A 144179-nucleotide genomic window follows, 5' to 3' on the forward strand; every position below is an offset into this window, starting at 1 on the left:
AGGAGATGTTTTAGTGCCTGTTTCATGGCCACCTTCTATCCAACTGTTATAGAGTTTCTACACCTCAATAACATGAAAGATTCTGTGCCAGTGAATTGGAGTTGGAGACTTGCTCTATTCAACAGTAAAAGTTCCACTGCAAATGATTGCAATTACAAACTATTATTATATCACAGGAAAGCAGTGATAAAGGCCATCAAATCCGTGATTGGAAGAGTTTATCTCAACCTTTGGAAAATGGCCAAGATAATTTCATTTTCCAAGGGCTTGTCAGGCGGTTTCAACTATCAAGTCATTTTGTTTGGCTCTTCAGCCTGGACTCGAATTTCCTACACGTAGGGAGCCCATGCAACCCAAAAAAAAAAAACTGTGGGGCCCACCATGATGTTTGGGACATCCCATTCAGGCCACATGGAAATGTTAGGTGCAAGCATCATTATCACCTAAAATGCATTGTTTTTAAGAGAATTTAAACCCTTTTTTGCTTTCTCTGTGCTATTCCAGCTTATATTATTAATCTAGTAACTTCGTAATTTAATATCTAATTATCAAGTTGATTCAAGTCGAGACTTCAGGTTGACCCAACCCGGCTGAACATGGCGTTGAGTTTTCAGGTTTTTGCAAAACTTATTAGCTAGAACATCAAACCACAGTGTTCTAAAACTTGCTGTCTTGACTTGAAACTTGACCGAGTCAACCCGATAGATATGCCACGACTTGACATGACATGAACTGAATCAAGTTGTGAACTGTTTTTTTAAAGAAGTTACAAATGGGGTAAGTGAGATTCGAACACCAGATGTCAGCTCCTAACCAACACAGCAATTGGTTCAATGTTGCTATGAGTTCTGTATTTTTTAGTACTTAACCTAAGTATGCCTATTTGAAATATTTATTATCTATCTTTTTTTTTAAAAAAATTATTTAGTACTTAACCTAAGTTATGGAGCTAGTTCGAGTCGAGTCTTCGAGTCAACATGAGCTGGTTGAATATTGAGTCGGTCAAGTTTTCTTGTCTTTGAACTATGCATCAAACACCTTGTTAGTGTTTATCATATCCGTATCATGTTGTATATTGCACCCTTGAGATATATATCATTTATATCCAGTAATGTATCACACTTTTAAGGAAACATGAAAAATATTGAGAAATTAGTCAAAATTTTCTTCTCAATATTTTTCAATGAAACTTTAGTGATTGTTAAAAATAATTTTAATACACACATTTAAATCATAATATCATAAACAAAAAGTACACATAATAAATTTTCTTTATATATAGTTCTAAGCTATGCAGTCTGACTCAACTTACGTAACTATATTCAAAATGAATTTATAACAATTATTAATGTAAGAACCTTGTGTTAGCAAAGGCAAGGTACTACACTCGTAATTTTTAACTTTTATTAATTATTTTAAAAATCAATTTATTATTATATTATCCAAAAAAATAATCAACCACCTTTAAATGCTAAAAAAATGTAGGCAATTGACCATTGATAAAAAACAAAATTTAAGTGAAATTTCAAAAAAGAAAAGAAAAGAGTATTTAATAAATTTTATTATTTTTAATTAAAAATATTTCTTTTTATGAGAAATTAAAAAAGCTTCATGAATCAGTAAATCAGTCCTCGTACATATTTGATTTCATGTTTGAATTGTAAAATTACAACCAATTTAGGAGAAATTTGGTAAAATTTGAATTTATTCTAATTTACACCAAATCAGGCCACCCACCTTCAAATGTTAAAATTCAATGATTAAATCCTTATTTTCATACATAACATAAAAAATCAAGAATTTTTAACATTTTTGTACTGATTTTGTATGGTTTACACACACAAAAAAAAAAAAAAAAGGATTGAAATGCAAAAACACTTGAGGAATGAGAACTGATCCCAAATTCAAAAAGAAGAGAGAAACTTAATTCAGCTTTGAAATTTACATTTTTCTTTCAAAAGATTATAAAAGATGGACCAAAATCCACCTACAATCTGTTTAAAAGAAATAAGGCTGGAGGAAAAAGTGAAAAGAAAAAAAAAAGAAAAAAAAAAGAAAAAAAAAAAAAAGAAAAAAGGAAAAAAGAGAGACTTGAAATGAGTTTTTTGATAAAATAGGCCCGGCTCCGGTTTGGTGTCGATGATATCCGTTGATATGGACAGACATCGTTGATACCAAGAATTTTTTTCAAGGAGAAATTCACAAATATCTTGCGAAACATTATGATATATTGAAGATATATTGCAATGCATTGACCGATACTTGGGATTTGAGACATTCCAGCTTAGTTGTGTATCACCCAGGTGCAATACAGGGTATCAGCCGATACACAAACCCAAGATGGGCATTCCTACATAAATCTTCTTAAGTTGAATTAATCAATGCTGAACAATCCCAAGGTCAATTGAGTTTGAATTTATCATCACAATCAAGATTTTGGAATCGCTTTCAACCAAAATAAGAACCCCTCGAGCTAGGGAAAAGAACCTGTGATAGTGGGCAAAAGTACAAGCAAATGAAACAGTCCCATCTAAGCTAGAATTTCTGTGAGAAGTGCCATCTTTATTCAACTTAAAAGGGAAATGATCTAATGGACTAAGTGTATCAAAAACTTTTAGTGCACCTAATTGCATTTGGACACGTTAGCATCCAAATCACCAATCCAAACCATCCATTAGATCCAATCCACTCTTCATAGGCTCCCTTGAAATAAATTGTTAATGATCAGATTATCCCAAGCTGTAAAGTCAGTATTATGTAAAAATAGATGGACATGATTGCTCTCAGAAGATACGTCCAATCACATACGCTGATAACAATCTGTTGATGCAAGTTTTCTATGGTGGTAGACTAAGTGTTGATGAGTCAGTGAATTTTAGAACTATGCAGTTTAGTGACAACTTCTGTATGAATGCAAACCCTTTTTGAAACCTTTTGACTTCAACGACCAGCTGAATTAATCTCACAATATCATCGGGAAAATCCCACTGAAAATTAAATATTCAAAAATATTATTATAAATTAATAAATAATTTTAAAAATGGATATAAGAGTATAAACTAAATTATTTTAACTTCAAAAATATTTTCCACTTAAATTGAGGTAATTTTTTTTTGTGAAAAATTAACACTGTTGAGATTTTGAAAATATGATTATATTATCATTTAATTAAAATTCTGCGACAATATCACAAGAATTTTGAAATCTCATTCATATTCCTTCCAATGGTGACAACCCACATATAACATTTCCAATCTGCAAATGCAGACCTTCGAAAAATGACTTTACTTCTGGCTAAGAAAATCTCCCAAATGATGAAGGATGATGACCGATACAAATGTAAATTAATTTTGTGCCGGCACTTTTAACTGCCCAATGCCAAACCCAAATCTCTATTATGGATGCCAAAAGAAGTGGCTCATGTATTCTTCCATATGAAACGACCATCCGAATCATTTGAGTAGTTCACGTCAGTTCATTTATTGGGTTAGATACCAAAAATCTCAAGAACAAAACAATCCTCACCATTTATGAAGTTGTGTACAAATATTACTAAAAGTACAGCACTTTTTAAATGGCTGGGATTGTCTGGTCCATATGCATCCCCATCACAGAATAGTGATTGGAATATCCTAGCAATCCACAACCAAATCATTGCTTCTGATCGGCTTATACAAGTGTGACATTGATGGAGCATAGTTCAAAAGCTCAAAAGCTCGACTCGATGTCTAGCAGGGCTGGGTCAACTCGAATAAGTCTTTAATTAACCTGACCCGATGCTGTAATAGTTTCTCTGCAAATGACTTAGTTGAAATCGATAGGCATGAACAAAAAACTAGATTTATAAGGGATGCTTTAAAATCTAAAGGTTTAAAATCAGTTGGACTTCAAAAAAAAAATTGAATTGTTAAAAAAGTGGCAAAGCCGAAAGAATGGGCGAGAGAGAGCCCTGCAATAAAACCCAAAAGTCCAACCCCACCCGCTTGCCACAGGCTACGAAAGGCACGCCCTCCACCGAAACACTAGAGATCTAGCAAAACAGAAAACCCCCAAGGGATTGCTGAGGCTGTCCCTAAAGCAACCAAAATTTCTTTCCTTCCAAAGGGGCCCATAGCCCTGGTAAGAAGAACAATCTCCAATCCTGATTTACTTCCCTACCAAAACTCCATGCCATTGCCTAAAACAATTGATGATGCAATCCGAAAAAAAACCCAAGCAACACCAAAGTACAGAAGGATGAAAAAAGCCCACACCTCCCCAAAGAAATAACAATGCATGAACAAATGGGACGCCAACCTGCCCTATCCACACCATACTTTCTAATGAGATCATCTACACACACACACACACACACACACACACACAAACCTCTCTCAGCCCACACACATCTAACCAATTCATGAGAGGAAACTTTTTCTTAACTTGCCCACCTTGCTGTAAGAAGTCCCTTCTAGTCAGACTAAAATAGAGCATTTAGAGTGCAATTTTAATAACAATAGGAATGAAAAATGAAGAATTACTTGCGATTGCTGACTAAGAAGTTTCCCAGAATGACCACTTTTGATCCCTATGGTTAATAATTTATAAGAGTGGTGAGAATAAGGTAGAACTCAAGCAGGGTGGAAGAAATGGAGATATGCCTTTGGAATTTTATGAAATCACTGTGTACCACTCGTACTTTAAGGAAAATTTATAAGATAGCTATAAGACCACCCATGCTTTACAAGACAGAATGTTGATTAATTAAGGAACAACATGTTCATAAGGATGAGTTTACCTGAAATGAGGATGTTGAAATGGATGATTGGTAGCGTTGTCAATGGGTCAGGCCTGGGGTTGGCTTTGGCTCGAATTTTGTACTTTTCGAGCCGGACCTGATGGCTTGGGCCCATTCAAAATTTCACCCAACCTATTGACAGCCTAACGAGTAGCAAGTTGACTTATAGAATTAGAATTGAATGCATTCGAGGGAACTTAAAGAATAGCACCAATAGATAATATGACGAGGGTAAGTAGACTTAAATGGTTTGATTATATGCAATGGAACCGTGCCGGTTAGCAGGAGTGAGTTGCTACAGGGCTTTTAAAAGGCAAAGGAAAGGCTAAAAAGGACATGGATGGAAATAGTAAGAAAAAACTTGACCTATGATTTAACCAAAGGTCTGGCCCTTGAAAGAGTGGAATGGCAGAACAGGATTCATGTAGCTGACCCCAAGATCTGATCTATCCATTCAACACTTCATCTAGTGTTGCAAAAGAAGCCCCAGTAGGCAATTCATCATTCTTCTTTGTAGTCCCTTGGTAGATTTATCTTTATAATTAGGATAATGCTTAGATGATGATGATGACTCGATATTTTAATAATTAAATTTAAAGTATCTACAATGGGGTAGAAATTTTGAATTGATGAAAGCAGTTAAATAAATAAATGACCAAATAAAGCAAAATTATTCTTTGAGGTGTAGCAGTCGCAGGTGTAGCAGGTCTCACACAAGTTCCACAGTTCAAAGCACGCCACATGCGTATCTTTTTCTTTTCAACAAGAAACAGTTGACAGGGTGAGTTACTTGGTCAGGTCATGCTGAGTTGCATCAAGTCAACTCGATGAGTCTTGTTGAGTACCCACCAAGTTAGTCTGTCATGAGACTTGACTTGAAATCACGTCAAATTGACTCGGCGAATTTTGGGTCGACCCACCGAATTTTAGAACTATGGTATGGAGGAAATGTTTTGGTGCATGTTTCATGGAAAAACAAAAAGATCATGACTCGGCAGTAGCTTTCCTCTAAAATCAAACCAGCTTCTATCCAACTATTACAATTTCTAACAGCTCGGTAACTTCAAAGACCTTATAACAATAACCTAAAGTAGATTAAGAGGACTCCCATCAGTGTCAGGCTAGCCGAAATCTAAGACTTTGCTCTAATCGACAGGAAAAGCTCCACCGCAATACCTGCAAGAACAAACTGATGTCATTTCACAAAAAGAAGAAGAAGAAGAAGAAGAAGAAAAAATGGTTACAAGGAGCTATCAAATCTGTAATCAGAAGAGTGTATCTCAACCTTCGGAAAATGGACAACTGCATTTCCAACAGGCATATTGAGCCATGTAAAGTCATTTTATTTGTCTCTTCAGCCCCAGTAGAAAAATACGGCGAATGGGTATGATGCATTAAATCAAGGATTCATTTCTGATCATTTTATCAAGATAAATCAAGGATACATCTTTTGTGATGAGTGTGGCAAAAGAAACCCAATAGATTCAATTGATTTTTTTTCTTTGTTGGTTGAGGTTCGCAAGCCACAAGGGTCACTGCCATTTACATTCTATCATGTATTTGCACGACACAGGGTTATCAAAACCAGTAATTTAATGACCCACCATGTGGATAAACCAGTTCAAAAGTTCACAGGATTGAACTATTATGGTTGTTGCACCAGAGGTCTGCAAATGCAAAATTCCATTTCATTGGGAATAAGTTGTGCCAATCTGACAGCCAGAATCGGCCTATCACAGTACTATTGAGCTAAAGTCAACACATGTACTGGACCATAATACATGTCCCACATTTAAGGATCCAAACCTTCTCTACTCATTCACAATAAAGTCATTGGGACAGCAGAAAATGAGCAACAAAAAGCTTAGGATCATGGCAGTAATAGATGTACCTGTTGCTGAACTTCTCAACGGCATCCGATGCATAGAGAAGCGTTTCGTTTGCTTTCTCTAAAACCATATAGAGCTCTTTTCCTCTTGTAATCCTAGCAATAATCCAAGCACTGTTTCTTGCTCTAATGCAAACTTCTAGATCCTTGTCATGATCAGGGTCATCCCTTTTTGCTTGGCTCTTTTCTAAGTCCACTTCTTGCCTTAGCTTACTAAGCGCGAGCAAGGAGTCCTGAAATATAGTCGCGCGCGCACAAAAAAAAAACAGACCATTACAACTTGATAAAGAAGGCTGAAAATCACTGTCTAGATGAGTGGTAAAACAATAAAAAGATGAGATGGTTGTCAACCACTCCCTCTGTACAATTGGTATGCATGTACAAGAGATCAGAACCTTTCATCTGCTTAGCCATAATCTGGCAGTCGGTTGATCCTATGTACCCAATTGGAGTCCCCCCATCCTTTGGTTAAATGTTCTCCTAACAGTCAATTTGCAATCCTCAAATATCTACAACTGGTGGCAAGGATTACCGGATCTGTGTGGTTTTTGGGGTGTGTACCACGTGTATAGAGATAAAGGGCTTGATGACTAGCTTAAATATAAGCGACAGCACTGTAGTTTATTCTGGGAATCTTTGGAAGATCGAGAAATAGGCAACTTAGAAACTATAGGCTTTTACAAAGAGATGCAGCATATACGATGACCGCTCAAGGAACATGAAATATACAATTGTGTGCCCAAACTTGCAGTTTTTAGTTCGAGGCAACATTCCATTAGGTTACAATCAATGTTCAGTGAGCTAAGTCCCCCATATGGCAGATCCCACCATCAATAGGCGTTGCTGCAGTAAGCAACCCTGCGAAATGATTAAAAGTAAATATAACCAATGGTACACATTGATGCAGGACATATGATTTAATGCTAGCATGCAACGTGGAGATTATGAAAGAGTCTATAAAGTAATTCAATTAATAAAAGATGCTAACCCACCAAGTAATTAAGAGTAAACAATAGGAAATAAAATCTGATTTAACTTAAATCATATGCTTGCATGCTAAGAAATCACATAAATCAATTAAAACTAGGCCTGATGAAATGATAGAACTTCCAATTTAGCATAGGCATGTTCCAAACTCAAGGAATAAATTTGTAGTTTTTATGATTAAGGTTAGGAAGGGAAAAATATGAAATTTGGAAAATTAGGGTTCATGAAAATTGAGAATTTTGGAATTAGGGTTTTTAGAAATTGGAGAACATAGGAAATTGAGGATCTACGGTTTAGGGTAGGGTTATGGATGGAGAATCAAAGGGATTTGATAGGGAAGCAAGGGGAAATCAAAGGATTGAGAGGTTGTCCATATGGTTAGCCTAAGGGCTTGTACGTGTGGGTCGTTGGCTAAGGCTTTTGGGTCCTCAATGGTTGATTTCGGTTGGGGTTAAAGTTGGATGATGAAAAGTTGAAGAAAAAGATAATTTTGATGGTCTTGGATAGGGAGGAAGAGAGATAAAGTTTTTGGGAAAATACATCTTTTGGATAAAAAGGACGAGAGAAGGAAGATGATAGATGGAAGCCTCGCATCTCCGTTGAATGGGAAATGGAATCACACCACACCCAAGCTCCAAATTGCATAAAATATTCTTTAAATCACATGAAAAAAAGAAAACACAGTTTTTTTTTTTTTTCAAAATAATGCCATTAGGGCTTCACACACCCATCTTTCTCTTTTATAGTCTCATAAAAGACCTTACTAAAAGACTCTCTCAGATAAGATTCTCAACATAAAGTCGCTTAATAAATTAAAAGTTATTCCTTACTCGCTAATGTCAACACAAATATAAGTTATACCAAAAAATAACGAAGCCTGTAAATAATCTAAATAACTAAACTATTTCGTGGCCCATTGGGGTCCACGATTAAGATGTCTAATGATGATGATCCAACGGTCCGATCATCATGTCCACCCAATCCAACGGTCTAATGTGTCCATCAAGCTCCTATATGCAGCCCACGTGCATCTTCCCGGTGTAGGGTCTTCAAAGATGCATGAACATGCACATGGGGTCTTCAATGTGGCTTGGAGATTGGCTTAGCCCTCCTCCACTAGTATGGTGCTCGGATGTCCTCATCACACATGCAATGAGAAATGTCCACCATCAATGACCAAGATTTTTCAATGAAGAATTTTGATTCATTCACCACCAACGTCGGGGCACTCTGGATGAATGGTCTGGATGATTAGAAGGAGAGCCCTACCAGTAAGAAATGTTGCCCCAAAAATTCTGCTAGTTTCTAAGGAGCACTGTATAGTACCTCGACTGAATATCTTTAATTAATAGATCATTATTAAATTTACAGCTTCCATGCAAAAGGTCGGTCCAAATAGAGTCATGGACCTTATGGTCATAAATGGTAGCATCTAATAGATGCAAATGAAAAACAACCGAATAGATGAGCTATGATATTCAGATTCGTCAAACACCCTAAGTGCCCATGTTGAAAACACAGAAACATGGGTATGGGATACATCTCATTTATGGCTCAGCCAAGTCAAATACCGTACAAAAAACGTAACTTAAAAACCATATTAGGAATATATTTTACAACAAACTCATTAGAACTAACAGAAAAGGTATGTCTAAAGATATTTTTACTAGGGCTATAAGAGGAGCCAGGCCTATTCAAAATTTGATTTTGCGCAATCCAGGCCCAACCTATTGACATACCCAATTTCATGTATTTAATACAAAGAATTAGAATTAGAAATGAATATATTCAAGGGAATTTAGAAGTAGTACCAATAAGTAATAAGATGAGGGAAAGTAGACTTGATGGTTTGGTCGTGTGCAATGGGGACCAAGAACTGCACCGATTACGAGTGAGTTGGTAAAAGTTGAAGGCTCTACAAAGGGCCAGGGGAAGGCCCAAAAGGACGTTGGTGCAGTTAGAAGACTTGATGAGCTATGGTCTAAATGAAGTTATGGGCCTTGATAGGGTGGAAAAAGGATTCATGTAGCATACCCCAATTATTTGTTATAAAGCTTTGATGATGATGATGAAATACATAGGCATGTCCTTGTATTGTGACATTTGGTGTCAAGTATGTCCAACATGTAGACTCATACTCGTACCAAGGTGGGTAACACAGGCACTGAGCTTTGTAACAAAACGAATAGTCCTCATATAGGGTTCCCTTTCAAGGATCTAAGAGGCAGAATTCTTATCCTAGAGGAAGAGAAAAATCTCGGGCAAAACTAGGGTAATTCATAATTGGATTGTCAATGCCTATGTTACAAAGATAGTGGGTTGGCTTTCAAGTATGGGAAAGATCAAGCATGGTGGGGCAACTCTAAAGCTAGAAAGCCAGTAAGGAAAGCAGAAAGCAAGCAAACACATGGTAAGGAAAGCAGCAAGCCAAAAAGCTAGTAAGTAATTAGAGTAAGGAAGCTATTAAGTTGAGCAAAGCAGTTACTTAGGACAGCATGGGCCCTCAAGTGGCGACCATGATTTTATTTTATTTTTTTCCAGTATAAATCAGATGGCTCAGAGGTAGGTTGGGTTGTGATGTTTTAGGACTAGGAAAAGTTGGAGTTAGGAATTTCAGAATGTGTACGGGTTGTGAGAAGGGAATATATGAGGTGGGCTATCCTTCGTGATAATTGTTGTTTTGGAGGTTCTAGTTCCCACCAATCCATTGGCTCGTTCTTGTAGATTTGGGTAAGGAAGGCATTTTCCTCTCCAGTATCTAATCATTGGCGGCAGGCCAAGAGCTTCCCCTGTGTGGCAACGGCGTTCGCATAGCTCCAATGGTGGCCGCGACAACAGGTTCTAAAGCTAAGGAAAACTTGGAGAGACATGTAGATGATGTGGCACTTAACTTAGCCCAGTTGGTGCTGCCTGAGCCAGTGGGCTTCCCTCATATCTTGTCTGACAGTGCTAAGGTGGCATTTCTTGATGGGGACATCAGAGGACCTACTCGGGTTTACCAAAGACGGAGGCGACCACCCACATCAACGCAACTCTCTTTATGGATGGGAGACGAGTTCCAGATGGGACCCGCCGGGCCATTTTGAAGACGCCACATGCATTAGACATGCATCAAGAAGACCCCATTTAAGGATTGATGTATGTGGGCTGCTTAAGAGACAATTTTAGTCATAGGATTTTTATTTCGTGTTGATCCGACTGTTGGATCTTGTCGATTAGGCCATCATGCCATCAGATCTTGGCCCCTTGGACCCTAATATTGTTTTAAGTTTTAATAAAAAAGCAAGGGGGGGCTCCCTTCCAATCGAATTGTGCAAAGGTAGAAGCTTACTTGGCGGTGGATTCCTCCAAGGTGTTTTCTTCCTCTCTCTTCTCCAACAAGGTACTCCATTTCTTCTCTTTTTCTTCTTCCCCTTCCCTTACATCTCTTCTAAACCCAACAAAACCTAACCTAATCCACCTCCTTTCTCTTTTCCCCTCCCATCCATACATGGACACACATGCATTCACACACGTGCGTTCGTACGGGCTGCCTTGTGTGGGCCCCCTTTTTGGTACCTTCCCTCCTTGATTCCAATCCAAAGCCTACCCAATCCCTAGATCTGTTAATCCCTAAATCCCTAATTCTCAAAAAATCCCAAATCTCAATCCCTAAATCCCAAAACCCTAACAAAAATTTATTTATTTTTTATTTATAAATCCCTTCCCCAAACCTGATTTTATCAGCATCATTGTCTTTTCACGTGGTTGTTGCACTACCCACGCTAGATTGGAAGTCCCTACTTCCAAGTGGGCCACTCTCGTAATACTTTATATTTTCATGCACCACGTATGTGATAGCTTAGGCCCTTTGCATTCTAAATCTGAATTTTCTAAATATATTATATGGGTGTGTTTGGTTTTACATGTTGAATGCTGAAATTAATGCGTAATTGATCTCACATCTTACATCCTAGGCTAGTTTCACTCGTCCTACGTCATTTCTGCTAGCACCTCCTTTACCCCAAGAGTCGATCAGATTATTATGATGTGGATCCTCCCTACCCATTGATTTCTACCGATTTTAGCCCTTTTGAATCATGAAACAATAACAAATCAGCCAGTTGTCAAGGCTCCATTCTTTGGAAGTGTGGGTTAAGACGCACGAAGGCAAGTTTTGCCTCAAAGGTGCTCAAGGTCCCTTTTCAGGCAGTGGGTCGGGACACATGGAGACAAGCTATGTATGTAACAATGATTGCAGTATCGATAATTTCGACCGATATTATCGGTATTGCAGGTCGGCGATACAAAGCTAACCTGGAGTATCAATCTTCCATGGTATCAGGCAAAATATCGCATTGTATTGCAATGTATCGTTTGGTGTCGCATGTATCGCGAGATATCGCTGATATCTCGTGCTTTTTTCCTTTTGAAAAGTTACTAGCTATCGATGATATATGTCGTGATCAATAGATATTGTCGACACCAACAGGAACCGCAACCCATCTTTGAGGGAACAAAAAAAAAAAAAACCCTCAAAACTTCATTTCTCCATCAGTTTCCTTCATTCTTCTCTAATATAAACACATTGTGGGTGGATTTCGGTCCATCCTTCACAATCTTTTGGGAGAAAAATATAAATTTCAAATCGAAAAAAAAAAAAGATTTTTGCGAATTTGGGGCTAGTTTTCACCTGGTGGATGACTTGGCATTTCCATTCTTTCTTTTCTTGTAAATCATATAAAATTATTGCCAAAAGGTTAGAAATTCTTGATTCTTCATGTTTTGCATGGAAAATCAAGGATTTGAACCTTTGATTTCGAGATTTGAGGGTAGGTAGTCCGATTTGGGAGAAATTGAGAAAAATTCGAAAATAACCCATTTTTCCCAAATTGGTTGCAATCTTACACTCTAAACACAAAATCAAACATGTAGGATGCTTGATCTACTGATTCATGAATTTTCTCTGATTTTTTGAAGAAAAAGATTAATTAAAAAATATATATTTTTTAAATTTCACTTCTAGCCGCGATCAATTGAGTCCAATTTCGCAGTATGTGGGAGTGTTTGATGAAATCATCATCACATACACTCTAATATTGAAATTTGAGGGTCCGATTTGGAAATTTTTGAAAATTTCCCAATTCCTCCTAAATTGGTTGCAATCTTATACTCTAAACACGAAATCAAACATGTATGAGGCTTGAACTACTGATTCATGTTTTTTTTTTTTTTTTTTTGTGCGCTTTTTCGTAAAAAAAAAATTAATTAAAAAATTATTAAAACCTGAAATTTCTTTTATATCAACAATCTATTGGCTACAATTTTTTAGCATTTAAAGGTGGTTGATATTTTTTTGTAAAATGTAATTATAAATTTATTTTAAAGATAATTCATAAATATTAAAAATTATGGATGTAGTACACTGCCTTTGTTAACATAATATTCTTCTGCGGGTAAAACATGTCAAGAGGAAAAGGGAGACAACTTGTATTGGATGGAGACATGGCCCCCTATTCCCAATAATCGATTCCAGGGTGTTTGCAATCTCTGTGACCACATGTCGAAGAGTGGAGCGGTAACCCACTTGAAAGAGCATTTAGCAGAGGGCATCGCAACGTTATAGACTACCCTAAATGCCTACAAGATGTAAGAGCACAAACGATGGCTTTGTCGGGGAAAAATGTGAAGTCAAGGGACGATCGTACTGCACTGGAGAAGAAGAATAGGGAGCAGTTAGGGCGGGCACCATATGCAAGTGAGGATGTAGTGAGTTTGGATGAGGACAATCCTGATTACAAACGTGCAATTAAGGAGTCTTTACGAAATCAGTGGGACATTGATCGACAAAGGCGGTGGGAGGCGAGTAGGCTCAGATTTGAGGGGTCTACGCGTGAGCGTGGTGGGGAGAGTGTAGGAGGGAGTGGGGCAGGGCCGAATAAAGCAGGGGATAGTGAAGCAGAGGGAGTTCCAGGGGGGGAGGAAGGAGTGTAAGAGGAGGGGAGGAATATGGGGTATTGGTCGTAGCAATAGCATGCGGGTACAAGATCTACCTTTGGATCCAAGGTTGTGGAGAGAGGCGGGTGGAACACAAAAGAAACTTAAGAAAATGTTTAGTGGAGGGAATGTGCAGAAGGTGGAGTTCATAGAAAAGATTTTTTTCATCTATGATCACATCCTCACAATTGTTGCGGCCAACTCGCACTTCAAGAATATGATAAGTGAAGTGCAGGGTGGGGTGGGGTGAAAGTGTGATGCCACCCACACCACGTGAGATAATGGAGAAATACTTGGATGATGAGTACGCGGAGAGCAAGCGTTATGTGGATGGATATCGTCAGTCATGAAATGTACAGCTGCACCATGATGTGTGATAGTTAGACCGGACCGACGAGAATGTCGGTCATAAATTTTATGGTCTACTATAGGGGACAGACAATATTCTTAAAGTCTATAAATGCCAATAATCAGATAAAAAATGTAAAGTAAATCTATAAACTGATGCACAATGTCATGAAAGACGTTGGGTGGAAGAACATTGTGCAGTTTACTATAGACAATGAGAGTGCATTTGTGAGGGTAGGGAAGGATATGATAAAGAAGTACCATATGTACTGGACCCCTTGCGCAACCAATTGCATAGATCTCATGTTGGAGACGATCAGGGATAGGCCTTCAATGAAGATTGTTATTACTGACACACATTGCATCACAACCTTTATATACAACCACACATGGTTACTATTCGAGATGTGTGCAAGGTGTGGTGGGGATATAATGTGTCCCAAGGCGACGCAGTTTGCCAAAAATTATATCGCCCTAAATAACCTCCTAAAACATAGGCAGGGGCTATGAGAGCTTTTCAGCTCTAATGAATAACACAGATTGGAATCAGAGTGGATAGAGAGTAGCTCGGAGAATTGAGGAGCTTGTGTTGAGCAGTGCATTCTGGGAGCACGTGCACAATGTGGTGGCTATTCCGAAGCCCAATTATATAGTGTTGAGGACAGTCAATAATGAGACATCTGTCGATGGGATTGTTATATGCGTCCATGCATTTGATAAAAGACATAATCTAGGCTAAAGCACCTAAGGCATATAAACGAGTGCATGCAATAATCGACGATCGTTAGTAAAAGACCCTTTCTCACCCACTTCATCACGTTGGCAAGTAGTTTACATGATTTTATTTTATTTTTTTGTTTATTTTCTTCAATACTTTGCTAGTTCTTCGCATAACATGTATAACTATTTTATTGTACTAATGTTTGAATATTTGCATCATGTTAGGTTTCAGCATACTTTCTAAATCCCAAGTACCACTACATCTAGAGACTATATGAAGACAATACCTTGAAGAAGTTTGTACACAAGGTATATGATAAATTATTCCCCCACTGTCCGGAGAAAGACACATTTGCTAATGAGGTAAATATGTTCTACACTTACCTTCTCTCTACCTTCATTAAAACCTTTATACTTACCCTTAATGCTAAATGCCATCAACATATTGTTAGATTCCGCGATGTTGTTGGAATGTTTTGGTGCGAGGTCGCAATGAGGTCGATGGGTCAAATGATGGCATGTGAGTTGCTACATTAGTTACTTCTTAGAAATTAAAGTCAGTTTTCATATTTTTATAGTAGATGTAAAACTAATGAAAAAACTATCTACTTCCGATGCAAATGGTAGGCCATGCACAGGAGTGATTGCGAGATTTTGCAATGGTTGGCTGTCTGTATACCCGCACAAATGGTGTCCTTACCTTGTGAAAGAAATTAGAGCACATTCTCTCTCATTCACACAAATAAGTAAAACAGGTTGGGGTATGAGAGGATTTAAAAGTTAGTGTACTACCACTATAACACGAAGTTATGGGAGAGGTTTCTCTGCATGGAAGAAAGAAAAAGAGCACACGAGGACCCATTGGACATCATGATGATCGGTCAACACACATATGCTGAGGATGAGGACCCACTTCACGAGTGAGTTAGGACAAATGACTTGGATACTTTTGATGAGCGACCAGACCCGCATGTGACGATGGAGGCAGCATCACGGGGTATTGATATTGATGCTCATGTGGAATTGGCTCGATCTCCTAACAAAGCTTTCAACCATTGATGAAGAGTGTGGAGGGCAGCTCGCAGCAATCATTATCACACAGGACATGTGGTGGCAATACTTTATCCGACATTGAGACCCAGTCAAAGAGCTTTACGGGTGATGGGTCTAGTGATGATGATGATGGAGATGATGGTGACTCCAGCTATGGTAGCAATGATGATGACAACAGGGATGGTGGCGACGATAGTGAGGCTCAGTTTGGGAGTCAAGTATTAGAGGCCTCTTAGTCCTTTCATTGGGGAAGGGGATTTTGTTCATGTCACGTAGGGCACTGACCATGGTCTCGTCCAAGAGAACCACGGCCCCACCTTATCTACAATAAGATAAACGTGCGTTAGAGGCTGTAGAAGAAGAAGCAGATCGAGAAGTTGTTAAATTTTGAGGAGCTATTGGAAAACTGCAAGGGCACGGGCATTCATGAGAGGTAGGGTGGCTCTATATCTAAATCATAGTCACGGGAGGATAGCTTAAGTTATGTGCCACAGTATGAATATAGATCACATATACAGGAGGGTAGCTTGAGTTCTATGTCACAGTATGGTTATGGATACGGACCTGGTGGATATGCGGCGAGCTTATCCAGCAATTATGGCAAATTGTTTTTCGATTACGATTAAGTATTTACTTCTACATACGAACAGGGATATCCGCAGCCAGGATATGGGCAACAGTATGGATACTCAGGAGCTACATATGTGCCCATCCAAAATCCTTATCAGCAACAAACTGTGACGATTACAGAGTATCCATGGATGAGCATACCGGTTCAGTTTGGAGAGGATGAGTACCAGCATTATGTCAAATAGTATCTTCACCGGTATCATTCTACTATGAGCTAGGTGCAATACTGTCGATTTGTGGAGCAGCAATATTATTGCAAGCCCCGTCGAGATGGAGAGGACAATTACAAGCCACTGCACAACTCTACGTGGGTCTGAGCCACAACCAAACACATCAATCACAAGTATATTTCTAAATTTCTACCTCTTCTTATGGTTTTGAATGTCTTGGTTGTGTTTCCATTTTTTTCTTACATTTATAAATGTTATGAATTCACTATGAATATAGTTGCATCAGTTCAGTCAGACAACACATGGGTTAGGACCTTATACAAAGGAAACCTACCATGTGCACTTTTTTGTGATGTTATGATTTAAAATTGTGTATTAATGTCTTTTTTAACAATCCTTGAAGTTTCATTAAAAAATTCAACCAATTTCCCAATGTTTTCCTTATATTTCCCAAAAAAAAATGCGATACATTTCCCAATACAAACGATATTATCTTGTGCGATAACCGATACATATTCATTTCCTAAGGGTGTGATATGTAATGTGATACTGATATCGTAAACACTAGTATGCAAGGACTTGCAAGTGGCTAGAGGTCATATTTAGTCGACAAGAGGGTAAGTGGCATAAGGTTCAGTTGGCACGTACCCTTCTCCAATTGGCATCAACAACCAGATGGTTACTCCAGAGGATAGGTGTCCATTACTAACAAAAGCAAGAATACCCATTATGTCCTAAAAATAGATAGGATGTAGATGGACAATAGAACAACCCATATACTATAATAGCATATAAACACTTTGGTGGGCCTTATGCAAAACAAATGGCGGGTGTCCCATCCAAACATTTTCCTACGATTTGTCTAACCTAGATTTTGGATCAAGACGATAGTTGGTTTGTATGCTGGAAATTTTAAGTAAAAGCATTTGAGCGGTTTTTATTCCACATAGCCATACCAGTGGGCCTGCACATCTTGAGTTTTTGAAAAATGCATGACCATTACAACAAATGCGAGAGAACCGAATAATAAAGCCGATTGTATGTTTCTAGCTATCACGGATTCCCAATTAGAGACAAATCCAATTTCCTACCACATGGCCTACAAGTGGGGCTCACCGTTATGTCTATGTGAAATCCACTCCATCCATCAACTTTGCCATTTTATGTTAGGACGTGAGACTGAAAATCAAACAGATCCAAAACTTAAGTGTGCTACACTAAGGAAACAGTGGGATGGAAATGCCCACCATTGAAACCCTCCGCGGGTTGATGTTTATATGCCATCCAGCCTTCATAACGTTAGTTTTACCAGGATGAAGGGAAAACACAAATATCAGCATGATCCAAAACTTCCATGTGCTCCAAGAAGGTTTCAATGTTAGGTGTTTAATCCCATTTGTTTCTTATGGTGTAGCCCACTTGAGTTTTGGATCTGACTCATTTTTTGCCTTACATCCTAACATGAACTGGTGAAACTGATTGACAGAGCGGATGTTACATGGCAATGAAGGTGGGTCCACAGAACCTTGGATAACATGGCTCCCCATAAGAAACTCCCAACCTTGCAGCGAGTGGGTACTCAATTTTTTTTTCCCGAAAGACCTGTTGCTGTTTTTATCTCAACAATATTTACACCTTATTTAAGTCTAAAAAATGCATTTAGCATATAAAGTGGCTGCCAACGTAGGACTTTCCAATAATATGTTGGGAGAACAGTGCATTTCCACGAAGTGCATTTTTTGGCATCTAACAAACAGGCCCTTGGGCTTTATGAATTTTCCTTCCAGTGATTGGAATATTTGAGAAGAATCATTCTTCTATTTTCTAGTAGCGTGATGCCTTGAAAGCTGTCGAAAAATTCTTCAACAGTCATTTATCTTTCCTTAAGTTACTGCTATTCTATGGTGTTTTGGGGAAGAATTTTTGCTTCGGTTGCTGCTATCTTGTCGTATGTTCAAATCTACTCTATCCTCTCTGCTTTGAATTCAAATTTCAAGCCCAATCCTCATCAAGGGAAACAGGAAATAAATCCCTTCAACGCTATAGAATATATAATATTGGGTGTTATGAACATATTAAAAAAAGACGTGAATAGCATAAAATGACAAAGAGACAGGTTAATGTAGCTCCAGACTTAGGGAAGCATTTGCAAGTCATTTGCAGATTTAATTCATGAATAAACTGGCTTGTACTCCAGAGTTTTGCTGAGTCCATACGCACCTGGAAATCCTGACCGTGAATCAGATCAGACCTGACATGTAGATGGCCCAGCCCAAAGATCAGACCAGTCCAATTCAGGCAGGCCAAATTTCCATATTAAATGTGGATGATTGATCTTTTTTTTTTTTACTAAACAATCCATTGTTTCCTTACATATGTGGTCCACTTGATAAATTGACACATATTTCTGGCTGCACAGTAGGGCCCACTGATGCATACCCTGGATGTACCATATGCATGTTGAGGCATGTGGGCTCACCAAATCTCCAAATTCCAAGTGTACTGCCTTTAAAAACATATTATTAACAGAGCTTTGAATATTGATTAACCAACCTTCGTCAGAGTGGTAACTTTTCCCGGTGGAGAAGCCCTTGATACATCTCGGTCACCATCAATCAACAAGTAGCGGTAACCACTGACGTGATAAGCATTTTCACCACCCCATCCTCTTGATAGTTTCTCTTCAACTTTTAAGATCTTCAGTGATGCCTAACAAGTTCAGTAAGAATAGAAACAATTTAGCTACATGCAGTAATGATATTCAAAAAATTCATGGAAATATTATGCCAAAACACATTTTGATATTATGTTATAGGCATCAGCAGGCAAGTCTGCTCAAGATATAGCACTTAAATGGAACTTCTTGGAGCAGATAAGGCTGCTTTGGAAGTTCCCTATCCACAGGCCAAACTTTGGCTAGTGCCTGTGTTCAAGAGATATTTGGAACCTTCTTGTAGTGATGGGTAAAATAATTTCGCACCATAGGATAACAAGGATACTCATTGAGCAGGCGCATACAGTAGCTGTCCATGTCATGAGGATGCAGAACTTGATCCAAAAGCTCCGTTAGTCAGTCTGCAGAAGGAAAGTCTGGGTTAGCAGAGGCTATCCAGACAGGGCAACCCGGTTTGGACATGGACGTCCAGAGGGGTGATTCCCCACTCAAAATACGAGAGGTGGAATGCATATCTCCCTCCGCCTTCACTTGACATGTGCAATCACTAGGTAATTATTGTAGGCACTGGGACCAATCTCGAAGAAGTGACAGAAGGGACAGACAGCATTCCCCATATGGTGGGGTCCAGATCTTCAAATATGGTAAATGCTTGATTCCACAAGGACCGGCACCAGATGCCCGGCAGAGGCTGCGATAAGGAGAAGTATGAGATCATGGAATTTTGAAGGAAAATCCGAAGTGGAAAGGAATGGGCTATACCTAATTAGATCGCTCCAAATCAGAAAGCTGAAGATCATCAAGTAACTCAGCACGGGTGAAATCATTGCCTGGTTCAGGAAGCACTGCTTGGTCTTTCCTATGAGGGGCACGGCTTCTAGAAGCCTCGTGGTCATTTATGCGAGGTGTGGGATTGAAGAGGCTTCATGGTCGTTACGTTGAGGCCACATTTTTGAAAGTTAAAGCTGCACCACCCAAACGGGCTAGAAATGGACGGGACCAAATGCAGGAAGATGAACTGATATTGCAAAAGTTAAAAGTGGCCTCTACAAGGGGACAGTGTGCACATGCACATTGGTGAAAATTGCAGGATTTGTTAAAGTGAGTATTCATTTTGTCAAAAAGGAGAGACATTTTGCCAACAAATGTAGACTTGGTACTTCAATAGAGAGAGAATGATTCAAAGGAAAAGCTCGCGAACACAAGGAATTTAGACAAGGAGTCTCTTGAGTCAATCAAGGGGAGAAGCCTGATGAAATCAAAAGGTGAAGTTATTCTTCAATCAACTCTAATGCCTAAAATCATATGAAGGGGGGAATCAAACCTTGCCATGGACAAAGGAGAGGATTGGAAGCAGGCCCCCTTGTTGAAACAATAAACCCCAGAGAGAATGGATCTGCAAATCAAGAAGATTAAGAGCTAGCTTTGGAGAGAAGAAAGAAATGAAGGGGAAGATGGTGAGGCAAGAGGGACTATAGGAAAACCCTTGAGAAAAGGAGATCAAGAGCATGGAAGAGGAAGGAAGTTGTCGAGCTCTAAAAATCGTATAAAAAAGGTCTCTTCATGTCGCATCAAAAGGTCCTCGTAAGACTCATAACATGCAGGGTGACCATCTCTTTATCCCCAATGGCACAAAGAACCTCACTTACTCCAAAGGCCTCAAATTCAAACTAAAGACCAGTAGAAGATGATTTGATGATTATGGTGTAGAGAAAAGAGGAGAAGAGAGAGAGAAAAAGGGGAAAGAAGAAAGTCTGGGGAAATATTGTGTCTAAGCCAACATGCCCTAACAGACCATGTTTTATTAGAATAGAGCATATAGTACACTGCAGGAGAAGAAGAAAGTGTGCACATGCACTTACATTAAAAGACCCGCTAACCACACATACTCCACACTATCACTCTCTAGACTCCCCCTGATGGGGACATTAGAGGACTTACTCAGATGTACCAGAGACGGAGACAACCACTCACATCAGCGCAGCTTCCTTTGTGGATGGGTGACGAGTTCCAGATGGGGCCCGCCGGGCCATTTGAAGACCCCACATGCATTGGACGTGCATCAGGAAGACACCACCTTGGGATGATGTATGTGGGCTACTTCTATTTCGTGTCGATCCGACCGTTAGATCTTGTCAATCAGGCCATCGGGCCGGGACCCTTGGACTCTAATCTTGCTTTCTTTATGTTTTTTGTTATTTTTAGGAGTTATTTGATGATTGAGATCGATAATATATGTTTTAGTTTTCTTATTTTGTATGATGACCCACTTTACTTAAGTGAGTGGCATAGTTGTAATTATGTTGGATTTCAATTCCGAATTTTTAATTATAAAAGCAAGAGGGTGGGGTTCTAACCCTAGTGGAGATTTGAGAAGAAAAAAAAAAAGAAGAAGAAGAGAGAAAAAAAAAAGAAGAAGAAGAGAGAAGTTCTCTTGTGTGAAGGAATTTTCCACATTATTTTCTAGGATTTTTTTTTTTTTTTTTAAATAAACCTTCCTTCCAATTAAATTGTGGAAGGGTAGAAACTTCTTTGGTGGTGGATTCCCCAAGGTACATTCTTCCACTTCCTCTTCTTCGAAAGGTAGTCTTCTTCTTACATCTTTCCCCTCTCTTCTTCAAAAGGTATTGTTCTTCTTCTCTTATCTCTCTTTTCCCTTCCATTATAACCTTCTAAACCCTAGATATTTAATTTCCTATTTTCCCCAATTTCTAAAAACTCTAATTCTAAAATCATCAAATCCCATGAACCCTAATTTTCCAAACTTCAGATTTTTCCCTTCCTAACCCTAATCATAAAACCTACAAATTTGTCCCTTGAGTGTGGAACGTACCTATGCTAAATTAGAAGTTTTATCCTTCCATCGGTCCTAGTTTTAATTGATTTATATAATTTCTTAGAATGCGGGCATGTGATTTAGGTTAAATCAGATTTTATTTCCTATTGTTTACTCTCAATTAATTGGTAGGTTAGCATCTTTTGTTAATTGAATTACTTTATGGACTCTTTCATAACCTCCACGTTGCATGCTAGCATTAAATCATGTGTCCTACATCACCCCCTCAAGTTGGAGCATAGATGTTAATCATGCCCAACTTGTCACGAACACGATGAAGAGCATCTCGACTCAAAGACTTTGTAATAACATCAGCAAGCTGATCCCCGGATCGAACAAAAGGGGTGATGATTTCCTTAGAGGCAACTTTCTCCCAAATAAAGTGACAATCAACCTTGATACGCTTGGTGTGCTCATGGAAAACCGCGTTACGAGCATTATGGATGGCCGCTTGGTTGTTGCAGTGAAGAAGAATAGGAGCCGAAGGAGGATAGCAAAGTTCTTCAAGAAGGGTGCGAAGCCACACAAGTTCACACGTTGCATGAGCCATAGCACGATATTCTTCTTCAGCCGAGGACCGAGCAACAACCGGTTGCTTCTTACTCTTCCATGTGACAAGATTACCACCTAAGAAGGTATAGAAGCCGGACGTAAAATAACGATCATAAGTACTACTTGCACAATCGACATTGGAATAGCTAGAAAGATACTGAGAGTAGAGGCCAAGACCCGGGGCTTCGCCTAGGTCCTTTTTCTTCTGGGCGAGCCCGAAAGTCCCCTGTGATGTAAATCTTGTTTATCATAATGAAAATAGATTTGGTTGAAAAAAAAAAAAACAAAGGCCAAGACCCGGGGTTGATTTTATATACTTACGTATGTTGTATATAGCCATGAAATGTGAAGAACGATGAACTTGCATGAATTGGCTAACAACGCCCACTGCAAAGGAGAAATCTGAGCGAGTAATAGTCAAGTAAATGAGTTGGCCTACAAGGCAGCGATACATCTCGGGATCAGAAATGAGAGCACCATCATTTGGTCGAGCTTCTGCGAAGTATCCATGGGGGTGGTACTAAATTTGCATCCTAACATGCCGGTCTCCATGAGAAGATCAAGCACATATTTTCATTGTGACAAGACCACACCGAATGAGGAGCGACCAACTTCTATTCCTAGGAAATAGCAAAGAGGACCAAGATCCTTGTTTTCAAACTTGGTCTTTAGAAATTCCTTGACCTCCTACATTCCAACCGAATCGCTGCTGGACAAAACAATATTATCGACATACACAATGAGAACCATAATGCCCGTCGATCGAGGACATATAAAGAGGGAATGATCGGCATGACTACGAACAAAGCCGAACTCCATGAGAACTTGACTAAATTTTTTGAACTATGTACGCAAGAACTGCTTGAGTCCATAAAGAGCCTTCTTCAACTGACATACAAGTACAAGGTTATGGAAAGCAACAAAGTCAAAAGGTTGATGCATGAAGACTTCCTCAACAAGGTCCCCATCAATTTTGTCAAATAGCATATGCGATCCTGTGCGATTGCATATGCGTGTGCGCATATGCGATCCCACGATCGCATTTGCGGTCGCATTTTTTTTTTCCCGCATTTTTTCAAAAAATTAAAAAAAAAATCAGAAAAATCAAAATAAATTATTATGTCATTGGGACATGAAATACATTTAATTTAAGTTTTAAAAAAAATAAAACCAACCAATTACATACATATGATAATGATACATTTACAAATTACAACATAGTTAACTTCTTAAATCTTAACAATTAACATTTTACATTTTACAATAACAAATATCAAATATCAAATATCAAATATCCATATCAATCAACAACATCAACATCAACACACCTAGACTTATGAGACAAGCATATTTATTATTTATCTAATCAATAATCATTAATCATATACATTGATCTAGTAGCCATTATGGCATATCACCACCAAGTCCACCACTACCATCATCATCATCATCATCATCATTCGAGTCATCTCCTTCTTCCACATACACTTCTTCTTCTTCCGTTTCTTCATCATCTGTACGTACTAATACTTCATCAACATCCAATGGTGGATGATCTTCAACTTGATCATCATTATCATCTTCTCCTTCTTCAATCTCCTCAAATATTCTCCTGTGTGTGAATGGCCTGACGCATCCACTGACTTCAAGAACATTGTCCCAGCTGGACAATTTACCAAAAAGTTAATGAGAGACTGACCGGATCTATCGGTCCATCCATCGGCCATTAGTGAACAACCATATATTTTCCATGATTCCCTATATTCAGCTATGAAGGATTGTATATATTCAACTTCAGTTTTTAGGCATGTCTCCCTCATTTCATGATATGAAGGAGGTTTAAGCCCAGGTTCAAATTGACCTATAGCCTCAATCATTACTTTGAAGCTTTTCGATTTAATGGCGTTGAAAGCAACGTCGGTTTGGTAAAACCACTTAGCAATATATTGAATTGTGGTTTTCCTATCTTTTATTTATACCAGTTCTCTAAAGTTGTTTGAGTCGGCCCTTTCCCTCTATCCCTTTATCGACCACATCCTCGGGGAGTGGTCTACACCATCTATCTATGGGCTCATGCCCTCGGGCTGTTTTCGATGGTTGTACTTGCGGTCTAGACCGGCCTGTCGAAGTAGGGGGAGTGGGACTAGCTTCATCTATATTAACTACATTTATATCTTCATATGCATCTTGTTCCATATATTTCTCCTGACGTAGGGCACTATCGCATTTCTTTCTTGATTGTTTTTCCATATACTCCACGATCTCCCTTTGGATTTCTGGAGTAATTTTATTGCATGCTTTTGCATTTGACCTCGGTAAATGTGCAAGGTGTTGCTTGTGCCTTGTAATGCCACCGGAACTCATATACCCACATAACTCACATACTATGTGAGTCTTTTCGGTAGCACTACGGTAGTGCCCATTCTTCCAACCCGGGTCATTCGACTTGGGCTTCAAAGAGGAAGATTGGGAAGAAGACATTATGATGGTGGATGGTGGTGTATGCATTATTGATTGCCACTTGCTAGTATCCTAGCACTAAAAAGTAACTAGCTAGCTACTAACTAAAAACTAGAAAGTAAACTACAAATAAAAAGAAAACTAAAGTAAAGTAAGAGACTAAGAAGAAGAACTAAAAAGTAAGAAAGAGGTAGATCTAAGAGAGTAAGTAAGAGTAAAGACTAAAGAGCCTAAAGAGATGGGACTTGGTAGAGAGAGAGAGAGAGAGAGAGAGAGAGAGAGTTACACTTACACACACACACACACTTACACACTTACACTTGTAGAAACTAGAAAGGGAGAGAGAGAGTTGAGTTACACACTTGCACTTGTAGAAAAGGAGAAGAAGAGGGAAAAGAAAATGAGAAAAAGAGAGAGTTGAGTTACACTTGTAAAAAGAGAAGGAGAGAGAGAGAGAGAGAGAGAGAGAGAGAGATTTACACACAAATAAAATTAAAATTACAAATTTAAAAGAGGTTCCCAACTTCCAACTTTCAACTTCCAAATTCTTGTCTAAGTTGTCTACTTGTCTTCTCTTCACCTTTGCCCCTTCACTTGAGTATTGATCTTGAATTCTTGTTGTAACTTGTACTTGTAACTTGTAAGTTGTAACTTGTCACTTATAAGTTGTAACTTCAAAATTGTAAGTTGTAACAACTACGTAAGTTGTAACAACTAACAACTAACAAAGTAACAAATCAATTAACAAACAAAATTAAAAAATAAAAAAAATAAAAAAAATGATAGAAAGAAGTTGTTAGAATTAGAAACTTAGAAGTTAGAACTTAAAAAACTTAGTTAGAACTTGGATATTATGAAATATAAAACTCTAAATGAAAATGAGATAGAAAGAGAGAAAGAGAGAGTGATGTTATATATGTTCCCTTGATTGAACTAGAAAATAGAAACTAGAAAGAGAGTTCAATCAATTCAGTAGATGGAGATTGGAGAGGAGTCTCTTGACTCTTGCATCTTGATTCTTGAATATGGATGGTATGATGTATCATGTATCATGTATCTTGGATTCTTGATTCTTGATTCTTGTACCCTTCCTTGATTCTTGATTCTTGAAAGTTGAAAGAAAAGAAAAGAAATATGGAAATGGAATATGGATGGAGAGGAGTGGATGTAGAATGTAGATTGTAAAGTGCTTAGAAGTTAGAATTAGCAATATGTAAGAGAGGATGTAGTAAGAGAAATAGAGAATAGAGAGAGAGTTTGAGCTTTTTTTGCATGTAGGAATGCTTAGAATGCATATTTATAGAGAAAAAATCCGGATTTTAAAAATAATTTTAAAAAAAAACGGTCAAAAAACGGTCAGAAATCTGATCGTTGACCATTATGCGATCGCATACATCGCATATGCGATCACATATGTTGGCACATGTGGCATATGCGATCGCAGATGTGCAAGGATCGCATATGCCACTGCCGCATATGCGATCACCCCAAAAATATGCGCATATGCGATTGCACATGACAACACCGGTCCCCATGGAGAAATGCATTCTTAACATCAAGTTGAAACATGGGCCAGGATAAATTGGCGGCCAAGGAGATCACAACATGAAAAGAATTAAGCTTAGCCACCGGAGAGAATGTTTCAAAGTAATCCACACCATGAGTCTGCATGTAGCCCCTAGCAACAAGACAAGTTTTATAGCAATCAATGGAGCCATCTGGAAGGAACTTGATTGTGTAAACCCATCGACATCCAACAAGTTTATGCCCTGAAGGGAGAGGCACAAGCTCCCGAGTATGATTCTTCTCAAGAGTTGACATTTCTTCTATCATCACATTCATTCAGTCAAGACTTCGAAGGGCATGTGAGAGAGGCCGAGGAATAGTCTATGACGAAAGGGAAGTTGCAAACGACTGAAAGGATGGTGAAAGATGATCATATGAAACGAAATTACTAATGGGATGCTAACTACAGGATCATGACTGTTGGTGACATCAGAGGACCTACTCGAGTGTACTAGAGACAGAGATAACCACTCACATCAGTGCACCTTTCTTTGTGGATGGGAAACGAGTTCCAGATGGGGCCCGCCAAGCCATTTTGAAGACCCCACATGCATTGGGCGTGCATCAAGAAGACCCCACTTTGGGATGATGCATGTGGGCTTGCTTAGGAGACCATTTTAGTCATAGTTTTTTTATTTCGTGTTAATTCAACCGTTGGATCTTATCGATTAGGCCATCGGGCCACTAGATCTTCCAAATTTGGACCCCTTGGACTCTGATCTTGCTTTCTTTATATATATATATATATATATATATAATATATATATATATATATAGGATTTATTTAATGGTTGTGATTGAGAATAAATGTTTTAGTTTTCTTATTTTGGATGATGGGCCATTTCACTTAAGTGACATAATTGTAATTATTCTGAATTTTTAATTATAAAAGCATGGGAGGATGGAGGTCCAACCCTAGCGGTGTTATTGAGAAGAAAGAAGAGAGAGAGAGAGAGAGAGAGAGAGAGAGAGAGAGAGAGGCTCCCTTGTGTGAAGGAATTTTCCTCTGTGTTCTACGATTTTGTGAGAAACCCTCCCTTTCAATTGAATTGTGGAAGGGTAAAAGCTTGTTTGGTGGTAGATTCCCCAAAGTATATACTTCATCTCTCTTCTTCAAAAGGTATTCTTCTTCTTCTCGTCTTCCTCTTTCCCCTTCCATTACAACCTTCTAAGCCTATCAAAACCCCACTCAATCCTCCCTCTTTTTCTTCTCCTTTACCTAGACACGTGTGGGCCCCCGTTTGGGGTTTTTCCTCTTTGATTTTCCTCCAAAACTTCTTAATCCCTAGATCCTTTGAATCCCTAAAAACCCCATTCATAAATCTCCATCCATGAATACAAAACCCTAATGAAAATCTAATTTTTTATGAAACTCTTCCCAAACCGGAATTTTGCTTGTATATTTGTCTATCCACATGGTTGTTGCACTACCCATGCTAGATTGGAAGTCCCTACTTCCAAGTGGGCCATTGTTGAATTATTTTATATCTTCGTGCACCGAATATGTGATAAGTTAGGACCTTCGTGTTATAAATCTGAATTTTTGAATCTATTATGTGGTAATGTTTGATTTTACATGTTGATTGTTGAAATTTGTGTGTAAATTGATATCTCATCTTGCATCCTAGGGTAGTTTCCATCAACCTACATCAAATTTGGTATCGAAGCCTATGTCTAGCTTAGGGTAAGTGTTTGACAAAATTCCTATACCCATAGTAGAGCACATAGGTCGCATAAAGCTTGCTGAATTTCAACTTGGGTATTTTCAAAGTCCTATATTGCAGGAATTTTCAAATTTAGTGACTTTAAGATACCTAGTTGTTGAATTTTCAGTTTGAGCCTTATTAGGATCATTCTAGGGTTGTCTATAGGGTTTAAGGTACTAAGGTCATCATCCATAGAATACATGTGCATCATATAGCATCACATTGATCACCATCAAATCTGATTTTTATTTTTATTTTTGCACCACTTTCATCATATAGTACACATTCAGCTAGGTTCTCTCTCATTATGGTCGTTTAGTGTATGCAAACACGAACAAGTAATGGTTTTGGTCTATTCCCCACCATGAACCCGGATCAAATTGCTAAGGCTCTTGAAAAGATTAATCGCCGTTTGACAGCCATTAAGACGCACAATAAGACCACTGCTGCACAATTGACTGTCAGCAACCAGCGTATTATACGGCTAGAGGTTACCTCTCATGGTACCCACGTCAACGGGGAAGGTCACCAGTCTCAAGCAGGAGAGACAGCAAATGAGGACCCAGTTGAGCAGGGTTCAGTCCTAGTAGAACCCATTACGGGTCATGATAGGAACTTTGGTCAAGGAATAGGTCACGTAGCACCGCGCGCCCACGTACCCGATAGAGAGTTGCGGGATCACGACACAATTTTCTCCAAAATAGACCTCAAGAATGGGTATCACTAAATCCGTATTCGCCCAGGTAATGAGTGGAAAACGGCCTTCAAGACGAAGGCATGGTTGTACAAGTGGCTAGTCACGCCTTTTGGGCTGACCAATGCCCCAAGTACATTTATGCGGCTGATGACCCAGGTGTTGAGACCCTTCATGGGAAAGTTCCAAGTCGTGTACTTTGACAACATCCTTATTTATAGAATGACTAAGGAAAAGCACCTCCACCATCTGAGACAAGTGTGTGGTATCCTTAGGGCAGAGAAGTTATATGCCGACCTCAAGAAGTATTTGTTTTAGTCTAATAGTGTCATCTTCTTAGGTTTTATCGTGTTATCTGAGGGCATGTCTGCAGATCTCGAAAAAGTCAAGGCCATAGTCAGTTGGTCTGAGCCGCATAATATTCATGAGTTGCGTAGCTTCCACGGCTTAGCCACCTTTTACATTTAGTTCCATCATGGCTCCCATTACCAATTGCATTAAAAAGGGGGGGTTCCAATGGACTAAAGCAACCTTTAGGGCGTTCAAGAAGATTAAGGTCAAGATGACTGAAGCTCCTGTCATGCAACTTCCAAATTTTTCCAAGGCTTTTGAGGTCGCTTGTGATGTATCTGGTGTAGGTATAGGTGGAGTGCTTAAGTCAGCAAGGGCACCCTATCACTTTCTTTAACGAAAAATTGAATGAAGCAAAACAAAGTATTCTACCCATGACAAAGAATTATATGCGATAGTGCAGTCCTTGCACCATTAGTGACATTATTTATTACCGCAGGAGTTCGTCTTACTTTTTGACCATGAGGCTTTGCGCTACTCAACTCATAAAAAAAGTCGAACCCGAGGCATGCCAAGTGGGTCCAATTTCTCCAAGAGTACACTTTTGTGTTGAAGCACAAGGCCAGGGTTGAGAATAAACTTGCCGATGCATTGAGTCATAGAGTTGCGTTACTCCACTCCATGAGTGTCGAAGTCACTGGGTTTGAGTGTTTAAAGGAAGATTATCCTAGTTGCCCAGATTTTGGAGAAGTGTATGTTTCGTTGTTAGATGGTCAGTCTAAGGGTAGTAGTGAGTTTGTCCTAATCAGTGAGTTTTTGTTTAGAGGTGATAGATTGTGTATACCCCGTACGTCCTACTATGAGTCCGTGACTTTCTTGTCTAGGAGCTTCATGTTGGAGGGATAATTGGTCATTTTGGGTGTAACGAGACTATTGCCCTTGTAGAGGAGCACTTTTATTGGCCAAGTCTCAAGCGAGACGTGGCTAACATTATAGGACAATGTAGGACTTGTCAGCTGGCAAAGCAAAAGAAGCAAAACACCGGTTTCTATACACCTTTGCCAGTCCCCCATGCCCCATGGGTTGATATTAGTATGGATTTCGTGCTTGGGCTACCCAAGACGATTACAAAGCATGATTCCATTCTTGTAGTTGTAGACCCTTTTTTGAAAATGGCTCACTTTCTCACATGTTCTAAAACGTCTGATGCCACTAACATGGCGAAGATATTCTTTGGGGAGATAGTTCATCTACATGGTTTGCCGAAGACCATTATGTCAGATCGAGATGTGCGGTTTATGAGTTATTTTTGGAAAACTCTATGGCACATGATGGGGACTAAATTATAGTTCTCTTCAGCATATCATCCTCAAACTGATGGTCAAACGGAGGTTGTCAATTGAAGCTTAAGGAATCTGCTACAATGTCTAGTGGGAGACCATATCAGGACCTAGGATGTGGTTTTGCCCATAGCCAAGTTTGCATACAACAATTCCATCAATAGGTCAACAAGAAAGAGTCCATTTGAGATAGTATTTAGGTACAAGCCTATAATGCATATAGATCTCATACCCATGTCCGTTTCACATAGGCCATCTACGTCCACAAATGCATTTGGACGGCATATTCATGATTTGCATAGTGAGATCAAGAAGCACATTAATGCTAGTAATCAACATTATATAATCTCTGATGATTCACATCGTAGGTTTAAGGAGTTTCAGGTGGGTAACTACGTCATGGTCCGTATTAGGCCTAAACAATTCCCACAGGGAACTGTGAGAAAATTGCATGCCCGTAGTGTAGGTCCATATAGTATTCAAAATATCGATATCGCATTACGTATCACATTCTTAGGATACGGATACACATCGATCATCGCATGGGATATATCGGTTGTATTGTGTAATGTATCGTTGTTGTTGGAAACATGGGGAAATTGGTTAAATTTTTCAATGAAACATCGGTGATTGTTAAAAAGGATATCAATACACACTTATAAATAAATACATTACAAAAAACAAGTACACATAATAGGTTTTCTTTATATGGGGTCCTAATCTAAGTGTTGTCTAACTGAATTGATGCAAGTATATTCAATGTCTATTCATATAATTTATAAATGTAAGAAGACGTGTGGAAACACAACGAATACATTCAAAAGCAAAAGAAGAATCACTAGATTAGGTCATACACGTTTGATTTAATGTTAGACACAGATTGCAAACGATTTGTGAGAAATTGGGAAATTTTGATTTATTTTTTTTTTCAATTTTCTACAACGCGGCCCATTTCCTCCAAATCTCGAAGTCGAAGCTCTCAATCCATGATTTTTCATGCAAAACATGAAAATTCATGGATTTGTAACAATTTGACACTAACTTAACATGATTTACAAAAAATAAAAGGATTGAAATTCGAAAATGCACACCAGATCGAACATGGGGGATATATCGCACTACTTGTGTGTTTTGTATCACACTGGTGGGATACAAGATATATCATGGGATATATCGGCCGATATCGTCGATATTTAAAACACTGGGTCCATATAAAATTTTGACAAGAGTGGGCCCTTATGCGTATGTGGTGGATATTCCATCCAACATGAACATTAGTGCAACATTCAAGGTGGAAGTCCTTGTGTCTTGTGACAGACCCACAAATCTATCTTTTAGCCCTCCTGCAAACCTCTCCTATCCCAGATGATGGTGTACCTAACCCAGTCCCCAGCTCATGGCCTTTCTCAAACATTACTTCCCACCCATTGCCTTCTCTTCCAACACTACCAGGTTAGAAAGAAGAGATCGAGGATGTTTGGACCGCCAAGCGGTCTCTACCTGCCATAGAGGATGTTAGAAATACCTCGGGAAGTGGAAGAACAGGTCGGAGTCAAACAACACTTGGATTATAGAGGCAAAGTTCCAGCACATTGATCCTGACCTCTTCAAGTGTTATCACAACTTTATTTCGCCAATAGCAAATTCTTCTCAGCCAGGGAGAATTGACGGGGATATCAAAAGACCTACTCAGGTGTATCAGAGACGGAGACGACCACCCACATCGGCGCAACTTTCTTTGTGGATGGGAGACGAGTTCCAGATGGAGCCCGCCGGGCCATTTTGAAGACCCCACATACATTGGACGTGCATCAGGAAGACCCCACTTTGGGATGATGCATGTGGATTGCTTAGGAGACCTTTTTAGTCATAGGATTTTTATTTCATGTCGACCCGACTGTTAGATCTTATGGATAAGGCCATCGGGCCACCATATCTTCCAAATCTAGGCCCCTTGGACTCTAATCTTGCTTTCTTTATGTTTTTTGTTATTTTTAAGATTTATTTGATAGTTGAGATTGATAATAAACGTTTTAGTTTTCTTACTTTGGATGATGTGTCATTTCACTTAAATGAGTGGTAGTTGTAATTATTCTGAATTTTTAATTCCGAAATTTTAATTATAAAAGCACAGGGGGGTGGATGTCCAACCCTAGTGGTGTATTGAGAAGAAAGGAAGAGAGAGAGAGAGAGAGAGAGAGAGAGAGAGAGAGAGAGAGAGAGAGTTCTCTTGTGTGAAGGAATTTTCCTCCTCGTGTTGTAGGGTTTGTGAGAAACCCTCCCTTCCAATTGAATTGTGGAAGGGTAAAAGCTTGTTTGGTGGTGGACTCCCCAAGGTACATCCTTCATCTTTCTCTTCTTCAAAAGGTATCTTTCTTCTTCTCTTGTCTTCCTCTTTCCCCTTCCATTACAACCTTCTAAACCCATTAAAACCCCACTCAATCCTCCCTCTCTTTCTTCTCCTTTACCTAAACACGTGTGGCCCCCCATTTGGGGTTTTCCCTCTTTGATTTACTTCTAAAACTTCCTAATCCCTAGATCTTTTGAATCCCTAAAAACCCCATTTCTAAATCTCCATCCATGAATATAAAACCCGAATGAAAATCTGAATTTTTGTGAAACTTTCCCCAAACCAGAATTTTACTTGCATCTTTGTCTATCCACATGGTTGTTGCACTACCCACGCTAGAGTAGAAGTCCCTACTTCCAAGTGGGCCACTATTGAATTTTTTTTATATTTTCATGCACCGTGTATGTCCTAGGACCTTTATGTTATAAATATGAATTTTCGAATCTATTATGTGATTATGTTTGATTTTACATGCTGATTGCTAAAATTAACATGTCAATTGATATCTCGTCTTGCATCCTAGGGTAGTTTCCATCATCCTACATTAGTGACCCTTTGTGGAAGGCAATGGGGTGATCCAGACTCGAGGTAGGAGAGTCACTTGAGCTAACATCCAAAGTGAGTGGAATGGTGGATGGCTTAGTGTGAGAAGATTTATCTCGATGATGATACACCTGCAGAGGCTTAGGGTCGCCCAAATCACCAATAGGATACTGAACGGATGGGAGAGGAGTTTCCCCATGATCACTAGTGGAAAGAGGAAGAAGATAAGAGTCATGCTCTCCCTGACTCACGAGAGGATCACAGAGGGATCAACCTGGAGCTGAGAAAAAAGGAACGTCCTCAAAGAAGGTTACATTGGCATAGACATTTCTCACAAGTCGATGGGTCATAACATTTATACCCTTTCTGACTCCGAGTGTACCCTAAGAAGACACATTTAATTGCCCTGGGGATAAGTTTATCATTATTTCCATCCAGAATTTGAACAAAGCATGTGCAACTAAAAACTTTAGGTGGTAGAGGAAAGGGATTGTCATGAGGATACAGTATAGTAAATGAAGATTTGTAAGACATGATACGTGAGGGTATACAATTAATAAGAAAAGTGGCAATTAAAAGGGCATCACCCCAAAACTGTTTAGGTAGGTGCAACCAAGGAGAATTGGTGCGAGCAACTTCAAGAAGATGATGATTCTTTCGTTCTGCGATACCATTTTGTTGATGTGTGCGAACACACGACGTCCAAGGTAATATATCATGCTCCTACAAGGACCCCCCCCCCCCCTCAAAAAAAAAAAAAAACGGAATGGAGAGTTTTGATTGAACATTGAAACTGAGTGCACGCTTCATGATAAAACACATCACTTTTAGATTTCAAAAGATAAACCCAAATTATGTGTGAATAATCATAAAAAAAAGTGAGAAAATATCTAAATCCAAAAATGGAGGCAACTGGGGTTGGTCCCTAGACATCCAAGTTAACCAATGCAAAAGGTTGAGGTTTCCTCCCAGAAGATTAAGAGGAAAAATAGCACGATGATGTATATATAATTCACAAATATCACAACATACAGGTTTAGTGACAGATAAGGAGGGAAACAAAAGTCTCAATCTAGCTAATGATGGGTGGCCCAAGCAACAGTGCCACCGTGTCATGGACTCGATCCAGAGAAAGGGTACTATAAGCAACAACGGGTGTATCATTGAGAAGATAAACGCCTCCTCGCTCATGCCCCCCACCAATCACTCTCTTCGTCTGTGGGTCCTGAAACAAACAATAAGAAGGGAAGAAGGTAATAGAACAATTCAATGATTTAGTAATAGAGCTAACAAACAATAAGTTTAATGGAAAACGGGGCACACACAAGACTGAGGATAAAGGCAAGGGAGCAAGAGATTAAACCAATCTTAGAGATGGGAGTTTAGGATCCATCTGCAATTGTGACATACTGAGAGTGGGGAGAATGAGCATAAGAGGAAAAGAGTTATGACTTACTAGTCATATGGGAGGATGCTCCAGAGTCTATGACATAGGAGGTAGTAAAGGATGACGTAAGAAGAACAGTATCTAACTGGGCTGAAACTACGTGAGAAGGCTCAAGAACATCAAGAAAATGAAGCATCAAGGCATCATATACAGCCTGAGAAATAATGAGACTCCCCTGAAGAAGACTGCTCAACTGCTGGGGTGGAAGATTGTCCCTCAGGAGCAACTATGGAAGTAACATAAGTAGCGCTACACGTAGAACGACCATAAAGCTGTTAGCAATAATCAATAGTGTGAATGATTCAACCACAATGCAAACAAATGCGGGAACCATCACGTCCTCGTCCTCGTCCACGTCCACTACGACTATGAAGATTACGACCACCACGACTGCAATCTCCCTCGCGGCCTCTACCATGACCACCATAACCAAAAGTGCACCATGAACTCAAGGATGGTGCCCGAAGGATAGGAAGAGGAGAAGATTGATCGCCAACAAGATGTGTCGAACACTCTGGTGGCATAAATGAATGGGAAGGAAGAGCGAAGACAGTAGTGTGCTGGCACATAACAAAAATTGCCATCAATAGGGGAAGAGGACCCTTCACAACAACCTGATTCCAAACATTAAGATAATTGGAGTTCAATCCAGCTAGGAACTACATGATACGAGTATCATCTCACTACTTATGGGCGTGTTCATGATTGTCTTTACATTTAAAAGGAAGAGGCTAATACAGGTCCAGTTAATACCGCATGCCCCGAAGTGTCAAATATTAATATTTTAATGATCTTGAGTTTTATTAGAAAACCAATTTCTTGAATTAGCTAAAATACCCGTGAAAAATTCTGAGACTCCGAGAACACGTCATGAAGCATATCCCAAATGTCATAGACGGGGACAAAAATATCATTGAGTGGCTAACCAAAGAATTCATACTATTCAACAACCATGCAATAACTTGATAGTTCTCCTTTGTCTAAGACATGTAGGTAACATCCAGTGTTTTCAGTAGCGTGCGTAGTGTAGCGTAGCAAAATCACTATGTAGCGTATTAGGTAGCATGCGCTACAGGGGGTCGTAGCATACGCTACGGATGCGTAGCGTGTAGCCAAGTAAGGTAGCGTGCGCTACCTGTGTTGTTTTTTTTTTTTCCACTGTATTAAACAGTGGTGAACTCACACCACATGCAACAACTAAATTTTTTATTTTTTATTTTTTTAAAAAAAACCTATTCGAAAGGGCTTCCAGACCAAAACCAATGCAGCCGACGCTGCTCCTCTCCCCACCCTACGATCTTGAGATCGAAAATCAGGTTCTAGACCCAAACTGACGCTGACGACGCTGCTCCTCTCCCCACCCTTCAATCTTGAGATCGAAAATCTACTTCCAGACGCAAACCGACGCTGCTAACATTGTCCTCTCCCCACTCTTCAATCTTGAGTTCGAAAAGTTGCTTCCAGACGCAAACCGATCGGCTGTGGAGCTTCAACATTTGCAGTTTTCACTGATTCAATCTCATCTTGAGACAAAAATAGGTACGCTCGTTCCTTTTTTTTGAATTTTTTTCAATGTGCAATGAAAATAACTTGGTATTTTTAGTTTTTTCCTCATTTTTTCCCTTTTAAAATGTCGGTTACTGTCGATTCTTTGTTCTTTATACTTTTTTTTCTGTGGCATGGCCCACGTGCACCCCACTGAGGTGCGTGAAGGGGTGGACGTGCATTATTTTTTATGGCGTGGCCCACGTAGGGCCCACTGAGGTGCGTGAAGGGGTGGATTTGCATTGTTTTCTATGGTGGGCCCACTGTGGTGTGCGTATGTGTGTAAGTAGTGTGCGTATGTTGATTTTTGTGATTCACTAATTTGTTTGTGACGTGTTTTTTTTTTTTTTTTTTGGTTAAGTAGTGAACTAAAGAGAGAAGAATGTTTGAAGAAAAAGAGAGATTTTGCATGGAAATATGTGGCTGAAAATCCACTTGGACAATCTCATAGAAATTATGTGATGTACAAAGTTTGCAGTCAAAGATGTACGGGAGGCATGACTCGCCTAAAGAATCATTTGGCCGGAACCCACAATGGGATAAAGTCGTGCCCAAAAGTGACGAAAGAAGTCAAGGAGGAGTGTAGAAAGGCTTTAAAGGAATATCATGACGGAAAAAATAAAAGAAATGAGGTGTTTCGAGATATTGGGAGAGGGGGATCGACATATCTTTCTGGTTCTACAAGTGATAGCACTAGCGTGGGTAATGATGCTTTCATTGACAGCCAACTTGGTAGTGGATCTTCTGGTAATCAACCAATGGCAAGAGCAAGGGGTCCTATGGATCAATTTGTTAGTAGTGAGCAACGTCAATCCACATTGAATTCAAGGTGGAAGAAGGAAGAAAGAAAAGAAGTATGCAGGGTGATTGGAAGATTTTTTTTTTTTGGAATGTTTTGTTATTCAACCTGTGTAATAGCCCATACTTTTCAGCATTGTGTGAGGCTATTGGCAAGTTTGGACTGGGATTGAAGCCACCATCCATGCATGAGATAAGAACATGGATACTAAAAGAGGAGGTTGCTAATACTGATAGTTTAATGAAAGCATACAAAGCTTCCTGGAAAACTTATGGATGTTCGATTATGTCTGATGGTTGGACGGATAGAAAGAATAGAAGCATCATTAACTTTTTAATTAATTCTCCGATCGGAACAATGTTTTACAAGTCTATTGATGCTTTAGATTCAATAAAAGATAGAAATTTGTTATTCAAATATCTTGATGAAATTGTGGAAGAAATTGGGGAAGAAAATGTGGTCCAGGTTATCACGGATAACCATTCAAGCTATGTGAGTGTTGGGATGAAGTTGATGGATAAGAGGAAAAGGATATATTGGACTCCGTGTGCTGCACGCTGCATAGATCTGATGTTGGAGGATATTGGAAAAATGAAAATATATTCTGAAATGCTTGAAAAGGCGAGGACAATGACCAAGTTTATTTATGGGCATGGAATTGTATTGAGCATGATGAGAAGCTTCATGAACAACCATGAGCTTCTACAGCCGGCAATGACACGCTTTGCAACATCATACCTCACCCTTCGAAGTATTTACAAGCAAAAGAATGGTCTTATAGCCATGTTTGCATTGGAACAATGGTGCTCATGTTCTTAAGCTAAAAAACATGAAAGAATAAAGGTACGGGCTATTATAATGTTATATCCGAAGTTTTGGCCAAATGTTGCCTTATGTGTTAAGAGCACCATGCCGTTGGTAAGCATTTTAAGAGAAGTAGATTCAGAAGAGAGGTCAGCAATGGGGTTCATTTATGAATAGATGGACTCAGCAAAGGAGAAAATTGCATTTAATTGCAATGATGTAAAAAAGTGATGTTCCAATTTGGAACAAAATAGATGAAAGATGGACTCCTCAGCTTCATCATCCTCTACATGCAGCCGAGTACAATTTGAATCCTCAAATACGGTACTTAGATAAGTTCTCTACACACCCCGAGATAAAAAGGGGGTTGTTGGAGTGCATGGATAGGATGATCCCCTATGAAGAGCATGCTGATGCTGATATTCAGTTGGATGAATATGAGAAGAGGAGGGGACTTTGGCTCTCGCCTTGCGCTCGAAACCATGACAGAGCGTTCCCCAAGTAATTTATAATTTTATATTTTGATATTTTCATTTTTATGTAAATTATATTTTTATAATTGTTGAAAGTATTTCATTAATTTATAAATTATAACTAATTTATGCAGCTGATTGGTGGGAATGCTTTGGAGATAGAACTCCACGGCTTACGAAGTTTGCAGTACGAGTTTTAAGCCTCACATGTAGTGCTTCTGACTGTGAGAGAAATTGGAGTACTTTTGAGCATGTAACTTTTGTACCATTCAATATTCTAAATTGGCTAATTTTTATTTAGTAGATTAGCAAGTCTTTGATAATTGACTGACATAGATCATCATATGATCAGATCCACACAAAGAAGAGAAATCGGCTAGAGCAACAAAAGCTCAACTCTCTAATATGTGATGTATAATATGAAACTGAGAGAAAGAAGCATGAAGAGAAGGGCGGCAATGGATCCAATATTGGTGGACCACATTGAATCAGATGATGAATGGATTGCTGAGAAAGAAGGCCCTATTCTCCCAACTGATCCATCATGGCTCGAAGATCAAAATATGGCCTTTGATATTAGTGCCATTACAACTATTCCGGAGTCTGATGATCCAGTTGACAGCAATGCACCATCAACATCTAATATTTCTGAAGGAGTTTGCCCCCCCCCCCCCCCCCTTCCTCAAAGAAAAGGAAGGCAACTACTTTAAGTGTTTATAGTTATAGACTAAGTTACATGAACATTTTTAACAAAGAAAGTAAAAGACCAATGAATCTCTTCTTCTTCTTTTTTTAAATGTGTAGGTGGTCCCATGGGAAGATTTCTTACTCCTATAAGTGAGGAAGGAGATACAGGAATGAGTGTTCATGGTGTGGATGATATACATGCATATGTAAATGTTGATGCTGATGATGAAAGGCCTAGACCTGGTGATGAAGTGAATGACGATGACGACAACGACGATGATCTATTAGATATAGATGACCTTTAGAGTTTAGACACTAGAGTCTAGAGACTAATTATTGAGAATTTGATATATTGGTTTTGAGGAATGTGACATTTGTATTGTACTTAATGCTCTTAACTTTGGGATTTTTATTTTGAAGAATGTGACATTTATATATTTTGCTTTTTTCTTACTATTTAATATTTATCATTCATATATATATATATATATATATATATATATATATATATATATATATATAGCGGAACGCTCACCTGCGAACCAATTCGCATGGACTACATACGAACTTTTTCGAGAACTCATCATATCTGATGAGTCTCGAAAATCTGAACGGTCCACATGAAGCAGAACCTCATGAAACCCCCTAGTACCAATTTTTACTTTGAACCAAAACTTCGGTGGGCCATGGAAAATGCAAACAGTTTCTTCCCTTGATTTGAATTTCTCTTTGCTATGGCCCACCAGAATCTTAGATAAGGGTGAAAATTCACCCCATGAGGTTTCATGGGATTCCGCATCTTATGGACCGCTCGGATTTGACACCCATGACACGTGTGCAAAGGTGCGCACGTGCATAGGTGAGCATGCCTCTCTCTCTCTCTCTCTCTCTCTCTCTCTCTCTCTCTCTCTATATATATATATATATATATATTTAAAAAATTAAAAAATAGAAGTATCGTGTAGCTTACGCTACACGCTACGGAGGGTTGAACGCTACGCAACACGCTACCGCTATTTAAAACACTGGTAACATCTGTAAAACTTGGAGGATTATCCAAAATATATTACAGCTTCTCATGGGCTCCCAAGAAACACTTTTACAGATTACGCCCATTGAAGATAGTTGTCACCATTCAACTTAATCGAGGTAATTTGCAGGGGGTTGGATTCAAGAGAGACCATGCCAAGAGATGAGGGCCCTTTATCATCCATAGGAGACTCCCAAGTAAGAAAGATGGATTCAAACAACTCTTTCTCACTCAATCCTTCAAGGGAATGAGAGATACCCTAAACAATAAGTGATCCTCCAAAATAACAACAAATCCAGTCAAATCTGACTCAAACAAGTGAAAAGCGGCCTAGACGCACGTCCATTTGGGTTTAAAACCCACTCAAACATGAATCATGGCTAAAAAAACCTCCATGATTAGCTTGGGAGGAAGATTTTGGTCCATCTTGAGCAAAGAAACCAAATATAAAAATAAAAAACTTACCGATTTGAGATATGTCAAAGAAAATCTGATTAGGGGCCTGGTTTTCAAATTTCTCTATTTCGGCCAAAACACCATGAAAGAATATATTTTAAAAAATATCAAAAAATCATGACAAATCTCCTAAAATCAAGATCTATCAAACCCCTAAACTTTTAGCTCAAATGGTGTCCATGCGTCCGTATAATGCTAATGTCAGTAAGCTGACGTGTCGCCTCTCAACTTGTTATATGTAGAATGCCCTGATCTATGCTCTGATACCAAGTAGAAGATGATTTGATAATTATGGTGTGGAGAAAAGCGGAGTGAGAGAGGAGGAAAGAAGAGAGGGAAACATTGTGTGTAAGCCAACATGCCCTAACACATAATGTTTTATTAGAATAAAGCATGTAGTACACCGCAGGAGGAGGAAAGTGTGCACATGCACTTGCATTAAAAGAGCTACTAACCACACACACTCTACACTAACACTCTCTAGAAGACCTACGTAACAAGCATTGTGCGGCATGGGCTGTTTATAACTTGAATTCGTTTGCATGGAACCTCTGTCAAAAAGTGGTAACTATTGACACCCCACTCAACAGTGTTGGGCTAATTAACCCATTCATCATCAAAGAGGATCTTTCACTGTTGAAAAATGAAAGGTTTGTAAAATTTTAGTAAGCATCCGCCACCACGCCCAAGCCAAAGCCCAACTATAACAACCCAAACACAACCCGAAACCATCTATGACCCAAAACTCACCTAACCCCCGGAAATCAGAGCAAGCAGGCTTAAAGTGAACCCAAGAAGATGCGAGATCCCACCTAACCCAATGTTAGGCTCCACACATGTTTTTGGACAAGCCGAGGACACTGAAAAATAAAAATTTCAGTGTCCTATAGAGGAGGTCACAAAAAAAGGCCCTTGGATGCTGGGAACTTTTTTCATGCCCAAGGCCTGTCTTTTCTAGGTCAACTTTGGGTTACAATTCCTGCGATTTTTTACGTCCAAACCCCATGATCCACATTTCCGTGTTGTAGCCCATCAAATGGTCTTTCCAATGAGCCTAATTTCATGACAATGTAATCTACAGGCACAAAGTTATGATTGAAAGACCAGACAATGCACAGAGATCAATTGACCATTGCAGAACTAGAATTTGACACAACTTGTAGACCACATCTCCCGAATCCCTCGGAATTTATCCCTCAAATCAAAACCATTAGTCAACCCACCAAATCCCCTTTCCAACAAGCCATAGATCACCTAATCCCAATGCTCAAGCACCAAGATTGATTTAAATAAATACATTAAAAAAATATATAAAATAAAAATATAAAAATAAAAATAAAAAAAACCTGAGAGATGCGTGAGCTGGACTGTGCAAGAAAAACAATATCTGAAATTACCATCTTGTCCTTTTAGAGAAATCCAAAACCCAATTTTCATTTTCCTATGACCCTTTGACCCACTTTTTACCAAAGTACCTCCAAGAGCCTTAATTTGCCAACCTATCATCTTTTTACCAAACTACCGCCCTAACTACCTTACTAGGAAGGAGGTAACGTATACGTGGTCTAATGGGCAATCTAAGCCAGTTATCACCAGATTCAACCATTTCCTTATCTCCTCAGGCGGGCTTGAGAAATACCCCCTGGTATTGCAGTGCACATTGCCCAAGCAACCTCAGATCACTGTCCTCTGCTGCTCACTATTGATGGGGAGAATTGGGGCCTGAAACCATTCAGGTTTGAGCTTTGTTGGCTAAAAGTGGAAGGCTTTCCTTAGAAGATTAAGGATTTGTGGAGATCCTTTGAAGTAGAAGGGTTTGTGGGGTTTGAGCAATGTCATAAACTGAAATTACTCAAGGAGAAAATCAAGGTATGGAAGAAGGAAAATTTCAGCAGAAGGAGAGAGGAAACGGCTGGAATTTTGCTAGAGTTGCAGGCCCTTGACGTTAGGGCTAAAGGAGGCTACCTGTCTTCCGAATAAATGTCCAAAAGAGTCAGGCTAATCCAAGACTACGCGAGTAGGGTGAAGAAAATGAAATTGAATGGAGGGAACGCTCGGGGAGTCTTATGGAATAAGGAAGGCAACAAAAATACAAAGTTCTTCCACGGTATTGCAAGTGCAAGTGCAAGGATCAACAAAATCAGCTGTATTATGGTTAACAGAACCTGTATCGAAGACAAAGATTGGCTCTCAGAAGAGATTTCTTGGTTTTATAAGGGTTTGCTCTCAAGGGAGGAATGGAGAAGACCAAGATTGGATTATTTTCCTTTCAAGCACCTCACAGTTGAAGAGGCTAATTCGATCGAAGCCCTATTCTCAGAGGAAGAGATGAAAAAGGTTGTGGATTCGTTGGAAAGACAGAGCCCCGATGGTGAATGGCTTCCTAATAGGGCTTTCTTCCAAGTTTTCAGGGAGGTAGTCGAAATTAATGTTATGAACTTCATGGTTGAATTTTTTGCAAGAGGTCGATTATAGAGCAATCTAGGTGCCTCCTTAATAACAATTATTCGAAAGATCTCTGGTGTGGAGCCATTAAAGGACTTTAGGCCGATTAGACTTATTGGGAGGGCAAATAAAATCTTAGCTAATGTTCTTGCATCTCATTTGCAAAGTGTGTTAAGTAGTATCAGTTCAGAAAATTAGTGTGCCTTTGTCCCGGGCCAGCAAATCTTGGATAGTGCTCTAATCACTCATGAATACCTTGATTCAAGACATAGATTGGGAGTAAAAGGTATTGCATGCAAGAGAAGGCTTATGATCATATTGATTGGGCCTTTCTTGATTACATGTTGAAGAGGTTGAGATGTGGGGAGAAATGGCAAAGTTGGATTCGCAAGTGCGTTGGTTCGGCATGCTTCTCTATTCTCCTATACGGCTCCCAAAAAGGGTTTTTCAAAAGCTCTAGGGACCTGTGCCAAGGGGACCCTTTATCTCCCTTCCTATTTGTCATAGTGGTGAAGGCGTTAGGGAGGATGCTAGCTAAGGGGTAGGAGGGCTTAATTAGTGGGTTCAAGGTGGAGGGGATGGCCTCTCCCATATCTCATCTCTAGTTCGTAGACGATACTCCTATTTTACGATGCAAAGACTCAAGTATGGAGGATAAGCCGAGAACGATTATTTGGTGTTTTGAGGCAGTTTCAAACCTTAAGGTTAACATCTCTAAAAGTAAAATGTTTGGGGTTCGAATGGTGGAGGCAAAAGTGGAGCATCTAGCCAAGGTTTTGGGTGTGCAGCAAGGTCGCTTCGGGCTTCATACGTGGGCCTTCCTTTGTGTTGGAAAGCTGGTTATTTATCTTTGGGATAGGTGGTGGAGAGATGTGAGAGGAAGTTAGCTAGAGAGAAGTTCGGTATCTCTCACTTGACGATCGTATTACTCTTATAAAAACGGCCCTCTCTAACTTCCCTCTCTATTTCATGTCACTCTTTAAATGCCTAGCTCCAGTGCTTGCAAGGCTTGAGAGACTTCGGTGTGATTTAATGTGGCAAGGACGGAGGATAAGAAGAAATTTCATTCAGTGGGTTGGGATGAGGTTTGCAAGGCTTTTGAAGATGGAGAGGTAGGCGTAAAGGATCTAAAATCCATGAATGTGGCGTTGCTCGGGAAATGGCCTTAGAGATTTAGGGTGGAAAGTGGGGCGCTTTGGAAGTTATTAAAAGTAAATATGGGTGCTCGGAAGGAGGACGAACTAGGGACTCTTTGGTCTATAGAGCGTTGGCCTTATGGAGAGGGGTTTCCTCCGTGAAGCCGGCTTTTGTGGAAGGGGTTGGATTTGCCTTAGGGAATGGTGAAAATATCCGCTTTTGGGTAAAGATGTTTGGGTGGGGAGCTCCTTTTTGAAGATCGATTTCCCTAGAATTTTTTTGTTAGCCTTGAACCCATCCATGGTAGTGGCTAATTATTTCTCCCATGTCGGTGGGGAAGTAGTTTGGGATCCACCATGTAGGCAATTCTTCGCAATGAGGAAGCCGACGAATTTGTGGTCCTTATGGATAGCATTTACCTTTGCTCACCGGTCACCTCCAACCAGGATAAAATGATGTGGAAGGTTGACAAATCAAGCTCTTTTTCGATTGTCCCTCTATTCCCTTGTGCGTGAAGGAGATAGGCATGAGGATGTAGAGCATACCAAATTCGTTTGCCATTATGATGTCCCTCCAAAAATTGCGGCTTTCGGGTGGCTTGTTGGTAGGGAGAAAGTTCTCACTATCTATAATCTCTAAAAAAGGGCTATGGTGATTCCTAATATGTGCCTTTTGTGCAAGCATGGTGAGGAGACAGTGGACCATCTCTTTGTGCATTACTCTTGTGAGGTTGATTTGCGCGGATATCTTGGACCGTTTTCATGTCCTTTGAGTGTTCCCAAGATTGGTTAATGATCTCTTGTATGGCTGGCACAGGATGAATCTTAGGAAGAAGAAAAGGTCGCTATAAAGAATGGCTTTGCTTGCAGTTTGGTGGGTTGTTTGGGAAGAAAGGAATGCTAGATGTTTTAGGAATGAGAGGAAGTCAGTGGAAGGAGTCTCTCTTAGGGCAAGGATGCTTGTTATTGAGTGGGCCTTTAGTGTCTCCAAGCTTAAGGAATGTAATTTGGATTTTCTTGGTTTGCAAGTGGGTCGCCTCCTTAGCGCCCTCATGTCTATGTTGTTTATTTTGTTTGCTTTTTTAATTAAATTATCATTATCTTTCGGGAAAAAAAAAAGAAAAAACACTACCGTACTAATGAAATCCCAAAACTATCCCTCCTTCAAATCACAAGATTCACCCAAGTGTTTAAATCTCCACATTAAGGTGGACTGAATCGGTTATATAATAGTTGTTACATAATGGTATCGATGGTGCCCATTATACAATACGGGGGCGTAACAGGCACCCTATAAAAATCATGCCTTTGTTGTTTATTTTGTTTGTTTTTTAATTAAATTTTCATTATCTTTTGGGGGAAAAAAAAAACACTACCTTACTAATGAAATCCCAAAACTACCCCTCCAAATCACAAGATTCACCAAGTGTTTAAATCTCCACATCAAGGTGGACTGAATTGGTTATATAACGGCTATTACATAATGGTATTGATGGTGCCCGTTACGCGATACAGGGGCGTAACAGGCACCCTGTAAAAATCACCCCTCAAAAACAGCAAAAGAAAGGCTCTTTTTCCACTTTAAATCAATATAAAAATGCCCTCTTTTTTCACTTTTTTGAATTCTCTTGCATTTTCATGGTTCTTAGAGGCTACAGCCTTCCAAAGCTATTTTTTACACTCTGTGGATCAAAACACTTGATTTAGGCAATTTGGATGAATTAAAACACTGGACCATTTTGGGGAGAATTCTAAAAAAGAGGTAAGTTTTAAAATTTCTTGCTGGAACAAATTTAGGATCACATGCAAATTCATGCAATAGATTAGGCATTTTAATCAGTTTTTTTTTTTTTTTTTTTGCTGATTTATGCATGAACAATGACTATAATAAAAAATCCTCGAAAAAAGTTTTTTTTTTTTTTTGTTCAATATTGATTGTAAATGGTTGGAATAGATGTAGGAGAATACAAGTACAAATACACGCAACTGATTAAGCATCATAATCAGATTTTTTATTTTATTTTTTCGCTTTTGTATATTTTATTTTCAGCTGACTTATACATGAATAGTGACTATCATGAAAAATTCCCCTACCTATTCTAAATGGTTGAAATAGATATAGTAAGAATACATGTACAAATTCATGCAGTAGATTAGGCATTACAATCAGATTTTGTATTTTTTATTTTTTTTTATTTTCAGCTAATTTATGCATAAACAGTGACGGTCATGAAAAATCCCCCAAAAAATGCTTCTTTTTTCTTTCTTTTTCAATATTGTTTGTGAGTGGTTGGAATAGATACAGGATGAATACATGTACAAATTCATGTAGTAGATTAGGCATTTCAATCAGATTTTGTATTTTTTTTTTTTTAAAGAAAATTAGATGTAGGAGTTTTACACTCAATCTATGCATGCCAAGTTCATAAAATCATCAAAGATGCTAAGACAACATTCTCACCATCATTAATATGGTCAAAACAAGAAAAAAAAAAATGAATACATATTTGGATTTTGGAATCCTCTAAATATTTGGGATTTTTAAATGAATATATATTTGGAATCCTCTAAATATTTGGGATTTTTCCCGTTTTTGAGATTTTTTTCCGACCCAAAAAAAATAAAAATTGATGACCGTTACAAGGGCATAATGCCCATTATGCCCACCAATATCGTTACAGCACACCTTGCTCCACGTTCATTTTCCAACCTCTAAAAGCCTCCTAGAACCTTCCCTAAAATCAATTCTCTACAAATTACTCTCCAACCACCCAATCAACAACCCATAGCTTGTCACTTGTCATCCATTTGGCAAACCACTATCCTTTAGAACTCCCAACCTATCCGTAAATTACAACTCTACCACTGCTCACCTCTATGAATAGAGGTCACTTGCAAAAAGAGAGGGGTCATTTTGGCCTCAAAAATCCTAAGTTTCACATCCTATCTCTAGGACCCTAGTCCCAATACTTGGAAAAATGCTGCAAATCTTATGACGAAACAAGAGAACATGCATGAGAGACTAAGAGCTTGGGACTCCCATCTTCCACCCAAGGCCATGGAGTACAACACTACTCTTAGGAATGGTAAACCCAAGGCTTCAGCAACCTTGAGGGGTAAATGATTCACTTGTTCTTTTCCATCCTCACTTCTCTTAGAAGACCACACAAGGCAAGACCCTCCTTCAACAAATAATGCAATTTCAGTCCAAGGAGTTCAATTCACCCTCGAGCACTAGTATTTTTGAAGACGAACAAACGATCAACTCACCACAATCCCAAGCCTCCCCTCTCCTTTCTCTCTTTTCTCCATTCAAATCCTTCCTTTACTTTTATCTTTTTAAAATTAGGACCCAGGCCAACCGTTTGTTGAAATTCCGAACATTGGAATTTCCTTATCCATGAGTAGAAACTGTATATTTTCTAGTGGAGTAGGGTATCTAACCCCTTCCTACTCCATAACCCTGGTCCATATCCGGAATAACAGTACGAAGACCAAATTGGAGTCAATTTCCTTGGAATCAAGGAGATCACTCCCTTGAATTTTGAGAAGCAGACAAGGATTCTAGCCATCCTTACTTGGAAAAAGCTAGTGGTGACTCCAAATTCGACCCTATAGGCTCTACCACACACAGTAGGCCTTTCTGGCTAAGTCAACAAATGTAAATTCCAAGTTTGATGCATAAGATCATGACAGGAAGCATTAATCACTGGGCAAACTATTGGGTCTTGTGCCTTACCAATGTATAGTTCGCAGAGGCAAAGGATTCTGGCATTCTGCACATGTGGCACCCATGAATTGGTGATCCAGACCATTGATCTGATGGACCCATCATAGGTCAGGAATGCCCAAAAAAGCCTGGATTGGAATATTATAATCCATCAATCTTTCTGGCCTGTTCTCCACTGAGCAAGTATGGATCATTGCAATACTTGTTTTTTAACCATCTATTTATAGGCCACTCACCGATGGTACTAAGGAAATTCCAATCTCAGAGACTTATGGTGCCCATTGGTCCCATTGGATCAACAGTCTGGATCCCAAAAACATGCACAAACTGTGCATTTGCGATACTCAGGACCCTATAGTTCCTCTATTCACAGATAGGATGCTTACATTTTCAAGAAGTTGCTGCTTCACCAAAGAAATCCATTGCTCTCCATTAATCAATGAATTAGCAGGAATGAGGACAATAATGGTCAGATTCTTGTGCTGATATACACAAAGATACATACGCTCCCCTTTTTGCTGCAGCCAAACAGTCGGGGTTGCGGAAGTCAAGCTGCCAACTTCTCCGCCCCAAACGTCAGTGATGACAAAACCATCCTTTCCTTTAGACCATCTGTCACGTTGCAATGGCCTTGGAACCTGATATCCTGGACCTTGTCTGTTAGGCGAAGTATCACGTGATGTGTACTGAAATTCTTCTGGAGAAATTCCAGTGTTTGCTAAGATAGAGGCTGCAGCAACATAGGAGGAAGGAGCTCCCTTGCGCAAATAGGACCATGAGTTTGTACCAGTGGATAGAGCATGTGGAGTCAACCTTAGAACAGCATATGTGAATATGTTCGCCGTGTCATCCTGCCATGCAGATCATGAGAGTGAGCTTTCCTGATAAAAATGACCTAGCAATAGTGCTATATGTGAATGTGTTTGCCATGTCGTCTTGCCATGGAGATCAAAAGGTGGCATTTCCTGATAAAAATGGCCAAGCAAAACTCCTAGGAAGACAAGTTTTACTAAGCCCACACACACCTCTAAATGTAGCCATACATGCCAAACCAGCATGCGTTTAACATCCCAGCTGTCCAGTTGGGTCCCACCATGTAAACAACCTGATTAGAAACTCAGGCCAGTGAGCCAATCCATTCACTAGACAGGCCACACGGTGATGAAGCAATCAAAGAAAGTCAAATCTTCTTGATGAATAATAATATTCATACCAATTTGAAGAACCACCTCCACTTTTTGATGCCTCGAGCCTTTTTCTTTTTCTTTTTCTTTTTTCTTTATTCTTTTTTTTTTTTTCCATTCCAGATTGATGCCTCAAGCCTTCAAACCACTACTTAATCTCTCTGATGAAAGCAATAAATAAACAAAGAGAAAAAGAAATAGGGATAGAAATGTGGAGTCTCACCACAAGGAAAACCTAGAAGAGTCACTTCTAGGGTTTTAGAAGAGTTTCAGTTCTAATTATGTTCCCAGTCTCAAGAGACCAAAAAAATAAGGGTTCTGTTTCAATAGAAAACAGCATATAATGTCTCTAAATCATCCATTCGTATGGTTTAGTGTTTTAAATAGTGAATAGCATGTAACCTAGCATTCACCACTCTAAAGCATGAGGCTCACGGCATGTAGTGTAAGCTACACCACTTCTAGATTTTTAACTAACGTTGTGATTGGTTAAGGTATTCCGTAACGGTAACAGTAGTCGTAATGGCCACCACTGTTACCTTTACGACACTAGCTGTAACAACTGTTATGGCCCCATAATGGCCCTTGCAATCTCTCTTCTTTTTTTTTCTTTTTTTTTTGAAAAAAAAAAAAATCCAAAAAACCTGTATCAGCCCCATAATGGACCGTTCCGGCCTTTACAGGAGGCATAATGAGTCGTTACAGGGACTGTAACGGCCATTACAGGTCTTTTTTTTTCCCATAACGGGCATTACAGTCGATACATCCCTGTAATGTGTAATAGTTGCCGCCATTACCTTTACATAATGGTCTTTACGGCCCCGTAACGGCCGTTATGGCACACCATGTGCTTGGTTGCACCAAATATCATACAATTTTAGGATATTTTGCACCAAATTAGGCTAATTAAAAATAAAATAATAAAATTTAATGACATTTGGTGCAACAAAACACAACCTAAAATAATAGGAAAAATAGGCAAAGATTAAGTATAAAGGTAAAGATAGAGCAACCTAACTGATTTAATACTATTACTTATATTATTTTACTACAATCGTTGAAAAGATTAACAAATTTTTATTAAAAAGTGAAAAATGTAACAAATCATTGAAAATAACTTGTATTGTAAGCTATATAGCGTGTATCATAGGCTATGCAGCAAGTAGCATATGCAAAATTAGTATGGAACATAGGCTATACATGACTCAAGCTATTTTCATGAGCTACGTCACATTAATGCTAAGCTATGCTACTTAGCGTAAGCTACATGCTACATGGCGAAGCTATTTAAAATATTGGACTATGATTCTATCTAGCTTTTTACATATCCTACTTCAAACCAAGAAAGCCAGAGCTATACGCCGAATGTCCCAAAATTCCTCTCTTTTTTTTTTCTTTTTTTGATAATTTAATCTCCTAATCTTACTCGGTCTTATCCTTTAAACTTGTAACAGACTAATAGAAATAACTAACAAGGAAACAGCCTCAAATCGCCCAAAGATACACATCCTACTAAATAATGCAAAACACCATGGGGATGATTTTAGGCTTGCATGACTGTAGTAGACCTCTCATCTCATATATCATATATGGTTGTATACATGACCCAATAAAGCATACCGGAACTAGTGGGTCGCCTAATCCAACCAGTGTGTGATCTACACCATCTGATTGGATCAGTGGGCACCAGCAATTGGGAAGAGGTCTAGATCAGCCATCCAGACCCTTGATTTTATCCAGAATAGGGACCTGATGGTCACTCAGATCAATTTGAACCATTGATGTGGTCCAGATCTTCAATATAAATGGTTGCATATGCCAGATCTATTTTAACCATTGGATTTCCTTTTCTAAGCCTGATCTGCAATCAGATGGACTGATCTTCAATCAGCCAGCAATGGGACCACTGTTGGTCTCCTATTATATGGTCAGATGGCCCTACATCAGTACACATTGAACATGGACTGTTGGCATTTGTCATTCAACCATCCACTGTTTCCATGCATGTCAAACCACCTGATAAGTTGATCAACCTTATTGTGGGGCACACCTACTGAACAGACCACAGATGCATGTCTTAAACACGTCAGGTGACATGTGTAGAGGTGCGAATGGACTTAGCAGTTAGCAAAGCTTGGTAGATGACATACATACATATATAGACACAGGCAAACACACACATAACGTACAGGAGGAAGTGTTGTGGACACCAGCAGGTCCTGAAACAAGATAAGCGAGCTGCATGAAGCGTTCCCAACACATGAGGATTCTAAAACTCTGACGAGCGACTGTCAACAAAAGTACATCTGTTAATGTATGAAAAGAAAATTAATAAACAGTTGGTGACATTCAAGTAGATACAAACATTTCAAAGCAAAATAACTGCCAACAAATACTAAACTAAGTTAAACTGAAACCTGTCCACATGCACACTTGAACAGAGTAGAGTGGGTTTGGTCTTGTTGGTGGTGTTAAAAGCACAATGCGAATAACGGAATGCAAAAATAATAATAATAATAATAATTAATAAATCATGCATACATCAAAAAAGGTGATGAAAGCCCCTAATACAACAATACAGCAAAATTAGAAGAATTAAAAAATAGCAAGTGTAACTTACAATGACCGGAACACCATCAAATGTTAAATGAAGAGCATGAAGACTGAAGATCAATCACACCCAGTATCTCTTAGTTCAGAATCATTGGGAAGTATTCCTAGTAACTCTAGGAAAACACCAGGGTTTGATTTAGAATGGGACAAGAGTAAATCATTTTGTATAGTTAAAGTCTTAATATTAGTCATAAGGAAATACTCCTCAGCTTCATCTTCTTCATCGTAGTTACTCCTCTATGCCAACTACAGTTGGACAAAAGCCTGAAGTGAAGTGGCAACAAATCTAGAGTTGAACAAAGCATGAAGCGAAGCAGCAACAGATACCATTGCAGGACCAAGGAAGTGTCTGTTTCAAAATGTTGGCAAGTAGAAACAGCCAGGGAGCAAAAGGGTAAGTCTAAAGCATGAGCTGCACCTTGGAAGAAGGTTTGTGTGACTAAGATATCAACTACCTTTTGTGAGTTTTCTGGATTCAACAATTGGTATGAGCATTGTTCGGAGTATCCCCATTATTATCGAAATATCCCTGATATTATCCCTATCTCCATCTCAGTGATACCAATAACACCAATAGTCTTAGAAATTCCAGGTATCGGGGATATATTGCTAAGTATCGACAGTGTATCGATATCGCCAAGATTTTCAACTATGTAAATTCCAGGTGTCACTTGTATTGCCAGTGTATCAGTGATCTTTCGATAATATTGTCAATGTATTGATATCGCTAAAAATCAGTTTATTAAAAAACTTTCCGTTTCAAATCTTTTTATGGACGCATGGTTATATACAGTGTTCAAATTGTCGACGATAATGTTGATCATACCGCAATATTATCTTTATCACAACGTGTGCAATATCGAGACCACAGTCTTTCATTTCCTTTCCAGTTATCGATGATTTCTCAGCAAAATATTGTGTATTGTCAATATTCTGAAATATCGATATATATTTGGATGGAAGCTTGGATGGATGGATGGGATAGTTGAATGGATGGATGGGATGGTTGGATAAGTTTATTACGACAGCACATGCTTTTAGGCCCCTATTAAATGGAAACTTTTTACGTATGCATTCTTTTTGTAATTTTTTAATTCCTAAATATGCAAATATGTGTATTTTAGCATCTTCTAAAGTTTCACTAAAAAAATCCACCATTTTCCCCATGTTTCCCCACATTTCCTGTTATCGACGATATCATCGGCGATGTTGATATTGTTTCCGTATCCCCGGCCAACAAAACTTGTAGCAATACCAATACTTCGAACACTGGGTATGAGCAATGTTAACGGAATAGTACTGTTCAGTACCTGAATTGATGATTCAAATCGATCCATATCCTAGACAATTCAAATTGGTATTAATTTTTGGATGAATCATATAATTTTTGTTCTTTTTTTCTTTTTTGAAAGGTAAGGAAATTTTATCAAGGCAACCAAGGCAAAGATATAGGAAAAAGAAATTGCAGCAAACTATAGCAAAACAGACAACGAGGAATAATCTGTCCACAGGCAGAACCAAATCCATTCCCCAACTGCCCACAAGATGAGGGGGGAAAAAAACTGCAACCAATAAATTCCCAAAGGTTGCCTCTGCCCAATCGACAAACAGCCCACAAGCCCATTGGAAGATATCTCCTCCTTGAGACGCTTTATTATAAAACACCCTCTTTTTTTTTGCTCCTTTGATACTGACAAACGTTCCAGCTAGCAACGCTGATCTCCACAAAAGGTTTGGTCATATGGCTTCCATCCCAAGACTCAACGAAAATGTTGATTGTCCTCGGAATCACCCAAGCTACTCGGTGAGATATTTTCCCCGCTTCTTCGCTACTGAAACGGCGAACAGCTCTATTGAAATTCTATCTACTTTATAAACTAGTGATTTCTTCATTCATTTCTATATGTTCATGTTGTTGCTTTTTACTCCACCCAAAAAGGTCAAAGAACCGCCCCCAAATGAGCCTCGCCAAATCCCAATGCATGAATAGATGACTCACAGATTATGCATATTGAACGCGGAGGATACAGTCACTGGTAAATCGTCATCTTGCTGCTGGTCAAGTGATCAATGGTTGGCACATTATCTTTCCCCACCAACCACCTGAACGCTATTACCCTCAGCAGGCCTTGAAATGATCACAATAGAGCACTTGGAGCAACCATCCTCCCAACATCCCCTCAAATGATTTTCTGTTTGAATCATATGATTCATGATTTGAATTTAAAGATTTGACAACTTGAGCAAAAAATATAACAAATGTAAGTCATGGTCTATGACGGAAGTTAAGACATAAAATCAATTTTGATCACTTTTTCATGGTCTATGACAGAAGTTGAGAAATAAAATCAATTTTGATCACTTTTTCCTTTTCGTATTCAAAAGGTTTCTATATTCCTTTCTACACTTAAAATAAACATTAAAAAAAAAAAAAATGTCCATTTCAACCTTTAGCTATTTAAAGGGGAGTTTAAAGTTCTACTCGTTCCTTTTTTTTCCAAACCCTAAACAATAGGATAAAGCAAGTATCATATATTTGATGTTGTCATTTCTATTGTGATTGTTTTTCAATTCAGAGGCTCAAACTGGTATTTTTCCAAAAAAAAAAATTTGATACTTATTTACATTTTGAAGCCTCAAAGAATCATTTGTCACTACTCATGGAAGCAAGAAGCGTCAAACTGACTCTTGAGTTGACAACAGAATTTTAAGCCAAAACATTGGTTTTAGTAGAGACGCACATCCTACATACCTTAGGGAAATGATAGTTTTTTTTTTAAATTTCTTTCTTTCTTTCTTTCTTTCAAAAACTGCACTTCATTGGGAGTATCTGCAAAATCGAATTGCCGGTCAAAATATTAGCAGCTCAAGTAATTTCTCAACATGTTGGTTGTAGAAATTATTATTAGGTCTAGTAACTCCACATCGAGTTGGCCTGGTTAAAATTTGAGGGCTTTAAGAACTTGTTAGCTGAATGGTGGGGCTCCTTGGACGTAAAAGGCTTTGCAAGATTTCGTCTTTGCAAGAAACTCAAGCTTTTGAAAGGAAAAAAAAAAACACAAACTTTGGAAGAAGAACTTTCTTGGGGCTCAAGAGGCAAATTTTGACAAAATGGTGAAGGAAATTAATGATTTGGACCTATTAGAGGAGGCAAGTGTTTCATCGGTTGAGGATAAGGACAAGAGGGCTACTCTTTATTTGAGTTATGCAAATCACTCTAAAGAGGAGGAAATCAGATGGTACCAAAGATCTAGAGCAGTGTGGCTCAAGGAGAGGGGCAAAGACACTCATCTTGGTGTAATTAGATAAGCAGTCCAATTGTAGATGATGAGAGGATTTTTTATAAAGTAAAGATATGAGACTCCATTGTTAGCTTCTATAGCAACTTGCTATCTGCTGACCAATGGAATAGGTCGTAGCTTGATAATCTAGATTTTCAAGAGTTAACGAGGGTGGAGGCTTCCTCTCTTGAAGCGTTAATTTCAGAAGAAGAGGTCAAAGTCACCATTGATTCATTTTGTGGAGACAAAGCTCCAAGCACTGATGAAGAAGGATGCCATGGACTTTGTTTCAAAGTTCTCCGAGCGAAGTCGGTTATCTTCATATATTGGGGCTTCCTTTATAGTTTTCGCCACTAAGCTAGAAGGGACTAAGCAATTAAAAGACTTTCATCCTATTAGACTTAGCTGGGGGCCATACAAAATTCTAGCAAAAGTCCTTGCTTTGCAGTTTCGGGGAATCCTCACAAATATTATCGCCGACAATCAAGGGGCCTTTGTCATGGGTAGGCCAAATTCTTGATAGCACCCTCATCGCCCATGAATGCATAGACTTTAGAAAAAGAAAGAGGAGTGGCTTGGTATGCAAGCTCGGTCTAGAAGAGGTCTACAATCACATGGACTGGAAGTTTTTAAATTATATGCTAGAGCAGGTGGGTTGTGATCATAAGTGGAGGGGATGGATGTGGTCCTATGTAGAATCCATCTCTTTCTTTGTTCTGGTAAATGGGTTGCCAAATGGTTACTTCAGGGCGTCCAGGGGTCCTAGGCATGGTGACCCCATCTCTCTTGTTTTATGATGCGGATGCAGCTTTTGTGGACAATCTCCGTAAAATCATTGTTTCTTTGAGGCGATTTCAAGGTTCAAGATCAATGTGGCTAAAATTGAAATGTTGGGAGTTCGCGTGAGTCATGACACATGAGGAATTAGTGCGACTTGTGAATATGCTTCAGTGTAAGAAAGGCTCCTTCCCTCTGTCATATCTTGATCTGCCTCTTTGTATTGGGAAGCTAGCTAGGCACTTGTGGGAAAAGGTTGTTGAAAGAATCGAATGGAAATTAGCAAATTGGAAGCGTGGATACCTTTCTTTGGGAGGGAGGTTGACCCTCATTAAAGCAGCCTTCTCAAATATGTCTGTGTATATTATGTATCTTTTCAAGTACCCTTAGTCGATGTTGGATGGGCTTGAAAAGTTAAGAAGAGATTTTTCTTCAAAAAGGGCCAAGGATGTCCGAAAGTTTCACCTCATAAATTTGGGGGAGGTTTGTAAGCCAAATGTGGAAGGCCGGGGGGTGGGGGATGGGGATAAATAAATAAAACAAAAACAAAAATGGATCTCATGAACTTAGCGCTACTTGGAAAGTAGCATTGGAGACTTGGTATTGAAACAAGTAGGCTTCAGAGGGAGATTATCGTGAGCAAGTATGTATATACAAGAGGGAGGTTGGTTTGTGAAGAGTTCGTCTCGATATTGCACCTCTAACATTTGGAAAGCAATCAGGTTGACAAAGCAATTGGTTCATAGAGGAATCGCTTTTGCTCTTAGGAATGGAATCCGTATATGCTTTTGGGTGGATGTTTAGTGCAATGATAGGCAGCTTTAAGATTTTTTTTTCCTTTTTTTTTTGGGTGGGGGGATAATTTATTAAAAGGATTGCTTGACAGCTGCCAAGATAGAAAAGAATACAACTCTTTAAAAAAAAAAAAAAAAAAAACATTACAGATCCAAGATAAAATGAGCAATAATGATATCAAAGTGAAGAAGATCGATAGCCCATTCTGAAACATCTCTTTTTGTCTTCCAAAGAACTTCCCATGATTCCAGCTTGTTATCAAAGCAATGTGCATTGGGTTCTCCCTGAATGTTCGAAAGACTAGCGAAAAGACCTAACCGCCACAATGTTAACATGTCCTTCTCTAACTGAACTCCATGCCACACCCTTAGCATTTGCGGAACTAACTGGGGCATTATCCATTCCACTTGAAATATTCACAAAATATGATTCTAAAGCTTATTAGCAAAGGAGCAGTGGAGAAATAGACAATCGATTGTTTCCGCATCGCACATGCAAAGAAGGCATATATTCGGAAGAGTCATTCCCCCTCTTCTGAAGGTTATTTATCATTAGAATTCTCTTTCCAACCACCAGCCACGTGAAGGAAGACACCTTTGGGGGAGCCCCATAAAACTAAAAGTGATGGGACCATTCTCCCTGGGACATTCATTGAGGGTCAGATTTTTTTGTAGAAGGATTTAACCGAGAATGCCAAGGAATTAGCAAAATCTGGAGAGGGGAAATAATGTTGGAGATGCACCATTAGGCTTGCATAATCCTTTGCTTCAGCATCCGATAAGCCCCTCCTACATGGAGGACACCATGCTCCCCTCCCACCTTCGGGTGAGAAGCATCTGACTACTGTGATATTCTTCACCAAAGATAGTCTTGCCAAAGAAGGGAAATCCTCCACTAAAGGCCTACCTCCACACCATATGTCCTCCCAAAACCGAATCTGGGAACCATTCCCGAGGTTTGAAGGGAGCTTCAAAATAAACTTCCAAGATTAGCTTCTCTTGCTCCAGATCACTTTGTCTCTGTTGCCTGATGCTATCTATTCTATATGTGGTGGATCTATCATTTAGAGCCCTCCTTGCCGTAGGAATTTGACAGTGATGAGTTTACAAAGTTTGTTAGCCTTTTGGATTGTCTCAAGAGTGTAGTTCCCTCATCTCAAGAAGAGGACTCATTTTTTGTTTGGGTTGCGCACCGATTTGGAAAATTCACAATTCGCTCATTTTTCAACTTATTAAATGATTCATCCTGCAATCCTGGCCCTTCTCATCCATTCCAACATTGGTTCAATGGAGGCCCCTCCTCGTGTTGTCATTTTCATGTGGTTAGTTGGAAGAAAGAGAGTTTGGACTATAGGTAATCTTCAAAGATGGTCTCTAATTTTTCCTAATATATGTCTAATGTGTACGGAGAATGCAGATTGAATTGACCACTTTCAACTGCTCTTTTGCTCGTAAAGTGTGGGAGTCCCTTTCTTACTGCATTCCAGATGGTTTGGGTCATGCTGGAGTCAGTAGAGGATCTTCTGTGGCCATGACACAAAAGGGGAATTGGGAAATCTGAAAATTTTGTTTGGAGACTTCTTGTCAATGTACACAAAAACAGTTGGGTAACGACCGTTACGGTCGTTGCATAAACGTAATGGTGGTCACCGTCATGCGTTATAGGGTCGTAACGACCATAACAACCGTTACGGAAAAAACAACCTGCAGTGGCCCTATAACAGGCATAATAGTCGGTTATAGGGCTGAATCCTGATACAAGATTTTTTTTTTTTCCTAAAAAAAAAAAAAAGGAAAAAGAAAAAAGTCGTAACAATGGTGGCCTTTACGACGACTGTTACCATTATGGAATACCATGCTTCTCATCATGGCTGTTTTTTGGACTATTTGGAAGGAGTGGAATGATTGGTGCTTTAGAAATATGAGGTCCTCAGTGGATGGGGTGATTAGTAAAGTTAAGGGTTTTGTAATGTGTTGGGTTCCTTATTTTAATGCAATAAAGGCTGCTTCCTTTTCTTCTCTTTTGACATCTATTGTTGCATTGTATCCTTTTCCTGTTTTTCAGTGGGGATTCTAATAAGTTTTCAGTTATCTATCAAAAGACCCCCTTCAACCCTTTGAGCGAAATGTGGCAAAAGGAAGGAAAATCCATGGACCAACCCCATCGTCTCCACCCCGTAGGAAATGCGAGATCACCCCAAGGACGCCTTCGGCATCTAGGGGTCACAAACCGACCATAGACCCTGTTCAATAAGTGGAACGTATTAGTTGTCCGCTCTCCGGTTGGGCAGTAAGGGTCGGAGAAGGGCAATCACTCATTCTTAAAACCAGCATTCTTAAGACCAAAGAGAAGGGCGGAAAAAGGGGAAGAGCTCTCCGTTCCTGGTTCTCCTGTAGCTGGATCCTCCGAAACCATGGTAAGGAAGAAGGGGGGAACAAACACACTTGGAGAGCGCAGTACAACGGAGAGTTGTATGCTGCATTCAGGAAGGATGAATCGCTCCCGAAAAAGAATCTATTGATTCTCTCCCAATTGGTTGGATCGTAGGCGTGATGATCTACTTCACGAGCGAGGTCTCTGGTTCAAGTCCAGGATGGCCCAGCGGAGCTCTACCAACTGAGCTATATCCCCCCGAGCCAAGTGGAAAGGTCATAGAAGTTGGATATTCATCTCAAATCATTCCATGAGAGATTTCAAAGGTACACCCTTGGGTTGTGGTGGAACGCAACCTTGCTCAAATGACTTAATTAACCTTCAATTGATTCAGTCAATTAAAGAGAATTTATCTCATTCTCGCTCTGAGAGGGATTTAGCTGGGCCCAATTTGCTCTCCAATAAAATCTCAAACTCAACATAGCTACGTCCAGTGTTCAAAATATCGATACTATCGGCCGATATTATCGATATCGCTGTCCAGCGATAAGAAATCCTTCAAAAGAGACCAAAAAGAAAAAAAAAATGCCAAATATTGTTCGGGATAGCGTCATTATCTGAAAAAATTGGAAAAAAAAAAAAAGGCCAGATGATGGATTTTGGTACTTGTAGAAGAGATCTCCGTGATCAGAAGCTTTCATTTGGTGGGTCATTCGAATCAAAGTGCCGTTCATAGGTTCCCACAAATAAAATCTCCGATTTTGGACAGAAATCTGTCAAAATCCTAGCCGATTCGTGAGATTTGGTTGAAATTTTAGGGTTCCGGCCTTATTACGGAACATCTCTGTTTAAAAAAAGGGCGTCCAAGCCCCCTTTTTAAGGAAATGGAGTACCGTGCACCACTGAGCTTACTGGTGTGTTCACGTCACCAAGCTCTGTGGGTCCCATCATGAGGTATGTGTTATATCCAAACCGTTCTTCCATTTGGCGAGCTCTTCTTAAGGCTTGAGCCTAAAAATAAGATGGATCCAAAGATCAAGTGGACCACACTGCAAACAACAGCGGGAGATTGAACATCTACCATTGAAACCATTTTGGGGGTCACAGAAGTTTTGGATCAATATGATATTTATTTTTCCTCTTCATCCAGGTCTATGTGACCTAATTAATAGATTGGATGGAAAATAAATGTTATGGTGGGCCCTACAAATGTTTTAACGGTGAGAATCAGTCCCCATTGTTATTTGTGGTGTGGTCCACTTGAGCTTTGGATATTAATCATTTTTGAGTTCATGATATGAAATGATTTCTCCAAATTCATGAACGGTGTAGATATAATAAATACATTATTGTTGTGCCATGTAACTTTGAAATGTTAGTACAACTCGAGCTTGAGGAGCGTCAGCGCCGGACGCAGATTTCCTGCGAAAGGCTTTTTGAAGGAAGTTCCTGCGCAGCTGCGCTTGAAACCTTCGGTGGGGCCTACTATGATGTTTGTGAGGAATCCACTCCGTCCATCCGTTTTTTGAGATCATTTTAGGACATGGGGTCAAAAATGAGCAGGATTCGATACTCAAGTGCGCCAAAAACGTGAGGATTAATCGTCCACACTTGAAATATTCGTGGGGCCACAGAAGTTTTGAATCTGACTAATATTTGTATTTTCAATTCATCCCAGTAGGAATGACGTTATGAACGGTATGGATGGCATGTAAACACCACCGTCTACCCCAGGGAGGTTTCAACGGTAGGAATTTCCCTACCCACCTTTTCCTTTAGTGCGGCCCACTTTAGTCTTGGATCCTGCTCACTTTTGTTCTCAAGTTCAAAAATAAGCTCAAAAAACGGATGGACGGTGGATTTCTTACAAACATCATAGTGGTCCCACATAGGTTTCAAGCGCAGGAACTTGGCAGGAAATCGGCATCAGTCACCGCCCGTATTTCCAGTGTGCTGGGAAGGCATAGTGAGCAGGGTACTTTGTAAATTTTGTGGGGCCCACTATATAATTCATGTATTTATCCACTCCATCCATCCATTTTACCAGATAATTTTATGGTTTTAGCCTGAAAAATGAAGCATTTCCAAAGCTCAAGTGGACCACACCATAGAAAACAGTGCAAATTCAACGTCTATTGTTAACAAATCCTTGGGGGCCAAAGAAGTTTTGGATCAAGCTGATCTTTGTTCTTTTCCTTCATCCATGTCTTTATGATCTTATGAATAGGTTAGATGAAAAATAAACATCACTGTAGGTCCCAGGAAGGTTTCAACGCTGAAAATCATTATTCCTAATGTTTCGTGTGGTCTATTTGAGCTTTGTATATATTTCAAATTTGTGCTCAACCCCTAAAATGAGCTAGAAAACAAATGGATGACGTGGATAAACCATGTACATTCACAGTGGGGCCAACAGAGTTTATTCAGTACTATAAGAGCGTATTTAAGTGCGGTGCAGGGAGCAGATTATGTGAGACCCTAGCCTCACCCAAGACCGTACAACTCCTACTGTGGTACCCAACTTGACATGTGTATTCTGTATCCACTTTGTCCATCCATTTTTTCAGATAATTTTACTGCATGATCCCAATAATTAAGAAGATCCAATTATTAGGTGGACCATACTTGAGGAAGCAGTGGTAGTTGAACAAGGTACCATTAAAAACTTCTTAGGGTACACCTTATTTTTTTCCTATATTTTATTAGGCATCCAATCTACTGATAACTTCACATAAGTTTGAATGAAGAGAAAAAACTATTATCAACTTGATCCAAAACTTTTGTGGCCCACTAATGGTCAATCACCATTGTTTCCTATGGTATGGTCTACCTGATTATTGGATCTGCTTTAGTTTTTGGATAAAAATGATATGAAAAAACGGATGGACGGAGTGGATACTGAATATATTTGTCTTAGTTCAATCGGACAATGCATAGCTTAGGACCTATACAAAGGAAACCTATTATATGCACTTCTTATTTGAGACTTTATGATTTAAAAGTGTGTATTAAGGTCTTTTTTAATAATCCCTTAAGTTTCATTGAAAAATTCAACCATTTTCCGAATGTTTCCCCATGTTTCCCAAAAAGTGCAATAAATTACGCGATACAAACGATATATCCCGTGCGATAACCGATACGTATCTGTATCCCAAGGGTGCGATACATTGCGCGATACCGATATTTCGAACACTGGCTACGGCTAGCATGCACCGGTAATGCAAAAGGCCAATTTGACATGATCAACCCTATGTGAGGTTTGGCTGACCTCACCCTTGCCGCATAACCATTCTAAGGGGAGTACATAGTAGCAATATGAGATGCCAAGAGATCATCAAGCTGAGCAGTTTTTCTTAGGAGGTATTAAATGTCCAATCAAGCATTTGATAGGTCCAACAAACTGTATATGCAGGGCCTATCTTTTGGTAATCCAAATCATTCATATGGTGGATGAGACATAACCCAAAAATCTCCCACATCTAATGCTAACCATCTGCTTTGACCCCTATCAAATGTGGATCGTTGATCGTTACATTTTCGTTATATTGATAGCATCATGTGGAAAGGAATCAAACAATAGGCCCACCAAATGAATGGCTTGGGTCACCCAATGTGGACCCAACCTTTACCATTGTTGGGTTAGACCTTTTTTTATTAATTGATGAAAACCAGAGATAATTGTGCCTTAATAACAGTGTGCTATTGATTGAAAAGCAAACAGGTTCTTTAATCGCACCTGAACTTCAATTGCTGCCTCTTGCCCTATAGTTAGCATCTGAACAGTTCCACGCTCCCTTAAACAGTCACGGAAGGATGGCAATTGGAGTTTCTTGCCAACTAAAAAGTCTGCTTCAAAGGATAACAAAAGCTAGATGTGAATGACAGAACAGGAACTCCAGCCATGAATGCTATGATGCAGCTAATGGTTTTGACCATAGATTTGAATATCAGTATCATATCGATCGACTGATATGGTCATCGTGTGTCCGTATCACCCAGATACAATGTGTGATACAAAGCTGAATCAGCCAACTCCAAAACAATTTGGTTCATATCGGGACCAATACAGCCATAAAGACCCAAAAAGTGAACTTTTTTATTGTTCTCTCATTTTCCCCCCTTCTTTTTTCATTCCAGCCATAGAGGAAGCTTAGAAAATCATTTTTAAACTAGATCTAAGCCTATTTTGGACACCAAACAAAAATTTAATGGGAATATGATGGACCAAAGCAGAATGGATTGTTATAAGAAAAATCGGAAAAAGGGTAAACCATCGCTTTTTTTTTTGGTTATATTTCAACATGATGCACCCTTATTCACCAAATCATGCTTGATTTGTGTTCAGTTAGGGCCCATTTCGTTGAGTTTCAACAGGTCAAGCCACCAAACTACATTCTTATCAAAGAATATTCTGATACACGTAACACCATGATATTTTTTTATTTTTTTTGAAAAGTGACGAAATATTATAGAACGAGGGAAGGATTACAAAACAAAAAAAGGGGGGGGGAGATGGCCCGCTGAGATAGCGGGCCAAAACGCCTAAGAAAGCAAAAACGAAAGCAGATTATAGCAGCTGCTATGCAGCACTAGGGAGGCCCATTCCACAATAAGAAAATGAATTCTTTTGATAAGATGACCCACGTCATGAGATTCACCTTTGAAACATCTCCCGTTACATTCTTCCCAGACTGCCCACCAGACAACCACTAGAGCCATTCTCCAGACAATATTTTTCAGCTTACCAAAGTCTGCTCCATGCCAGGCAGAAAGCAATCTATCAGAAGAAAGAGGGTGGACCCAAGAAATGTTGAACCAAGAAAAAACCACGGACCAGATCTGATGGATTAACGGGCAATGGATGAAGAGATGATTCACTGATTCAGCCTCCGCCATGCAACAGAGACAGATGTTAGGGATGCACATACCTCTTTTCCTTAAATTGTCTACTGTCAACACCTTTCTGATACTAACCAGCCAACTGAACACCAAGAACTTTGGGGGAAGTCTGTATTTCCACAGATGTTCCAACTTGGGATCTGCCGAAACCGAAGAATTTATGTATATTTGGTTGTATAGAGATTTGACCGAGAAAATGCCCTTTTTGTCGTGAAGCCATGTAGGACTGTCGGAAACCTGCTGATCTAGAGAACTGTTGTTGAGAAGAGATAACAACCCCGCAAGCTGATTAATTTCATAATCATGAAGATTTCTGCAACAAGGAATGTTCCACACATACTTAGATCCAGAGGCCGAGACACAATCTGCCACCGATATACCCCGATTTGAAGCCAGCCGATAGATGAACGGAAACGCTTCTTTAAGAGGGGAATCTCCAATCCATATATCATTCCAAAAGGATATATTCTTTCCATTGCCAACCGAGAAACGAATCCCATTAAGAACAACCTGTTTCATTTCAAGCACACCCTTCCATAACGCTGAGGCTCTGTAAGCTGTCGAGTCTTTAGTCCACCACCCTCCAACTGAATGGCCATATTTACATTTAACCAAGGAATTCCAAAAGGAGCCAGATTCAGACCCAGGTCTCCAGATCCATTTGCCGAGAAGAGCCCAGTTCATCAACTTCAGATTTTTGACACCAGCCCCACCATCATGAGTATGTAAACACACCGTTTTCCAGTCGACCAGATGGAAATTCTTCTTATCACCCTTACCATACCAAAGAAAGTCCCGTCTTAGGCTTTCGAGCTTGTCCAGAATGGGCTTCAGGCATTTGAATAACGACATATAATATAAAGGCAACCGCTTTGATCATGGTAAGACGACCCCCTATAGATAGATACTTGCATTTCCAAGAGGCTAGGTGCTTCTCGAATCTATCTATAACTTTATCCCACGGGAATTTTGGAGGTTTACCCACAGAGAGTGGAAGACCAACAAACGTAGTGGGGAGGGATTCCATCAAGCAGTTGAAGATGGCTGCAAACTCGGCGATCTCCTCCTCTTCCATGTTTACGCCAAACATAGTGGACTTGGCCAGATTGACTTTGAGACCCGACACCGCCTCGAAACAGCGAATAATGGTACGAAGGTTGCTTGCCTTATCGAGATTGGCTTCGCAGAAGAGAAGAGTATCATCTACATACTGAATATGAGAGATGGGAGGCCTACGTATTGAATATGAGAGATGGGAGGCATGCCAATGATATAGCAACCACCAATAATACCACCATCTAAACCTTTTTGCAGCATCTTGGAAAAGGCTTCTCCCACTAGTAAGAAGAGAAAAGGGGCCAAAGGATCTCCCTGGCGGAGACCTCTAGAACTGGCAAAGTATCCTTTGGGGGAGCCGTTGAGGAGAATCGAGAAGGAAGCTGTCCCACGCATTCCTTGATCCAACTGCACCATTTAGCACCGAAGCCCATCCTCTGTAACATATATTCCAGGAATTCCCAGTCTACGTGATCATAGGCCTTCTCGATGTCAAGTTTGCATAGGATGCTTTTTGACTGTCGAGACATTCGAAAGCAATCAGAGCATTGTCAATGATATGTCTGCTTGGAATAAAGGCACTTTGATCATCTGAAATAATTTTCCCCATCACCCCTCCTAAACGAGAAGCAAGAATTTTCGCCAAAATTTTATAAGGCCCTCCTAATAAGCTGATCTATCTGAAATCCTTCAAGGCCGCAACTCCTGGAATTTTTGGAATCTGAGCAATGAAGGATGCTCCCAGCTCCTTAGACAAGCAGTTTCTATCATGAAATTCCAAGATAAAAGCCATAATGTCGCCCTATAGCTCTTCCCAGAAAGAATGGAAGAAGGATATAGGGAACCCATCTGGACCTGGGGCTTTGTCACCTGATAAGGAATACATCGCCTCCTTAACCTCAGCAACTGAAATCTGATCTTTGAGCCAGCTGGCTTCTTCTACTGAGATTGGGGCGAATTGGAGATTATCAAGCTTCGATCTGGACCATTCTTCTTTGCAGAGAAGATTCCTGAAATACCCTATTGCTTCTGCTGAAATTTGTTCCTAATTTTCTATTCGAACCCCGTTGACTTCTAAGGCTCTGATTTTGTTTATTCTTGCTCGAACATTCGCGGTGTGGTGGAAGAATTTCGTATTTTTATCTCCTTCCGCGACCCAAGAGTTCCACGATTTCTGCTTCCAGAAAATCTCGTCTTTAAAAATTCTGGAGTAACTATGAATACGATTGGTCCATTGAATCCAATTTTCAGTTGACATAGGAACGTCTTCAGCTGCTATGTCTAATGCTAGAATCTCGTCCAGAATGGCCGAAGTATCCATATGCCTTTTATAAAGAACCACTTTCTTCCACTCGTTGATCCTACCCTTCAGGAGCTTGAGTTTCTTAAATAATCTGAATCCAGCAAAATCTTCGACTGAGAAACCCTTCCACCATTCCGAAACCATCTGATGAAAACCCTCGATCTTAAGCCAGGAAATATCGAATTTAAATGGCTTAGGGCCCCAATTATCCTCCAGCGAACTGAGAATAAGAGGGCTATGATCTGACGTAGGCCTAGGAAGCAGGGATTGAGAGATGAGAGGGAACACTTCCAGCCAATCTGACGAGACGAGGAATCTGTCCAATCTTGCGCAAATTGGGTTGGCCCTATCATTTGACCAAGTATATTTGGCTCCATTAAGGGGAAGATCAATTAAAGCCTGATCGTTGATCCATTGCAAAAACTTTCTCATCACCGGAGAGACTTTCCCCCAACTTGATTTTTCCTCTGCGTAACGAATTATATTAAAATCCCCATCGATACACCACGGACCGTTGAAATTCGTCCTGACTTGATTTAGCTCCTCCCAAAAATCGGATCTTCTATCTGTTAGATTGGGAACATACACAAAGGTAAAGAGGCACAAGACATTGGAACTAACGTCTTTAAGAAGTATCGAGATAGAGTACTTACCCACCCAACTAAGATCAAGAGACCAGACTACAGAATTCCACACCATCACGACCCCTCCCGAACTGCCGATCGCATTCAAGGCCACCCAATTGACGTCTTTCATCTTCCAGAGAGAACGCATTAGAGCATCGCTAAAATTAGCTACCTTGGTTTCCTGCATGCATATGATATCGACTTTACTTCTGTAGCATATATCTTTGATGATGTTGCGCTTCCGACTAGAACCCACCCCTCGCAAGTTCCATGATAATATTATCATTTAAGAAATAGATCTACCCCTTCGGCCCACATTGGCCGTAACCAAATCGATCCCAAAATCAGAGCTAGGGTCCGATCTAAGACCTTGTAATTCTTTGTTAGAATTGAGCTTGAGACGACTGTTTCTCGGAGAGCTGGACGGAGATATAGGACGGCCCCGCGTCTCTATACAGTGGAATAAGGCGATAAAATCCTCCGGGTTGTCACCGAAAGAAAGCCCGATTGACCTTCCTATATGACTCAGCGCGTCTCTGATCCATCTCTTCTTCTGTATATTTTTTGCAATCTAGATTTTCTGGTTGGCCAGAACCTGATTGACGATTCTATCTCCTTCCATATCCGCTATAAGACTGCCTGCCCTCATCTGCAACGGTTTGGCTTCGATAATACCCTCATCGGATTCTTCTTGAAATAACAGGGCTAGGGTCTGATCCGCTTCTGAGAAAGAGGAAGATCGAGGAGAATGAATGTCCGAATAATCGGACCTCACTGAGGAAGACAAGGATGGCGCAGAGCTTCTATTGTCCTAGTCTGAGTTGAGAAGCGGAAACTGGATGGAAGAAGGGTTTCCGGCAGAGTCATACAAAGATAGGTTTAGGTTTTATTGACCTTCATCCGAGGCTACATTTTCAGGCTCGGGAGGAGGTTCGGGACTGAAGAGACCCGACCAAGCCTCTCTACGCGCGACGCGGCAATGGTCCAAGCCTAAGACTTCACACCTGTCTATGGCTGGCTCTTGCCACGTGTCTGACTCGAGATGCGTAAAAGCTTTCCGTCCCAAACGACAGCTCAAGGGCAGCGAGGCTACACTTGATGTTGGACGCGTGTCTGCTTCTGGAGGACTCGATTCAGTCTCATGAAGACACGTAGCAGGAGCGTGCCCTGGAAAGGCTGTTGGATAGCGACTTGATAAGGACTTCTTGGGCAACGGAATCGTCTCAGAGATGGACGATATCGGACACCTGTTTAACACGTCAGAGCTTTCTACGGTATCAATCGCATGTCTTACACATGATAGCGGACACTTGTCTAACACTCGAGGACTTGCTACTATCTCGTGATGCCACGTATCGACTTCGTACACTGGCAGGACTGTAGGATTGAGACGGGTGGAGTTTGGTGATCTGAGGGACTTCGAAAATGGTAGCTCGCAGTGGTTCGAAGCTCTGGCGGATCTTTGAGGATGTGCTCCTTCATCCCTACCGCCTGCAGAAACAGGCTGAAAGGGAGATGCGGCCCTCTCTCTACTATTCCAAATGTCGCCCCATTTGGCAATAGAAGAGTTAAGAGGTTCTTGTTGAATCGGTAGAAACGGGGTTCTATCATCTGCAACGACTTTGATGAAGGCGGGCAACGGAGACCCTTTCTTCTTTCTGATACGAAGTCTAATAACCCCCATCTCTTCTCCCGATTTAGTTTTGGAGTCAATCTTGATCAGATCTCCCAAATGGGAGGCTATTAGCAGGAAAAACTCTTTGTTCCATAACTCTAAAGGGACCGACCAGACCAAGAGCCATACCTCCTCGAAACCGAATGCTGAGAACTGATCCTAGCACACGATTTTTTGCACTGGACCATCCGAATGAAGAGCACCTGCCATTAGAAGGAAATTCGAGTTAAAACCCGGAGTCACCGTAACCCATAGTTCATTGAAACCTATAAGTTTAAGATTGTAAGCGTCAGCTGCTAGCCCGCCGGTTTCCTCTAACCAGGTTCTAACCTCTGTAATAGAGTATCCATCTTTGGTAATAACCACCACTGTATCCTTCAAGCCCTTCCTATATTTGTCTAGCGAGTCTTGATGAATACGAATAGTGTCGGATTCAGTAGATTCTATCTTCTTCGCCTCTATTCCTTCCTTCCGTGACTAGAATGGACTCGGAAATTACTATCCTTGTGACAAGTAATGGTGTTTTGTCCTGAATTTTGGAGGGCATCCTTAAAGGAGATTGAACCCACCACCTTGTTTGAAAAGAATTTTTACTGCTGCTACCGATTCGAAACTCCCCGATACTGTGTTTGGGAGATTTGGGAGTCCTAACGTATGCGTTTGCGTTTGAGTTCCAGGTCATATCTCGCCTTCTGAACTAGCATTTTATTCCCACCGAAACTTTCACCGTTTAGGATTTCAATCACCCTGTGGAGTTCTTTCATCGAACCCATTCTTACCAACGCAAAGCCACAAAGATCCCCATTTGCTTTGTTTCTAGGGATCATGACATCCATCACTTCTCCAGCTCTGCCGAAGACTCTCGCAAAGTCGATGGGTCGCCATCCTTCTGGGAACCCCTTTACGTAAAGTGTAGGACAACTTGCAACATCCTTCTTCTTGTTTAGGGACTTGGGAGGTCGTTCTTTTCTTCTGGTCACCCGCAACCAGTTTCTATCATCTGCTTCTTCAGCTAATATTTCTCCTTCTTCTGCATCTTGCGACTCGGCAAGTAAAAGATCGACAAAACCTTCAAACCTATCTTTTGAAGAGTATGCCCTTTGCTCGCTTGCGCCATCACCTGATCTGATTCTTACCGTCTTCGAGATGATCTCGCCGTCTTCCAGATCATCTCGCCATCGCCCTTCTCCATGTGTTGCTGCACATCGGCCATTATTCTTGGATTTTTGTTTTGCTTACACCATGATATATACATGTCCAATATACAAAATGTGATAGATTCTTGAATTTCTCATCCATAACCACCAACACCCCCCCCAAAAAAAAAAAAAAAAAAAAAAAACAATATTCAAAGCCAAGTTTTGAGGTCCTTCGTTTTCTATGGAGCTAAACTATGACATGTTCACCACCATTTTCCAAATGCGTCCACAACGTCATATATGTACAGGAATCCATCATGTCCAAATTGCAGGCTCCATGGTGGATAGAGCATGGCCCAAAAATATGCCGATTGGGCATCTTAATTATCTGATTTTGCCCAGTGAAATTGGATCATTGACCATTTATTCTCAGCTGTCTATCGATGCACACCAATTAGATGGTTAGGACATTCAATCAGTGTAATCTTCAGACAAAGCTCCATCCAAAATAGGCTCCACGATTTGGACGAACTGGACTGAGATAAACATATGCCACGCTTACAGTGGATTCACCACCATTTAAAAGGTTGGTCCTGAACACAAATCATAGACTTGTCCTCTTAAATGAAAGATGGTAGCAATACAATTTGTGGCAATTCATATCAACCTGCATGAGACACAGAGATGTCTTACCAGTTAAATAATCCATGACAAACGAATGCAAATGGCTGCGAGCAAGTCCACCACCAGGTTGTTTCTCTAGTAAAGCTCGCACAGATCCATGGAACATCACAAAAAGAGAATGTACTTCCTTAAGAACCGCCTGTAATGCAGCACTTCTCCAAACGGCTTCTGACTCTTTCTTTTTTTCCACTACCTGTGATAACAATATAATATCCTTTCATAAGTGCAGCATTTGCCAATCAGTGGTAACAGAATATAACTGCACTCCAAAAATCAAGACATGCTTAGATTCACCACCATGTAACTTAATTTGAGGTCTTTCTTTATCCAAACATAGTCGCTGGAGCTCCACTAAGCCCACATGCAGCAAGACATGCCAGCCTGATGCACGTGCAGGACATCCAAACCATGCATCAGGTGGGGCTCAGTGCAGTGACCTGGCCCAAAAATCAGGTGGCGCATTCATGAATATTGGATATGGATGGTAGGCCTTTTTCAACTTACTATTGTTTCTGCACATACCCACTTGATTAGTTGACCAGTCTGATCTTTTGGGCTAGGTCACTAACATGCACACCAATTTCTTGAAATCCAAGTTTTGCAATCTCGAAGCAACTTACAATAAAAAGAAATATCAAGACAAAAATGTATATGATACAAGAGAATGTGCCTGTCACTGTCTACGTTTATGGAATCGGCTATCACTTTTGAGCATGAAGGTTTATCATTATCCAATTGGAAAAGGTCTGGCACCAAAACAACTGCATGTGGAATAATGTACACAGTGATTCTAATTTACTTAGTGATCATTTGATAACATTGTTGAGAATTTATTTTTATTTTTTTAAATGAAAAAAGATGTCACTGGTGGGACATTTTGAAAAGAAAAAACCCGTAACATTATTCATCCAAAAAAAAAAAAGAGGAAAGAAACGAAGAAAGAAAAAAGAACCCGTACCATCACCATCCATATATCTGGCTCTGCCTGATAGAACACATGGGAATGTTTCTCAGCTTCTATTACCTCACAAGCAGCATCTGGGGAGAAAATTCTGCATAAAGCAATAATTACCACAGCATGAAATTGTTTACGCCTCTTAACAAATTTGTAAATGATAGAATCTATAATAACATCAACAAGCAAACAGTTAAGATGGCAATGAATTTAGAACAACAGAAAAATGCCCTTTGTAGATAAACAGCATGATACCCCACTCATTCGCTACCAATTGCACTTACCAGGGACTTCAGTGTCAGAGGTTCAAGATGTTTGAGTGTTGAGTCTCTTTCAGATTATTTTTTTCTTGAATTGAACTTTTGGCAGGTCTGGTCCATTGTGATTCAGAGCTCAGAATGGGCCACAATTTCACAAGCAGGGGCTAGACCGGGGCCTGATTTCGGGCCCAAGGAATAAATGGGTAGGGCCATGGCCTAAATTTGACAATTTTGCCATTAAGGCCAATAAGAACATGATTTAAGGCCAATTTAAAGTTGTCAGGGGCCAGGCTTCAGCCTATTTTCAGGTACGTGGAATGACACAGACCAGAATTACAGGCCCGAAAGATAAACGGTTCAGGCTCAAGCTGACCCTGGCCTGGCCAGAACCCAGCCCATTGACAGCCCCATATTTCATCAACAATGGCACAAGAATGGATTTCCCAAACTAGGAACCCTTTTTCCAAAGGTAGTTACAGTTTAAAGAATGACAAGCATCAAACAGAATCTGCTCTCTTCTTCTTCTTCTTCTTCTTCTTCTTTTTTTCCAAAAGGCAACCATGGAACCAAAAAGATTCTACTCACCTTGTAAATGTGATAAGACCTTCGCTAAGTCCTATTACAGAAAGTTGCGTCGAATAAGGGCAATCGGCGGGAAAGAAAAACAATATCTTGTCAAGCTCTTGCCCTTCATGTTGTCCCCTTCTCAAGTCAAATATACAAAGTTGAACCCCTTCACTGCTAGTGGTTGTGGATGACAGGCCCATTTTAGAAGCTTTTGAAGCTAACAACTTGACAAGGATAAAAAGAAGTATAAGGAATAATGTATAAGATAAAGGTACAACAATGCAATGTCTCACTGCAAGCAATTACTCTAGAGGAATCACATGCTCCTCAAGCCAAAGATACATGCAATATCCTCGAGTTCTTAGCTTCTTTGAGTTTGCTCCATGGTCTAGTGCCTGAAAATCTCCTACACAGGAGAATCCTAAGGTTTCAATTTGTGGCCTCCAAGTAGGTGGTTAAGAAGAAAATCACAACAATGGCCCACATGCAACTGAAAAATGTCCCAAATTTGGTGGCTTGGATGTTCCAATCTGGGAAATCTCTGGGGCATAGTATTTCCAAGGTGGGGCCAAACAGACCAATGATCAAGACCCTAAATCACGGCCCCCACCTGTAGAAAACTGACAACCCGAGCATATTGTGTGCATATCTTTGAGGATCAAATAACACCTCATTACCTTAAGAGATTCAAATATTTTGAAAATGAGTAAAAAAAAAAAAATTTACGAGAAAGAAAAAAATGCTGAATGAAATAAATGTGGGCATTTTATCTTTGGAACAACCTCCAAATAGCCTATATTGTGACTCGATCCTTCAGTAGTTACAATTCATGTCTAGCAACATGGGTCTATCAAGATTTCATGTGTTCCCCTTGGAAATTTCACAAATAAGTTTATTTGTTAGGGGTGTTTGGATGCACAAGTGAAATGGATTGTGAATATTCAACTTAATCAAGGGAATTAGAAAAATTATTGATGTTTTCTAGCAAAAGTTCAAGATCAGCTGCCCACCGAACATCAAGCTTCCCCTTTTACTCGAGCTCTGGAAACAGCCATGGCAATTACATTTCTTTTCACGTCCAACTAGCAAAAATGAATGGGAAGTAGCCATTAAATTGCAGTTACATTTCTTTCAATTCCCATGAAGATACATGTCTCCTAAAATCACCAGTGGTTACTACTTTAGTTAGTTGAAGGGCTATAATTTCTTTGGATGGCAAGTGACTTATTGTCACCTTATTCTTCTATAGGATATCCCATATCCAAAAATATTGTGGCTCAATATTATTTCCATTGAGATAACCACATCATTCTCAATACCGGTCACTACAACTCCATTATTGCAATAAATGTTTATCGCCCTTTCTCTCTCACTCCAATCTCTCTTTAAGTCATAATCTCTCATAGTCTTATTAATCTCTCTCATACACATGAACTCATTCTCTTACTCCAAGTGTCAACAATCAAGATTCAAGACGAATTCATTCTCTTACTCCAAGTGTCAACAATCAAGATTCAAGACTCTCTCTCTCTCTCTCTCTCTCTCTCTCTCTCTCTCTCTCTCTCTCTCTAAATACAAGTTTGTTTAAATTGTTGGAGAGTGCAATTGAGGAAATAGGAGAATAATATATTGTTTCTTATAGAGAAGTGGCGCCATCTATTTTGGACTCCATACATGGTACATTGTATAGATTTAATGTTAGGAGAAATAGGTAAGTTGCATATTAAGGTGATTACTAGGGCTAGAAGAACCATTGTGTTTATATATAAACATGCCCTTCTCCTCCATAACATGATAAAACACATTGGTAGTAGTTTGTTCATCCAACTGTCACCCAATTTGCAACAGCCTTTTTAACACTACGAAGGTTGTACAAAAAAAAAATAAAAAATAGATGCTTCATAGTGTCGGCCTAATTGGAATAATGGGCTTTAATCAAAAGAAGGTCGAAGGAAAGCTAATCCAAAAAACAATTATTTTGCAATTTTTTGGATGTAAGTATTGAAGGCACTGAAACCTTCAAAACTCTTACTAGGTGTGTTAAGATTGGTGGACGGTGATGAGATGCCAACAATGGGATACATCTATAATGCGCTAGAGAGGGTTAGACCAAAAAAATTATGGAGCACTTTAATTATAAAGAACGTGATTATAGGCTTGTATTAGATATTATAGATAAAAGATATAGTCAACTACCACCTTCATATTCGGCTACCTACGTCCTTTATCCTGCAATATGCTTCCGTCGATCGAATTAAGGCAGAAGCGATGCATGTGGTAGGATTTCTAGATGTTTTGGAGAGACTGATTTTAGAAAAAGATAAACAATATGAGATTTCTAGACTTTTGGACTTCTACTTGAAGAGTCCGGAAATTTTCTCAGGGGACAGTCATCAGGCATAAATTTTTGAAATTGCCAAGTATGAATGTTTTAGCGAGTTACTTTAAGGAATATTTTTTTTACAATCTACGAAGTCCAACTTACTCTAACTATTATTTGCACAGCTGACTGGTGAGGAATGTGTGAAGTGGACCCGAATAAAAAGAATCCAACACCGAAGAAGTTGGCTATGAAATTCTTGGCCACAAAATGTTCTACAAGCGATTGTGAGCGCAACTGGAATATGTTCGAGTCAATAAGATTTTCAATTCACTCTTCAAATGTTGGATTTATAATGAACATTAAAAGTAACTAATCAGTAATCGCTCTCTTATTCACTTTTAATTCAAATGTAAGATAGACACAAAATAAAAATAAAAATTCGTCTTGAACAAAATAAGTTAAATGACCTAGTCTTCATCTAATAAAACCAAAAGTTATGAGAATGATTCCAAGCTATGCGAGAAAAGCCTAGTTTCTATGATCCCATTTGGTTAAATGACCTGGAGACAGACAATGAGTAGCTCGTAAGGATGGAGGACCTAGTGTTTACAACAGAGGACCTAACATTAGCCCAAGTTGAAGATGTCATGTTTGGATCAGCACCTAGAGAAAATTCTTCAAGTCAAAAATTAAAAAGACAAACGAGCCCTATTAGTAGCCAAGGCCAAGAATAAGATGATCAACCACTGGATGTAGGTCAAGAACTTATGAGAACCAATGATGAAGAAACAAAAGATGCGGAATTATACGTCGAAGGAGGTGGTGGTGGTGGTGGCGGCGGCGTTGGTGGTGGGATCAATGTGTATAGATTACTTTTGAATTTTTAAATTTTGATTTTTGAGTTTGAAGTTTGTAATTGTAACTTATATAGTTTGTACAATGTATTTACTATTTCTACATCAAGTAATTAATAAAATTTCTCCGTTGTTTCTTTTTTGCAAATTTGAGTTTATATATATATATATAGGGAAAAGGTACTATGCGCTCGACCTCACGAGTCCGTCCCATGAGGTCGAGCTGTGTGGGCCCCACCGTGATGCGTTTCAAAAATCTACCCCATCAGTCAGATGCACCATTCCATCGTGGGCCTAGGTCTCAAAAATCAAGTCAATCCGTGACTTGTGTGGGCCACACCACATACAGAAGTGGGGAGGGGCCGTGCACCATTAAAACATTCATAATCAGTTTTTTGGGCCCACCGAGATGTGGTTTGCAAATCCAGCCCATCCATTATGTGTGTCCCACTTGGATGAGGGTTCAGACCAAGTTTCAGCAGCATTAAAAACTCAGGTGGGCCCCACCAAGTGCTTTTATATGTTTTAACGGTATCTTCACATGATTTTAGATGGTATGGCCCACCTAAGTTCCGTATACGGCTGATTTTTTAGATATCCCATAATTTAGAGGGGACCCATCAAATGCACGGTGTTGATGGTCAACACGCATCACGGTGGGGCCCACACAGCTCGACCTCACGGGAGCTTATCGTGAGGTCAAGAGCATACTACCTTTTCCGATATATATATATATATATATATATATATATATATATATATATATATATATATATATATATATATATATATATCATTTGAGTACTTATTAGCTATTACATTCTTCATTAACTTTATTACATGTTAGATGTAAATATAACAAAATATAAAAATCCAATTCCAAAACATTTATACTGGGTTTCCATGTTTTTTCATAATTTTTCATTTTTTTTCTATTTTTCCTCTTTTTTGGTAGTTTTTTTTTTTTTTTTCAAAAAAAAAAAAAATTTGTTCATTGGGGTCGTACGATTACATATGCAATCAGCCCCTCTGGATTGCTCAGGGTCGCTCACACCAATTGACAACATTGTTACTGAATAGCATTGTTTTCTTTCCTTTTAAATTTCACCACCTCATTTTCAAACACCCATTAATTTTACTCCCTTTCTTTGATCTCTTAATGTAAACATCCATAGCAATTAACCTACGTTGCACAATCAAACTCTCTTAATCGTTCTGTCTTCCTACATAGAAAAATCAATTTGGCTTATATATGATCCACTTTCTTCCATCTCTTAATGTAAACATCCATAGTAATTAACCTACATTGCACAATCAAATTCTCTCCTGGTATAACCTTGCAATCCTCACATATTAATCATTCTGCCTTCCTACATAAAAAAATCTATTTGGCTTGTATATGATCCAGTTTCTTCCACCTCTTAATGTAAACATCCATAACAATAAATCTATTGCACAATCAAACTTTCTCCTGCCATAACCTTACAATCCTTATATATTAATTGTTCGTCTTCCTACATAGAAAAATCTATTTGGCTTGTATATGATCCACTTTTTACCCATGACTATCTTAATTCTTAGATGACCAAGTACTATTTCGCCAACCGATGCATCAAGCTATACAAACTAAACCAATCTGAAAGATTTCCATACAATCTCTCATCCATAGTGGGGCCCATTAGATAAACAGATTGGATGACTAAACAATCGGCCCCACATGTGCAAAGGCATTGCATGTGATGACCTGAGGATATTATAATTCCTCACAGAGTTGGGGGCTAGACTCCTACAATAGTTCACCACTATACACATGCCATGCATGTACAGAAATCCAAATCATCCAAGTCGCCCTACCAATCTTTGATGGACAGTAAACCAAAAATGACACCGACCACCAGATAACAACCATATGATTTTTGTCATTCAATTTGGACTGCTCAACGGCTTTCCTTTAACCAACCAATTGCTAGCCACAATTGGATAGCTGAGATTACTTAAGCAGTAACTTTCGACAAATGTTGTCAAATCACATAAGTGATTTTGTGTGCCCCAGGGGGGCTCATGGACCACATAATCACATATGCGGTCGCACAGCCCCCTAAATTTATTTATTTATTTTTTTTTTTTTTTTTTTTTTGGGGGGGGGGTGGGGTTTATATTTTTTATATTTATTCGTTATTATAATTAAATAATTATTAGACTATAACAAGCTAACTAACAACATATTAAAGTAATAAGTACTTAAATGATACCCTAAATAATTCAATATTGTGAAAATATATATGAGTAATGATCTCCTGCGAACCATCCCGCAGGCTACTCGTGCGGTCCAATTCCCAATGCAAAGAGGAAATGGGATTGCGTTCTAAGTAAACTCTGTTGGGCCCATGGTGTGCCATAAAGGCCGCTACGTAAAGGAAATGGCGACCGTTACACGTTACGAGGTCGTAACGGTCGTAACAGCCATTATGAAAAAAATGACCTGTAATTGCCATTAACAACACATTACATCCCCTATAAAGGCCATAATAGCCCCATAATGGTCTATTACGGAACATATTCAGGTTTTTCATACTTTTTAATCAACATTACGGGGCAGATATGGGTTTTTCGAGAGTTTTTTTTCAATAAATAAAAAATAAAAAAGAGAGACCGTAACGGCCGTTATGGGGCCATAACAGCCATTATGCCCCGTATCATAAAGGTAACGGTGGTGGCTGTTACGGCCACCGTTACTGTTACGAAAACCTTGGTTGGGCCCTGTGTGAATGGATGTGGTCTATCCACGCCATCCATCCGTTTTTCAAGTGCATTTTAATGGTTGAGACCAAAATTGAATCATTTCCAAGTGGACCATAGAACAGGAAACATTGGGAATAATAATTTTCACCGTTGAAACCTTTCTAGGGTCTATAGTGATGTTTATTTGTCATCCGACCTGTTCGTGAGATCACACAGATATGGATAAAAGGAAAACACAAATATCAGATTGATCCAAAACTTGTGGACCCCAAGAAAGTTTTCAACGGTTGACATTCAATTCACACTGTTTCCTGTGGTGTGGCCCACTCGAGCTTTGGATATACTTCATTTTTGGGCTTAAGCCTTAAAATTATTTGTTAAAATGGATGCAAGGAGTGGATGGAATATATAAATCACGGCGGGCCCCACAGAGTTTACTCAGTACGCAGTCCGCTTCCGCGCAAGAGACCTGGGTGCGGATTGGCTATTGACAGGTTGAGAAGTGACATCACCAAATTTTGTGGCCCCACCATGGTATATGTTTTGTATCCACGCCGTCCATCCAACTGGAGAGATCATTTTAGGGTAATATCCAAAGAATGAGTCACATCCAAAGCTCCAGTGGACCCCACCACAGAAAACAATGGCGAAAGTGATGCCACCGTTAAAAAATTCTCAAGGCCACAAAAGTTTTCGATCAAGCTTATATTTGTATTTTCCCTTCTTTAATGTCTTTGTTAACTTTTGAACATGTTGGATTTCGAAAAAACACCATGGTGGGCCTTAGAAAGGTTTCAATGGTGGGCATCAATCTTCCCGCTGCTTTCTGTGGTGGGGTCCACTAAAGCTTTGGATCTGCCTCATTCTCTGGCTCATGGCTTAAAATAATATCTCCAAATGGATGGACGTTGTAGATACAACACATACATCATAGTGGGGTCCACAGAACTTGGTAGCCTGCGGTGGGAATTGGACCACACCAAGGTAGCCTGCGGGATGGTTCGCAAGAGACCATTACTCTATATATATATATATATATATATATATATATATATATATATAATCTTATTGATGACATGATGTAGAAATACGTTGTACAAAGTTACTATTTACAAACGACAAATTAGTTACAAATACATATTTTAACGTTTTTTAAATAGGCTATACGCATTGATTCCTAATCCAATGTGGCACATCATCTCCACCATCATTGTCATCATCATCATCGTCATCAAAGTCATCTTCTTCTTCGATGTATACTTCCTCTTCTTTTGTTTCTTCATCATCAATTTGCACAAGTTATTCATTCACAACCAATGGTTGATCATCTTCTTCTTGTATCCCCTCGATCTCGTCTACTTATTAGCGTTGACTATTACTAAGCCTTGCACTACCCCCTCTTCTTACTCCTTTAACTTGAAGAACTTTCTCCAGGTGGCGATCCAAATACAGCATTGTCTACTTGGGCCCATGTTAGGTGCTCGCCTTCAAACACAAGGTCCTTTGTTTCTACAAGCCACTCACTATCGAGGGAAGATTATGCCATTCGCATAAAAATGCATACGGAATCGCAAGTACACTACGAGACACATATGCCATATGCCATTCCATGGGCCAAAATCGCATGTGCTGATGCATGCCTTGATCAGATGTGTGGAGGAAAAAAATTTAATAAGGAAGAAAATGAGAATTAAGAGAAGAGAGAAGACAAGAAAGATTAGAAAAGAATAAGGAAGAAGATAATTGGGACTTGGGACAGATAAGAGGAAAGACTGAAAGACAATTGTTATTTAGATAAGACAAGATTGAAAGATAGTTGTTATTTCTCTACTGCCCCAAGGGATTACATTTCATTCTCTTATATAAGCACCAAAATAAAGCTACAATTAAATAACAATAATGATAGAAAAATAACTGATAATTAAAAGAAATAATTAAAAGCGGAAATTTGAAATTTTCAAATTCAAATGAGAATTGAATATTTGAATTTGAAATGGAAATTGAATGGGACATCATCATATGCGATATGACGGATCCTCGATCCTCAGTTTTTCCCACAATTTGGACGGTCTGGATGGTAGTACACGGGTGCCACGTGTAAGAATGGAAACACTATATGATAAACAGAACATGTTACAGAAACCCTAACTTCAGTGAAGACCAAAAAAAATGCAATAAAAGGGAAAAACATGCTTGAAGGGATATTTCATAATTCGATCCATGAATGGCAAGGATTGTAAATTCCTAGAGAAAAGACGGTGGAAATTGTAAATTCGCATACTTGAATCGATCTCTTGCGTCTGATATCTTACATTCGATTTGAATGTTTAGACCATTTTTGAAACTGAGTATCTACCAGCAATTTCCAATTCCACACGCTGCTGGACGAGATAGCAACGGTATGTATTCGACGATGCGGTAAATCTAAGGATGTCGATGGTAGCAAGGACGAGAATCAGAGGGTACAGTTGAAATGAGAAGAGGATGAGCGGAACAGTAGTAGCAGAAGAAGAGAAATTGGGGAGCGGATTAGGTGGGTGTTACACTTACCGTGGGGCCCACCTTGATGATGTGTTGTATATCCACGCCGTCCATCCGTTTTAAAGTCCATTTTAGGACGTGGTCCTGAAAGTTAATCAAATCCAAATCTCATGTGGACCACACCACAGGAAACAGTGTTGATTGAACGCTCACCATTAAAAACTACCCGGGGCCCACTGTAAGTAGATCCGTAATGTTTATTTTCCATCCGACCCATTGATAAGGTCAACCAAATCTAGATGAAGGGATAATACAAAGACCAGCTTGATCCAAAACTTTAGTAGGCTATAAAATGTTTTTAACGGTCATTTACCACTTTTCCCAGTGATGTGGTCCACAAGAGATTTGGATCTGCATAAGTTTTGGGATAAACGTCCTTAAATGAGCTACAGAAACGGATGGGCGACATGGATATAAAAAAAAAAAAAACATTCATCAACGTGGGCCCCACACGGAATAACATCTAATCCACCTTCAATAAATTGAGCCTGATTATAGCTATTTTCCTTTTTCTTTTTCTTTTTTTTCTTTTTTTCCTCACTTTATGACCTAGATCAGAGCCATGGATATAATCAGGCCCACGATGAAGAACGTTCATCTAAATATTCAAGTTGGTTCACTAATTAGGTGAACCATAATGTCAAAAACAACCCCCAGCCCATGAACAGATTTGGGCCATAACATGATTCGGTCAGGTTTGTTTTGAGCCAAAAAATCCATATATACTGGGATCCAACATTTATATGGTTTTATTTTCCTTAAACCATATTGTAAATGATAGAGAAAGGGTGTTGCACTAAGGGATGGGGTACAACCCACTACAACACTATATTCTCTTTTTCAACCCCTCACAAATATGATACCTGTTATGTGAGAATCTGACCCGACGCAAATTGAAGTCGGCTCGGCTCGGCCACATCTCTGAATGAGTCAACTAAGCTCCGTTCAAGGTCCGCTCGACTAGACGAGCGGCCGCATCGAGTACTTCAAGAGGCAAGATGGCAAAGCTATACAGTCGACCCACGGTGCGGTATCAGCTTGTCTACTTTGCCTAAGTCCAGACGATCAGTTGAGATAGTGTCTAGCTATCAAGTTCTTTTGTAGAGCTTACACATCGGCCTAGAACCCAAAAGAAGTCATTACACGTTTCAACCGTTGACTCCGACCAGATCCTCATCAGCAAGCGACCGGGCTCGGCCCGCTTATGGGCTCAGATCGTTTTAAGTAGGATACAAAATATAGGGTCGGCTCGGACGAGATGTGACCTATAATCACGCCTGGAACCGACTCTAGTAACGCATGTAAGGAGCAACATCCGGCGCACAAACTCAGGGTAACCGCCAACGTCTCCAATCACACAGCTCCAGCGTAATGGCATAGATCGTGCTGAGAATAACGGATGCGTTAACTTCAATCAAATGATATAAATAAGGTAATCATCTACATAAACAGGTATACAAAATCTCTCACCTGAAACTCATCTACACTACTTAGACCCAAAATCCTAGCCTGACTTTGGCATCGGAGGGTCCCCTGCTCTAGCCAGGATCTCCTTTGCTTTCATCCTGTGCAAGTTTATAGGGCTCAGCACTAGTGTGCGGTGCTCGGCGAGGGTGAGTCAGATTTCTGCATCAACATTTTGGCACCTTCTGTGGGAAAGACATAAAAACCGCTCCTGCTTGACCAAAGAAAAAATTGGCAAAAGGGAAGAAGAAAGCGCATGCACTGATTATTTCGGCTGATCCCGAACTAACCAGGCAATGAAACTCGACCTCGGGGCTGTGAGTAAAGTCTGCGCCCACGGAGCCTACTCAGGGATTTATGAACTGAGGAGGCAGATACCAAGTGATACAGAGCCAATTGGAGATACTAGTTGTCACGCCCCAAACTTGAAAACCGAGCTCACAAAATTCTCGATTGCCGAATTCGATGCGGACAGCCTCCGTAGTACCCCATTCTTAGCTCACAGCACTCATACACCAGGTTTCGATCCTGGGATCCTACAGGGAGAATTTTCTAACGTACATTTATCTCGTAAGAAGCATAACCACAAGTATACCTAAATCACAAAGGCAAAATCATCATCACATATCCACTAATATAAATATTTGAATACAACACTGAAAGGAAAAATACATATGTCAAAATCAAAGCTCTAGGAGTCCGCTGCACGCTCCAAGCTCAACGCTGCTACGACCTAACGCCACCTGCACGTATCTATCGTGCATAATCTTATAGAAAGCTTAGAGGGTGGTGAAAGTGTGTGCACAAGACAAGTGTCAAGTATTCAATACAACGCCATAATCATATAATGTCGAAAATACTGGCAAGATCATGAATCATATGATATCAAAGTAAGTGGAAACATACTGGTAAGTCCATAAGTATCATCAGCCTTATCCAGGCTATGCGATGCAAAAACATAATAAGCCAATATCATATAAACATAGCAACCCAAAATGCTATATGCCGCGGATGTAATGCAATATGCGGTGCGAATGAAATGACCATGAATGAGTGTGAAGTCGGGATGATAGTACGTAGTATCGCAGGCTACAGGGTCCACCACAAGGGACTTCTATCCAAACCAGTCCCATACCTAAATTTGGATAGTCAGTCTCAATGTGGTAAACTCCTAATCTCAGGTTAGTCGCGCACCCTAACTGAAATCCTGGCCATTGAAGAGGTATACGTAACAATTAGTTGCACACCACCAGCCCGAGTGGATAGTAAACGAATGAATGAATGAGTATGCAACTCCTGCTCAATAAGTCCACATATCAACACCGTACATCACTGGAATCATCATCGGAGTCTAGTACATTTAAAACTTGATTGTCTCCCCATCACGCGCAACCAGGTGAGTGGAAAATATCTTACTATCCGCCTGGCCAGTAGTCAGCCAATACCTACCCGGCACGTCGATAGCGAACCCATTTATAAGCTGGTCAAACTTAGCTTAGTTTTGCCCACTACGAATCGGGCGGATAAGGTCACACCCCCTTCCAACCGACCACGACACAGTGGGAGACGTGGCCTACTGGTATTCGGCACTTGGGCGCGTATGTAATCCACTCGGTCTAGACGTTAGAGCGTCTCCTGGCCACGGAGGTTTAGAGACTTTCACCCATGGACATTCAAAGTGCCCAGATGCTCGAACCAAACATTTTCGGTGTCTCATCTATCCATCCACGACATGCCTGTGGAGGCTACGACCCTGATGTCGCTGAGGCGTACAGTAATCACAACACACAATGGAAGATGCATAAGTCATACAATCCAGTCATGCATCAATCCTACATATACCGTACGCTCATGTGAGACAATCTCCGCCTATCAGGGAGTCTCATAACAACCTGCCCAATGACATATGCAATGATCAATCACATCTCATAATAAACATGTAGATGATGCATATGGGCATGTATCATAATGTTATACTCATAATCGGTATCGACAACCGGCACTAATAATCGGCATCGATAATTGGCCTCGACAATCGGAATTGGCCTCGATAATTGGCATAGCAAAAGGCCTAAGGGAAGGTCACAATAAAGACATTTAACCATCATTGTCGATCAATGTAGACATTTAACTAACATTGCTCCCAAGGAGTGGCCCACATAGAGCCAAACATAAAGTGGGCCTATGGCCTCACACAAAGGCCTAATATACATCGCAATGGGCCTCATACAAGGGCTACATATACATCACTATGAGCCGCATCACATGGTCCTAATACACGTCACGGTGGGCCGCATCACATGGGCCTAATACGCATCATGATGGGCCGCATCGCATGGTCCTAATACTAGGGCTAAAAGTTGGGCGAGTTGAACCCGACCAACCCGTGACCGGCCCGACAATGGGTTGGGCTTGGGCAGGATGTATAAGGTTTGGTCTCAGGCTTGGGCCATACAAATGTCAACCCGATAAAACTTGGGTTGGGCTCGGGTTGAGGTCTTAGGTTGCTCGACCCAACCCGAACCCGATCAATATATAAGTTCCTTATAAATTAATTATAATTTAGTGTGGATAATCTATGTTGAAGGCACAAGAAATTCTAATGCCGTCAGGTTTCATTGGTCCACGTCATTTCTGATGACTCAAGCTAATAAGATACACTGGATATCTCTCTCCCAAATAGATTGCTTGATACACAATACGACTTTTAAAGGAATAGTTGTCTTGTATTTTAGCATGTTTGTTTAGAAAAAATATTTTTTATGATAAATAACTACATATATATAATTAATACAATTATAGGTATACAAAATAAAACTTGTATTGAAAATATAATAGACTAATGTAATAATGAAAATATTAGCATATATCTACCCGACCAACCCAGCCAACCCGACCGAACCCGCTTAGGTTGGGTTTGGGTTGAGAATTCCCAACCCGATCTTGGGTTGGGTTGGGTTAGGGTTGAGGTATAGGAACCTTGGGTTGGGCTAGGGTTGAGCACCAACCCGACCTAACCCGCCCGACTTTCAGCCCTACCTAATATACGTCATGGTGGGCCGCATCACATGGACCTCGAATACATCACAATAGGTCTCACTCATGGGCCTCATATACACAACATGTGGGCCCTGTTCATGGGCCTCAAACACATAATATGTGGGCCCTACACATGGGTCTCATATGCATCAAATGGGCCACGTATCTGGGCCTCGAATACATCAAATGGGCCATGCGTCATGGGCCCAATACATATCACAATGGGCCTCACAATGTGAGCCTAAACACATCACAATGGGCGTTGTCTACATCAAGTCGGGTCTCATCATATGGGCTTCAAATACATAATAAGTGGCCCCCTTACATGGGCCTCAAATACAAAACAGGTGGGCCCCATCACATGGGCCTAATGCACACCATAATGGGCCTCACTAAAAGGGCTACAAAAACATCACAATGGCCATGCCATATGGGTCAAAAATACATCTCATTAGGCCTTACCAAATGGGCCGAAAATACATCACAATGGGCCACGTCCCACGGGCCTCGAATACATCACAATGGGCCACACCACCTGGGCCTCAAATGCGTCATAATGGGCCATGACCCATGGGCTTCAATACATCACAATAGGCCACAACCCATGGGCCTCAAATACATCATGATGGGCCTCATCATAGGGCTTCAAATGCACAATAGGTGGGCCCTGCACATGGGCCTCAAATACAAAACAGGTGGGCCCCATCACATGGGCCTAATATACAAATAGGTGGGCCCCGCACATGGGCCATAAATACATCGTGATGGGCCTCATGGATGGGCCGCACCAATGAGCCTCAAATGGGCTTAGACCACACCAAAAACCATTTCAATAGTTGTAGGTGTAACATGTGTATCACTGTACACTATCATTCTATGAGGCACATGGCCACTAATAATGAGCAGCACTGTCCAACATTGGACGTGCAAATCAGCACCGCCCAACCATTGTCCATGTAAATCAACACTGTCCAAACATAGTCCAGCATCGTCCAACACAATCTGGACGGTGTGGATGAAATAAATACATCATGGTGGGTCCCACATGCCATGGACGGAGCGGATATACAACACATCATCAGGGTGTGTCCCATTGGCACATGGGCCACCAAGAACTAGGCTGACTCCATACAGCCACCCAACCCAGTGGGCCTGGGTGGTAAAACACATACATCATCAGGGCCCACGGTCCGATTGGACGGTGTAGCTACAACAAATACATTAAGGACCTCACCGTCCAGATGCTGGACGGTGAGGATACATAACATATATATCAAAGAGGGTCCCACCCACATGTGTGGGGTGGGCCACGTCCTGGACAGACGGTCCAAAAAAAAACACACACACACACACATATAATGGTGGGGTCCCACGTGGGGCCAACATAATATAATATTAAATTATTATTATATTATATTATAATATGTATTTATATATATTATTTTATTTTAAAAAGAGGGCTCTAGTCCAGCGTCCAGCATCCAAGCCTGGACGGACGGCCTGGATGCAAGACACATCATGTGTGGGTCCCATGTAGTGCCCACCACATATAATATAATATAATATAATATATTATTGCTATTATTATTTTGAAAAAGGGCAGCGTCCAGGTGGGTTCCACCAGCAATGGACGGCCCAGATGAAACAATACATCATAGTGGTCTCTCACAGCATTGTCCAGATGGACGGTGCAAATCACCTACATCACAGTGGTCTGCACAGCACCGTCTGATGGACGATGCAGACAATACATACATCACAGAGGGCCCCACATGGCAGGTGGTTCCACACGTGTGGGACTCACCAGCCCGAAAGAAGCTGATATTTGTTTTCTCCCTTCATCCAAGGTCTATCCAGGAAGGACATCCTGGATACAATGCGTACATGGGGTGGGTCCCACCGTCCGGATAGCTAGACGGTGTGGATTTCTCACATAGACCAAAGTGGGCTCCACCGTAATGGATGGCATGGATATACCACACGCATCAAGTGGGCCACACGGCATCAAAAGAAGAGAGAGAGAGAGAGAGAGAGAGAGAGAGAGAGAGAGAGAGAGATGTGAGAAGGGGAGGGACCCCGCCATTATGGGCCCTCCCTATACAATGCATACATCAAGATAGGTCCCACCATATGTGGGCCCTCAAATCATCAAATCCGAACAAAATCACCCACCTTAGATCTCTTCTTCCTTCTCCCGCTAATGCATGCTAGAGCTCCATGGGAACGATTTCAACCATCGAGATGATCTTAGGATGGTGGGATTGGGTGGTAGGAAGGTGGGCCACACTAGCTTCTTTGGGGAGCTTGGACGGTTGCTCTCATGGGTGTTGCTTGGGAGATGGGTTTGAGAAAGAGAGAGAGATAGATGGTGTAAGAGAGGAAGAGGGATGGATGATAGAATGATGTGTACTTGACATGTAAGGGAGAGAGTTGACTTTAGGGATGTGTGTTGTACTTGGGGATGAGATATGTACTTGACATGATTGATGTGATTGATGGTACATGTACTCTTGGATTTTCAAATGCGTGATGTTTTCCTCTAACTGAACGCGGGCCCACATCTCTTGGCCCAGGTATTGCCTCAGTGTGCGAGACGCGTCGTCGGAACCGCGGCGACGACGCGGTCGCAATGATACAAGTTTCAGGTCGAGCCGACTCTAGAATATGGGATACAACTCAAGATCGTGCGTAAACACCGGTTACAGATCACGGGTTGCTGGAATTTGACCGAGAGGACCACAGAAGCCTATGGAACAGTACAGGCTAGGATACGGGTCTCACACTAGTCGATGAGATTGGCCAAATGAAATAGTAGATGGCCAGATAGCACCCACCCCTTGATTAGGAGGTAAACGCTCCAACGGTTGCGGAACCTCCAGCCCCTGCAGCTTCTCAAGGAGGCATGTCGTGAGGCGCATCTGCTTGAGTCCCGGCACGAGCTAGGGAGATGTTGACCCGAGCCCCGACACATGTCCCTGAAACCTCAACGTTAGCTCCAACCGACCTCTGCCGTAAGCTGGAAAGGAGGAGACACGGGAGGACTCCTGAACCCGACCAAGCTCGAGAAGCCGTGGCCAAGAACAACGGTGTCAGGCCTATGTCCTAATGATCGTTCCATTTTGTAGGGTTCCGTGGTCTTCTCGGTCGAATTCCTGCGATCTACGACGTGTAGATTGCATTTGCACGCGACCCTAAGTCATATCTTGTAATCCCGAGCCATCTCAACCCTAGACCCACGCCATTGCGATCGCGCCGTCGCCGCGGTTCCGACGCTGCGTCTCGTGTGCCAATTCGACATCTAGATCATAAGTTGTGGGCCGCGCATGATTTCGGCCATTGATCACGTGATTGTAGGACCCACCTATCAAGATTGCACACTTCCCTAGGTCATCATGAGGATGACATCACCCCTAGCTACCCTAGCCACCCTAGCTACCCTAGCTATCCTAGCCAACCTACCCCCCTAGCCCATTATTATTTTTCTTCCCCATAGCTTATACCACCATCATTGCCTAGCTAAAAGAGCTAGGCAATCATCTCTCTCTCTCTCTCTTATCTCTCTCCCTCTCCCTCTCCTTCTCATTTCTCCATTACTAGCAACCTCCAACCCTCCATGAGAGCTCCAAAAATCCAGCCACATCCCAAGCTCATTTCCTCCAATCTAACCTTCAAAAACCTCATCTCAACCATTGAAATCCCTCCCTTTAAGATAAGAAGACCCATTGGTGGTAGAAGGACAAGAAGGAGATCAAGATTTAGAGGTGGGTGCTGTTTCTAGAGTAGATCTTCCATCATTTCTTTGATTATCTTGCTCAAGGTCATGTAGGACCCACCAATCATGGTGGAGATCATACTTGATCCTTTGGATGTGGCCAATAGCCCATCCTTGATGCATGCACAATCCATGATGGGTCCATCCTCCATGGACCCCATCATGATATTTTCTTCTTGAATCCATGCCTTTAAGGGTCATCTAGACCCCTCATTTGCATGGTGGGGATGCCATCCCCACCTCAGATATTTATTATGATTATGATGGGCCCATGCATGTATGGGACCAATCTTGATGTATGCATGTGCATGAAGGAGCTCATAATGGCGAAGCTCCTCCCATCTCCGCCGTTTCTCTCTCTCTCTCTCTCTCTCTCTCTCTCTCTCTCTCTCTCTCTCTCTCTTCCTCTTTTGATCCTTGCATGATGGCCCACTTGATAATGTATGTTACTGTCCAAACTTGAGGCATCCACACATCCAGATTTTTGGGACACCTTGCTGCCCATTTTAGGGCCGATTGGGATGGAGAAAAACACATGGGACAACCCGAATTTTTAGATGTATGGCCCACCCACATGGACCCCATTAATCTATGTATTTTATCCATGTCAGCCCTCCGTAGGGCCCACCTTGCTGGATCGTCCAGATCACGGGATGCACCGTAAAGTATCTGTATTATCCATGCTATCTGTCCATGGGACGCATGATGCATGTGTTTTTCCCATGCCGTCCAGCAGGGGCATGGGGTGTATCGTGACGTGTGGGTTTTATCCCCACCGTCCGTCCATCTGATGGGGTGTGGACCCCACCCTCATGGCCCACCTTGAAGTATGTATGACATATCTACATCGTTCGTCCGTTTTTAGGACAGTGGGATGCCCCAGCAACATGTAGCCGCTATTGGCGCCAACAGTTTTAGGGCCTGATCATGAGGCATGTATTATATCTAACCGCCCGTCCATTTGGCAACTCGTGGGGCCCACCCCACATGTGTGACACGTGAGGGGGTGGGACCCACCGTGATGTATGCAATTTGATCTGGGCCGTCCATTTATTGGACGGCCATTAGCTAAGCTGCCTTTGCCGTCAGCAAGTTTTGTGGGCTGGACGAGGTATGTGTTATATCCATATGTCCTCCATTTGGCAAATGTGTGGGGCCCACCCCACATGTGCTGCACGTGTGGGACGGGACCCACCTTGACGTACGTATGTATTATATCTGAAAAGGCCAACCTATATGTCCTAGAGGGGGGGGGGGGGGGCGAGTGAATAGGACTATTCCAAATTAAAACTTTAACAACGAAATTTAGATGAATAAGGGAAAGATAACACTTTAAACAAATCACAATACGGAAATGTAAAGCAACCTCAAAATTCTAGTCTTGAGAGGTTGATACAAATGTTGTTCTAAGGACAACCTTGCACCATCAAAACCAAGGGTTTATGGCAGGACAACCTTACTAGAACGGTTTAAGTATTAATATCTCAAACTGAAGAGGAATAAAAAGTAAATAGCAAGAATGGAAGTCTAAACTATTACAACATTTCCCACAATGCTTGAAATGTAAATATTACAACATTCACATCCACACATACATCCCACAAACTTGAATGATAAAAGATATAGAAAATAATTCACACATCCATAAAACATAAAGAGTTATAGTGGTTCGCCTGTGTGTTCACCAACTGTTAAACAACAGCCACACAGCTTGCTACTCCACTCCTAATATCCTCACATATGGGATATTAGCGTTCACTATGAAAATAAGTTTCTCAGGTTCACCTAAAACCCTCACAATTGTGTCTTTCAAATGGGCTTACACAATTCAAAAACCATAAAATACCTGGATTTCTCCTTTTGTAGTAGCCCGAAAGAACCAAATCGGAGTAAAAGTTTGAATATAGAAGTTCAATGTCTAATACTCACTTAAGAAATGATTCTAAGTTCTAATTGATTTTAAATTAAATCAAGTTGGGCTAGCTCTATTTGATTTTAATTCCAATAAGTGGAATATCACAATTCCTCTTTCAAATTAAATTGGAATGCAGAAACAAAATCAAATATAAAAAGCTAATAAAAGAGAATTTTAAATATGTACAATGTAGCTTAAAAAGAACACAAACTTATCTCTCAGAGTAATGCCTTGATTTTACTTAAATTTGATGTAAAAACTCTGAAAATCGTGCTGTATTTATAGTTGTAGACATCACATCTATGACTGGTCCTGTGGACACTATGACTGGTTGTAGGACTAACAATATTTTAAAATTTTGAGCGCGATCGGATAAAACCGTTCAACGACTGGTCGTAGGCACTTCATGACCGGTCGTGAGGCCTCCACGACTGGTCGTGACCTGCTCATGACTGGTCGTGAGGAGACAGGAATAGTTGTTGGAGTTTGAGTCATAGTTGTAGGACTAGTCATGAACGAGTCGTGCATTGTTCACATGACCAGTCGAGCAGACTCCAGGATTGGTCGTAGCTCAACAAAAAAATTTTGAAAATTTATAATAACTTAGGACTGATAGTGGAATTTCTTGAACTGGTCAAGCCAATTCTAGGACTAGTCGAACAGAATCCAGGACTAGTCTTAGAACGGACCAAACACTTATAAAATGATTCAATTGACTTATGTATACAAAATGACCTATCCTAAGGTCAATCTAAGGTCTTTTATACCTTGAAAGTGAAGTATGGACATTGAGACTTCATTTCTTTAGATGTTGATTGACCTTTGAAGATTATGAAACCTAAGATCTCTATACTTGATGTAGCTTGAATATAAGATCTTCTAAAGCTTGGATTTGAATTATACTTCATCCTGTACTCTATATTGAGTTATACTTGAGTCTTGAATAAGAACTTATCTTTTGATATAGCTCTTGTAGCTCTTGAAATACTCTAAACTTTGAAGCTTACAGTAATGCCCTAAAAATTGGGGGTCAAGTAGGAGCCCAACTCCCAAGTTCCAACACATCACTTATGCAACATAGAAAATTATGATTAAATATTGTCTTTATTAGTGCCTTAAACATGAGTGGGATTATACCAAATAACATATCTGTAATGTCTCAGAAAATCCGTATAAATACTCGAGTATCACCTCAGGCAGAAATCACTCAGGACCAAATCCTTTAGAAATTAGATGAAATTAACTAAGTGCTAAACTAAATTAGTTGTGAAATTAGCTTGAACCACTTGAAATATGAACTGCAAGATCCAAAACTTGTAGAATCATTAACGCTACATTACCCTGAAATCTAGGATCAATCTCTAAACCTAGTTGCTCTCGGGAGCACACCGAAACTCCATATCGGACCTGGACCGCACGTCGAAAGTCCGATTACTGCGAAACTATGCAGTTAGGATCGCCTTACTGCACTTGACAACCATATCAGAAATCAAATCCAAATAGTATCCAGAAGTGCACAACTTGAACCCGGAGCGAAGTGTGTGAGAAACACGAATACCTTTGGGAAATGAACTCAGATTTAAGTGAATTGGCCCGTTCGCTTGCAGGCCAAATTTAAGCTTTCAGACCGTCAGAATCTGACCCAAATACACCCTCGGATCAGGAAAATTTCCCAGCACAGGTCCATGTACTCGTGGCCTTGATCGAGCGACGATGGCTATTGAACTGAAACTGGTCTGCCACAGTCGATCCACAAATTTGATCGGATTGAAAACTTAGCCTCACCTAGATCCAATGTTAGGGAGCTTAAGTCCGACCGCATATAGAAAAGGGGCCTCCAAAATATCTTCGTTGGACCGAAATGGCCACTATTTGGCTATAACCCAAGTATACCATGGCCCTGGGGCCATTCCCATTAGTTCTGGGCCTATATAAGCCCCTTAAACCCTCTCTCTCTCTCTCTCTCTCATTCCATACGAATTTGGAAAACCCTAAGAGAGAGGAGAGAAAAGAGAAGGAAAGAGAGAGAAAGTGAGAGAGAGAGTTGGCGTTTGTTCTTGGGATTCAACCCCGTCACTCCACGTGCTTAACTACCACTTGTATATAGCTATTCTGGCAATTCTGATTCTGTTCTTAGGTAAGAAAACGTTACTCTAATCTGTTTTAGGGTTTCAAATAGTGTAAGTGATGAAATAGCTAACTTATTTCATGCTATAGATGGCTATTGTGCCGTAGACAAAGACTTGGCAAACAAACTGAGTTCGATACTCGTTTATCAGCAAAAGGTGCAGACTATAAATGTTTAGGTTATGGTTTTCAAGGCCTTCAATGTCAGTTAATGATTTATGACTGACTTGATTGCTATCACATATGCTTAGATTCCATGTTTTCCGTATATTACATATGTAAAATATGTTGATTTTAATGCATTCCAAGTGTTTGGTATAATGTTTGAATGAATATGGAATTATGATTTGTGCTTGCCATGAATATTAGTTGCTAATGCATGATCGTGGGACACGTGGCAACTCCTTTGTGAAAGGATTCGCTACTATATGTGTTTTTTAACTAACTTATTACATGTATGTAATATGTGTAGTCTAAGTGTTTGATAAAATGCTTGAGTGAGAAAATGCTTGATGTAATGTATTTGATGAGGGCGTTGAGATAGGATTCTAAATCCCCTTATCTATAGTTACAGTTTCCTTTATGTAATCTATCTTGCTGCTACGTGATTTATGTATGGAATGCCTATGTATGTTAACATGTGTACTATGTATTTGTGGAAATGCTTAAACGAGATGGATACTGAAATTGGTTGTCACATGCTGTCTTTGACTAGCACATGTGAATGCCATTGCTTGAAGTGTGATTGGGGCTACGATGTAGTCCAGGCAATCGGTAATGGTTTACGGTCGGTGGCCGAACTGTTTTAGCCACGACGGATGCGTTTGATGAATCCGAGTCGTACGTCGTTCGATGACAGTGGTTAGGCCACGTGGAATGCTTATGCACTCCATGTTGGTTAAGTATACATACGCTCGTATTAGTCGAGCTTGTCAAGTAACCCGATTGGCCCAATGTATGTTCACCATGTATGGATGCTACTGTTTGAATCTAAGGTACCAAACTCACCAGTGAAAGGCCCGTTTAACTTTGGTACCTCAATCCGCTAAGACTCATGAGCCAGGCATGGTGGTATGAGACACCGTAGTCGAGCTGTCGGCCTACGCTAGGGCGACGAGCCTCCATGTAGTGTCCAGTGAGCAATCCAAACTCATGAGCCAAATACGGTGGTATAGGACATTATATTTGAGCTGTCGGCCTACGATTAGGTAACGAGCCCGTAGTGACCTCGAGTATACACTAGAACTACGTTAAGGCGATGAGCCTTTCCGTAGTAACCTGGAGTATAAACTAAGCCTACGCTGATGGTGATGAGCCTCTCCGTAGTGACCTAGAACTGCTATCGTATGCGATTAACTAGGATTGATGACCCTAGATGGATCATTATTTGGGTAAATGATATAAAAGGAGGTGCCTTAGCTTCCCAATCTTGCTGTATGAATATGTCTAATTAAGAACTTGGTTATTCAAGCACATGCACCGTATTGCATGTGCCTTTGGTGTTGGAGTTGAGCACAGCGGGAGTGTTGCATACCGCGATTGTGAGATGTTGTCGCAAGAGGGAGTGCAGGCGAGGGCATGCATCATTAACACATTTCATCATTGCATTAACTAGAGTACTTAGGAATGCTTGTTGTATTGCTTTATCATTACTGCTTGACTGAATTGATAACATGTTAACCTTTGCTTTATAGCTCTACTGAGTTGATCACTCACTCTCACGTTCTGGGATGGTACTTTAAAGACCAACCAGACCCTATTATAGTTACAGATGATGGCGATGCTTATGAAGCAGAGCCGGACTTCTATGATGATGAGGAGTTCTCCTATATACAGCTATCAAGAGGGTCTATGTAGACCGTGTTCTGATCGCCGGGGATTATTAGGATGCTGACTAGATGACATTACACATTTTGTATATTTTAAAATTTTCCATGTAATTAATTGACCTAGTATCATGATCATACTCAGGAGACTTACAATTACTTATATGCTTTATATACTTTCCATAGTCTTCCGCTTGTGAAATTTCAAATGTCTCTGGAGTATGATATGTTGTTTTGGTATAATCTCACTCATGTTCAATGCACTAATACGGACAATAGTTAATCATCATTATCTATGTTGCATAAGTGATGCGTTGGAACTCGGGTGTTGAGCTCATGCTCGACCCCCGATTTTCAGGGCGTTACAATATCATACTTCAGAGACAGTTAAATTTCGTAAGTAGAAGACTGTGATAATTGTATAAAATGTATAAACTGTTGTAAGTCTCTAAAGTGTGAACCTGTTACTAGGTTAACTATATATATATATATATATATATATATATGTATACTCCCCAAATGGACAAAATGAATATACATGGGTGCTCCAAAATATAAAATGACAAGTGTAATGGCATTTAGACAGCATCCTTGCAACCCCGTTGATCAGAACACGGTCTACATAGACCCGCTTAATAGCTGCATATAGGAGAACTCCTCATAATCGTAGAAGTCCGGCTCTGCTTTGTAAGCATTGCCATCATCTGCAACTACAACAAAGTCTAGTTGGTGTTCAAACACTGTCCCAAAACGTGGCCGAGAGTGAGTGATCAACTTAGTGGAACTATAAAGCAAAGGTTAACATGTTATCAATTCAGTCAAGCAGTAATGATAAAGCAATATAACAAACATTCTTAAGTACTCTGGTTAATGCAAGAATGATATGTGTTAATGATGCATGCCCTTGCCTGCACTCTCTCTTGCGACAACATCTCACTATCGCGACATGCAACACTCCCGCTATGCTCAACTCCAACGCTAGCCAAGTTCTTAATTAGGCATATTCATACAACAAGATTGGGAAGCTAAGGCACCTCCCTTTATATCATTTACCCAAACAATGATCCATCTAGGGTCGTCAATCCTAGTTAATTATATATGATAGTAGTTCTAGGTCACTACGGAGAGTCTCATCACCATCAGCGCAGGCCTAGTTTATACTCCAGGTTACTACGGAAAGACTCGTCGCCTTAACATAATTCTAGTGTATACTCGAGGTAACTACGGGCTCGTCTCCTGATCGTAGGACGACAACTCGAATATAGTGTCCCATACCACCATATTTGGCTCACGAGCTTAGGTTGCTCACTGGACACTACGGGGAGGCTCATAGCCCCAGCATAGGCCGATAGCTCGACCACGGTGTCCCATACTACCATGCCCAGCTTATGAGTCTTAGCGGATCGAGGTACCAAAGTTAAACGAGCTTTTCACTGGTGAGTTTGGTGCCTTAGATTTAAACAATAGCGTCCATACATAGTGAACACACATTAGGCCAATCGGGTTTCTTGACAAGCTCGACTCGTGCAAGCGTACGTAGACTTAACCGACATGGAGTGCATAAGCATTCCGCATGGCCTAACCACTGTCGTCGAACGACGTAGGACTCAGATTCATCGAACGCATCCGTCGTGGCTAAAACAATTCGGCCACCAACCATGAACCATTACTAATTGCCTGGACTACATCGTAGCCCCAATCACACTTCAAGTAATGGCATTCACATGTGATAGTCAAAGACAACATGTGACAACCAATTTCTGTATCCATCTCGTTTAAGAATTTCCACAAACATGTAGTACACATGTTAACATACATAGACATTCCATACATAAATCATGTAGTAGCAAGATAGATTACATAAAGGAAACTGTAACTATAGATAAGGGGATTTAGAATCCTATCTTAACGCCCTCATCAAATACATTACATCAAGCATTTTCTCACTTAAGCATTTTATCAAATACTTAGACTACACATATTTTATACATGTAATAAGTTAGTTAAAAAACACATATAGTAGCGAATCCTTTCACAAAGGAGTTGCCACGTGTCCCATGATCATGCATTAGCAACTAATATTCATGGCAGGCACAAATCATAGTTCCATATTTATTCAAACATTATATCAAACACTTGGAATGCATTAAATTCAACATAGTTTACATACGTATGTAATACATGGGAAACATCGAATCTAAGCATATGTGATAGCAATCAAGTCAGTCATAAATCATTAACTGACATTGAAGGCCTTGAAAACCATAATCTAAACATTTATAGTTTGCATCTTTCGCCGGTAGACTCATAACGAACTCAGTTTAAACACTAAGTCTTTGTCTACGGCACCACAACAACCTATAGCATGGAATAGGTTAGCTATTCCACCATCTGCTCTTTTTGAATCTCTAAAATAGGTTAAGGTTAGGATTTCTTACCCAAGAACGGAGTCAGAATCGCCGGAATAGCGATATAGAAAGGCTGATTCAGCACGTGGGGTGGTGGGATTGAATCCTAGGAACAAACGCCAACTCTCTCTCTCACTTTCTCTCTTTCCTTCTCTTTTCTCTCTTCTCTCTCTTAGGGTTTTCCAAATTAGTATGGAATGAGAGAGAGAGAGAGGGTTTAAGGGGCTTATATAGGCCCAGAACTGATGGGAAGGGCCCCAGGGCCATGATATACTTGGGTTATAGCTAAATAGTGGCCGTTTTGATCCAACGAAGCACATCTGGAAGCCCCTTTTCTACCTATGGTCAGGGGTGAGTTCCTTGACATTGGATCTGTGCCAAGCTAAGTTTTCAGTCCGATCGGATTTATGGATCGACCGTGGCAGACCAGTTTCAGTTCAACGGTCATCGTCGCTCGATTAGGGCCACGAGTACATGGACCTGTGCTGAAAAATTTTCCTGATCCGAGGGTGTATTTGGGTCAGATTCTGACGGTCTGAAAGCTTAAATTTGGCCTGCAAGCGAACGGCCCAATTCACTTAAATTTGAGTTCATTTCCCAAAGGTATTCGCATTTCTCACACACTTCGCTCCGGGCTCAAGTTGTGCGCTTCTGGATACTATCTGAATTTGATTTCTGAGATGGTTGTCAAGTCTAGTAAGGCGGTCCTAACCATATGGTTCAGGTCCGATACGGAGTTTCGGTGTGCTCCTGAGAGCAATCGGGTTTAGAGATTGATCCTAGATTTCAGGGTAATGTAGGGTTAATGATTATACAAGTTTTGGGTCTTGCAGTTCGTATTTAAAGTGGTTCAAGCTAATTTCATAGCTAATCTAGTTTAACACTTAGTTAATTTCGTCTAATTTCTAAAGGATTTGGTCCTAAGTGATTTCTGCCTGAGGTGGTACTTGGGTCTTTGTAGGAATTTTTCGAGACGTTACACTTATAGGAGTGGACAATATACTTGACCTTGCATGTGTTGAAGTAGAGCTTCATTCTCAACTTGAAGCATTGTGATGAAGTACCTTGAACACACACACACACACATACATATATATATATTCTCATGCTACACAAGACACGGATAGTGTTTTTGGCACCACAAAATTTGACAAAACAGAGCAATCAAACATAGCACTTACAATCTCCTCCTTTGCCAAATTTGTGACAAAACACACTTAACAATAATATGACCAATATGCACACAAGAATCATGCACCAGTTATAAAAGAAAACTAGTTACAACCTGGTTAAAGAATCATGCACCAGTTATCATCAACTAGCACATATCATCATGGACTAGGCAAAACACCTTCTTACTCACTCTCCCTGAGTAGCACATATATATCCATAAAAATAATGCTACTACCCCACAATCCATATCCATAAGCAATCAAACTTGAAATATTTCTTCCCCCCTTTCGTCACAATATGACAAAGGAAGAAAATAAGAAATGGAAAAAGATAATAAACAAAAGAGTAATAAAGAAATTAACTAGGCAAGATATGAAAGATAAATAAGCAAATTCAAAGTTCACATATCATTTACCAGCAAAAACCAAAGTCAACTAAAGTCAGTCTTACAAACTGAAAGAAAACAAAGTTGTATAAGAGTTATTACAAACCATAGGATAAAAACGCCTAATCAGATCCTGAAGAAGGAGCAGGTATGGTAGGATCAAGTTGATGAAGACCCTTGTTTAAATGCCTAAGATACTTGTGCATATATTTAAATTATAAATCATGGGCAACATTCATGTTCTCTACCTTCTCCTCAAGTACATGTAGACGAGCATCAAAATCAGATGACTCATAGTCAGGATCATTTGTAGAGTCTGATTCAAGTTCATCAAAAATGTTATCCATATTAATATCATCAGGAGGAAGATCGCCACCTTCTTCTACATTCCCTGGTTCAGCTCCACCACCACCTACATCCACTTGGCCAGGAGCCAATTCTAATTTCATCTTGTTAATATTTGTATTGTTAAAAATCAAGTGATGAATGGGAGCCTCTCCAACATGCATAGTAACTAGCATGTGAGTAGCTAACACAGTCATAACATATGCAAATGGAATATCATCGTGTCCTAGATGGAGACGAAACTGAATGATGGATGACATATTAAAGAAGGCACACAAACTTTAGTACTAGAGATGACGGAATGTAAAACACGAACCCTAAAGCAAGTCAGTTTGTTATCAGAACGCGGATACAGATTTGAAATAAAGATTCTGTGGAGAACCCTGTATCTGGGTAACAAGTACTTTGAGGGAAGCGCATTCCCCTTATGAGTCCATTGCACATCCATATTGCATAGTGCTCTAGTGAGCATGCGTTTTTCTGATTCTGAGAGTTTCTCAACTAGAGTATGAATAGGAATACCCTCGTCATTAACAGGTATGTCCATTAGACCTGAAATCAAATGATGGTCTATTTCAAAAGGACTTTCTCTAGCTACTATTGAAAATGTTAAATTCTCAGTTGAAAATTCAGAAATACACGCAAACATAGCCTGCGCAAAACTGGTATATAGGCACACCCCAATGTAGGATGTAAGCCCAGCCTACAGCTTGGAGAAGTGGAAGGAAACCAAAAGGAGCAATGTGTTCAAGATCAACAGTGACATTGAGCAATCGCAAATCCCGGACATATGAGGGATCATCTTCGGGAGACCGAAGATGGCGCTGTGTGATAGGAGTATATCTAGAAGAAGATGGACTATGGGAAGTTTTCTTTTTCCCTCTAGCATCCATTTGCAATTAAGAGTACAAAGAATCAAGAGATCACAAAGGATGTAGAGTGGGGTTTATCTAGAAAAGATTTTTCAAAAGAAAACCCCAAAACCTCAATTAACACAAAATAAATTACTCCAAGAGTAAAAATGAAGTAATATTGACTAGAATCCACAAGAAAAACACAAATGATGCACTAACCTTGAAGGTCTAGGAAGGTGGGTACGACCAGTAGGGCGTTGGCTCGTTGGTGAGAAAAGTTGAAATGATGGAGTTTTTCTTAAATTTAAAAAGGTTTAGCGTGCTACACGACTAGTCGTGGGTCGTCCTCAACTGGTCGTGCCACAACTGGTCGAGTACGTCCTCGATTGGTCGTGCAAAGACAAAAACATGCATTTTTCACATAATTCTGAAATTTAAAATTATAATTTAATAAATATATAAACTATAATACAGAAATGCATGAATAATCAATTTAAATTGCACATACCAAGATCAAATTTCAATTTATTAAACTTGCTTTTGTCGAGCGGTTTAGTGAAAATGTCAGCAAGTTGAGTCTCGGTCGGAATGTAATCTAAAGAGATAGTCTTTTCTTCTACTAATTCATGAATGTAGTGATATATAATGTCAATGTGCTTGGTTCGTGAATGCTGGATTGGATTTTTAGATATATTTATCACACTGAAATTATCACAATATAAAACCATTGAATCTTGTGCACTTCCATAATCGCTTAACATTCTATTCAGTCATACTAGCTGAGTACATGCATTTTCAGCTGCGATGTATTCAGCCTCAGCAGCTGAGAGCGATACAGAGCTTTACTTCTTGCTAAACCAAGAAACTAAACAATTTTTGATATAGAAACGACCACCACTGGTTGATTTCCTATCATCGATATTTCTAGCTCAATCAGCATCAGTGTACCCTGCTAACTGAACACTAGTATCATATAGATACCAGAGACCCAAATTAGTTGAACTTGTGACATATCGCATAATCTGCTTAACAGCAGTTAGATGGGACTCTTTAGGGTTAGATTGATATCTAACGCAAATACCAACACTAAAAGCAATATCAGGTCTACCTGCAGTTAGATAAAGAAAATTACCAATCATAGTGCAATATAATTTAGGATCCACATTTTTACCTGTAGAATCCTTTGAGAGTCTTAAAGTTGTACTCATATGAGTATCAAAATTTTTCCCATTCTCAAATCAGAACTTTTTAATTATGTTCAGAGCATATTTGGTTTGAGAAATAAAAATACTATTAGGTTGTTATTTTACTTGCAACCCTAGAAAATAATTCAATTCCCCAACCATGCTCATTTCAAACTTAGATTTCATTTAATCTGTAAACTCAACAGTCATGTTAATACAGGTAGATCCATAAATAATATCATCAACATAGATCTGCACTAATAAAATATGATTGTTATGTTTCTTAACAAAAAGAGTTTTATCAACACTTCCCATTTGAAAATTATGACTTAGTAAAAACTTAGTCAGTTTTTCATATCATCCCCTGGGAGCTTGTTTCAAACCATAGAGAGCCTTTTTTAGGCGATAGACATGATCATCATTCTTAAGGTCTTCAAAACCCGTTGGTTGTTCAACATACACTTCTTCATGCAGATCGCCATTTAAGAAGGCACTCTTTACATCCATTTGATAAATTTTAAATTTTTTAAAGGAAGCAATGGATATAAACAGTCTGATTGATTCAAGATGAGCTACTGGGGCAAAGGTTTCATCATAATCAATGCCTTCATTTTGAGTGTATACTTGTACAACCAGTCTAGCCTTGTTTCGAATTATATTACCAAGTTCATCAGACTTCTTTTTAAAAATCCACTTAATTCTGATAATATGTTTTTCTTTAGGTCTAGGAACAAGATACCAAACATCATTTCTTACAAATTGGTTACGCTCTTCTTACATCGCTACTATCCAATTTTCGTCAGTAAGAGCTTCTTTTACGTTTGCCGGTTCTATCTGGGATGTAAAGCACACGTAATTACATATGTCTTCTTGTTGTCTACAAGTGTGCACACCAGTGAGAGGGTTTCCAAGAATTTGAGTGGTTGGATGATCTTTAACAGTCCTCAGTTCTGAATTGTTTGACTTGATGAAGTATCTGGTTTGTCAAATAAAAGAACTTCATCATTACCTGAACTTGGGGCAGGTGTATTCAAGTGATCGTCAATGACCACATTAATGGACTCTTAAATCACACCGGTCCTCTTATTCAGTACTCGATATGCTCGACTGTTTAAAGAATATCTTAAAAAGATACCTTCATCACTTTTAGTATCGAACTTACCCAGATTTTCACGGTCACGTAAAATATAGCACTTGCTGCCAAAAATTCGAAAGTATTTGACAGTAGGCTTCTTATCAAACCACATTTCATAAGCCATTTTATTATTAGATTTACCTGTATAAACCCGATTGATTATATGGCAGGCAGTATTTACGGCTTCAACCCAAAGATTTTTAGATAGCTTCATACTATTCAACATTATATTAGCCATTTCTAGAAGCACTCTATTTTTTCTTTCAACAATTCCATTTTGTTGTGGTGTTTTAGGTGTAGAGAATTCATGTGATATTCCCTGATCGCAGTAGAATTTCTCAAAACTGCTATTCTCGAATTCTGATCCATGATCACTACGGATCTTACAGACTTGAGAACCCTTTTCCGTTTGGAGTCATTTGAGAACGTTTTTTCCCTTCATCAAGGGTTTCTGATTTATCTCTTAAGAAGGCTACCCAGGTGAATCTGGTATAGTCATCCACGATTACCAGTATATATTTTTTGCCACCTTGACTCTCCATCCTGGTTGGTCCTATAAGATCCATATGAAGAAGCTTGAGCGGTTTTGATGTGGCATTGGAGTTCACCTTTTTATGAGTACTCCTAATTTGCTTGCCTATCTGGCATTCGCCACATACTTTGTCTACTTTCTGTAATTTAGGTAGACCTCTTATTAGCTCTCTTTAGCTCAATCTATATAAATTGCAGTAGTGTACAGGTCTAAGGTGTTTATGCCATAACTTAGTTTCATCGGTATGGACCATGTAACTCGATTGATTAGATGAGCTAGTATTACTTACGATGTAGCAGTTTTCAGAAGTTCTATGACCAGTTAATATTACTGAATCATTTTTGTTTAAAATTTCACACCCTAGGTTAGAAAATTTAATACTATGATTTTTATCGCTTATTTGAGAAATGCTTAATAAGTTATGTTTTAAATCTTCTACATATAAAATATTCTCAAATAAGGGGAGGTTGGAAAGTTGAACCGTACCTTGGCCAATAATCCTGTAGTTGTTACCATCACCAAATGTGATTGAACCATCAGCCATGTCTTTAAGATCGGTGAATAGACCTTTATCACTAGTCATATGCCTTGAGCATCCACTGTCTAAGTACCACTTTGAATGACTTGTAACTTTGAAAGCCGTGTGGGCAACCAAGCAAGTAACCTTAGGAGCCCATTTCATAATTGTTTTGGGTTTAGGAGTATAGTTGGTCTTCTTATGTTTGTAGTTGTTGTAAGAATGACCCACTTAGTTAGATTTTAAGAGCTCCTTAAGTAAATCAACTATTTTCTTAGCTAAAGGGTTTCAGTTCTGATTTTTATAGTTGATATGGTTACTTTTAAGTTTAAAAGATTGAAACGTTTTGGTATTTTTAGAAAACTTTTGATTAAAACTTTTATCTTTTGAGTTTGAGGACTCTCTTTTTACAAACTTAGAAGAAGTATTCTTCTGTTTAGGAGGAATATTTCTATCGTATCCCAAACCTGGTCGGTCGCCACATTTTCTTGATTCAGATAAAAGTTTTTCTAATTTTAGATCACCATGTATCCTTTAAACTCAAAAGTGAAGAGACTTCAAGTTTAAGTTTTTCATTTTCAGTTTTAAGATTTTCAATCTGGGAAGTTTTGAATTCTAACTCGCATTTGCATTTTTCAAAATAATATGAAATATGGGATTTTTCTAAAATAAGAGAATCAAAATTTTCTTTAAGCTTTGAAAACTTTTCTTTTTGAAGTTTTAATTTAACAGCAATTTTACAACTTTCCTTGTATAGGGCATTGTAAGCGTCTTGAAGATCTTCTTCATTTTCATGATCACTATTCAGATTTTCTTCACTAGTTAGATCATTGTTATCTGAAAAAGTGAACTTGGCTAGAGTCATAAGGGCTTTGACTTCATTGCTCAACTTGGTTTCAGAATCTTCTGATTCAGAAGAAGCTTCAGAACCGGAAGATTCATCCCAAGTAGCCAACATACTCTTCTTTTTGGGTTTATCCTTTTTAGGACACTTGTTTGCCAAATGCCCATATTCTTGGAAGTTGTAACATTGACTATCTTTTAACGATTTCCAAGTTTTAGATTTGGATCTTTTCTTATCATTTGCTTTTTGAAAATCAATCCTCTTTTTTACTTTTGAAAATTTTATAAAACTTTTTTGCTAGAAGGGCCATATCATCTTCTGAGTTTTCTAAATCAGAATTGCTATTATTTTCTTGAAATTTTTTTTTAGAAGATTTAAGGGTAATAGACTTACCTTTAGGAGCTTTAAAATTTAACTCATAGGTTTGTAAAGAGCCAACTAGTTCTTCTACCCTCATATTGTCCATATCACAAAGTTCCTAGATCGCGGTCACCTTTGAGTTGAACCCTTCAAGTAGTGAGCGTAGTATCTTTACACACACTTTACTTTCTGGGATTTTATTGCCAAGACTCCATATAAAGTTCACAATGTCATTCAATCTTTTGTAGAAGTCCATGAACATTTCATTTTCTTCCATATGTATTTCCTCAAATTTGGTTGTGAGGATTTAGACTTTAGATTTCTTGACAATTGATGTTCCCTCGTGTGTCATTTCTAAAATATCCCAAGCTTGCTTTGCAGTATCACAAGATATAATTCTTTTGAATACATCCGGTGATAGCGCGCAAGTGATTGCATTTAGTGCCTTTGCATTGGCACTACTCTCACTTTTCTGAAGAGTGGTACAAGAAAAATAAGGTGAGATTTTCATAGATTTAGATCCATCGATATCAGTTACTTTAATAGTAGGAGGGGTCCATTCAGTCACTGTGGTTTGCCACACGCTCTCATCCATAGATTTAAGGAAAACCCTCATCCTGGCTTTCCAATAAGCATAATTAGAGCCATCAAATGGTGGATGCTTAGTGAGTGAAAGGCTATCAAAATTTGACATCTTATAAATAGCTTAGATCGATTAGCTCAGGAAATAAATCTAAAAATATAACAATTAAAACGAGCTATATGACTCTGATACCACTTAAAAAGGCCAAGCTATATGTCCTTGGGGGGGGGGGGGGGGGGAGGGAGGTTGAATAGGACTATGCCAAATTAAAACTTTAATAATGGAATTTAAATGAATAAAGGAAAGATAACACTTTAAACAAATCACAATACGAAAATGTAAAGCAACCTTAAAATTCTAGTCTTGAGAGGTTGATACAAATGTTGTTCTAAGGACAACCTTGCACCATAAAAACCAAGGGTTTATGGTAGGACAACCTTGCTAGAACAGTTTAAGTATCAATATCTCAAACTGAATAGGAATAAAAAGTCAATAGTAAGAATGGAAGTCTAAACTATTACAACATTCCCCACAATGCTTGAAATATAAATATCACAACATTCACATCCACATATACATCCTACAAACTTGAATGATAAAAGATATAGAAAATAATTCACACATCCACAAAACACAAAGAGTTATAGTGGTTCGCCTGTGTGTTCACCAATTGTTAAACAACAGCCACACAACTTGCTACTCCACTCCTAATATCCTCACATAGGGGATATTGGCGTTCACTATGAAAATAAGTTTATCAGGTTCACCTAAAACCCTCACAATTGTGTCTTTCAAATGGGCTTACACAATTCAAAAACCTAGCACTATAAGTTTTCTGGTTCTCCTTAGATAACCAACACAATGAGATTTTTCAATCTTAAAAGAAACCAAAAACATATAAGATTTACACAAATGTAAAATACCTAAATTTCTCCTTTTGTAGCAGCCCGGAAGAACCAAATTGGAGTAGAAGTTTGAATATAGAAGTTCAATGTCCAATACTCACTTAAGAAATGGTTCTAAGTGCTAATTGATTTTAAATTAAATCAAGTTGGGCTAGCTTTATTTGATTTTAATTCCAAGAAGTGGAATATCACAATTCCTCTTTCAAATCAGATTGAAATGTAGAAACAAAATCAAATATAAAAAGCTAACAAAAGAAAATTATAAATATGCACAATGTAGTTTAAAAGGAACACAAACTTATCTCTCAGAGTGATGCCTTGATTTTACTTGAATTTGATGTAAAAACTCTGAAAATCGTGCTATATTTATAGTTGTAGACATCACATCTATGACTGGTCCTGTGGACACTACGATTGGTCGTAGGACCAAAAACATTTTAGAATTTTGAGCGCGATCAGATAAAACCGTTCAACGACTGGTCGTAGGCACTTCACGACCGGTCGTGAGGCCTCCATGACTGGTCGTGACCTGCTCACGACTGGTCGTGAGGAGCCAGGAATAGTTGCTGGAGTTTGAGTCGTAGTTGCAGGACTGGTCGTGAATGAGTCGTGCACTGTTCACACGACCGGTCAAGTAGACTCCAAGACTGGTCGTAGCTCAACCAAAAAATTTTAAAAATTTGTAACAACTTAGGACTGATCGTGGAATTTCTTGGACAGGTCGAGCCAGTTCTAGGACTAGTCGAACAGAGTCCAGGATTAGTTTTAGAACAAACTAAACACTTATAAAATGATTCAATTAACTTATGTATACAAATGACCTACCCTAAGGTCAATCTAAGGTCTTTCCGTAATGTCTCGAAAAATCCGTACAAAGACCCGAGTACCACCTCAGGCAGAAATCATTAAGGACCAAATCCTTTAGAAATTAGATAAGAATTAGCTAAGTGCTAAACCAGATTACTTGTGAAATTAGCACTAATCGCTTTAAATATGATCTGTAAGACTCAAAACGAGTAGAATCATTGGCGCTACTTTACCGTGAAACTTAGGATCCATCTCTAAACCCAGTCGCTCTCGGGAACACTTTGAAACTCCGTATCGGACCTAGACCACACGTCGAAAGTCTGATTACCCCAAAACTATACGGTTATGACCGCATTTCTGGACTTGACAACCACCTCAGAAATCAAGTCCTAATAGTATCTAGTAACGCACAATTTGAGCCCGGAGCAAAGTGTGTGAGAAACACAAATATCTTTAGGAAACGAACTGAAATTAAGTGAATTGATTCTTTTCACTTGCAGGCCAAATCTAAGGATTCAGACTGTTGGAATCTGACCCAATTACACCCTCGGATCAAGAAAATTTTTTAACACATGTCAATGCACTTGTGGCCTTGATCGAGTACTGGTGACCGTTGAACTGAAACTGGTCCTCCACGATCGATCTGTAAATTCGATCAGACCGAAAACTCAGCTTGACCTAGATCAAATGTCAGGAAGCTTAAGTTCGATCGCATGTAGAAAAGAGGCCTCCAGATGTGCTCCGTTGGACCAAAACGGCCAGTCTTTGGCTATAACCTAAGTATACCATGGCCTTGGGGCCATTCTCATCACTTCTGGGCCTATATAAGGGCCTAAACCGCCCTCTCTCTCTCATTCCATACGAATTCCTAACCCTAGGAGAGAGAAGAGAGAGAAAAGAGAAGGAAAGAGAGAAGTGAGAGAGAGAGTTGGCATTTGCTTTTGGGATTTTTCCCTGACGCTCCACGTGCTTAACCGCCACATCTGTATCGCTTTTCCGGTGATTCCGACTCCATACTTGGGTAATAAATCCTAACCCTAACCTATTTTAGAGGTTCAAATAGAGCAAATGGCGGGATAGCTAACCTATTCCCTATTATAGGTTGTTGTAGTGCCGTAGACAAAGACTTGGTGTACGAACTGAATTCGTTACGAATCTACCGGCGTAAGGTGTGGATTATAAATGTTTAGGTTATGGTTTTCAAGGCTTTCAATGTCAGTAATGATTTATGACTGACTTGATTGCTGTCGCATGTGTGTAGATACGATGTTTTCCACATATTGCATGTATATGTCGATTATGTGAATTTTAATGCATTTCGTGTGCTTGTTGAAATGTTCGAATCTGTATGGAATTATGATTTATGCTTGCCATGCTTATTGACTAATAATACATACTTGGTGTACGCACAGTGAACCCCTTGTAAAGAGATTTGCTATAATACCTGTTATAACTACCGTATTACATGTATATAATATGTGTAGCCTAAGTGTTTGATGAAATGCCTGAATGTGAAAATTCTTGTTTAAACGCTTGTAATGAGGGTGTTGAGATGAGATTTTCAACTCCTTTATCTATGGTTATAGAATCCTTCATACAACCTATTTTACTACTATGTGAATTAAGGATGAAATGCTATTGTCTAACGCATGTGTAGTATGTGATTTGTTGAATTGCTTAGAGTAAGATTTATATTTGATTTTAGCTTTCATATGCTGTCCTTAATTAATACCTACACATACTATTAGTTGTATTGTGTTTGGGGCTACGATGTAGTCCAGGCAATCGGTAATGGTCTATGGTCGGTGGTCGAACTGTTGAGCCACGACAAACACGCCCGATGAATCCAAGTCGTACGTTGCTTGTCGGTAGTGGTTAGGCCACACAGAGTGTTTGTGCGCTCCATGTTGATCGACTCGACGTATGCTCATACCAGTCGAGCTTGTCAAGTAACCCGATTGGCCTAATGTATGTTCACCATGTATGGACACTACTGCTTGAATCTAAGGTACTAAACTCACCCGTGAAAACCCGTTTAACCTTGATACCTTGATCCGTTAAGACTCATGAGCTGGGCATGGTGGTATGAGACACCGTGGTCGAGCTGTCGGCCTACGCTGGGGTGACGAGCCTCCCCGTAGTGTCCAGTAAGCAACCCAGACTCGTGAGCCGAATACGGTGGTATGGGACACTGTATTCGTGCTGTCGGCTTATGATCAGGTGACGAGCCTCTCGTAGTGACCTCGAGCATACTCTAAACTGCGCTAAGGTGACGAGCCTCTCCGTAGTGAACTAGAGTATAAACTAGACCTGCACTAGGTGACGAGCCTCTCTGTGGCGACTCGGAATATCTATCATATGTGAATGACTAGGGGTGACGACCCTAGATGGATCAATGTTTGGGTATATAATATAAAGGGAGGTGCCTTAGCTTCCCAATCTTGTTGTATGAAAAAGGGCTAACTAAGAATTTGGATAACATGATCATGCATCGCATTGCATGTTGCTTTGGTGAGGAAGTACACGTTTACTGGGAGTGGTGCATACCGTGATCGTAAGATGTTGTCACAAGAGGGAGTGCAGGCGAGGGCATACATCATTACAACATACCATTCTTACATTAACAAGAGTACTTAGGACATGAGTGTTGTATTGCTTTATCATTACTGCTTGACTGAATTAATAACATATTAACCTTTGCTTCATAGTTCCACTGAGTTGATCACTCACTCCCACGTTCTGGGACAGTGTTGTACACACCAACCAGACTCTATCTTAGCTGTAGGTGATGACGATGCTTATGAAGCAGAGCCGGACTATTACGATAACGAGGAGTTCTCCTATATGCAACTCTCTGGCGAGTCCATGTAGACCTGGAGTTGCGCTGACAGGGCTACAGGGTTTTGGAATAGAGAACATTACACTTTCTTATTTTGTACATTTTGGAACTGAACTTGTAATTATTTAACCTAGTGACATTCATACTCTGAGGGCTTGCTATTATTTTTGAATAGTTTATATACGTATCACAGTCTTCCGCTAGCATACTTTAATTGCCTATGGAGTATGATATGTTGTTTCGGTATAATCATATTCATGTTTAAGGCACTAATACAGACGACATTTAATCATCATTATCTATGTTGCATAAGTGATGCGTTGGAACTCAGGAGTTGAGTCTATGCTCGACCCCTGATTTTCAGGGTGTTACACTTTCATACCTCGAAAGTGAAGTATGGACATTGAGACTTCATTTCTTGAGATGATGATTGACCTTTGAAGATTATGAAACTTGAGATCTCTATACTTGATGTAGCTTTAATATAAGATCTTCTAAAGCTTGGATTTGAATTATACTTCATCTTGTACTTTATATTGAGTTGTACTTGAGTGTTGAACAAGAACTTGTCTTTTAATGTAGCTCTTGTAGCTCTTGAAATACTCTGAACTTTGAAGCTTACAGGATTGGACAATATACTTGACCTTGCATGTCTTGAAGTAGAGCTTCATTCTCAACTTGAAGTATTGTGATGCAGTGCCTTGAACATATATATATATATATATATATATATATATATATATATATATATATATATATATATATATATATATATATTCTCAAGCTACACAAGACACAAATAGTGTTTTTGGCACCACAAAATTTGACAAAACAAAGGAGCAATCAACCATAGAACTTATAATCTCCCCCTTTATCAAATTTGTGACAAAACACACTTAACAATAGTATGACAAATATGCACACAAGAATCATGCACCAGTTATCATCAACTACTACATATCATCATGGACTAGGCAAAACACCTTCTTACTTACTCCCCCTGAGTAGCACATATATATCCATAAAAATAATGCTACTACCTCACAATCCATATCCATAAGCAATCAATTTAAAACTTGAAATATTTTTCTCCCTTTTTGTCACAATATGACAAAGGAAGAAAATAAGAAATGGAGAAGGATAATAAACAAGAGAGTAATAAAGGAATTAACTATGCAATATATGAAAGATAAATAAGCAAATTCAAAATTCACATATCATTTACCAGCAAAAACCAAAGTCAACCAAAGTCAGTCTCACAAACTGAAAGAAAACAAAGTTGTATAAGAGTTATTACAGACCATAGGATAAAAATGCCTAATCAGATCCTGAAGAAGGAGCAAATATGGTAGGATCAAGTTGATGAAGGCCCTTGTTTAAGCGCTTAAGATACTTGTGCATATATTTAAATTGTAAATCATGGGCAACATTCATGTTCTCTACCTTCTCCTCAAGTGCATGTAGACGAGCATCAAAATCAGATGACTCATAGTCAGGATCATTTGTAGAGTCTGATTCAAGTTCATAAAAAATGTCATCCATATTGATATCATCAGGAGGAAGATCGCCACCTTCTTCTACATTCCCTGCTTCAGCTTGACCACCACCCACATCCACTTGGCCAGGAGCCAATTCCAATTTCATCTTGTTAATATTTGAATTGTTAAAAATTAGGTGATGAATAAGAGCCTCTCTAACAGGCATAGCAACTAGCATGTGAGTAGCTAACACAGTCATAAGATATGCAAATGGAATATCACTGTATCCTGGATGGAGGCGAAACTAAATGATGAAATGACATATTAAAGAAGGCAGACAAACTTTAGTACCAGAGATGACGGAATGCAAAACACAAACCATAAAGGAAGTCAGTTCTGTTTTGTTACCAGAACGTGGATATAGATTTAAAATAAAGATTCTATAGAGAACCCTGTATCTGAGTAACAAGTACTTTGAGGGGAACGCATTCCCCTTATGAGTCCATTGCACATCCATATTACATAGTACTCTAGTGAGCATGCATTTTTCTAATTCTAAGGGTTTCTCAACTAGAGTATGAATAGGAATACCCTCGTCATTAATAGGTATGTCCATTAGACCTGAAATCAAATGACGGTCTATTTCAAAAGGACTTTCTCTAGCTACTATTAAAAATGTTTAATTCTCAGTCAAAAATTCAAAAATACACGCAAACATAGCCTGCGTAATAGACTGGTATGCAAGCCCACCTAATGTAAGATGTTAGCCCAACCTACAGCTTGGAGAAGTGGAAGGAGATTAAAAGGAGCAATGTGTTCAAGATCAACAGGTCGTTCAACAATAACATTGCGCAATCATAAATCCCGCACATATGAGGGATCTTCTTCGAGAGACCGAAGATGGCGCCGTATGATAGGAGTAGATCTAGAAGAAGATGGATCCGTGCAATTGGATTTGGTATATCCACGGCCGAGGGTTGATCTTTATATTATGGTTTAGATCGGCGGTTCATCTATGGATCTTGCCTTGCTTTTAGGCCGATTATCGACACTAATTATCGATGCCGATTATGAGTATGTGGCAGTACAGCATCATGATACATGTCCATACGCATCATCTGCATGCTTGATATGAGATGTGGTTGATCATTGCATATAACATTGGGCAGGTTGTTCATGGGACTCCTTGATAGGCGGAGTTGTCCCATATGAGCACACGGCATGCGCATGATTGATGCATGATCAGACTACATGACTCAGGCATCTAGCATTATGTGATTATGATTATTGTACGCCTTAGTGACATCAGGGCTATAGCCTCCGCAGATATAGCGTGGATGGCTAGATTGGATACCGAAAATGTTGTTTAAGTATGAGGGGGCATAAGATGTCCCAAGATGAAAGTTCCCAAACCCTTATGGTACCATAGAGGATGCTTCAATGCTTAGACCGAGTAGATGTATGAGCGTAGGAGGGCCGAATACCAGGAGGCCGCATCTCCTACTGTGTCGTGGTCGGTTAGAAGGGGGTGCCGCCTTACTCGCCCAAGGGGAGGGGGCAATGCTAGGCTGAGTTTGACCAGCTCGTAAATGGGTCCGCTATTGATGTGCTGGATAGATATTAGTTAACTATTGGCCAGGTGGATAGTGAGGTCTCTTCCGCTTGCATAGTTGGGTGTCCAATGTAGGGCGGCAATGTGGTGTATAGTGTATTAGACCCCGGTGATATCTCAGAGATGAGTTGTATAATTATGTGGATTTGGAGGAGGATTGGTATGCTTGAGTTGTATTTTGCATCACATGGCTTAGTGTGGTCGATAACATTCATGCCTTACATTGCAGAGCCTTGGTACGACTGTTAGCATTCATGGATCCACCGTCATATTCTGCATTACGCTAATATTACATTCTGAGGATGCTTATATCGCACACGCTTTCACCACCCTCTAAGCTTTCTATAAGCTTGTGCATGATAGATGTGTGCAGATGACACGAGGACGCAGTCGTAACTGAGTAGGAGCAGGAGCGTGTGATAGAGCTTCAAGAGTTTTTTTGTTATTATCACCATTTTATTTCCCTTTATGTGCCTTGTATTCAAAAGTTTTTTATTATAGTAGATTTTGTGATGGTGTTCTTGTGGTTATTGTTCGTGTGTTATGTTATGGTTATGCTTATTGTGAAACAATCTTATGCTGAAAATCCTAATTGTAGGATCTCAGGATCGGAACTTGGCATATGGGAGTCGGGAACCGAGAATGGGGTACTACGGAGGCTGTCGGTACTGGATTCGGTGATCGAGAATTTTGTGAGCTTAGTTTTCGAGTTTGGGGAGTGACAAACGGTCCCTAGGAGACTCATATTGAAGAGCTGTAGGGGCAGATCGACACAATGCGTTGAACGTATCAAACGCAAACCCCAACCACTATAGAAGCAATGGTGGAGGAAACGGAACCCCCGTTCACCAGCGAGATAATGAGTGTGGTAATGCCACCAAGGTTTCGGATGCCTCCTATCACACCCTACTTAGCTTTTGGGGATCCAATTGAGCACATGTAGTCCTATCGATCCTGGATGGAGCTTCAGTCAGCCTCCAGACCAATCATGTGTTGGGCCTTCTCGATAACTCTCACTAGAGCTACACAGGGCTGGTATCGATAACTGAAGCCGAGTCAATCGACTCGTTCACCGAACTTAGCAAAGTATTCTTAACACAATTCATTATTGGGAAACAACATCGTAAGCCTTCTGCACACCTGCTAACCATCAAGTAGAAAGACGGGGAAGCATTGAAGGATTATATCCTCTGATTGAATAGGGAAGTGATGAAGGTCGATGACTAGTCCGACAAGATGGCTCTGGTTGCGATAATTTTTAGGCTTAAGGAAGGAAAATTCTTATTCTTGATAGGGAAAAATCCTCCAACCACATTAGGAGAATTATGAATCGAGGCCAAAAGTACTCAAATGCCAAGGATTTCTTCAGTTCTTGGAAGAGAGCCCAGCATGCGAAAAACTCCTCAAGGGACAAGAAGTGCAAAAGAGGCCCCGTTCTAGCCGAGCTTAAGCAGAAAAAGGTTATATGAAGACGGATCCCATAGCCAGAGGCCAAGCAGAATGCCTAAGAGCCGATTTAGCTCATACACTCCTCTTGATACATCTCCAAAATAGGTCCTCTTGGAGATTCGAGACAAGAAGCTCTTGAGGTTACCGAGCTGTTTAAAGACCGATGCAAGCCAACGAGACAAGCGCAAGTATTGCCACTTCCACCGCGATCATGGCCACAACACCAGTGATTGTGTCGATCTCAAGGAAGAGATCGAAACCCTCATTTGCAAGTTGTATGGACGACAATGTCGAGATCCAAACTATCCATGGAGGGCGGTTGAGGGGGGAGATTCAAACCGAGCACGCAAGGCACATGCTCAAAGCATTGATCCTCAACATTATGTCTCTTGCAGAAAGACTGTGTATGAGTCCGTGTAGCTCTACATTCACAGAAGACGACGTATGCAAAATCTCTCACCTGAAACCCAACTACACTACTTAGACCCATATTCCTAGCCTGACTTTGGCATCGGAGGGTCCTCTGCTCTAGCCAGGGTCTCCTTTGCTTTCATCTTGTGCAGGTTTATAGGGCTCAGCATAAGTGCGCGGTGCTTAGTGAGGGTGAGCCAGATTTCTGCATCAACAATACTTGTGTAAGATCTTATATTTTCTTCAAGTCCGAGTACATGTTTAGATCCTCCATGGTAAAATCAAATTAATTTTACCAATTAAGTGGCTCACATAGTATCAAAACAAATGAATGGTAATAATTAATTTATATATTTTGACTCACCTTGAAGGAATAAGTTGACTTTTTAGTTAATTTCAAGACTTGGGAATTAATTCCAACTTGTTTGGTAGAGATTAGGTGGGATGGAATTGCATTTGGTCATATGCAAATTTCATACAGCATTTAGAGACAACGCGAAACATTAAGATGGCGTAGGATTGAATTGCATTTGGTCTACATATGCAAGGCCTACATCGATGCATGTGTTTTATCCATGCTGTCTATCCATATGCGACCATTACACGTAACATTCGAGTTATATACATGTATATGTGACCGACATCAATTGTCAATCTCGTCTATTGATTACAATTTCATGGTCCGCCAAATGCAGGTTTCACTTAACGCACAAATTTTCTTTTGAGATAAAGAATTTGATCACATACATGTGGATTGGATGGCCAAAATATTATGGTATTTCTAAACATGCAACCATTGTGCAGTGATGGTGTTAACTCCATCTAATGCAATTTCATACCATTTAATCCCACTGTCCAAACAATGGGACAACACTTAGCTCAATAGCATACTTCATATTTGCACATTAGTCCACATGTGGTTATGTAAGGCTCCACACACTCAGTTCTCACACACTCACTACCCACGATGAAGATTATATTTTTGATAAATCAGATTGATCTAATCGTTGGGCGGGCCTTACATATATGTTAAGTTAATCCAACGATTGTCCTTTAATTTCAAAATTATATAATCCTAAGTCTTTTAATAAATGACATATATATTTTGAATCACAATTAGGTTGAACACAATATCTCCTAATTCATAAAATGCAATAATTTCTAACGTGCTTACTATGATGACCATTTGTGAAAGTGTATGTTTATACTATATGATAAGTTCTTCTAGCTAATAAATGTACATAGATATCAATATAGAACTAGTTATTAGATTTGTAAATAATTTCAATTTATAGTGACATGAGTTTATATCCACATCATTGACATAATTAATAGTATATGCTAATAAATATTAATATAGTTTAAACATATTAATTATGAATATAAATTAAATGTTATGGTATGGACATTTGTAAAATAATTTACAAATGGTTTAAATTCTATATGAAATTGTTTGATAGATAAATAACATAGTATATAATTATAATTACTTAGGGTATAATATTATAAATTTACCATAATAATTATTATATCTATATTACTAATTATATCTATAATATACATATAATAATTAACCATATGTTTTGTGATATAAATATATTATATCAATGTCCTTAATATTTATATTAGCAATTATTAATGAATTGTAATTACCATATTATCAACATGATATAATTAATTATATAATCACATATACTATGTGCTCACTAATTTTAGTTGAAGTTATCTATATGAAATTGTTATGTTAAATGCTTGTATAATTAAATACATATGGTAAACATCATAGCATGAATAGGTAGAATATTCGTGATATTAAAATATCACACCTACTGTGTGATTTAATTGTAATTAAATTATCAGTTGGGGTATAATATATCTGCTATATATAAATAATAATAATTAATATTATGGTATAATTCACACCTATTAGGATTTGATATTCGTAATATTATCCATGCATAATGGTACAATGCGTGTAATATCAACACTAACCATATATGTTATCATTAATATAACTCATATCAGCATAAAGTTACTAAACCACTGTCAAATTATTATCACTGGAATAAATATTTATATCAAATAAATTACTTTTTAAGTTCAAAGTCATAATATGCACATGACTGAATAGATTTGATTAACCACAATATTTTATATGAAATAATCTATCACGATGTATAGTTATATGATGGTTTTGTTGTCAAACTTTTAAAGTCTTCAATGGTTTGGGGCTGCTCGACCGGTCGAGAGGCTAGCTCGACTGGTCGAGGGGATGGCTCGATTGGTCAAGGGGGTCCCTTGACCAGTCGAGGCCTCGACTCGACTAGTCGAGGTTACGCAGATTCCTGCGCAGATTTGGTGCGGACTGTGTAAATTTAAGGCTGTTTCGCAAGGGTGCGAAAGGGAAGTTGCCTAAACTATAAATAAGGGTCCCTAGGGCTTTTTAAGAATTATTCTAAGAAATTTTAAGGATTTCTAAAAGGGTTATAGGGTTATCAAAAGGTGTAGCAAGGGTGAGATTCGAGGTTGTTCGAATTGAGTTAGTCCTCTTTCTTTGTAATTTCTATTTTCATAGTGAAGATCTGTCGTTTTATGCCGTGGTTTTTCCCCGCAAGGATTTTTCACATTAAATTTTCGTGTTCTCTTGTGTGTACTTAGTGCCATTGGATTATTATCCTAGATCTAGATCTGTGTGATTCCGTAGGCCAAAGTCCCAACAAGTGGTATCAGAGCAATTGTTGGGGCACAGATCTGAATCTACATGATTAGTAATAATAGGAAGCACTAGGTATAAGATTGAGAAGTACTCAGGAAAAAATAATTTTGAGTTATGAAAGATCAAGATGATGAGTTCCTTAATCAAGAAAGGCAAAGATGGTGCTCTTGAGAAGCGAAAGTCTACTATGGCTGATGATGAATGGAATACTCTTGATAAGAAGACTTTATCATCGATCTGTTTATGTCTCATGGATGAGGTTCTCTACAAAGTCATGAGGGAGAAAACTGCGGCTAAGTTATGGGCGAAGTTAGAGGACGTTTATGCGAAAAACTTCTCTGAAAATCACCTACACTTGAAGCGGCAATGGCATAACTTTAAGATAGCAGAGGGTGGAGATCTGGAGGCTCACATCAGCAACTTTAATAAATTGGTTTGCAAATTGTTAGATATGGAGGAAGTGATGAAAGATAAGGAACAAGCATGTATGTTGTTGAATTCTCTTCCGGTGTCTTATGAGTCATTAAAAGACATAATGTGCTCCACAAATAAAACCCTGAGTGTTGACATTATTATCTCAGCCCTTCAAGGGAATGCTATGAGAAAGCTTAACGTCAACATAGGAATATCTTCTGATGCACTAGTTATAAGGGGTAGGAATTCTGAACAAGGTATAGGTTCTAGGTCTAAATCCAAGGGCAAGGGCAAAGGAAAGGTAAAGTGTTGGAATTATGGGAAGGAAGGACATGTGAAGAAGGATTATGAAAATCCTAAATCGAAGAGAGAAGATTCTGAGGCTTCATACAGGGAGGCCAATGCTGCCACGTCAGATGGATCGAGTAGATGTGATGGTAATTTTTTGTTTGTGTCTACTATTAGGTGGTCATACAATGATCATAAGGACGAGTGGATGCTAGAGATGGGAGTGTCTTTTCACATGATTCCTCATCGGAGTTGGTTCACCAGTTACAGGGAGTGTGATGGTGGACAGGTATTTATAGGCAATGACATTGCTTGTAATGTTGTAGCTATTGGTACGGTGCGTATTAAGATGTTTGATGGGGTGGAGTGTACCTTGACTGATGTCAGGCACGTTCCTGATTTGAAGAAAAATATGATTTCTCTTGGTGTACTTGAGGCAATGGGCTGCAAGTTCACAGGTATTGATGGTGCTCTTAAGGTATCTAAGGGGGCACGGGTAATCATGAAAGTGCAACGACTCGGTAACATGTATAAGTTGATGGGGAGCACTTTAAAAGGTAGAGATGCAGTGGATATAGCGGATTCCACCTCTACATGTGTGTGGCATGTTGGGCATGGCCACATGAGCGAGCAGGGCAGGAAGGCTAAGACGCGCGGACAGGGATACAAAGCAGGTGGAGCATCCACTTATGAGAAAAATCACACGGCATAATTGTGGGATATCGGCGAGATACATGAACGACTCCAATATCGCAGAGGATTCATCTTCTATTTAAATGGCTCTAGGTGAGCCTAGTGCTGAGAAGTTGAAGGTGACTATGGGAGATGTGATGGACTCGTTGCACCAGACCGACATATGGGAGCTGGTGGAGCTTCTAATGGGTCGAAAAGTGGTAGGATGCAGGTGGATCTTTAAGAGGATACATGTGAGACCCGTATCCTAGCTCGTACCATTCCGTAGGCTTTCGCAGTCCTTCCGGTCAAATTTCGGCAACCCGCAATCTGTTACCGATATTTGTGCGAGATCATGAGTCGTATTCCGTATTCTAGAGTTGGCTCGACTCAAAACTTACACCCTTGCGACCATACCGTCGATGCGGTTCCGACGTCGCGTCTTGTGCACCCAAGCGATACCTGGGCCAGGAGATGTGGGCCCGCGTTCAGTTTGAGAAAAACACTGCTCGTTGCAAATATTGAAGGAATCTCTACGATACATCACATCAATTCATTAATCAAATATCAAGTGCAACACTATCCCCAAAGTCAACTCTCTCTCTTACAACCCATATATGTCAAGTACAGCCCTCCATCACTCACCATCCCTCTCTCCCATCACTTCTCCCCCATCATCTCTCTCTCTCTCTCTTAATTTTCAAGTAACCCCATGAGAGCAATCGTCCAAGCTCCACAGATAGAGTTTGTGTGGCCCACTTCCTACCTCCCATCTCCACCATCTAAAATCAATCTTAACTGTTGAATCTTGTTTCCTTGGAGCTCTAGAACCCATTGGTGGAGGAATGAAGAAGAGATCTTGAGGTGGGTGATTTTATTATTTGGTTTTGTGATTTGAAGGCCCACATATGTGGGACCCATCTTAATGTATGCATTGTATAGGGAGGGCCCATAGTGGCGAGATTCCTCCCCTTCTTACGTTTCTATCTCTCTCTCTCTCTCTCTCTCTCTCTCTCCTTCCTTGTTGATGTGGCCCACCTATTTTGTGCTTGTATGATTCAGACCATCCAGCCATTAGGCCAGCCCCGCTGCCTGATCTGGATGAAGGGGAATTACAAATATCAGCTTGACCCCGGCTCTGGAGGGCCATCATGTGGACCCACCATGTGTATGTATTTTTATCAACGTCATCCATTTATTTTATCCACGCCGTCCAGCGGGCCTGGACGATGGAAAACCACAAATATCTGCTTGATCCAAAACTGCTAGTGGGCCCCACACGTGTGGAACCACCTCATGCATGTATGCCACATCTGGGCCATCCATTTGTTGGACGGCCCGCAGCCTACAGCTGCTGACCTGACGCAGCAAGGGCTGTGGGGCCACCATGATGTATGTATTGTATACATACCATCCATTCATTTTTCTTATGATGTGGGACCACCCACATGTGTGACAAGTGTGGGGTGGGACCCCTTAATGTATGCGTTTAATCCACACCATCCATTTTGGACGGTGGGCCAGTGTTGAGGGCGTCAGCAAGTTCTGTGGGTCTGGCTGTGAGGCTGTGCCATATCCAGACCGTTCATTCATGTGGGGCCTGCTGTGTTGCTCGTGTGGCACTTACCCGCCACGTGTGTGGAGCCCGCCTTGACGTTATGTGTTTTATCCCAGCCGTCCATCATCTGGACGGTGGGTGGCCACCTGATGTATGTGAAATATACTCACACCATCCAAACATTAAAAGATGTTTTCTTTTTTGATTATTTTTTTTCTCTCATGCTATTACAGGGAGAATGGGATAGATCTAAATTTCACGTGGGACCCACCACGTGTATGTGGATGTATTTTATAATATATATATACACACACACATTATATAATATTATATTATGGTGGCCCCACGTGGGACCCACCTTGATTTATTTATTATAATTCACACCGTCCAGATTATGCTGGACGGTGCTGGACAATGTTTGGACAGTGCTGTCTAATGGTTAGATGGTGCTGATTTACATGGACAACATTTGGACGATGCTGATTTACATGGATAATGTTTGGATGGTGCTGATTTCCATGGACAACGATTGGATGGTGCTGATTTACATGGACAACATTTAGACGGTGCCGATTTACATGGATAATGTTTGGATGGTGCTGATTTACATGGACAACGTTTGGACGGTGCCGATTTACATGGATAATGTTTGGATGGTGCTGATTTACCTAGGGCAATGTTTAAATAGTGTTGATCATCATTAGTGGGCCATGTGCCCCATGGAATGATAGTGTACAGTGATACACATGTTGCACCTGTAACTATTGAAATGATTTTTGGTGTGGTCCAAGCCCACATGAGGCCCATTGGTGCGGCCCATCCATGAGGCCCATCATTATGTATATTTGAGGCCATGTGATAGGGCCCACCTGCCTTGTATTTAAGGCCCATATGATGGGGCCCACCTGCTTGAATCTGAGGCCCATGGGTAAGGCCCATTGTGATGTATTCGTGGCCTATGGGCAAGGCCCATTGTGATATGTATTAAGCCCATGACGCGTGACCCTTTTTATGTATTCGAGGCCCAGATACATAACCTATTTAATGCATATGAGACCCACGTGTAGGGTCCACATGTTATGTATTTAAGGCCCATGAGCAGGGCTCACCTGTTATGGATATAAGGCTCATGTGTTGCGGCCCACTTGATGTATATTGGCCCATGTGATACGACCCATTATGATATATATTTGGGGCCCATGGGTTGAGGCCCATTGACATGTATTTGGGGGTCATGGGTAGAGGCCCATTGTGATATAATTGAGACTCATGCATATGGCCCAATGTAACCTATATGAGGCCCATGAGTGTGGCCCAATGCGACGTATATGTATTATGCCCTTATGTGAGGCCATAAGCCCACTGTGTGTTTGACTCTATGTGGGCCACTCCTTGGGATCAATGATGGTTAAATGTCCACATTAATGGGTAATGATGGTTAAATGTCCTCATTATGACCTTCCCTTAGGCTCTTTGTTAGGCCGATTATCGAGGCCGATTTCGATTGTCGAGGCCGATTGTCGAGGTCGATTTCAATTATCGAGGCTGATTCTGATTGCCGAGGTTGATTCCGATTGTCGAGGCCGATTTCAATTATCGAGGCCGATTCCGATTGTCGAGGCCGATTCCGATTATCAAAGCCGATTCTGATTGTCGAAGCCGATTCCGATTGTCGAGACCGATTTCAATTGTTGAGGCTAATGTTGAAGTCGATTCTGATTATCGAGGTTGATTTCAATTGTCGAGGCCGATTCTGATTGTTGAGGCTAATCATCAAGGCCGATTATGATTATCGAGGTAGATCCTGATTGTCAAGGCTGATTCCGATTGTTGAGGCCGATTCCAATTCCGATTGTTGAGGCCGATTCCGATTGTCGAGGCTAATTTCGATTGTTGAGGTTGATTCTGATTATCGAGGCTGATTCCGATTGTCGAGGCCGATTCTAATTGTTGAGACCGATCCTTATTGTCGAGGCCGATTATGATCATCGAGGCCGATCCTGATTATCGAGACTAATTCTGATTGTTGAGGCCAATTGTATAGGCCGATTGTCGAAGCCGAATATCGAGGACAATGTCGAGGCCGAATATCAAGGCCGATTGTCGAGGCCCAATGTGATATATATACGGCCTGTATTTGAGGCCCATTGTGATATGTATTCGGCCCGTGTTTGAGGCCCAATGTAATGTATATGTGGCCTATATTTGAGGCCCATTGTGATATGTATTCAGCCCGTGTTTAAGGCCCAATATGATGTATATGAAGCCTATGTGATGAGGCCCATTGTGATGCATTTGAGGGCCAGGTGATGAAGCCCATTGTGATGTATATTAGGCCTATGTGAGAGGCTCATCATAATGTGTATTAAGCACATGAGTGAGACCCATGGTGTTGTATATTAGGCCCTTGTGTGAGGCCATGGGTCCACTATATGTTAGGCTTTATGTGGGACATCCCTTGGGGGCAATGTTGGTTAAATGTCCACATTGTCGAGGCCGATTGTTGATGCCGATTATCGAGGCTGACTATTGATATTGATTATCTATGCTGGTTATTGATATCGATTATGAGTATGTGACAACATAGTATCACGATACATGCCCATACGCATCATCTGCATGTTTGTTATGAGATGTGATGACCATTACATATGCCATAGTACAGATGGTTTATGGGACTACCTGATAGGTAGAGTTATCCCTCATGAGCACACGGTATACGCAGGATTGATGCATGATTGGACTATGTGACTCATGCATCTCATATTGTGTGATTATGATTACCATATGCCCTAGTGACATCAGGGCCGTAGCCTCCACAGGCATATCGTGGATGGCCAGATGGGACACTGAAAATCTGTTACTAGCATCAGCCAGCCATAGATGACCCTGGGTGAAAATCCCTAAACCCTATTAATGCCAGAGGATGCCCCAATGTCGAGACCGAGTGGATATATATGAGCGCATGAGGGCTGTATACCAGTAGGCCGCGTCTCTTACTATGTCATGGTCGGTTAGCAGGGGGTGTGGCCTTACCCGCCTAAGGGAGTAGGCAATGCTAGGCTGAGTCTTACCAGCTCGTAAATGGGTCTGCTATCAATGAGTCGGGCCGAAATTGGTAGGCGGATAGTGAGGTCTCTTTCACTTACCCAATTGTGCGCTTGATGGGGCGACAAGCTGGTGTGGAGTGTACTAGACTCTGATGATGATCCCAGAGATGTACGGTATTGTTATGTGGACTTGTTGAGCAGGAGTTGCATACTCATTCATTCATTCATTCACTATCCACTCAAGCTGATGGTACGCAACTGTTGTTATGTGTACCTTCGAAATGGCCAGGATTTCAGTTGGGGCCCGTGACTAACCTGAGATTAAGAGTTTACCACATTGAGTCTGACTATCTAAATTTAGGTATGGGACTGGTTTGGATAGAAGTCCCTTGTGGTGGACCCCGTAGCCTGCGATACTACGTACTATCATCCCGACTTCATACTCCAGCTTAATCATTTCATTCGCATCGCATATTGCATTACATCTGTAGGCATATGGCATTTTGGGCTGCTATGTTTCTGCACTTATATGGCCTAGACGGACTTAGCAAGATTTACATATTGCATTGTATCCTTAGCATTTGATATTTGGCTCTCTATGACTCCTCATTTGCATAGCTGATCTGTATTGCGTACTCTGATATTGTATGATTTATAGACTTGCAGTATTTCCACTTACTCTGATATCGTATGATTCGTGATCTTGTTAGTAATTCCGATATTGTGTGATTAAGGCATTGTATTGAATACTTGGCACTTATCTTGTGCACACACTTATACCACCTTCTAAGTTTTCTATAAGCTTATGCATGATAAATGCGTGCAGGTGATGTTAAGTTGCAGCAGCGTGGAGCTTAGAGCATGTAGCTGACTTCTGGAGCTTTGATTTTGACATATGTATTTCCCTTTCAGCATTGTATTTAAATGTTTAGATTAGTGAATATGTGATGACAATGTTGCCTTTGTGATTTGGGTAAACTTGTGGTTATGCTTTTTACAAGAAAAATATACGTTGGAAAATCCTCCTTATAGGATCCTAGGATCGGAATCTGGCGTATGGGCACTGGGAGCCGAGAATGGGGTACTACGGAGGCTGTCGGCACCGAATTCAGCGATCGAGATTCCTGTGAGTCCGATCTCCGGGTTTGGGGCGTGATAATACAACATAGATACAGGGCGAGGTTGGTAGCAAAGGGTTATTGTAATGTCTCAGAAAAATCCGTACAAAGGCCCGAGTACCACCTCAGGAAAAAATCACTAAGGACCGAATCCTTTAGAAATTAGACAAAAATTTATTAAGTGCTAAACTAAATAATCAATGAAATTAGTGTGAACCACTTTGTATACGAACTGCAAGACTCAAAATCAGTAGAATCACTAACTCTACATTACCTAAAAATCTAGGAAAAATCTCAAAACCCAGTTGCTATCGGGAGCACACTGAAACTCCGTATCTGACATGGACCGCGCATCGAAAGCCCGATTATCGCAAAACTATACGGTTATGACCTCCTTACTGGGCTTGACAAGCATCGCGGGAATCAAGTCCAAATAGTATCCCGAAATGCACAACTTGAGCCTGGAGTGAAGTGTGTGAGAAACGTGAATATCTTTAGAAAATAGACTCAAACTTAAGTAAATTGGGCTGTTTGCTTGCAGGCCAAATTTAAAGTTTCAAACCGTTCGATTCCAACCCAACTACGCTCTTAGATCAGGGAAAATTTTCAACACATGTCAGTGTACTCGTGGCCTTAATCGAGTGACGATAGCCGTTGAACTGAAACGGGTACTTCGTGGTCGATCCACAAATTTGATTGGACTGAAATCTTAACCTGACATAGATCCATTGTCAGGAACTTTTCCCAGATCATACGCGGGAAATGGACCTCCAGATGAGCTCCGTTGGCCCAAAACAGACGACTTTTGGCTATAGCCTAAGTATACCATGGCCCTGGGGTCATTAACATCAGTTTTGGGCCTATATAAGGGCCTTAACCCACCCCTCTCTCATTCCATACGAATTTCTAAAACCCTAAGAGAGAGAAGAGAGAAAAGAGAAGGAAAAAGTGAGGAGAAGAGAGAGAGAGTGAGAGATAGTTGCTGGGATTTGATCCCACCACTCCACGTGCCGAATCATCCTACCTATATCACTATACCGGTGATTTTGACTCCATTTTTGGGTAAGGAATCCTAACCCTAATCTGTTTTAGGTATCCAAATAGGTAGATCGGTGAAATAGCTAACCTATTTCATGCTATAGGTAGCTGTTGTGCCGTAAACAAAGGCGTAGTGTTCGAGCTGAGTTCGATACAAGTTTACCGATGGAAGGTGCAGACTATAAACGTTTAGGTTATGGTTTTCAAGGCTTTCAATGTCAGTTAATGATTTATGATTGACTTGATTGCTGTCATATATGCTTAGATGCGATGTCTTTCGTGTATTACACATATATATGAATTATGTTGAATATAATGCATTCCATGTGTTTGTTGAAATGTCTGAATGAAAATGGAATTATGATTTGTGCTTGTCATGATTATTGATTGAGAATATATGATGGTTGTATGTGTGGCAACTCCTTTGTGAAAGGATTTGCTATAATATAGGTCATAACTAATTCATTACATAGATGTTGTTATGTGTAGTCTAAGTATTTGATAAAATGCCTAAATGCAGAAATGTTTGTTAAAATGTATTTAATGAGGTCGTTGAGATAGGATTCTCAATTACCTTATCTATAGTTATAGTTTCCTTCATGTGACCTATCTTACTGCTACATGCTTTATGAATGAAATGCCTATGTATGACAATATGTGTACTATGTGTTTGATTAAAATGCTCAAATGAGATTTATACTGAAATCAGTTGTCACATGCTGTTTGACTATCACATATGAATGTCTATTGTGTTTGAATTTGATTGGGACTACTGCGTGTTCAAGCAATCAGTAATGATTCCCGAATTAGTGGCCGAGGTCGTTTTGCTACGCAAGACATGTTCGATGAATCCGAGTCGTATACTGTTTGTCGACAGTGGTTAGGTCACGTGGAGTGCTTACGCGCTCCATGTCGATTAAGTCAACGAGTACTCGTACCAGTCGAGCTTGTCTAAGTAACCCGATTGGCCTAATGTATGTTCACCATGTACGGATGCTACTTCTTGAATCTAAGGTACCACTTACCAATGTAAAATCCATTTCAACCTTGGTACCACGATCCGCCAAGACTCATGAGCCGGGCATGGTGGTATGGGACACCATGATTGAGCTGTCGGCCTACGCTGGGGTGATGAGCCTCCCCATAGTGACCAGTGAGCAACCCAAACTCGTGAGGTGAATACGGTGGTATGGGACACTGTATTCAAGCTGTCGGCCTACGCTAAGGTGACGAGCCTTTCCCGTAGTGACCTCAAGTATAAAATAGGCCTACGATTAGGTGACGAGCCTCTCGTAGTGACCTTGAGTGTGAATTAAGCCTACGTTGAGGTGATGAGCCTCCCGTAGTGACTTATAGTGTAAACTCACGAACTTGTCTATCGTATGTGATTAACTAGGCTTGACGACCCTAGATGGATCATTGTTTGGGTCAATGATATAAAGGGAGGTATCTTAGCTTCCCAAACTTGCTGTACGAATAAGTCTAATTAAGAACTTGGCTAACACGACCATGCATCGCATTGCATGTACCTTTGGCATGAGTGTTGAGCACAGTGGGAGTTTAACATGCGCGACCATGAGATGATGTCGCTGAGGGAGTGCAAGTGAGGGCATGCATCATTAATACATATCATCCTTGTATTAATAGAAGTACTTAGGAATACTTGTTGTATTGCTTTATCATTACTGCTTGACTGAATTGATAACATGTTAACCTTTGCCTTATAGCTCCACTGAGTTGATCACTCACTCCCACTCTGGGATGGTGTTTTAAAACACCAACAAGACCCTGCTTTAGTTTCAGATGATGGCGAGGTTTACGAGTTGGAGCCGGTCTCCTACGATGACGAGGAGACGTTCTCCTACATGCAACTCTCTGGCGGGTTTATGTAAACCTGGAGTTGCGTCTACGGGAATACAGGGATACGAATTAGTTGGACATTACACTTTGTCATTTTGTATATTTTTTTTGAACAAACATGTATTTATTCAACCTGGTACTATGGGGATTTAGGAAACACTTCTATACTTTATATATTTATCACAGTCTTCCGCTTGCATAATTTAACTGTCTCTGAAGTATGATATACTGATTTGGTATGATCTCACTCATGTTTAATATACTAATATGGACAACATTTAATCATCATTATCTATGTTGCACAAGTGATGCGTTGGAACTCGGAAGTTTAGCTTCTGCTTGACCCCTGATTTTCAGGGCGTTCAGTTATACTTAGAGAGAAAGGATCGGCTTCTTAGATATAGAGATATTCACACCGACAGTATAATAGGTGTCTATTAGATCTGTGATTGGCGCTGGTTGGCCAATGTGATCTTCAGCTGGAAGGATGGATGTAGAGTCTGCACTTCTACAAGGGAAATTGGAAGAGCAGATCTACATAAAGTAACCAGAGCGGTTCGAAGTTAAAAGGGCTGAGAAAAGACTTTACAGGAGGTTATGGTATGACTTGTCGCCTAGGCAGTGGTTTGATTCCTTCATGGTGAGTCAGGAATTGATGACATGTAGATCGCCAATTATGACATATCTAAAATCAATGTACTGAGGACTCGGTTAAGTGGGACATCTAGGATGAAGGATCAGGGGGCTGCAAAGATGGTTCTCGGCATTGAGTCTGGAAGAGGAGTAGGCTTTGGTTATCTCAGGCAGAATACCTTAGGCAGGTATTAATCAAGTAGGTGATGGACCATGTAAAGCTGGAGAGCATTCCCTACTCGTCTCTCCTCAAAGTTTTCCTCAGGACATGTCTTAAAACAGATGAGGAAAAGCAGGATATCTCATGAGCCATATTCAAATGCAGTTGGCAGTGTATGCTATGGTGTGGATTAGACCAGTTATTTCATAGGCTATCAGTGTTATGAGCAAGTACCCCGACGAGCAATATTGGGTAACGGTGAGATGGTAAGAAGACTACGTCTTTTCTTTTGAGAAGACAGGAGCAAAGGTGGTTGGGTATGTGGATTCTGATCTGGTAGACATGCTCACCTAGAACGTTCCTGAAGAGAAGTTTAAGTTCTGTGCAACTTCTCTGGGCTTGGCGATGGTGGAAAAGAAAGATAGTGTGCACAAGAAGCTATGATGCAAAGATAAGAGAAGAGGACAGCAAGATACATGATTGAAGATTGAAGACTTGGTGAAGATTGTTGTCAGACTTTTAAGGTCTTCAATGGTTTGGGGCTGCTCGACCGGTCGAGAGGCTGGCTCGACTGGTCGAGGGTCCACTCAACCGGTCGAGCACCACTCGACTCAAAGTCTAGCGTACTAGTTATTTGGATGCAGATTCTTGCGCGGATTTGGTTCAGACTGCGTAAATTTGAGGCGGTTTCACAAGGATGCGAAAGGGAAGTTGCCTAAACTATAAATAGGGGTCCTTAGGGATTTTCTAGAATTATTCTAAGGGATTCCAAGGGTTTCTAAAAGGGTTCTAGGGTTATCAAAGGGTGTAGCAAGGGTGAGATTCGAGGTTGTTCGAATCGGGTAAGTCTTCTCTCTTTGTAATTTCTATTTTTATAGTGAAGATTTGTTGCTTTGTGCCGTGTTTTTTTCCCGCAAGGGTTTTCCACGTTAAATCTGCGTGTTCTCTTGTGTGTGCTTGGTGCCATTGGATTCTTATCCTAGATCTAGATCTATGTGACTCCGCAGGCCAAAGTCCCAACAGGTTTCACATATTATACTTGCTTAACATGATAAATAAATATAATGAGGTTGATTTAATTATATATAATTACATTTCAAATAATGTAGATATCTTATATTAGCATTGCCTAATGATCATTCTAAACAAATTCATGTATATATTTTTTATAGTAAATCACATTATTTCGTAATAAAATATTAGTAAGATTTTTTAATGATTTGGTTTTCCCCTTTACTAAAACAATTATGGGATGTAACTTGATGGTTTTGATTTTGAGTTTGGAATCTGGAGATTAGATACGCTTGCACTATTTTTCTTTTTCTTTATTTTATTTTATTTTATTTTATTTTTTTATACTAAGGATTGAGAGCGGGTTGTGTTAATGTAACCAATCAACCATAAGCTAATTATGTCTTATGTGCTTCTCTTGGCGTGTAGTTTGTTCACATGAAGTGTATTTAGATATTGTGTAGCAAGAATGAAGATATAACTTGTGAACTTTGCAATTAGGTTGGTTTATGACTTCTAATACTTAACCCTTCTATTTTTTATTTTTTTATTTTTATAAAGACGTTGTTTTCCAAATCACTAAGCGATTCAATGTCTTTTTTGTTTTTATCATTTTATCAAATCAAACGATTTTGGAAAATGTTGTGCTTGTCTCTTTTGAGAGGTTAAGCTCATGTCATTTTGTTCATATTTCAACTAGATTTGCTTAGCATTCCCTGAGAGGATTGTGCTGACCTACTATGAATATGGTAAGATGTTAGCTTATTGAGTGAAAGAAAGCTAAATAGCTCAACTTGATGGAGACTTAAAATTTTAAAAATTCATTGGTTTAATAATGACAACTAATCAAGCCATGTGTGGGAAGGCTGCATTAAACCATATAAAGCATGATTCGGGTGACAGATATAATTGAGACATGCTGGATTGATAAACCTAGGTGGCTGCTTTATATAAACTACTTCATAAAGAAAATCATATAAAAATGTATCATTCAAATTAAGTTATTTAATTGGTTAGTGACTACTAGTAGTTATAGTGAACACAATACAAATACTAACAGATTGAATAAGATGAGTAAATGATTCTAAAAATTTAATATTAATATATTGATTATATACTTTGGCAACAAGAAGAGCCCTAAGCCTCTTCAAGCTTCCATGTAGTTCTAATTTTACCTTATAGACCTAAAGACAACCAACTACATTCATATCCTGTGAATCGAGAATAAGCTCCTGAGTAGCATTAATGTAAACTGTATCTATTTCTTCTTCCAAAACACAATGCCATATTAGGTGACTAAGATTTGATTTAATATATTTGAGTTAAGCAAGAATATTAATAATTATGGAGTTACCAAATATTGCAGTCAAGGACAATAGTATGCGAGGACAACAACCTGCATTATATGACTGAGCACTCATATGATGTTACAATCAATAAGAGATAGTAGATATCTGTGGGACCTGGGAATTACTAACACTTTCTCAACATGTCATCGGTGATCTGGCATGTTGCACACATTCCCTGTAACGCAGCACGCCAACAACGCAAGTGAACTGAGATCCAATCTCTGGTCTCACCCACAAATAATAAACAGGAAGAAATAAAACTAGAAGTAGAATCCAAGTATACCAACAAACCACAAAACAAAATATAAGTGGAAAAATCCCAACAAGGGTAAAAAAACCACGAGTGCGGTAACGCCCTGAAAATTGGGGGTCGAGTAGAAGTCCAACTCCCAAGTTCCAACGCATCACTTATGCAACATATTTAATGATGATTAAATGTTGTCTGTATTAGTGCATAAAGCATGAATAAGATTAAGTCAAATCAACGAAACGTAATCCAGGGACAGTTGTAATACGCAAGCAGAAGACTGAAACGAATATGTATAACTTTATAAACCAGTTTAGGTCCCCAAAGTATGTATGCATTGTCAGGTCAATAATTACATGTATTGTTTCAAATTACATGAGTCTGGGTTGCTCACTGGTCACTACGGGGAGGCTCGTTACTCCAGCGTAGGCCGACAGCTCGACCACCGTGTCCCATACCACTATACCCGGCTCATGAGTCTTAGTGGATCGAGGTACCAAGGTTTAAAAGGGTTTTCACTGGTGAATTTGGTACCTTAGATTCAAGCAATAGCATCCATACATGGTGAACATACATCGGGTCAATCGGGTTACTTGACGAGCTCGACTAGTACGAGCGCATGTTGAGTTGATTGACATGAAGTGCGTAAGCACTCCGTGTGGCCTAACCACTGCCAACATCCCAAGTATGGCTCGGATTCATCGATCACGTCCTATGTGGTGAAATCAACCTCAGCCACCTATTCAATGTCTGTTACCGATTGCCTGGACTATTCCGTAGTCCCAAACACATTCAATTACAATAGATAATCATACAAGCTTATCAGAATAGTAATGGATCAACAATTCCAATCTTACAAGCATGTGAGCATTTGATGGATTTCAACTTAAACATGAATTCACACATATGCAGTCCCTAAGTAAAATAGACAGAGAATATAAGTTACATGGAGGAAATCATACACATCGTGAAGGTAGTTGAGAATCTCTTCTCAACGCCCATATAAAGTGCAATATATTACACACTTGTTCATTCAGACATTTCTACAAACACTTAGACTACATATTCCAACATACATGACGTATGTTGGTGATAGCACGTCTTAGGGCAAATCCTTTCGCTAAGGAGTTGTTACATATACAACTAGCATAAACACACGACATTAATCATGGTAAACACAAGTTCAAATTCCATACGTATATGACCCGTTCTACAAATACATGGAATACACTAGACTCCATATAGTTAATATATATCTAAAACGCGAAACAAACATCGCATTTGGCATGTGAAATCGCACCCACATCAGTAATAAACCATTAACCAACATTGAAAGCCTTGAAAACCATAACCTATATGTTTATAGTCCGCATCTTTCGCCGGTAGACCCGTAACGAACTCAGTTTTCAAGATAAGTCTTTGTCTACGGCACCACAATAACCTATATCAGGGAATAGGTCAGCTATTTCATCTATTACCATAGTTGAAAACCCTAAGATAAGTTAGGGTTAGGTTTTCTTACCTAAGTACGGAGTCAGAATAGCCTATATAGCGATACAGGAGTGGCGGTTGAGTGCGTGGAGTAGTGGGATCGAATCCCAAGAAGTATCTCCAACTCTCACTCTCACTTTCTCTCTTTTCCTTTCTCTTTTCTCTTCTCTCTCTCCTAGGGTTTCTCAAATTCATATGGGGTGAGAGAGAGAGAGAGAGAGTTTTAAGGTCCTTATATAGGCCTAGGATTGATGGAAATGGCCCTGGGGCCAAGGTATACTTAGGTTATATCTAAATACGGACCGTTCCAGTCCAATGGAACACTTCTGGAGGCCCCTTTTTCATGTGCGGTCGGACTTAAACTCCCTGACCATGGATCTAGGTCAGGCTGAGTTTTCGTTCTGATTGGATTTACAGATCAACCATGGCGGACCCGTTTCAGTTTAACGGTCACGGGCACTCGATCAGGGCCACAAGTACATGGCCATGCATGAGACATTTTCCCTAATCCGAGGGTGTATTTGGGTCAGATTCTGACGGTCTGAATCCTTAGATTTGGCCCGCAAGCGACACGACTCAGATTAGTTAAATTCGGATTTTTATTTCTAAATATTTTCACGTTTCTCACACTCTTCGTTCTGGGCTCAAGTTGTGCATTTCTAGACACAATTAAGACTTGATTTCCGAGGAGGTTGTCAAGTCCAGTCAAGCGGTCGTAACTGTATAGCTTCGCGGTCATTGGACTTTCGACGTGCGGTCCAGGTCCGATATGGAGTTTCAAGATGCTCCCGAGAGCAACTGGGTTTTAAGACGGATTCTAGATTTCAGGGTAATGTAGCGTCAATGATACTGCACAGTTTGGATCTTACAGATCATATTTAAAGTGATTAGTATTAATTTCACAAGTACTCTAGTTTAGCACTTGTCAATATTAACCTAATTTCTAAAGGTTTTGGTCCTGGGTGATTTCTGCTTGAGGTGGTACTCGGGTCTTTGTACAGATTTTTTTGAGACGTTACAAGTGCAAACTTCCACTATGAAGAAAAATTACAAGCAATATACTCACCTCGGACGTATAGAAAACCCTTAGCCTTACTTTAGAAAAAACCCCTTGCATGCCCTAGAAAAACCCTAGGACCCATGTTTATAGTTTAGGAAGCTTCCATTCCGCACCTTTGCAAAACTGCCTCAAAATTACGCAGTCCGCACCAAATCTGCGTAAGTCGAGGACAAAAAACATGACTCTCTGGACTTTGAGTCGAGCGGCCCACTCGACTAGTCGAGCAGTCCCCTTGACCGGTCAAGCAACGCGGTGAAAGACCTCCTTTTTACAATGGGCTCATTGGTGTGCTGGCTCCACACCTCAACATTCCCCTCATGTCTAGACCTTAAATCCTCTATGCACACATATCTAACAATACATGTGCTAATAGCAAAGGAAGAGTGTCACAGTACCATACACTCCATTGTAGTATATCATGGTCAAATGTTGACCAAAGACCAAAGGAAAGACTTTCACTTCACATTTCCACATCACCATACACATTTACATGTCACATAAACATTTACACGTTATTAAAACATTTTCTACCTCACCCATTATTTACCATTTTTACTTATTATCTCTCATACTCAGAGATAACTGCTTCCTATGAGATTTTTGTTGAATCTTTAGACGGCTTATAAAACATATTCTAACATATGTAAGTAAATGAGTAGGATAATTTTGTGGATATAGGCATACATTTATGTATGCTTAAGGTAGTAAATAATTATTAGTTTAAGATTTGATTCACTAATAATCTTGTAAGATTTATTATGTATCATAGAATAAAGGTTCAAATGAAATGAGGTATTTAATTTTTATATTATCCCATGTTTGCTTATACATCTTTTCATTCTCCATTGCTTTTAAAACAATGGGAGATCATTGTATTTTCCTAGTTCTTCAAAATAATTTAAAATTTTAAATAAAAATTTATTTTTTTGTATAGTCCTACATTGAAAAAGTGAAGGAAAAAATAAACTTATACACGTATACATGGTTTCTTAATTAGATAGTTAAGCTTCTTCTAAAGGCTATACTTATGTGCATGTGGTTGGGGTGGGTTTTAGTAGTTTTTTTTCACACAACAACCTATGCAATATACATATTAATTTATTTAAATAATAAATAATTGTATAATTATATCATACATACAATCTGATTGAATAATATATGAGCTAATATTAAATCACGTATATTAATATTATACACTAATATTATAATTTTACCATATTTAAAATCTTATATACGTTTATTATATTTATGTTAATTATGAATATAATAATTACCATGTTATCTTGAATAATTATTGTATAACAACAATTAGGATAATTATATATCACATAAATACATTACAGGTATGAGATTTGTGGGCCATCCCCCGTCCATAATGGTGCCCACCATATTAACTATGTGGCTGTCACGCCCCAAACTTGGTAACCGAACTCACAAGGAACCTGATGGCCGGTTCTGGCTGCAACAGCCTCCGTAGTACCCTATTCTCGGCTCTTGAGGCAGATTCCGATCCCAGGATCCTACAAGGAGGATTTCCATAACAATATAATCATTCCAATACGAGCATACTCAAGATCACAACAAGTATATCTGAGAATAACAAAGGGCACACATCACAAAATCACTAAGAATTTGAACTTTTACAAGTTTACATCAGGCCCAAAAGGACATACATCAGATAATAGGAAAAGAGAGAGAAATCAGCAACACTAGAGTCCTCAAGCTAAACTCTACTCCACGCTCTGCCTCTACGACGCCTGTCTAGGATCACCTGCACGCATCAATCGTGCATAAGCTTATAGAAGCTTAGAGGGCGGTGAAAGTGTATGTCAATGGTGCACAGAAGAATAGCAAGAGGTACAAGAAAAGAACATGCTCAATGAGAATATCACTACCCTTACCAAGGCTTATCATGAATACCATGCAATAAGTACTAGACGCCATACCAAGGCAATGCATGAAGGGGCTTACATAGCCAATGCTAATGCGATGCAAGTAATGCCAATGCTCATATCCAAACCACATATCAAGTACATTTCCAATCATAAGGAAATCACCAGGGTCTAATACACTACTGAATGACTGTCGCTCTACAGACCCCACACAGTGAGACCTGACTACCCGCCTGTGGACATCTAATCACCAGTAAGGCCCGACGGTAGTGGACCCATTTACGAGCTGGTCGGACTCAGCCTAACAATGCCTCCTCACATTAGGCAGGTAAGGCCACACCCCTATCCAACCGACCACACGATAGTGGGAGTCGCGGCCTAACAGTGTAAGGCCCTTGTGTGCTTATATATTCCACCCGGTCACGGCATTGGAGCAAATCCTTGGTACCATGGAAGTTTTGAGAATTTCACCCATGGACATCCTATGCAGCCGGTATGCTCAAATAATATTTTTGGTGTCCACACATACGGTCATCCACGAACATCCCTGTGGAGGCAAGGCCCTGATGAAGCAAGGGCAGTATCATCATGAAATGCAATGGCAATGCATGAGTCACACACACAAATCATGCACTAGCTGCAAGCACACAATGTGCACGAGGGGAGAAACTCCATCCCTCGATGACCACCACACAATGCAATCAATTCACACAGATGATGCATATGGGTCACGAAATGTAAGTGGGCTACATGTGGAAATTATGGAATCCTCCATCCTAAGGAGGGTCAAAGTCTAGGCACATAGACAGGTATTCTAAGAAGAAGAGAAATCCTCTAGTGGGGGCCCAGTAATTTGGGATGGCCCACATGCTAAGAGAGAGTCATGGCCCTAAAGAGGGACAGCCCTAGCCAACCCAAGGTGGGCTTTTAACCACCTATAAAGGCCTCTATGGGCCAACCTTAGGGCCGCCAAGAAGGACATCCAATCTCAACTGGGTCCCAAAAAGGTAACCCGCTACGCATATGATAAGAGATCTAAAGTCTAAACAATGTATAGTCTAGTGGGCCATACCCCAAGCCCAAATCATAGGCCATGAAGTGGCCCCTTAAGTGAATTTTGGGCCCAACCATAAGGATCATGGGTTCACTCATTGTGGTGGGCCCAATAGACAGTCCATTTTCCTAACATATGGGAAATCCTTATATTTAACACAAGTAAGTTGGGCCTCACATCTCGACCTAAGTATGGATTTATTATAATGGGTAAGCAAGGGCCCAACTACTTGAGTATTTGGCCCATAAGACCCATCACAATGGCGAGGTAAATATAGGACCCAAGGGCCCAAGGGACCTATCAAAAGTTTCAACCCAACCAAGGCTATAAGGCTCATTAACTAGAAGACTAGCCCGAGAAGAATCCAATTGGAATGGGCCTTTAATCATGCACTAATTAAGCCCAAAAATAAAATTAAAATTGTAAGACAACCGACTTAAATATTTCTCAAATCTAGTGGGCCATACTGCTCCAAAACATACATTTATGGGGTGGCAACATTGGACCCATTGCTGAATTTCCAGCCCACCTGCTTTCTGGGTTTGTTGGAGTCTAGCAAATAAATTGATTTATATTATTTATTTTCTGATGACCCACACACATCACTGTGGGTCCCACCAGTTAAGAGGAAAATGCATAACACACACTAGAAGTAGGCCATGCTGCTAGAATATAGGCCCACTAACAGCCCAAGGTAGGGGCGTCCCATGGTGGTTAATCCTACGGGCCTGGGTATTTGGCCCAAAACTGACCTAAATTGGCCGCACCATGGTCAATACAAGGGCCTGTGGGCCCTAAAAATTTCAGGGTGGTCCTTCCATGGGTGGGCCACACTTCCACAAAATTTCATAATTTTTTAATAACTAGAAGTGTTTTAATTAATTTAAATAAGATAGTCTGTCTAGAAAATTGGATAGACCTGGACGTCCCAACGTGGTGGGCCAGTCCAGCCCTTGCTACGGTGTGCTAGGAATCCATTAGCCCCAAAAACTTTAGGTGGGTCCCACCATGGGTGGATCACCTCCCTGTAAATTTTCATGATCTTAGGATACCCCGAAATATTTTAATTAATTTGAATAATACAATCTGTCCAGGGTGGAATATTGCTGGGATATAACTGTGCTGAATTTGGGTCATCCAATGGGTGGGTTCTGGGCCTCCAAAATTCCTAAAATTTGGACCCAAGGTCCCTTATCAAGCCTAAAATAAGGTAGGACCCAGAAATATGGCCCACATTCTTATAAAGTATTTTTAAAACTTTATTTTTCATGGGACTATGCTGCTAGATTGCACAACAGAAATTTCTGACAGTCCAGTATGTTGGCCCACCCTTTTTGCATACCCAAATGGGGTCCATTGGCTTTAAAATTTTGCAGGTAGGTCCTACCATGGGTGAGACACTCCCCTGAAAAATTTTAAAATTTTTAGGATAGTTAAAATATTTTATTTAACTCCTGCAATTTATGGACAGATAGGAATTCCTGAAGAAATATACTGCTAAAAAAATGTTGCTGGAAATGTGATTGTCCCTATGTTTGAGAGCACATGGGGTGGGCCTGGACCCACTCAAACTCTTGAAAAATTGGGGAAAATGTGGCCCTACATATGGACAACAAGTGGGGTCCACTGGGGTGGCCCACTTATTCTAGAGACTCAGGTAAAAATGCTCATTTCCAGCTTATAATGTTGCTGAACTGTCTAGAAATTTCTAGACAGTTAGCCCACTTTGGCCCATCCCATGGGTCTCAATCATGGGGAAAATGGTGTGGGCCCTATTCCACATCAAAGTGGGGTCCATGCACTGCAAAATCTCTATGAAAATTTGGAAGAAAAGGGCATGCAAACAGATCCAAACATTAGCTCAAAAGTCATGTTCCAACTAGGTCTGAATTATGGACAGCAACATATGTTGTCCATATTTCAGCCCATATAAATAAATCCAAGGGTTTAATACCCTGATCCATCGAGTGGGGTCCACCTTGATGGGTTAGTAAAATTTTAGATCTATTAGTGCATTAAAATCTCTATGAAAAATCAAGTTTGGAGGCCACACAACTCATGCATGTATAGTGGGCCTGGACGTCCAACAAGGTGGGCTTGGACGTCCCATCTTCCCTGATGGATCTGAGATGTTGCTGACCTTCTTAGTGGGCCACACCACATCAGAAATAAATAGAATAAAAAGGAGAGAAGGGGAGAGAGAAGGAGAAAGATCCGGCCATTGGTGGAAGGTCCCACCACTAATGGACCTTCCATACGACAATCCATACCATCCACATGTACATATGTTACATGCAAGCTATTATTCATCAGGAAAAGTTACTGGAGGGTGGGGACACCTTTCCCTACTATGCACGCAAAGACCTAAATGGCCTATGAGATACTAGAATGAAGAAAAAGTACATCATGGTGGGTCCATGGAGAATGGCCCACCATGGAAGGAATGAGTAAGATCTAGGCCCATGGCCTCCATCCTAGGAGCTATGTAGGACCTCCACCATAGATTGGTGGGTCCTACATACTTCCATGCATGTAACAAAAGGAAAGGGAGAAAGGGAAGAAGAAGCAGAAGCACCCACCTTAATGGATCCTACTCCAAAGTTACATCAATCTACTCTTCATGCTCCAAGGGACATGTTTCAATGGGTGAGATGGATTGTTGAAGGTTAGATGGGAGGGGATTAGAGGGAGAAAGGGCTGGATAGAAGGAGAAGGTGGGAACATGTGGAGGTGTTGCTGGGAGAAGAGAGAGAAGAGAGTAGAGAGAAATGAGAGCGAGAGAAGAGATATTGCTAGAAAAGAGAGAGAGAGAGAGAGAGAGAGAGAGTCATCATGAGTTCTCTCTCCTAGGATAGGCAAATCCATCATGAAACTAGGGTGATATATTCAATGCTCATAGACTCATCGGCTTGAGGTAGGGATGGGTAATGTGTGGGTAGTGGGTGGTGTAGAGGATGGGGTTTAGGTAATGTGTGGGTGGTGTGTGTTGGAATTTACATAAAAGTGGGTGGCCATCTTGAAAAATGTGTCCTCCACACTAGGTGAGCTACATGATCATGATCAAGGGCTAAAAATGAAAACCCTACATATTATGATCTACACGTCGGTTGGACGCATAAAACGTGGCATTGGAACGGCAACGACGAAGCGGACCAGATGGCATAGGTCTCGGCTCGATCTGAGTCGAGTCTACGTGACTGGACTCAAGGATGATTGCAAACACAATCCAAGGGTCATGGGTCGCCGGAATTCGACCGGTAGGACCGCGGGACCACAAGAAATGAAATGCATACTCACACACACATGCACATATGCCACCCCAGGTCGGGTCTTACAATCCTCCCCTCTAACAAAGAAATTTCGTCCTCGAAATTGACAAAATCGGAATAATCAATAATGCATAAACATCCTCATATATATATATATATATATATATATATATATATATATATATATATATATATATATATATATATCTCAATCATCATCAATCACAAGAGAAGGCAATACAATTTGCATATATCAATCAACAAACAAATGGGGATAACGCTTTCTAATCTCAGTCTCGCGTTCCCAAGATGCCTCGGCCTCCGAATGATGACCCCATTCAACCTTCACCAAGGGAATGACCTTGGTCCTGAGGACCTGCTCCTTCCGATCAAGAATACGAATCGGCTGCTCAATGTAGGAAGCATCCCCACGGACCTCAAGTGGCTGCCAATTAATCACAGGAATAGTGTCCGACCCACACTTCCGCAACATAGAAACCTGAAATATGTCGTGGATCGGGGACAACTCAGGAGGTAAGGCAAGCCTATATGCCACAGCGCCTATGCGCTTGGTAATCTCAAAAGGTCCAATAAATCTCGAGGCGAGCTTGCCCTTCACACCAAAATGAACCACGCCCTTCATAGGTGAGACCTTGAGATATACCATGTCTCCTACTATAAACTTGAGGGGTCGATGTCGACCATTAGCAAAACTCTTCTACCGGCTCTGAGCTATGCGTATCCTCTTCCTGATAACATCAATAACCTCTGACGTCTACTACACAAGCTCGAGACCTAAGAGACGACGCTCTCCTACCTCGGTCCAACAACTAGGAGATCTGCACGGTCTACCATAAAGTGCTTCAAAAGGAGCCATGCCGATAGTTACCTAATAGCTATTGTTGTATGTGAACTCGACAAGGTGCATATGCTTATCCCAACTACCCGTAAATTCGATCACACAAGCCCTGAGCATATCCTCAAGGATCTGGTTGACCCTTTCGGTCTGCCCATCCGTCTGCGAATAATAAGCGGTGCTGAGATGCAAGGTGACCGCCAGTACCTGCTGCAAATTCCTCCAAAACTGAGACGTAAATCTAGAGTCTCGATCTGAAACGATCGAAACTGGAACACCGTGTAGTCTCACAATCTCCTCAATGAATACCTTTACAAGCTGGTCCATCGACCAGGAAGCACACACTGAAATGAAATGAGCCGACTTCATCAGATGATCAACGATAACCCAGATGGTATCATGACCGCGCTGAGTCCTCAAAAAACCTGCGATGAAGTCCATCGATACGTGCTCTCACTTCCACTTTCGAACGCTCAACGGCTGCAAGGGACAAGGGAGTCTCTGATGATCGGCCTTGACACGCTGGCAGGTGTCATACTCGGCCACAAAACTCGTAATCTGACGCTTCATACCCTGCCAGAAGTACTGCCTCCTCATATCATGATACATCTTCGGGGAGCCCGAGTGAATAGTAAGTCTCGATCAGTGTGCCTCAGTCATCAGATCATGATGCAACTCAGGCACATCCGGGACACGCAATCGGCCTCTGAAGCGCAACCCACCATCAGAACCAATCTATCAATCTGACTGCTCCACAAATGTGGCCTCTGCTCGGTACTCCTGAAGTGACTCGACCGTCTACTGAGCTTCGATCACCATAGCCACCAAAGAGGGTTGAATCGACAAGCTCGAAAGCTGTACAATGGAAGACTGCAGACCAAATTCAAAGTCATACTCTGAAACATCTTTGAGCATCTGTCACTCATGCACCATCATCTGTGCCACCAGGCCTCATGGCTGATGACTGAGCACATCCGCCACCACGTTCGCCTTACCCGGGTGGTACTGAAGGTCAAAATCATAGTCTTTCAGCAGCTCCATCCATCATCTCTGTCGCAGGTTCAACTCGGACTGCGAAAATAGATACTTCAAGCTCTTATGATCTGAGAATAGCTCGAACCTGACCCCATATAGATAATGCCTCCACACCTTTAGTGCGAAGATGACTATTGTGAGCTCCAAATCATGGGTGGGATAGTTCAGATCATGGACCTTGAACTGGCGTGAGGCATACTCCACTGGCTTCCAGTGCTGCATCAGTACAATACCCAAGCTAACTCTGGAGGCATCGGTGAAAACAACAAAATCCTCACTCCCGTCAGGAAGAGTGAGAACAAGAGCGGACTTAAGGCGGTCATTCAACTCCGTAAATGCCTTCTCGCAGGCGTCACTCCAGACGAAGCCGATGCCCTTCCGCGTCAACCGGGTCAGCAGTGCTGCAATACGGGAGAAACCCTCGATAAACCGTCGATAATATCCCACTAAACCAAGGAAGCTGCGAATCTCGGACGCGTTCATGGGCTAGCCCCACTAACGCATTGCATCAACCTTCGAGGGGTCCACAGCGACACCCTCCCTCATCACCACGTGACCGAGAAACTTTATCTCCTCCTACCAAACTCGCACTTCTCCAGCTTTGCATACAGCTGGTGGGCACAGAAGGTCTCAAGCATAAACCGCAGGTGCTCAGCTTGGTCCTCTCGGGTCCTAGAATATACAAGAATATCATCAATGAATATATAACACCCTGAAAATTGGGTGTCGAGTAAAAGTCCAACTTCCGAGTTTCAACGCATCACTTATGCAACATATTTAATGATGATTAAATATTGTCTATATCAGTGCATAAAACATGAATAAGATTAAGCCAAAGTAGCAAAACATAATCTAGGGACAGTTGTAATACGCAAGCGGAAGACTTACTCAAACACGTATAGCGTTATAACACAGCATCGGTCCCCAAAGTATGTATGCAATGCCAGTTCAATAATTACATGTATTGTTTCCAAATACAAAACGTCAAAATGTGATAGTCTACTACAAGTATAACCCTGAAGCCCCGTCGATCCGGATGGCCTAAGCAAAACCACCGGAGAATTACATATATGAGAACTCATCCTGATCGTTATAATAATCGGGCTCCGCCTCCTGAGTCGCATCATCATCTGCAACTAAGAAAGAATCTGGTTGGTGTTTAATACACCATCCCAGAAAGTGGAAGTAAGTGATCAACTCAGTGGGATCATAGAGCAAAGGTTAACAAGTTATCAATTCAGTTAAGCAGTAATGATAAAGCAGACATATCAGACATTCCTAGATACTCTTATTAATGCAAGAATGAAATGTAAGCATAATGCATGCCCTCGCTTACACTCCCTCATGCGACACCATCTTACGGTCGCAGCATGCTTTCTTCCCTTTGTGCTCTTCAACCCGAGGCACATGCAGTGCAATGGAATGAGCGTGATTACCGAGTTATTATTAGTCCCTTTCATATAGGAGGATTGAGAATCTAAGGTACCTCCCTTATATTAATTTCCAAACAATGATCCATTCTAAGGTTGTCAGTCCTAGCAATTCTCATAGGATATTGCGGTTTCTAGGTCGCTGTAAAGGGCTCGTCACCTTATCAGTGCAGGCCTAATGTACTCTTGTTGCTACGTAAGGGCTCGTCACCTATACGCAGTCTTAGAGTACGCTCGAGGTCACTACAAAGGGCTCGTCACCTTATCAGTGTAGGCCGACAGCTCGAATACAGCGTCCCATACCACCGTATTCGGCTCACGAGTCTAGGTTGCTCACTGGTCACTACGGGGAGGCTCGTCACCCCAGCGTAGGCCGACAGCTCGACCACAGTGTCTCATACCACCATGCCCGGCTTATGAGTCTTAGCGGATCAAGGTACCAAGGTTAACGGGGTTTTTACTGGTGAGTTTGGTACCTTAGGTTCAAGCAGTAGTGTCCATACATGGTGAACATACATCGGGTCAATCGGGTTACTTGACAAGCTCGATTAGTACGAGCGCACGTTGAGTTAATCAACATGAAGTGCGTAAGCACTCCGTGTGGCCTAACCACTGCCAACATCCTAAGTACGGCTCGAATTCATCGATCACGTCCTATATAGCGAGACAACCCCAGCCACCTATTCAATGCCTGTTATTGATTGCCTGGACTATCCTGTAGTCCCAAACAAAATCAACTATTACAGATAATCATACAAGCTTATCAGAACAGTAATGGATCAACAATTCCAATCATACCAGCATGTGAGCATTTGATGGCTTTCAACTTAAACATGAATTCACACATAGGCAGTGTCTAAGTAAAACAGACAAAGAATATAAGTTACATAGAGGAAATCATACACATCGTTAAGGTAGTTGAGAATTTCTTCTCAATATCCATATAAAGTACAATTTATTACACACTTGTTCAGTCAGACATTTCTACAAACACTTAGACTACATATTCCAACATACATGACGTATGTCGGTGATAACACGTATTAGGGCAAATCCTTACACTAGGGAGTTGCCCCGTATACCACACGCATATACCCACGGCAGATAATCATGGCATGCATGAATCCAGGTTCCATATCCATTTAATCATTTGCACAAACACTTGGGCTACACACTTTAACATATATAACTAATATTGGCCGTGGCGTGATTTAGGGCAAGTCCTTTCACTAAGGCATTGTCGCATATATAACA

General features: G+C 40.2%; 1 protein-coding gene across 9 annotated transcripts; it reads right to left on the reverse strand.

The window, feature by feature from the left end:
* Nucleotides 1-5717: 5717 nt before the first annotated feature.
* On the reverse strand, nt 5718-80724 carry LOC131251592 (vacuolar fusion protein CCZ1 homolog B-like). Of its 9 annotated transcripts, none has more exons than XM_058252377.1 (10): nt 80532-80722; nt 72319-72524; nt 71477-71570; nt 70528-70711; nt 62873-62985; nt 51487-51585; nt 48500-48964; nt 19103-19258; nt 6669-6898; nt 5718-5953 (listed from the first exon to the last, which is right to left on the reverse strand). In XM_058252377.1, the coding sequence occupies exons 2-10, from the start codon at nt 72498-72500 to the stop codon at nt 5923-5925; spliced, it is 1554 nt and encodes a 517-aa protein (XP_058108360.1). In that variant the 5' UTR covers nt 72501-72524; nt 80532-80722; the 3' UTR covers nt 5718-5922. The 9 variants fall into 9 exon arrangements, with proteins under 9 accessions (XP_058108360.1, XP_058108361.1, XP_058108362.1 ...); XM_058252378.1 differs by having other exon boundaries at nt 80501-80722; XM_058252379.1 differs by having other exon boundaries at nt 62873-62982; nt 80532-80721.
* Between the last annotated feature and the right edge of the window lie 63455 nt (nt 80725-144179).

Source organism: Magnolia sinica, chromosome 7 (genome assembly GCF_029962835.1).
Source record: "Magnolia sinica isolate HGM2019 chromosome 7, MsV1, whole genome shotgun sequence".
Classification (NCBI taxonomy): domain Eukaryota; kingdom Viridiplantae; phylum Streptophyta; class Magnoliopsida; order Magnoliales; family Magnoliaceae; genus Magnolia; species Magnolia sinica.

Coding starts and splice junctions, on each gene's coding strand:
- LOC131251592 (XM_058252377.1), bottom strand. CDS start 72,500: ATGGGCCTGTCATCCACAACCACTAGCAGTGAAGGGGTTCAACTTTGT. Junction 62,986..70,527: donor TGTCATGGATTATTTAACTG/GTAAGACATCTC, acceptor TATCCTTTGAAG/CAGACTTTTTAGTTGGCAAG. Junction 6,899..19,102: donor AAGTTACCACTCTGACGAAG/GTTGGTTAATCA, acceptor ACTATATTTCAG/GACTCCTTGCTCGCGCTTAG.